The 144,179-nt window shown below is 33.6% G+C and overlaps 3 protein-coding genes and 1 long non-coding RNA gene across 6 annotated transcripts; 3 read left to right on the top strand and 1 right to left on the bottom strand.

Moving 5' to 3' along the window:
- The first annotated feature begins 16,985 nt into the window (after positions 1–16,985).
- LOC140052416 (uncharacterized) lies at positions 16,986–19,919 on the top strand. Its single transcript, XM_072098026.1, has one exon. It carries the CDS (start codon positions 16,986–16,988, stop codon positions 19,917–19,919), a length of 2,934 nt encoding a protein of 977 aa, XP_071954127.1.
- Positions 19,920–26,033: 6,114 nt separating this feature from the next.
- On the top strand, positions 26,034–27,947 carry LOC140052611 (uncharacterized). The gene is made up of 4 exons (XR_011845635.1): positions 26,034–26,047; positions 26,796–26,861; positions 27,036–27,122; positions 27,783–27,947. It is a non-coding gene; the product is annotated as an uncharacterized lncRNA (long non-coding RNA).
- A 51,429-nt stretch (positions 27,948–79,376) lies between these two features.
- On the bottom strand, positions 79,377–114,031 carry LOC140052740 (uncharacterized). Of its 3 annotated transcripts, none has more exons than XM_072098441.1 (11): positions 113,850–114,031; positions 109,889–110,071; positions 109,324–109,445; positions 108,264–108,343; positions 106,854–106,991; positions 105,687–105,862; positions 104,827–104,957; positions 103,641–104,022; positions 86,839–86,925; positions 83,087–83,465; positions 79,377–80,141 (listed from the first exon to the last, which is right to left on the bottom strand). In XM_072098441.1, exons 2-10 carry the CDS (start codon positions 110,008–110,010, stop codon positions 83,093–83,095), a joined length of 1,611 nt encoding a protein of 536 aa, XP_071954542.1. In that variant the 5' UTR covers positions 110,011–110,071; positions 113,850–114,031; the 3' UTR covers positions 79,377–80,141; positions 83,087–83,092. The 3 variants fall into 3 exon arrangements, with proteins under 3 accessions (XP_071954542.1, XP_071954541.1, XP_071954540.1); XM_072098440.1 differs by lacking the exon at positions 79,377–80,141 and adding an exon at positions 81,686–82,748; XM_072098439.1 differs by lacking the exon at positions 79,377–80,141 and having other exon boundaries at positions 81,691–83,465.
- Positions 114,032–114,315: 284 nt separating this feature from the next.
- Positions 114,316–143,461, top strand: LOC140050881 (uncharacterized). The gene is made up of 21 exons (XM_072095860.1): positions 114,316–114,327; positions 115,472–116,472; positions 117,833–117,949; positions 118,070–118,247; positions 118,633–118,785; positions 119,018–119,090; positions 121,749–121,989; positions 122,811–122,982; positions 123,469–124,382; positions 124,729–124,825; positions 125,644–125,730; positions 128,694–128,794; positions 129,034–129,285; positions 129,532–129,645; positions 133,581–133,658; positions 135,874–136,099; positions 137,201–137,298; positions 137,720–137,963; positions 138,491–139,970; positions 140,277–140,606; positions 141,345–143,461. The coding sequence occupies exons 2-21, from the start codon at positions 115,486–115,488 to the stop codon at positions 141,961–141,963; spliced, it is 6,561 nt and encodes a 2,186-aa protein (XP_071951961.1). The 5' UTR covers positions 114,316–114,327; positions 115,472–115,485; the 3' UTR covers positions 141,964–143,461.
- Positions 143,462–144,179: the final 718 nt, after the last annotated feature.

The raw sequence follows: 144,179 nt of genomic DNA, 5'->3' as shown, positions 1-144,179 counted from the left end.
CATGACGTCATCATTTTCTTACATTGAGGGCGCAATTTAACAACAACAAAGCATAATAAAAATGGCTGTGTGAGGAATTCTGCTGTGTGAAACAAGCTACACATGTGCATTCCCCTACAGCAGCGACTGTTTTTATTGATGGAAAATACAAGAACATTGATATTTTAATTTACACTTTATTTAAATATCGCACAGCCTGTATATACTGTACTTTCATAGTTAGGCCTCACATCTTGCTAGGCCTGCTAGCTAGTGACCACCTGCATGCTGTACAGTAAAGAAGGTAGGCAAAAACGGTAGCCTTTATACAGTAGCTACGATCTGTACGTATTTGGGGTCAATTTAAGGTCAATCTTGATTTTACGAATCCTGTGTTTTACGTACGCCTTTTGGTCCCGTACCGTACGTAAAATGAAGGTTCCACTGTACTATTAAAATATTAACAATGCTGCAGCATTTCATGACCCTTGTTGTTTTATTTGCTTTCCCGTCGATGATTCTCATAAACACATCGCGATGACATCATGACAAAAGAGGTGTTTTGTTTTTTTCAAATCACTAAATATAATGTAATCGAGCCGGACCGCTAATTTTTAAACGATCGTTTAAACCAGGTCGTTGAATATGCCGTGATTTGAATTGTCAAAAACATGACCGTCAGTCGATGGCTCGGAGTTTAAAAAAAAATCTCGCGTCGCATGTGTTGCGTGGTGAAAACACTCTCAGCAAGTTTGCTTCATATGCATGAGACTCTGTGACGACCCGCTTTAACGTGACGTCATTTTACTTTAGCTGCATGCGAAGTATAGTGACCGCGATCGACCCGGCGCGCGTGTACAAAAATAATACCGGCCTAGGACAAGTTTATAATAAGCCGATTTTCCACTAGGCGAATTTGTTCGCGCGAATCGAAGGCGTCAGCTAATACTAAAAGGTGAAAAACATCGTCGCGTTGTAAAAATTTAGATGTAAAGTACAGGCAAGTTGTTAGCTTGCTTTTGGTACCCTAGGTAAGTAGGCCTATCAGCTGCATATTCCACATGTCGTAATTTGCGAGCTTTAAGAGTGTTTGGTAAATGACATTATGAGATGTTTGTAAATCGTTTTAAACGACTTACAATGCCCTAGAACGCCAAAATTTCCAGGGGCCGTCGGCCCCTGGATCCCGACCGGGGGCCCTTGGCGGCCCCCTGGCCCCCAGCCAATGTTTGCTCGCTTCGCTCGCAAAGCTACGCCACCCCTATTTCAATATCCTGGATCCGCCCCTGGGTTCCACTAAACAACTTAACGATCCACCCCGCCGTCAAACCTGGTTACGGCCCTGTATTTCATTTATAATGTATGTATAAACATATATTCATTTCATATTTTTTGTAACATTTTTAAATTTAAAAATTATTACAATACCTATCTACCTTTCTGATATTGTTACTATTATATAATGTTTTTTGAGGCAGCAATAAAAAAAATTAAAAAATTTATTTGACTTATACTGTACTATGTTAGTTCAGGAGATGAAGTGTGTGTGGGCAGAAACTAGTGTGTTGGAGGTTGGTGGTGTGAGGTGTATAGTTGTCACTTTAAGACCTAAATTAGATGTTTTCTGAAGAAAAGAAGTAAGCGGATACGCTTTCAAACAACTCCAAGAAGATTCACACAAAAATAATTACTTTCCAATAAAATAGTATAACAGTGTATATTACAGTACATTGAATAAACTCGAGCGGAATAATAACACACATAAAAAACATTCATTTTCTTGTCGAAAAGTGCCCTCTCTAGTTTTCTATTAATTTATTAATAATTATTATCAATTAATGAGTAATATGAACATATTTTTAAAATTTAATGCTGGAAACTGTATCTACTCCTAACAAAGTTTCATATCTCCAAATTTCATCAACGTATTCAAAGCACTTAAATAAATTACATTTAACATTACAAATTCAGGTTTTGGATATAATTTTGCTTAAAAACATATACAAAAAACATCGATAAAAAATACTTTTCGTATTCAAAAACATTTGATACTTGGAATAAATGTTCAATATAGGTTGCTCCATCCATATTGCAAACCAAATCAAGCCATATCACTGATTTTTTAAATTTACGTTTTTACAAAATGTACACTTATGAAAGACCATACAATTCCAACTCATTTTTTTCAAGCTAATAACTATTTTGAAAAAACAACCAACAAAAAACGTTCATGAATGCAATTTTTTTCTGTGAATAGAGCAACCTATAGTGAACATTTATACCAAGTATCAAATGTTTTTGAATACGAAAAGTATTTTTTATCGATGTTTTTTGTATATGTTTTTAAGCAAAATTCTATCCAAAACCCGAATTTTTATGTTAAATGTGATATTTAATATTGAAGTGCTTTGAATACGTTGATGAAATTTGGAGATATGAAACTTTGTTAGGAGTAGAACCAGCTTCCAGCATTGAATGTTAAAAATATGTTCATATTACTCATTAATTAATAATAATTATTAATAAATTAATAGAAAATTAGAGAGGGCACTTTTCGAAAAGAAAATGAATGTTTTTTTATGTGCGTTATTATTCCGCTCGAGTTTATTCAATGTACTGTAATATACACTGTTATACTACTTTATTGGAAAGTAATTATTTTTGTGTGAATCTTCTTGGAGTTGTTTGAAACCGTATGCGCTTACTTCTTTTCTTCAGAAAACATCTAATTTAGATCTTAAAGTGACAACTAAACTATACACCTCACACCACCAACCTCCAACACACTAGTTTCTGCCCACACACACTTCATCTCCTGAACTAACATAGTACAGTATAACTCAAATTAATTGTTCTAATTTTTTTTTTATTGCTGCCTCAAAAAATATTATATAATAGTAACAATATCAGAAAGGTAGATAGGTATTGTAATAATTTTTAAATTTAAAAATGTTTAAAAAAATATGAATATATGTTTATACATACATTATAAATGAAATATATTAACTACTATTTTAGTAATGCATACACAAGTACAGAATATCAGAAATCAATGAATCATGTGTCTAAATGTGGCATTATTAGGCTAATTTGCTTTGAGAAAAACATTGATGCCATTGGCCTATACAAAAAATCAAGGCAATTAGACAAAATATTTACATAAACAATTAATACTAATATTGGTAGGCATAAAATAATAGTGTATATAAACTTTCCTTAAATAGTAACAGTATAGGGCCTTACCAATTTACTTAATACATAATATATGAACTATATTACACAAAAGAAATATAAATGAATTTATAAGGACATGATGATTATCAAAAATAGTCAATATAATTAAATTTTAAACTCATTACCGGCATTATAAATAATAATTTAAAAAGATGAGAATGCAAGTAAATATCAGATTCATAGTCCTCATTATACACAATGATTTTCTACTATCACATATTAAAATATAAAACAATCATGTAGCCTTTAATGAGTTTACATGGAGGTCTATTCAAATAAATTTAAATAAAAGGGTTCGTGGAAATTGAAGTTAGGATTCCATCATTTCAACAACAAAAAATATTCAAAATATCCTGCCAGTCTGCGTTCAAAAACCTGCTTAGTTTTTAATACGAGTACTGCTTTCTATACACATAAATTTGATTTCTGCAAAAAAAAAAAAACTCTGTAATAATGTACTTTAATTACTGTAATAATCTAGGTATAGATTATGTTGACCGGGCCAGTGAGAGGGCGATCGACTGTACTACCATAAGTCCTCTAGTGTATACAACTTATTTCTTGTCTACAAAGTGTATAGTAGTATGCTAATAGTACTATTATTAGATTAGGTAGTTGGGAGTAGTTTGGAGAGATACATTTATTTATAAAAGAGTACTGTATATATGGAACTATCTGTGTTAGCCGCCTTTGTATTTTTAGATATAATACCAATAGGTACTATGTATTGGGAAACAATTCAACAGTTATGAATAAAAAAAGTCCTATTTACTCTGTATGTTGGAGGAAATAAGCATAAGAGCAAAGAAAGCCTTGACCACAGGGTGTAAGTCACTATTTTGAATCAGTAGTATGACTTCTTAAGAAGTAATTTAAAAATTATCATTGTATGATCAAAAAGAAATATTATAATATCTAACTTTCTCCATTATATAAATATATTATTTTATCCAAGGGGTTGCAAACACAACTGTTCACATGTCTTGTTAAGTATTGCACCTTTGTCCTGTCTTTATGTTGTCTGTAATGTCACTGCACTAACGGGTGACTGGTAAACGAGCTTTCGCTCTTACGGTTATCCATCCATATAAGTTGTTCATCTCTTATGTTCAGAAATTGAAATGGTAAATAAACTGAAACTGAAACTGTGCTAATGTGGTACAGGTTGACGAGCCAGGAATGATGGTAGTGCCAGTATACCGTGTAGTTTAGCCTCAAGGCAATACCATGTAGCTGGAGTAGCTTGGACAAATACAGTAGAGATTTATGAGACTTGGTGTGTGATGATTCAGTATGATAAATTTGTGCTGTGAAAGACAAAATTGTAGAATTAGGAAGAAAATATTGTAAAATATAACAAGGAAATTATACTATAGTATAATTAAGGGGTAACCGTATAATACATAATTAATAGTAATAAAGGCAATGGCAATTACTTATATTATGTATACATTACAATATTACAAATAAATTCATATATTATTTTATTATAAGGAAATCTGTTTTAGAATGAGAAAAAGCCGTCCCAACCCAGATTTGAACCCAGCTATCAATAAAGCTATAAAACAAAATAGACCATATTGTAGCCGGACTGGGTAGCGTAGACTTACTTGAGGCCTAGGCATAGTACGATTAGCTAGAAGGATACAGGTTAACCCGTACCCATGCATGCCATGCCAACACGCTCGTACCCAAATTTTGGTTTACATATATCCAAAATTTTGGCTTACTTGTACCCATCATGGGCTGCCTAGTAGTAGTAGTAGTAGTAGCCTAGCCTAAGGCAGCAGGCCCGGCCCTAGCCTACTACAACTTAAGTCTAGGCCTAGCCTAGTACTAGTAGGCCTCTAGTTAGGCCTAGCCCTAGGCCCTACCTAGTAGTTAACATCATACATACGCCCTAGAGCCTAGTAGTAGCTACCTACTACTCACTAGCTAGGCCTAGGTAGTAGCAGTAGTAGTTATTGTAGTAGTATTATTGTATTGTAGTATTAGTTGTAGCTGTCCAGTGATCCTTGGTCACTTGTCTAGATCCCCTAGTAGGCCTAGGCTAGGCCTAGGCCTAGTACGTAGTTATTCTTCAACAGTCACACAATTCAGATTCTGCCGGCCGCTGATTGCTAGTGAACAGGGGGAGGGAGAGAAAGAGTTAGAAGAACTGAAATAAGCCGTGACGTATAATAAACATCATACAACATAATAATATAACTAACGAATCCGTATAATATAATAATGTTGTATGTTATAAAGTAAAGTAAATGCGTTTAATATAATACAATTATATTATAATATAATGTATTTTATTAATAATATAATATTAAATGTTCATAATATAATGCTAAAACCAAATAATATAATACAAAAAGTCAATAATTTGTTACATTTTTCACATAATATATTAGAAATAGATATAATATAATGCTAAAACCAAGTAATATAATGCAAAACGTATAATTCATTACAATACAATATATAATACAATAAAAAAATGATATAATAATATAATATTTTGAATACTTCAGACAGCTGAGGCTTGCCATACTTCAGACAGCTGAGGCTTGCCATAATACCAAGTCAATACCAACCTTTTATTTCATTGAGATATTATCTCAATGGTCATCCATATATTTAGATGCACATGTATGGCAAGCCTCAGCTGTCTGAAGTATTCAAAATATTATATTATTATATCATTTTTTTATTATATTATATATTGTATTGTAATGAATTATACGTTTTGCATTATATTACTTGGTTTTAGCATTATATTATATCTATTTCTAATATATTATGTGAAAAATGTAACAAATTATTGACTTTTTGTATTATATTATTTGGTTTTAGCATTATATTATGAACATTTAATATTATATTATTAGTAAAATACATTATATTATAATATAATTGTATTATATTAAACGCATTTACTTTACTTTATAACATACAACATTATTATATTATACGGATTCGTTAGTTATATTATTATTTTGTATGATGTTTATTATACGTCACGGCTTATTTCAGTTCTTCTAACTCTTTCTCTCCCTCCCCCTGTTCACTAGCAATCAGCGGCCGGCAGAATCTGAATTGTGACTGTTGAAGAATAACTACGTACTAGGCCTAGCCTAGACCTACTAGGGGATCTAGACAAATGACCAAGGATCACCGGACAGCTACAACTAATACTACAATACAATAATACTACTACAATAACTACTACTGCTACTACCTAGGCTTAGCTAGTGAGTAGTAGGTAGCTACTACTAGGCTCTAGGGCGTATGTATGATGTTAACTACTAGGGCCTAGGCTAGGCCTAGAGGCCTACTAGTACTAGGCTAGGCCTAGACTTAAGTTGTAGTAGGCTAGGGCCGGGCCGCGATTTTTTTTTTCGTACATAAGTTGGGGACCCCATCATGAAACGTCACAAAATAAACATGAATAATTCATCAGTTAAATTTTCTTGTTCCGTGTGCACCCAAGCGTATAGCAACAAGAAGTGATTACACAAGTGCGGTACGAGTCTAGGCCTATCTCCGCTGTTGTTGCCACGTGCGATTTCATAATAGAATAGCGGAGTTTTGTGTGGATTGTCGAAATAATCAGCCTTTAGTTTATGGTGTTTTTAATATAGTTTATTACTAAAGAATTACGTGTTAAAATTATAGTTTCTATTGATACTATTAGGCCTAATTACTAGTCTCTCCTGTATATTCTAGTAGAAGCTGTGTGGGTGTGTGTGACTTGTGTGTTAGGTATGACACAGTCCGAGTAATAAGTCAGTAAAATTAAACAATAAACATTACACAAAAATACATTTTTTATTCTCGTGGGTCTAATCTTCCCATCTCATGTGTTCATATATACGCGAATTTGTAAAGTTCCTTTGAGTAATGCATATTGTTTGATAATAAAAGCAGAATTAAAAAATTACAGTACACAAATTATACACATTCTTTATTATTGTGGGTCTAAGCTTTCTTTGGGCTATGTCCAATTACTACTTAGTTTAATGTTTTGCCTAGCTGTCGATTAGCCTCGACACATTTTGCATAGTGGACGTGTGTGTGAAGAAGAGTGCGCGAAGGCAATCACGTGAATTGACCTAGAATCCTAGGCCTATTATTGTAGAAAGAATCGTATCGCAGTTGTGTAATCACTTCGTGTTGCTATACGCTTCCTTGGGTGCACACGGAACAACAAATTTAACTGAGTAGTAATTGGACATAGCCCAAAGAAAGCTTAGACCCACAATAATAAAGAATGTGTATAATTTGTGTACTGTAATTTTTTAATTCTGCTTTTATTATCAAACAATATGCATTACTCAAAGGAACTTTAAAAATTCGCGGATATATGAACTCATGAGATGGGAAGATTAGACCCACGAGAATAAAAAATGTATTTTTGTGTAATGTTTATTGTTTAATTTTGCTGACTTATTACTCGGACTGTGTCATACCCAACACACAAGTCACACACACCCACACAGCTACTAGGCCTACTAGAATATACAGGGGTTTAGAGACTAGTAATTAGGCCTAATAGTATCAATAGAAACTATAATTTTAACACGTAATTCTTTAGTAATAAACTATATTAAAAACACCATAAACTAAAGGCTGATTATTTCGACAATCCACACAAAACTCCGCTATTCTATTATGAAATCGCACGCGGCAACCACAGCGGAGATACAGGCCTAGAATCGTACCGCACTTGTGTAATCACTTCTTGTTGCTATACGCTTGGGTGCACACGGAACAAGAAAATTTAACTGATGAATTATTCATGTTTATTTTGTGACGTTTCATGATGGGGTCCCCAACTTATGTACGAAAAAAAAAATCGCGGCCGGGCCTGCTGCCTTAGGCTAGGCTACTACTACTACTACTACTACTAGGCAGCCCATGATGGGTACGAGTAAGCCAAAATTTTGGATATATGTAAACCAAAATTTGGGTACGAGCGTGTTGGCATGGCATGGGTACGGGTTGAACTGTATTCTTCTAGCTAATCGTACTATGCCTAGGCCTCAAGTAAGTCTACGCTACCCAGTCCGGCTACAATATGGTCTATTTTGTTTTATAGCTTTATTGATAGCTGGGTTCAAATCTGGGTTGGGACGGCTTTTTCTCATTCTAAAACAGATTTCCTTATCATAATAAAATAATATATGAATTTATTTGTAATATTATTGTAATGTATACATAATATAAGTAATTGCCATTGCCTTTATTACTATTAATTATGTATTATACGGTTACCCCTTAATTATACTATAGTATAATTTCCTTGTTATATTTTACAATATTTTCTTCCTAATTCTACAATTTTGTCTTTCACAGCACAAATTTATCATACTGAATCATCACACACCAAGTCTCATAAATCTCTACTGTATTTGTCCAAGCTACTCCAGCTACATGGTATTGCCTTGAGGCTAAACTACACGGTATACTGGCACTACCATCATTCCTGGCTCGTCAACCTGTACCACATAAGCACAGTTTCAGTTTATTTACCATTTCAATTTCTGAACATAAGAGATGAACAACTTATATGGATGGATAACCGTAAGAGCGAAGCTCGTTTACCGGTCACCCGTTAGTGCAGTGACATTTCAGAAAACATAAAGACAGGACAAAGGTGCAATACTTAACAAGACATGTGAACACTTGTGTGTGCAACCCCTTGGATAAAATAATATATTTATATAAAGGAGAAAGTTAGATATTATAATATTTCTTTTTGATCATACAATGATAATTTTTAAATTACTTCTTAAGAAGTCATACTACTGATTCAAAATAGTGACTTACACCCTGTGGTCAAGGCTTTATTTGCTCTTATGCGTATTTCCTCCAACATACAGAGTACATAGGACTTTTTTTATTCATAACTGTTGAATTGTTTCCCAATACATAGTACCTATTGGTATTATATCTAAAAATACAAAGGCGGCTAACACAGATAGTTCCATATATACAGTACTCTTTTATAGATAGATGTATCTCACCAAACTACTCCCAACTACCTAATCTAATAATAGTACTATTAGCATACTACTATACACTTTGTAGACAAGAAATAAGTTGTATACACCTACAGGACTTATGGTAGTACAGTCGAACGCCCTCTCACTGGCCCGGTAAACATAATCTATACCTAGATTATTACAGTAATTAAAGTACATTATTACAGAGTTTTTTTTTTTTTTGCAGAAATCAAAGTTATGTGTATAGAAAGCAGTACTCGTATTAAAAACTAAGCAGGTTGCAGGTCTTGAATGCAAACTGGCAGGATATTTTGAATATTTTTTGTTGTTGAAATGATGGAGATGAAATTTGGAGATATGAAACTTTGTTAGGAGTAGATACAGTTTCCAGCATTAAATTTTAAAAATATGTTCATATTACTCATTAATTGATAATAATTATTAATAAATTAATAGAAAACTAGAGAGGGCACTTTTCGACAAGAAAATGAATGTTTTTTTATGTGTGTTATTATTCCGCTCGAGTTTATTCAATGTACTGTAATATACACTGTTATACTATTTTATTGGAAAGTAATTATTTTTGTGTGAATCTTCTTGGAGTTGTTTGAAAGCGTATCCGCTTACTTCTTTTCTTCAGAAAACATCTAATTTAGGTCTTAAAGTGACAACTATACACCTCACACCACCAACCTCCAACACACTAGTTTCTGCCCACACACACTTCATCTCCTGAACTAACATAGTACAGTATAAGTCAAATAAATTTTTTAATTTTTTTTTTATTGCTGCCTCAAAAAATATTATATAATAGTAACAATATCAGAAAGGTAGATAGGTATTGTAATAATTTTTAAATTTAAAAATGTTTAAAAAAATATGAATATATGTTTATACATACATTATAAATGAAATATATTAACTACTATTTTAGTAATGCATACACAAGTACAGAATATCAGAAATCAATGAATCATGTGTCTAAATGTGGCATTATTAGGCTAATTCGCTTTGAGAAAAACATTGATGCCATTGGCCTATACAAAAATCAAGGCAATTAGAAAAAATATTTACATAAACAATTAATACTAATATTGGTAGGCATAAAATAATAGTGTATATAAACTTTCCTTAAATAATAACAGTATAGGGCCTTACCAATTTATTTAATACATAATATATGAACTATATTACACAAAAAAAGTATAAATGAATTTATAAGGACATGATGATTATCAAAAATAGTCAATATAATTAAATTTTAAACTCATTACCGGCATTATAAATAATATTTTAAAAAGATAAGAATGCAAGTAAATATCAGATTCATAGTCCTCATTATACACAATGATTTCCTACTATCACATATTAAAAAATAAAACAATCATGTAGCCTTTAATGACTTTACATGGATGTCTATTCAAATAAATTTAAATAAAAGGGTCATAATATGTCTTCGTCTCCAGTTCGTGGAAATTGAAGTTAGGATTCCCTCATTTCAACAACAAAAAATATTCAAAATATCCTGCCAGTTTGCATTCAAGACCTGCAACCTGCTTAGTTTTTAATACGAGTACTGCTTTCTATACACATAACTTTGATTTCTGCAAAAAAAAAAAAAACTCTGTAATAATGTACTTTAATTACTGTAATAATCTAGGTATAGATTATGTTTACCGGGCCAGTGAGAGGGCGTTCGACTGTACTACCATAAGTCCTGTAGGTGTATACAACTTATTTCTTGTCTACAAAGTGTATAGTAGTATGCTAATAGTACTATTATTAGATTAGGTAGTTGGGAGTAGTTTGGTGAGATACATCTATCTATAAAAGAGTACTGTATATATGGAACTATCTGTGTTAGCCGCCTTTGTATTTTTAGATATAATACCAATAGGTACTATGTATTGGGAAACAATTCAACAGTTATGAATAAAAAAAGTCCTATGTACTCTGTATGTTGGAGGAAATACGCATAAGAGCAAATAAAGCCTTGACCACAGGGTGTAAGTCACTATTTTGAATCAGTAGTATGACTTCTTAAGAAGTAATTTAAAAATTATCATTGTATGATCAAAAAGAAATATTATAATATCTAACTTTCTCCTTTATATAAATATATTATTTTATCCAAGGGGTTGCACACACAAGTGTTCACATGTCTTGTTAAGTATTGCACCTTTGTCCTGTCTTTATGTTTTCTGAAATGTCACTGCACTAACGGGTGACCGGTAAACGAGCTTCGCTCTTACGGTTATCCATCCATATAAGTTGTTCATCTCTTATGTTCAGAAATTGAAATGGTAAATAAACTGAAACTGTGCTTATGTGGTACAGGTTGACGAGCCAGGAATGATGGTAGTGCCAGTATACCGTGTAGTTTAGCCTCAAGGCAATACCATGTAGCTGGAGTAGCTTGGACAAATACAGTAGAGATTTATGAGACTTGGTGTGTGATGATTCAGTATGATAAATTTGTGCTGTGAAAGACAAAATTGTAGAATTAGGAAGAAAATATTGTAAAATATAACAAGGAAATTATACTATAGTATAATTAAGGGGTAACCGTATAATACATAATTAATAGTAATAAAGGCAATGGCAATTACTTATATTATGTATACATTACAATAATATTACAAATAAATTCATATATTATTTTATTATGATAAGGAAATCTGTTTTAGAATGAGAAAAAGCCGTCCCAACCCAGATTTGAACCCAGCTATCAATAAAGCTATAAAACAAAATAGACCATATTGTAGCCGGACTGGGTAGCGTAGACTTACTTGAGGCCTAGGCATAGTACGATTAGCTAGAAGAATACAGTTCAACCCGTACCCATGCCATGCCAACACGCTCGTACCCAAATTTTGGTTTACATATATCCAAAATTTTGGCTTACTCGTACCCATCATGGGCTGCCTAGTAGTAGTAGTAGTAGTAGTAGCCTAGCCTAAGGCAGCAGGCCCGGCCCTAGCCTACTACAACTTAAGTCTAGGCCTAGCCTAGTACTAGTAGGCCTCTAGGCCTAGCCTAGGCCCTAGTAGTTAACATCATACATACGCCCTAGAGCCTAGTAGTAGCTACCTACTACTCACTAGCTAAGCCTAGGTAGTAGCAGTAGTAGTTATTGTAGTAGTATTATTGTATTGTAGTATTAGTTGTAGCTGTCCGGTGATCCTTGGTCACTTGTCTAGATCCCCTAGTTGGCCTAGGCTAGGCCTAGTACGTAGTTATTCTTCAACAGTCACAATTCAGATTCTGCCGGCCGCTGATTGCTAGTGAACAGGGGGAGGGAGAGAAAGAGTTAGAAGAACTGAAATAAGCCGTGACGTATAATAAACATCATACAAAATAATAATATAACTAACGAATCCGTATAATATAATAATGTTGTATGTTATAAAGTAAAGTAAATGCGTTTAATATAATACAATTATATTATAATATAATGTATTTTATTAATAATATAATATTAAATGTTCATAATATAATGCTAAAACCAAATAATATAATACAAAAAGTCAATAATTTGTTACATTTTTCACATAATATATTAGAAATAGATATAATATAATGCTAAAACCAAGTAATATAATGCAAAACGTATAATTCATTACAATACAATATATAATATAATAAAAAAATGATATAATAATATAATATTTTGAATACTTCAGACAGCTGAGGCTTGCCATACTTCAGACAGCTGAGGCTTGCCATAGTTTCTCAATGTTGAAAACATGTTGCCATTTTTTACCAACATTTTCAACTGGATTTCAACGTTAAATTAAAAGTTAAAATAAGATTGATGAACAAACGTAATGATTGGTTAAAAACACTACATAATTTGAACGTTTTTTAAACGCTGAACAAATATTGTCATTTTAACCAAAATTGTTAGCTGGATTTCAACGTTAAATTAACGTTGAAATAAGATTGATGAACACACGTAATGATTGGTTAAAAACACTACATAATTTGAACCTTTTTTAAACGCTGAACAAAAATATTTTCATTTTAACCAAAATTGTCAACTGGATTTCAACGTTAAATTAACATTGAAATAACAGTGATAAACAAACGTAATAATTGGTTAAAAACACTTCATACTTTCAACCTTTTTTCAACGTTTTTAAACAAAAATGTCAACTAAATTTTAACATTATTTCAACGTTAAATTAACATTGATAAATAAGCGTAAAAGGTTAGTTAGAAAGACAATGTTATTTCAACGTTGAAATTATGTTCTGTGCCCACTGGGAGCCTTGGAAAGGTTACCGGGCCTAGTCCTATGCCTACCAAGGAGGTCCAAGCCCAGCTAGCCTATAGGCCCAGGGCCTAGCTATTTTGCCAGGCCAATAATAGCCTAGCCTACTAAAACAGGAATAGTGTATCATTATTAATATTACACCAATTATTATTATATCAAAATTGATTAAATTATTTTCCACATAGGCCTCTAGGTTAGTGCTAAGCATATTAGTTAACGTTTAATTGTAGGCCTAGTATTAGGCCTACGACTGTCGGACTTAAGTTTTTTTCACACGCGCTCCAGAATTCTCTCGCAATTTTTTTCTTTGCGGCATGTTATTGTATATATGTTAATATATTTTGCTATTGTAAAACATTTTTTAATACATATTTAATAACAAATTAGTGTACATTCACTTCTACAGAAAATTATTTACCACTATGCTAAATTACTTCACAAAGAAAGGCCGAACAGCAACACCAAAAATCAACTAAAAATTACTCAGCACGGCCTATTCTTTGCCGTTGCCTCGTACTAATCTATGCCCGGTAAATTAAGTATTGTTTTTATGATATAAATTAGTATAAAATACATGTTATTAATAGGATACATACAATGTTAAATTTCATTTGCAAATTAGTTTTACCAGAAACAAGTTAAATATAAAAAAATATAGAAATATTATTAAACTATCCCTCGTGAAAACGTGTAAACAACAACACGCCCGGCGCCCGGTTGATGAAGCGAACTGTTTATTCGGCAGTTGTTACTAAATAAATTGCACAAAACGAACAATTAAATATCAAAACAGCATTTAACATGATGTTGGCATGTAGTTGATAACTTTTTTTATCATGAAAATACTACCGGTGGTCCAGGCTTAGATTAGTGTAACCGTCACAAAAAGTTGTATACATTTTCATTTATGGCGGCGCCCTACCACATGGACAATATTACTGTTGTTGTTACAGGGAAAATCGCGGATTACTCATTCATTCTTTGGTGGTCAAAAGTATTTAAAGAGACAAATGTGAATAATAGGTCTAGGCCTAGTGATGAAAGTTCTTTTTTTGATAAACTAGGCCTAGCCTAGAAGATTGTGTTTTAAATTGATTTTAATAAATCTAGTGGCCTAGTAGGTAGGTCTGACATTTGTTTTTATTTTATATTCTTTCAGGTTGAGATAATAAAAAGAAATCAGGCCTAAAACAGCATGCAGTCAAGCTCTAGCCTAATAATAATAATAATGCTACAGACATAGGCCTATAGTAGGTAGTAGTAGTAGGTCAGTCAAGGGCCTAATCAATCATTTTTAACCTAAATATATGGTCTAGGCCTAACTGGAGATATGCTATATATGCATATTAGGCATTGGCCTAGATGTACCTTGTTTCCAGGATTGTACCACTATATTTCTATTGTTTTTTAATTATTTCTTTGTTTTTTTTTTATTTCAGGTTGTGGATATGGCCCATGGGCTATGATTTAAACCTAGGCCTAGAGATAGGCCTACTACTTAGCTAAAACCTGCCTAAGACTAAGAGTGTCTAGAATGTTTGTACCACCATTGTTTTTGGAATTATTACAATTATTTTCATTTCTTTAGTTGGTAAAACAATTCTAGTGCATCTTATCAGAAATATAAATCTGTCACAAGCTGAATCTACATTATCAATATTAATATTAAACTAGGCCAGGTAGGACTAGGCCTATGGCTAATAATCCATAGCTAGATCATTCATACATGGCTAGATCAAGTACTGCCATTGGTCAACAGTATTAATTGTCCAATGCCATTGATTAACTTTAAACACTACAATAAAAATATCAGGGTAAGGCAAATTTGAATCATTTACTGGTATAAAACAGTGAAATGAAAGCAAAAATAGAAATGCGTTCTTTAGGACCATACACAAATGTTACAATGACTTTGATAGAGGGAAGGGTAATTCTATCATTCTAGGTGGTCGAGATCTGAATTGCATCATGAATAGTGACATTGACCAAAAAGGTAGCGCAAATAGGTTTGAAAAATCTGTTTTTACGATTAAAAACCGAATGAAAAATAAATGATATTTGGAGATCCAAAAACATGAATAAGCGACAGTTTACGTGGCGTAAGAAATTTAACAACATTTTCCGTAGGCTGGATTACTGGTTAGTATCAGAAGATCTCTTTTCAAATTGAGATGTTTTAGCCTGTGACATTCATCCAGCTATTGTTACTGATCAACAGGCCGTATCAATTAAAATAGATCAAAAAAAAATATGCGGTCCTGGTTTATGGAAGTTCAACAATAGTTTCCTGAAAGATGAAATATTTACAAAATTAGTAATTAAAATAATTAATGTTTCAATACTAAAAAATAATAAAGAACCTGTAGATGCAAGTTTGTTATGGGAGCTTGTAAAAACAGAAATAAAAGAATTTCAATTGCATACGGAAAACAAACAAATAAAAACCAGAATAAAAAGAAAGAAAAATTACAAAAACAAATAAAAAACTTAAATGAAGCAATTATGAATACTCAAAATTAACCATTGAAAATAAAATTGTAATAAAAAAAAAATAGAGCTTGAAAACATTTATAACGTAGAAGCAAAAGGCACGCAAATTAGGTCCAGAGTAAAATGGATCGAGGAAGGCAAGCGGAATACAAAATATTTTCTTGGGTTAGAAAAAACCAAAAGTAAAAAGAAACACTTAAAAAGTTTAATTACTAAAGATGGGAGCTTAGAAACGAGCCGAATTGATATTTTAAAAGAACAAGTACAACATTTCAAAGGTTTGTACGTAAATAATGTCAACTCTGAAGAAATTAAGACATACCTTTATAAACTAATATAAACAAGCTTTCAGAAATAGAAAAAGAAAATTGTGAAGGTTACGTCACTATTGATGAATGTAAAAAGGCCCTTTCAATGATGTAAAAAAATAAAACAACAGGATTGGATGGTCTAAGTGTTGAATTTTATTTGTTCTTTTGGAATAATATTAAAGATTTAATTTGCGATGCTTTAAATGAAAGTTTTAATTCTCAAGAATTATCCTTTTCTCAAAAAACGAGGTGTAATCACCCTTTTGTTCAATGATGGAGAAAGAGAAAATGTGAATAATTGGCTTTCCATTACCCTCCTAAACACTGATTACAAAATTCTTCCACATGTATTAAGCAATATACTTAAATCAAGTTCAGACCAAAAAGGCTATATATAAAAGGCCGTTTTGCCGGTGAAAACATTCTGTTAATAGACGACCTGCTTTATTATTCAGAGGGCGCTGATCAAGCTGCAGCCATCACGTTTTTCTTGTTCGCTCTTCGCTTTCTTCTTTTTTTGTGTGTGTTTTTTGTTCGTAGCCCCTTTTTTGATGTAATTTGATGATTTTTGATGTTAGTAACTGTTCCCGATTGTGCTGTCTCGTTTTTATAGTCTTGTGAACTGTTTTTTACGTGTTATATACTCTCCGACCAATCTGCAACATAGGCTAGGCTACCCCGCTTCCGTTGGCCGCTACAATGTGCAAGCAGAATTCCACCGGCACTCGCTATGATGAGTTAACAACATCCGGAAGCGTGATCAGAGCTAGGCCTAGGCCTAGAGGAAGGAGAGCAGGGCGGAAAGTACGGCGCATGATTCCAGTCATATTCAATGTTTTCCCGATTGAATCTAAACGGCCTCACATCATTTATAGAACCCCTGTGAGAACTGTCATTCATATCGCTACTTCAACAAAGCAGGATAACAATAGGCTAACGATAGAGAGGAAGAATATTAAGCAACAACTTTTGCCTAATTTTTTAGTAACGAACGCCCAATCGCTGATCAATAAGCGTGATGAATTTCATCTGTTGATGAATAAGGAATCAGTTAATGTTGGTATAATTACTGAGAGCTGGTTTTCTACCACCCACCATCAAGACCAACTGGACATACCTGGTTATGCCCTATTCTCCAAATGTCGTGAAGACCGACGTGGGGGTGGAGTAGCAATCTACAGCAAAGATGGCCTCAATGCTCAAGAACTTAAGGTTGCAGCCCCCCCTGAGTTGGAGATTCTTTGGATCAAACTAAGAGGCACCAGACTACCTAGAGGACTATCGCAAATTGTAGTGTGTGGTATATATATAGTCACAGATTCACCACATCAACAGTTATTGAAAGAACATCTAATCAACACAATTGATGAAATTCGCACACGGTCCCCAGATACCGGATTTTGCATAGCTGGTGATTTCAACCGTATGGTAATTGGTGACATTCTTAAAGGCAACGATTTTCGTCAAATTGTTAAATTTAACACGCGTAATAATGCTGTTCTTGATCTAATCATTACAAATATGGATGACACGTTTTATACAGCACCATCTGCATTAGCGCCTATTGGTATGAGCGATCATGTGTGTGTACTATGGAAACCAAAGATCAGACCGCGACTCAACTCTACAAAGAACATAGTGGTTCGTCCATTTTATGAATCAAGAAAATGTGAGTTTGGAAGATGGTTATTAACACAGGATTGGCTTGAGGTGATCAATAGCGCTTCTACTCAAGACAAAATGGACGCTCTTTATAACATTTTGAACAGTGCAATAGATAAGTATTTTCCGACAAAAAAAGTAAAAATACACTGTGCTGATAGACCCTGGATAACTAATTGCATTAGAGACCTAATAGCTAAGAGGCAGACTGTTTTTGCTAGGGGGGACACAACACTTTTTAAGAAGTTACGAAATAAAGTAAAACGAGAAATTGAATTGGCCAAAACTAAGTATTTTTCAACTAGAATAAGACACCTACGGCACAATGACCCACGAAAATGGCACTCGCAAATTAAAGATTTAACATCATCTAAAATGGGTCGAGATCTAAATATTAATGTTACAGACATATCCGCCTCTGATCACATAGGTATCGCTAATGCAATTAATTCCCAGTTTGCTAGCATTAATAATGACATACCCCCACTAGACTATTGTATTTTACCGGCATATTTGCCATGTAACAGCCCTGCACCGCAAGTTAAAGAATGGGAGGTTTATAATAAGTTAAGAAAAACCAACCCGCATAAATCAGTAGGACCTGATAAAATACCACCTTTAATTCTTAAAGAGTTTGCCCTTGAGTTAAGTGAACCCCTCACTAATATTTTAAATTGCTCATTTAGGGAAGGAAGTCTCCCGACCCAATGGAAATCTGCTGTGACTGTTCCTATCCCCAAGGTACATCCACCAAAAATTGATAAGTTAAGACCTATCTCGTTAACATCTGCCTTTGCAAAAGTGGCAGAGCAATTTGTTTGTGAATGGGTGGTATCTGATATCCAGAATAAATTAGATGTAAGACAGTATGGCAATGTCAAAGGGGCATCAACTAGCCACTACTTAGTACGTCTAGTTCATGATATGTGTGCTGCAGCTGAGGAGGCTCATAACATAGGGACGGTTGTCCTTACGGACTTCACTAAGGCCTTTGATCGAATTGAACACAACACCTTAATCAATAAAATCATCGACATTGGAGTCCGTAGGTCTATCGTCCCTTGGATTTGTAGCTTCCTCAGCTGCAGAGAACAATGTGTAAAATATAACAACTCCCTATCAAGTGCTATCACGTTAAAAGCTGGTGTCCCCCAGGGGACTAAACTTGGTCCCATTGCATTTCAAATCATGATCAATGATGCTGTTAAGGGTGCTAAAACGAATGCTCTAAAATACGTTGATGACCTATCTGTTTATGAAAATCGTAAGATAACACAACCAGGTCACTTGCAGCATGATCTTAATGAGTTTCATGATTGGTGTAAAAGGAATATTATGGACCTGAACCCTGCTAAATGCCAGGCACTACAAATATGTTTTAGTAAAAGGAATATTCCTGAAAATAAAATTTATATCGGGGGTAACGAACTAGCATTTGTCACTCATGCTAAAATACTTGGAGTCACGTTACAAAATAACTTAAAATGGGATAAGCATATTGGGGATATTGTCCTCAAGGCTAATAGGAAGCTTTTTATTTTAAGGAGTCTAAAGAAATTTGGCTTCAACCCTGATGAACTATGCTCTGTCTACTGTGGGTATATTAGACCCCTCCTTGAATATGCCGATGTTGTATGGCACCCCGGCTTAACCAAATCGCTTAGCAACTCTATAGAATCTGTCCAACGCAGAGCATGCCGTACCATATTGGGAAGGGATTTTAGTTCGTATGACAAAGCTCTAAAGGTCTGTAACATCTCATCCCTTACTGATAGGAGAATAGCTCACAGTCTCAAATTTGCCAAGGGAATATCTCAGACTGTTCATTCTGCCGATCTTTTACCGGTGACACGGTTTGAACGTCATGGGAGGTTGCTCCGTAATAGTAATAACATTTCACAATTACCATCCAGAACCGCCCGTTTCAGTAACAGCCCAATCCCTTATTTTATCCGCCTGCTTAACGCCTGATTTTCACTCATTTTTGTATAATTTATTATTTTGTATGTTTCTATTTTGTATATTTTTATTGGTCTGGTACATGCATGTAAAAGTTACCCACAATCTGGCCTTTGGCCACTAGTGGTAACTTGTGGCATGGTGGTGTCTAATGTTTTTTTGATGTTTTATATGAAATAAAATAATAATAAAAAAATAAAAGAATAATAATATTATACAGAATGTAATGATATCGAAGGGGCAATAATTACCTTAGATTTTAAGAAGGCTTTTGATTCTATTAGTAGAGATTTTATGTTCGATGTTCTAAAAAAGTTTAACTTTGGAATGTTCTTTTGTAACTGGGTAAAAGTGTTATATAATAATGCTGAATGTGTTACAGTTAACAATGGTTGGGTTTCAAACAATTTTAAAATGGAAAGAGGTATTAGACAAGGTTGTCCTCTACCTGCTCTGTTATTTATTTTAGTGGTTGAGGTAATGGCATCTAGAATAAGAATACAAAGATGACTATAAGGGTATTAAACTTCCAAATAATGAAAATAACATAGAAGCTAGAATAAGCCAATTAGCCGATGATACTGTTTTGTATGTTGGTAATGACAAAAGTATTAAGAAAGCTGTCAGTGTAATTGAACTTTTTTGTGAAGTATCTGGAATGACACTAAATAAAAAAAAAACAATGCTTTTTGGATTGTTAAATGGAAGAACAGAATAGATAGGCCTTCATCATCATAACTACCCATAGTCACATCGAATGCTGTGGGGCCTTTCTTTTGCCATGGTTGCTGTTTGTGTGATAATATTGATTTTTTGGTATGTACGATGATGTCTCTTTCGTCGTTGGTAATATCATCGTATCTATTAGCGAAGTCTAGTGCTTTGTTCAGCAGGTCATTGCTGATAGAGGGGTCAAATTCTACGACGTCGAAGCATATAAAGTTGTGTTGTTGTTTCTTGTCGATGCTCTTAAACCATTCGATGACCGATGAGGTATTTTTCCATTGGTTGGTGCGAAGTTTTGATGTAATTTTGCTGTTAATACGATCGAGTATAGTTTTGCTTTTCTTGCCTATCTCGGATTTGGTCGGGTTTATTAATCGGCAAGTCGGTTTGTTAGTGAAGTTCGGTTTGTGGTCTTTAAGGGTTATGAAAGCATCTTTATTTGCAGTTGTATCCACTCTGTCGGCGATGTTCAATTTTGTTGCAATACTTTTGTTTTTTCTATGAATCGTTTGTACGAGTTCAGGTTCGCTTTCTTGTATGATTTGGTGATGTTTTCTTCTAGGAGGTTGTCATACGTCGGTGGGTCTAGTTTGTAGAAATTTGTGGTTTTGTCGGCTGCAATTAAAAGTTCGGGCTCGTTTTCAATTTTCTTGGAGTCGGTTTTTAACTTGTTGAGTAGAGGGTTGTCTACGTTTTTGAATGTTGTCGATTGTATCAGATGGAGTATGTCATCTTCGAATTTGTATAGTTCTTCGATCGGTGGTGCGTTTTTGGTAGACTTGAAGCCAAATGTTTGCTTGGATGATGCGGTGGTGCTGGAATTGAGGAAGAAGTGGGCCTTCCATCGCATTCTACGTAAAAATTGCTCGGTTTTTTCGATAAGTCGTTGTAAATAGTCCTTCTGTGATGGTAATGGGACGTTCTTCGTTGAGTAGTCAATGCTGAATCTCTTCATAGCGGTTTATTTATATATTATCATATATAAATATGAATACTGGATTAGGATTATAATATACAGCATTTAAAATTACCCACTATTAATTAATCAAATCACTTTAGATTAAGTTACTACAATCCTGAATTTGATTAAGGTGATTACTAAGCTTTCTCTTAAAATAGGTCCAAGAGTTACAGACGAATGTATCTTTGACATCCAAAGGCAAGGAATTCCAGATCCTCACAAATCTAGTAGGAATGCTAAATTTACCCGAATCCGTACTTGTTATATATTTGGCTTATATAAGTTTTAAGTGAAACTCTTAAACTATTTTTCCCTTTAGAATGGTAATGGTCATTTTATCGTCATAGATTTGATATATTTTCAATTGTTTTGTATTAGTTTGATTAAAGTTAAACTTTGTTCAATTGAACATGTTGTTTTGGGGGTTTTTTTTTGCTGCTGGTGTTATCTACAATATCTAAGGTAGGCTATACTTGGGGTAAATGGGGTCTGTTGTCGAACTTTAGAGGGGTCTGCCAGGTCCAAGGCAGTGTATAGATAGTCGGTAATAGGTCATTTGGTATTGCTTACAATGTGCTAAATTATATAACATTGGCTGCTGGTGTTATCTACAGTATCTAAGGTAGGCTATACTTGGGGTAAATTGGGTCTCTAGTCGAACTTTAGAGGGATCTGCCAGGGCCAAGGCAGTGTACAGATAGTCTGTAATAGATCATTTGGTATTGCTTACAATGTGCTAAATCATATAACATTGGTTGCTGGTGGTATCTACAATATCTAAGCTGGGCTAGTTGGGGGAAGGGGGGTCTCTTGTCTAACTTTAGGGTGTCTGGCACTTGCGGTGCAGCAGACAATTAGTCTGTTGTTACCCATTTAGTGTTGTATGAACACAACTTGTTCTTTTGGCATTAATTTTGAGTGGTACCTCACTCATCTATGCTATCCCCATTTTAGGCCCTCCCTCGGGGGGTCAGGCGGGCCTATTGCAGCAGACAAAAAGTCTGTCGTTTGTGATACTGGTATCTCTCTCATCTAACCTGGGCCGATTTTTTTGTACCTTTCGGGGTCCCCTGGGTCCAGACGCACCAGGGGGTACCCGGCAGCGATTTTTTTTTTTCGTACATAAGTTGGGGACCCCTCATGAAACGTCACAAAATAAACATGAATAATTCATCAGTTAAATTTGTTGTTCCGCGTGCACCCAAGCGTACAGCAACAAGAAGTGATTACACGAACAACTGCGATACGATTCTTTCTACACAGTAGGCCTAGGATTCTAGGTCAATTCACGTGATTGCCTTCGCGCACTCTTCTTCACACACACGCCACTATGCAAAATGTGTCCGAGGCTAATCGACAGCTAGGCAAGACATTAAACTAAGTAGTAATTGGTATAGCCCAAAGAAAGCTTAGACCCACAAGAATAAAAATGAGTATAATTTGTGTAGGCCTACTGTAATTTTTAATTTTTTAATTTCTGCTATTTTATTATCAAAATATATGCATGTACTCAAAGGAACTTTAAAAATGCGCGTAGGCCCTATATGAACACGAGATGGGAAGATTAGACCCACGAGAATAAAAAATATATTTTGGTGTAATGTTTATTGTTTAATTTTGCTGACTTATTACTCGGACTGTGTCGTCATACCTATACACACGTCACACACACCCACACAGCTACTACTAGAATAGACATGGGTTTAGAGACTAATAATTAGGCCTAATAGTATTAATAGAAACTATAATTTTAACACGTAATTCTTTAGTAAAAAATTATATTAAAAACACCATATACTAAAGGCTGATTATTTCGACAATCCACACAACAAAACGCCGCTATTCTTTTATGAAATCCCACGCGGCAACCACAGCGGAGATAGGCCTAGAATCGTACCGCACTTGTGTAATCACTTGTTGTTGCTATACGCTTGGGTGCACACGGAACAAGAAAATTTAACTGATGAATTATTCATGTTTATGTTGTGACGTTTCATGAGGGGGTCCCCAACTTATGTACGAAAAAAAAAATCGCTACCCGGCAGACTCCCATTTTAATTGACTTCAAGTGACCCCCAACACACTTAAAATAGTCAGAAATTTTAAACGTCGTTAATTCAAAGCTAAAGTCTTGAAATTTAAAATCAATTATCAAACCATAATAATGAAATTGGTATCCAGGGGTCACCATTATCATTTGTTTTATTTAATATCTTTCTACAAAACCTCTAAGTTAACATTTAAAAGTGTTAATTTGAATTCCACAAAACAATCTGATAAAATACAGATTAGAGATTGTGAAATTATTATATGCAGACGATCTTGTACTAATAGGAGACACTTTAAAGATTTACAGAGACTGGTTAACATCCTGGGTAAATATTGTGATGACTCAGGATTAACTGTAAATGTAGATAAAAACAAAAGTTATTATATTTAAAAATAAAATGACTATATATATAGACTATATAGACTATAAAGAACTATTGAAACATTAATGTTTTTTTTAAGGAAACTCCATTTGAAACTGTTGATTCGTTTAAGTATCTTAGAATGGTATTTAGCGCAAATGGAAGGAATACAATAGATACTAACTATTGTCTAGCAAAAAATGCATATAAATATTATAAGTACCATCAAACGAATAATAAATACTTACCTGCTAATGAATGGAACCATATATTTGATTTGAAAGTAATACCAATACTCAAATATGTGGATTTCATAGTTTAAAGAGTGTTGAAAAGGTACACACAATTGTTTGTAGATATACCCCTGGAATCGGAAATAATGACACAGATCTTTCAGTTCTTTCAGAAATGGGGCGTTTTCTGATAAATTTAACTCGCATAAAACTTTTATCTTAAACACTAGTAAAGTAAGATTCATATCAAAATGCTATTTCAAAGTTTCCAATTAAAAAGGTTGAGAGAAATGAAGAATGTTGGGTGATGCAAGTTAAGAACTTACCTTTTCAAATATGTTTTGGATATGTAGAAGATCATATATATTTGATTATAGAAACGTCTAAGGGATATTGAAAGGCAAAAGCATTTTAACAAAAAAAGAAAACCACTAGGCCTAGTAATTACTACTTAAACCACAACATTTTGGACTAAACATTAAGAACATACTCCCAGATCGGTAACTTTCCATTCATTATTCCCAAATTTAAGTTTCAACATTTACCACCAATTGAGTTGTTATTTTGTTTTTCATTCCTAAATTGTTTATATCTACCAAGCTGCTATCTTCATTGTTTTCTACTCTTATTCAGTTTCTCTACCATTCCGGCTGTGTCTCCTTTGCTTTATTTATTTTATTCCAGTCCATAATTCATGTAGCGCTTTGCCTGCATATTCCTAACATTTTCTAGTACTCTCTCACTTGCACTGAAGAAGAGCTAGTATCGTCAGAGAGCTCTGCAAAATTTTCTGGCAGTTTTAATTTATCATTTTGTTTTACCCTTTTTCTTATTTTATTATTTTTAGCATCAAAACATAAGTTTATGTAACATTTCTATACGATTCAACCACTTACGAAGTAAATAAAAAAAATAATAGATTTTGACACATTAAAACGACATGAGCTCGCAACGAAACTAATTTCGAATGAATGTTTCATTTCTTCAAAAATTAAAATCATAAAATGTACAAACTATAGAGGGAAGTGTTATTATATTAATGAACAGAGCCATATATATAAAGAGTTACAACATTGGATTTTAGTCACGTGATATGCAGATCAAATTGTGTCAAACTTGTCTCCATTAATGCATGTAAAGTATAGGAGCAACAAAATACTTTCAACTTTTTCTTATATTTAAAAAAATGTAATTGCACATTTTAACGGTGAAATATCGACGTGCACAGTGTACCGAAGTACTTGCGGCAAAGAATATTGCGCGCGCGTGCGCTAGTACATTATAACGTTCGAATGATTGATTTTGGAACAAAACATCCTATAACTACGTCCCATTATAACAACTAGATGGTACGCTCGCTTCGCTCGCGTCTAGGTCGTGCCCCCACAGATGGTTCTCGAATACACAGTAATTTCCTAAAGGGGTCGTGAAACACACGGCCAGTCTGTGGTTCTTTTTTGGCCAGCCTGTGGTCCGAGGGCGCTAGACATTTGGCCAGCCTGTGGTCCCGAGGGCGCTAGCATGAAACACACAGCCAATCTGATTCTTTTTTTGGCCAGCCTGTGGTCCGAGGGCGCTAGACATTTGGCCAGCCTGTGGTCCGAGGGCGCTAGACATTTGGCCAGCCTGTGGTCCCGAGGGCGCTAGCATGAAACACACAGCCAATCTGATTCTTTTTTTGGCCAGCCTGTGGTCCCGAGGGCGCTAGACATAAATTTTCCATGCTTTTCTAAAGTGAGCCCTCTACAGCTGTTTTCACATAACTTTATTTAGCGGGAAAATTAAAACCAGTCAAGATCGATCTAACAGGTAGGCCTCCTATATCCAAATAATTATAAATATAAAACTAACAACTTTACTAGGCCTAGGCTAGGTATTCATAATTATAATGCCTACTTAATAAGAAGGCCTGCCCTTTAATAGGGCTAGCCTAGTTAAATATTAGTTTAATTTAGTTAGGCCAGCAAGAGTGGGAGGAGGACAGACTCCTCCTCCTACTACAGGCGGCCTACCTACGCTAGTAGTAGTAGGCTAGTACTAGGCTAGGCCTACTAGGTAGGTAGGCTAGTAGTAGTAGTAGGCTACTGCATGCTCACAGTGACAGGGTGCCAACACTCTATCTAGCTTTAATGTTTATGCCAAACCACTGCCTCCCGTTCCCATTGTACTAGTAGTACCTATTAGTTACTACTAGGCCCCTTAGTACTAGTTTAGAGCTGACTAGCCGTCCTAGCTAGTACTAGTAGGCCTATGCCTAGGCTAGTTCTACTAGCCTGGGCCTAATAATGGGCCTAGCCTAGGTTTAATTAATTATAGACTTACTAGGCCTTGTTACTAGCCTACTACTACAACTAGGCCTACTACTACTACTACTACTACTAGGCCTACTACTAGGATTACTAGTTATTATAATTAGGCCTAGTAGAGTAGGGTAGTACTAGGCCTAGGTAGTTTATGGATTAGGCCTATATACAAAAACTACTATAAACATCATTGTTATTAAAAATAACAATCAATAGACGCGTTTAATCAGTTTTATTTTCTTTTCTTAAACTAGGAAACTAGGCCTATAGTAGGCCTTGATTTTAGTCCCATCAGCAGTTTACATTGCTCAAGAAGTCAAGTACGTATAGTCTAATCAACATATCCTTCATATTGTAAAATATGTAGTAATGATATATTTTAAATAAATTAAAAGAAAGCTTAGATGTACATAACTTTCTAATTCATAATATTGGTAATGATCACACTCCTCATATCCCATCTATCATTTTAAAATCTTTATTCTATCTTTTAGATTGTAAAAATACGCCCGCCGGAAACTAGGCCTATAGTAGGCCTTGATTTTAGTCCCATCAGCAGTTTACATTGCTCAATAAGTCAAGTACGTATAGTAATCAACATATCCTTATTGTAAAATCTTTAGTAATTAAATATTTTAAATAAATTAAAAGAAAGCTTAGATGTACATAACTCTCTAATTCATATTTGTAATGATTAATAAATCAATCTGCAATAAAATGCCTCAATGGTAATTTTACTTTATTCAATTATAATTACAACACATGAGGTATTCTGAATTATTATATTCTTCAATAAAATTCTCATCAAATCAATAAAACATTTTACTGTAATGGAATAAAAATATGGAATGAATCACATAATAGTTTAAAGGAAATTGGAAACAATAATACATTCAAATATACTCTTAAAAAACATCTTCTGAAATGCAACTTGTGATTTAATTGAGATTTGCTTGTTAATTAAGATTTTCCATGCCTTCCTTTTTTTATGTCGAGGACCCCTAAGGAAACAAGCTCTAGAGCTTATAGGGTTATCATCTTGCTTTCACCCTGTCATTTGTATATGTATTTGTAATAATATTGTATTCGATGAATGACCAACAAATAAAAAACAAGCAAAATCGAACTCCACATATCCCATCTATCATTTTAAATTCACTTTTGTAAGATAAAAGTGGTGGTCTGACAATTATGTATAACGTGTATCTTTAACATTTTAAAATCTTTATTCTATTTTTTAGATTGTTATACGCACGCAATACATGTACATGAGATGATCCATGCGTATGTAAAGTACGAATCATTGACTGACACGTCAGATCATGGACCAGTTTTCAGAAAATTTGGTAGAAAAAACGTTTCGCTGTTGAATAAAGTAACACATAAATTACCAGGTGTTTTCTGCAATATGACGCTTGACAAAATATTGCAACCACGTAATCTCATGTAGGAAAAAAAAAATCGAGTTTCGTTGTTCTTTCCTCTAAAGCGTGATGTGTGTCAATTCAACGTTTTGTTTAATGGTTTGTAATACAGTATATTTTCAATAATGGTTTGATTGTTCATTCTTGAAGAGTGAAAGCTTAAAGCTTACGTAGAGTATTGTATGTCATTTCAACGTTTATTACAATGGTTTGCATATATTCTCAATAATTATTAATTGTTTGATTGTTCATTCTTCTAGAATGAAAGCTTACGTAGAGCATTGTATGTCATTTCGACGTCTATTACAATGGTTTGCATATATTCTCAATAATTGTTTTAACTTTGATAGTTCATTCTTCTAGAGTGAAAGCTTACGTAAAGCATTGTATGTCATTTCGACGTTTATTACAATGGTTTGCATATATTCTCAATAATTGTTTTAACTTTGATTGTTCATTCTTCTAGAGTGAAAGCTTACGTAGAGCATTGTATGTCATTTCGACGTTTATTACAATGGTTTGCATATATTCTCAATAATTGTTTTAACTTTGATAGTTCATTCTTCTAGAGTGAAAGCTTACGTAAAGCATTGTATGTCATTTCGACGTTTATTACAATGGTTTGCATATATTCTCAATAATTGTTTTAACTTTGATTGTTCATTCTTCTAGAGTGAAAGCTTACGTAGAGCATTGTATGTCATTTCGACGTTTATTACAATGGTTTGCATATATTCTCAATAATTGTTTTAACTTTGATTGTTCATTCTTCAAGAGTGAAAGCTTACGTAGAGCATTGTATGTCAATTCGACGTTAATATTAATGAATTGACCATACCAATGTTGAGCTTAAACTACAAAAAAAGTTAAATAAAGTTTAAAATGAATTAATAAATTGTGTTTGTGTTCTTGGCTGCTTTACCATTATAATACCATGTTAGATTTAATTCAAAATAATTGATTTTGTTTATACGTGTTGTTAAACTACACACTGGCTGCTTACAATCTCTAACCAAAGATGACGATTCAAATATTGAATTTTTAATGATAATTAATATACAAAAAAACAAAATGTCAATGAAACTAAACTGAAATAATAAATGTTAAGAGGATATATTTATGATTTTAGATTGCTGGTTCTTAACCGAGTCGATTTTAATAGAACATTAAATCATTCTTATAGAGCTATAAAAGCTATTAATTAATTATGATTGAAAAACTGTGGTAATAAACAATTAAATAATAATATATTTAAACGGCTCTGGTAATAAACGTTGGGTAGCGCCCTCTATAGTTTTGGAGAAAAACATTTACTGTACCTGCTCGCGCGTCAATATTGGTGACTATTTCTTCGCATGCAGCTAAAGTAAAATGACGTCATGTTAAAGTGGGTCGTCACAGAGTCTCATGCATATAAATGAAGCAAACTTGCTGAGAGTTTTTTCCACCATGTACCACCACACACACGCGACGCGAGATTTATCGAAAATATACAACAAAATATAATTGTTTTCACTGCCGAGGATAATAAATAATATACTTTAATTTTAACATGACAGGAGAGCCTAGATACTTCCAGTGCGAATACAAAATAATAATAATGTACAATATTATTATGTATTTTCAAATGCTGCAAGACATGAGGCCCGAATTAGGCTAGGCCTAGGCCTCTTACTGTCTGTAGTAGTGGCAGCGCAGTGCATACCTGAGAGGCTAGGGTGGGTGGGAAGTTAGCTAGTATGCTGGGTTAGTATCTGCACAATGCCACGCGGTAACGATGAAGGGGAGGATATGGATGGCCTGATAATAGTGGGTAGTGTATACTGTATTTTACTTGTCTTTAGTTAGTCCGCTAGTGAGTAGGTATCAATACTATCATAGAAAGTCTGTCTATAGGGCTAGGCATCTAAGCAAGCCAAATGGGTCGAATAAACAACTATATTTAATCTGCTTATAAGCCAAATGGGTCGAATAAACAACTATATTTAATCTGCTTCTTTGTTATCTGGAACAATATCGGATTATTTTCTGTACCACCGATCGCACCATCATTAATTAATCCAGGGAGTTGATTAATCACTCTGAAAACATTTTGTAAAATCATGAGCGCATAAGAAGCAGAGACAAAACACCCTTTTGCATATGCATGAGACTCTGTGACGACACGCTTTAACGTGACGTCATTTTATTTTAGCTGCATGCGAAGAAGTAGTCACCGTCAATATTATGGCTCTGGCTGACCGAAATGTCTAGCGCCCTCGGGACCACAGGCTGGCCAAATGTCTAGCGCCCCCGGACCACAGGCTGGCCAAAAAAGAACCACAGACTGGCCGTGTGTTTGACGACCCCTGCTCGTAATTTCAGCGTCACAAAACTGGCGATTTCAAATGTACGTACCGCAGGACTATAATACATTGTCGTTTACAGAAACGAATAAATAGAGACGATGATTTATGTAGTCAACTAAAATTAGCACCCTGGGAATTACTTCCGAAGGAGAAACTTATCACAAAATGAGTCCAAATTTTTGATTTGGACTCATTTAAAGAAACCCAATTTGTGTTTTGTATGGGTTTTTTTTTATATTAGGGTTGACGGATGGGAAAGCGGATAGGTACAAAGAGGAACAATTTTTAAATATATTCTTTATCCACTCAGTAACGAAATATTTTTTTCGTGTTTTATAGGCCTATAAATAATATACCTCTAAATACAGTAAAACATTTGCGATTTAATACTTTTTTTTTTTTTTTGTCCTATGTAGGATCGACCCACTTTTATTTCTTCATCAATAAAATGTTCGTTTACAATGAGTACATTGAGCACATGAGTAATGTAATGATACAATACAATATAATTGACATTAACTAACTTTCAGTACAACTGATATCTCACTCCTACCATTGCATTTTATATATAATAGTATAAGGAAAGAAAAAAAAATTCCTCTATGTTATACACTCTTTACACGTTTTTCAATCCTTAACAATGTACGTATAATTTACCACAGAATTCTTAATTTTATAACTCTTTTTATCTCTTTCAGGCAATCAAAAAAAAAATAAATAAAAAAAAAAAAAAAAAAAAAAGAAAAGGTATATTTTACTTTACCTAAATATCAATTTTATAAACGTTAATTTTATACCTTGCTAAATTGTTACGGTCCATATCTGACCACATTTTTTTTGCCTTTTCTTTATTTATTAAAAACTCACAATTGATTATATCTTCTAACTCCGCAGTGAACATTAACCATGGACATTTTTTAACAAGTCCTAGTCTGTGTTTGACTTTATTTTTATAAACACAGAAAGTTAAAATGGAAAATATTTAATACTTTGTTAAAACTGTCACTGTCATAATCAATTGAAATATTAAAGTACATGTCACGATACACCACTACGACGTTTATTTTATTGGTAATTATTAATTAATACAAACGTTGAGAAGGAACTGTCAGTATAAAGTTTATTTGTATATAATTATGTGTTTATATCTAACAGTAGATCCTATCCACAATCTCAGTAATAAAGTTTATCTGTATATATTTTTATATTACATCTAACAGTACGAACATTCACAGTAAGAAATGTTCGATTCAAATGAGGACTAAAAATAGTTAACAGTACAGTATTGTCAAAGTATTGCAAGTTTATTCTCAAAGGGCCCACATATTTACCTACCGTATGTGTTAAACCAAGAGCTCATACATTTACCTACTTGTGTTAAACCAAACTCTGGCAGACTGAGAGATTGGGATGTTCCATTCATCGCAAATCAATACATTTGTATAATCATATATTAAATCTATCAAAATAGTATTTTTTTAAGAAAATCGGCCTGTCTTCAACATTATGATGGTGTACTCTAGCTGTTCAACCGGTTTTCAGCTATTAAAAACAACTATCGTAGGAGGAGTATTTTTTTAAGAAAATCGGCCTGTCTTCAACATTATGATGCTGTACTCGAGCAGTTCAACCGGTTTTCAGCTATTAAAAACAATTATCGTAGGAGGAGATAGGAAAATGCGAAGCGTCCTCGTATTATTGTGTGCAGGTATTTTTCAAGTTGGACATGTAGTGAATTTATTTTAGTTGGTTCCGAGCTTTCTCAGGCGTATAGATATAACTCAACTATAACTTTTATTCCTTGAAATTCGATTAATACATCTTTCTACCACTACCAGTCAAGCCTTAATATTCTCTTTATCAACTATCCGTTTATCTACTCTGATCTTATTCTCTCTTCTTCCCTAATATCTATTACATTCCACTTTTATACTGGACATGCAAATTTTAGGCTTCAGAGGAGGATAACATTTTCCCTCCAAAATTTATACGATTTTGATTGGCTAATAATAAGGCGGACCTGGTCTAAAGCATCCTTATCTAAACACAGAGAATCACAACATCAATAATATGACATTCCCCTTTTTGGGAAAAAGATTGTGTCAATCTTTCCAAAAATTTAACATTTAAAACCATTTTACTATAAACTATCTACAAATAACACCTCTATAATATTATTATGCACGGCTTAATCCATCTGCATTTCCATTTAATGATCCTTTCTTGTAAATAACTTTAAATTTATATCCTTGTAAAAACAGAGCCCATCTCATAAGTCTAACATTGGCACCCTTCATTGAGTCCATCCATCTCAATGCCTGGTGGTCAGTATGAACTTGAAATTCACAACCATACAGATAATACTTAAGTTTATTGATAGCCCAAACAATAGAGAGGCACTCTTTTTCTGGCACAGAATATCTCTGCTCATGTACAGATAACTTTCTACTTAAATACACAATGGGATAATCATTACCCTCACCATCTATTTGGCTCAGCACTGCACCTATGCCATAATTTGAGGCATCAGTTTGCAATATAAACATCTTATCAAAATTTGGGGCTTTTAATACATTATCATCAGTAAGTCGTTTCTTTAAAGTTACAAAGGCATTTTCACATTGTTCATTCCACTTAACGGTACAGTATTACTTTTACTCTTTAGAGTTAAATCAATCAATGGCTTAGCAATATCGGCATAGTTCTGTACAAATTTTCTGTAATAGCCAGTTAATCCGAGAAATGATCGGACTTGTTTCATAGACAAAGGTCTGGGGAACTTTTCCACAGCCTCAACCTTATCAATCATGGGTCTAATTTCTCCATTACCAATCTTATGCCCCAGAAATTCTACCTGTGCATAGGCAATTTTACCTTTCAAAGGCTTTGCTGTCAATCCAGCACTACTTAATCTTTCTAATACATCATTCAAATGAAAAATATGATCTTTCCAAGTTTGACTATAAATACATATGTCATCTATATATGCCTTAGCATATCCCTCAGTACCTTGTAATACCTTATCCATTAATCTTTGGAAAGTACTAGAGCTATTTTGCATACCAAATGGAAGTACATTGTAACAATACTGTCCACATTGTGTAATAAATGCTGATTTGTCTTTGGTCTTAGGATCCAGAGGCACCTGGTAAAATCCTTTAGTTAGATCTAACGTAGTTATGTATATTGCGGATGATACCTCATCCAACATTTCGTCTATGCGAGGCATAACATAAGGGTCAAATTGTGTAGTCTTATTTAGTGATCTAAAATCTGTCACCATTCTAATTTGATTCTGGCCTTTCTTCAGGGCAATAATAGGTGCAGCATAGGCACTAACTGTAGGTTCTATTATACCCATAGCCAACATACTATCTAATTCCTCTTTCAATTTACCCTTTAATGCTTGGGGCGTTCTATATGCCCTATGCCTTATAGGCATTTCACCATTAGTCTTAATTTCATGTGTCACTAAGTGAGTTCTACCTGGTACATCCGAGAATACATTCTGTTGGTACTTTAACAATTCTGTTAATTGTTTAGTTTGTGTATCATTTAAATTACTACTAACGTTAACATCTCTCCATGTTTGTGATTGATGATAAGACAATCCTATGTCTATTTCACTATCTAACTCATTGTCATGGACTGTTTCATTTAAGTCTACTTCTTCTATCGACTGAACATTTGTTACTACATAATAACCATCTTGGGTATTGCTAAACACCGCAAACCCCGCAAACCTCCAAAAAAACATAGCAAACCCCATCGAACCAACATAAAAGTGATTGAATCATGTAGTGTACAACCCACTGGGTATATCCATGTAAAAAAAAATAATACATTTTTACTGTTAACTAATTATTTTTGGGGTAAAACATCATTTTTTGGTCAAAAATGATTGCTAAACCCTGCAAACCTAAAAAAAAATATAGCAAACCCCATCGAACCAACATAAAAGTGATTGAATCATGTAGTGTACAACCCAATGGGTATATCCATGTAAAAAAAATATTAAATTTATACCGTTAACTACTTATTTTTGGGGTAAAACATCATTTTTTGGTCAAAAATGATTGCTAATTTTTAACCAAAAAATTATGTTTTATCCCCAAAAATAAGTAGTTAACAGTAGAAATTTAATAATTTATATACCCAGTGGGTCGTACACTACATTATTCAATCACTTTTATGTTGGTTTGGTGGGGTTTGCTATGGTTTTTTGGAGGTTTGCGGGGTTTACCAATCATTTTTGACCAAAAAATGATGTTTTACCCCAAAAATAAGTTGTTAAATGTAGAAATTTAATTTTTTTTTTACATTGATATACCCAGTGGGTTGTACACTACATGATTCAATCACTTTTATGTTGGTTCGATGGGGTTTGCTATGTTTTTTTGGAGGTTTGCGGGGGTTTGCGGGGTTTGCGGTGTTTAGCAATATCCACCATCTTTACTTATTTCTACTTTATCATACCATCTCTTTAACATATTAACATGTAGAATTTGTTTTTCTTTTCTTCTACCTCCTATGTATATTTCATAATTTACATCATTGACCTTTTTTGTAACAGTGAAGGGGCCTTGCCATTTACTGTCTAACTTACTATTTCCTACTGGAAGGAATATCAACACTTTGTCCCCTTCTACAAATTCTCTATCAATAGCATTCTTGTTATAATTGTGGGACATAATTTCTTGTTGTTCAAGTTTGTTTACATTAGCATCTTTCATTAATTCCTCCATTTTTTCTCTTATTTCTAACATGTATTTGATAACATCAGTAGATGTTTCTTCATCTTCTACCCAATTACTTTTGAGTAAACTCAAGGGTCCCCTCATCTCTCTACCATAAAGCAATTTAAAAGGTGAATGGCCCGTCGCTTTACTAGGAACTTCTCTGTATGCAAACAGAAAGGGGGGTATGTAGTTATCCCAATTTTTTCTTTGCTTAACTGTAAGTGTCCTTATCATATTTTTCAATGTACCGTGAAATCTTTCAACAAGCCCATTGCTTTGGGGGTGGTACACTGTAGTCTTTAATTGATTAATCCCCAACATACTACATATAGATTGCATAATTGAAGACATGAAATTAGTTCCTTGATCATGTACAATCTCTTCGGGTAATCCTACTCTAGTAAAGACTTCTATTAGAGCCCTGGCTACTGTTTCAGCTCTAACATTGGGTAACGGGATAGCATCCGGATATCTCGTAGCATAGTCAATTATAGTAAGCATATATTTGTTATTACGGCTTGTTCTAGATAAGGGTCCAACAATGTCTATCGCTATACGTTTAAATGGTGTACTTATAATCGGTAATGGTATCAAAGTATGTTTCCTTTTACTTTTACCCTTATCTACCTTTTGGCATTCCTTACAGACTTTACAATAGACTACCACATCTTTAAATATACCTGGCCAATAGAATTGGTTCAGGACCCTACTTTTAGTTTTCTCAACACCCATGTGACCTGCAAATGGCACATTATGACCTAAGTGTAATACACCCTGTCTACACTGAGTGGGTAATACAATCTGTTCCACTTGGTTATTCTTATCTTTAATACTACTCCAATTTCTCATCAATATACCTTGTCTCATAAAGAAACATACCCTATGCTGACCTATTTCTTCTATAGGGACTACCCTGTCAAACACTCCTTTGAGTGAGTCATCCTTAGTTTGCAATTTGATCAGTTCTTGTTTAGTTAGGTTCAGCTTGTGCTGTTGTTCATAAGTTTTATGTTTGACTGTTTTATCTTTAGCTTTATCCTCATTTTCGTCAAACAAATTATTCATTTCTGTTCCATTCATATCATCTAAACACTTAATTTTATTTACTTTGTTGTCATTTACTACTGTTTTCAACAATTGTACATTAGTTTCTTTAGGCGGCTCTTCTATCGGCTTAAAGTTACTATCTTTCCCTAACAATATCATTTCGTCTTGTATTCTAACATCATTTTCTATTCTGGCTTGCTCCCTAGTTAGGACGAACATTTCTTTAGCCATTGTTTCCCCACAATTCTGGTCCAAATCATGACCCAATAACATGTCCCTCTGTAATCCTTCGATTACGGCTACAATCACTTTTCCTGTCACTATCTTACTTTCTATAGCTGCCTCAGCTAAGGGGACAGTAATATCGCCTCCTATACCTCTTAACGTAACCCATTTTCCTGGCAAGTAACATTTGTTAGGCACTAGACTTTCCTTAACAGCTGACTGGGTACATCCCGAGTCTCTAAGCATAGTTATATCCTGTCCTTCTAACTTTCCTGGTATTGTACACTTCTCCATTTTATTTTCTACACTATCCATAACTACTTGGGGTCTATCTGATTTTAGTCCTTCACATCTTAAGCCATCTTTCACATTCGGATCCTTCTTAGTGTCACTAGTCTTTCCTTTTGCTACCATCTTAGGACAATCCCCTATTTTATGTCCCTTCTCCTTACAATTGAAGCATAGGCCATTAATCCATTCATTTGAAGTTTCTCTCTGTTGGAAATTTCTACCATAGTTATGGAATTTGCCTCCCCTTCCGCGATACCTATTGTATCCTTGCTGCCTAGCTCCAGGGTTATTCTGAGTCGTACTATTCTTAGGTTTACTATTTTCTTGGCCCTTATAATACGTAGGCTTATTTTCAGAATTTACGGCATTCCAATAGCCACGGCCACCTCTATTAGCTATATAATCATCGGCTATCATAGCCATATCATAGCTCTTATTTACTTGTTTATCTCTAAGATAAAGCCTCAGATCTTCAGGCATTTTATCAAGTGCCTGTTCCATTATAATCATTTCAATAATGCCTGCAGCATCATCTTCTTTTACATTAGCACATTTCATCCAACATTTTAAATAATGGGAGAGCTCATTCAGCCATTCCCTGATGGACATATCTTTAACTCTGTTTGAATTTCTAAATTTAAATCTGTAGGTCTCTGCGGACACATCATACTTTTCTAAGATTGCCTTCTTTAAGGTATCATAATCTACACATTCTTTTACGGTTAAGGATGCATATGCTGTCCTAGCTTTACCAGACAGTTCAGGTGCTAACCTAGCGGACCACGTATTCCTATCCCAACCTGTGGCTTCTGCCAAGTGTTCAAATGTTCTAAAATATATATCAATATCATCTGATTCCTTCAAAGTAGGAACCTTTACCTTCATTTCACCTACTATATTCCTAGCATTCTGTAGCTAGACCTATTTTCTAATTCCATCATTTTCACTCTTTCTTGTGATTCAATTTTTCTTTGCTCTATATCTATTTTCTTTTGCTCTATATCTGCTTCTAATCTTAATTGGTCTTGTTGGTATTGTAATTCTAACTTTTTGTTTTCGGCCTCGGCCTCGAACTTCATTCGAAAATATTCGAGCATCATATCTTTAGGCATACCGCCGGGTATTTCGGGCAAATCAATATCCCTAGCCATGTTATCATACATTTCATTGACTTGGTCAACCTCTTCTTGGTCAACCATATCTTCCCTAGTATCTTTTTCTGACATAGTCTTATCTATATTTTTACCCGATCTTAAAGTTGTCATGCTAATAACAATTTTACTAATGAAATATGTAAACTTATGTATACAAAATATGTTATAAAAGTATTTGTATTACCTTGATTCCATTCAGATATGTAAAAATATGAAATCCACATAAATTTTTAAATGCAATACAATATAAGACATTAATTTACTTCAAAGTCACAAACAACGTTCCAAGTTCGCTCCGTACAAAAATTTACTTTCGAAATAAAAAATAGTTTACAAAATCAGCTTTGCAAATCTTCTCAAAATTTACTGGGCTTTCTTCTGTTACTTCAGTCTTCTTCTTTTCTGATCTCGGTGAATATATATCTCCGATGAATATCCAGCAGCCTTGAGTAGGTACCTTGAGCTCAACAGTACTTCTTCTTCGTTGTAATATCCAAACAACGCACGGTATAAAAACTGTCAGGAATCCAGATCTTCGTAACCATTTAACTTTTTGGTTACTGATTTAACAGGCCCGTAGAGTAGGCACTGTCACTTCTTCTTCTTCTTCTTGATACTTAAATCATGCAAACAAAAATTTTCACCGCTGCCACCATGTAGTGAATTTATCTTAGTTGGTTCCGAGCTTTCTCAGGCGTATATATTTCCACGCGACGTACACAGCTGTCACTGAATGATAACTCATACAAAAAGTATATTTAACTCAACTATAACTTTTATTCCTTGTAATTCGATTAATACATCTTTCTACCACTGTACCAGTCAAGCCTTATTTTCTTTATCATCTTTCCGTTTATCTACTCTGATCTTATTCTCTCTTCTCTTTAATATCTATTACATTCCACTTTTATACTGGACATGCAAATTTTAGGCTTCAGAGGAGGATAACATTTTCCCTCCAAAAATTATACGATTTTGATTGGCTAATAATATAAAGCGGACCTGGTCTAAAGCATCCTTCTCTAAACACAGAGAATCACAACATCAATAATATGACAGACATCCATTAGACAGTGTATACCACGATCGGAAAACACCCCTATTTGGGGCAAATCGTTGAACCTAAATTCGTTTTAATCGTCAATAACTAATTATCTAACTCAATTTAATTAGTAAACAGGGTTACATCAGGTGGTTAAAATCAGTACCGAAAGTACGAACCAACTTTATATACCATCGAGTAAAAATTCTAGAAGTAAGGCGCGATTTACCGAATTTTGCCCTTACGTAAATTTATATATAGATTATGTAATCTATATATAAATTATGGTTAATTCTGACATAGGCGAGCACAATGCAAAAACTTCGGTACAAATCTCCGCCTTGGATACCTACCTTATCTATCTGAGATGTACCGCGAAACGTAGATTTGATAACATTAGTGTTCACAGCGACGCTATTGTTCCATATTTCTATCTTAGGAAGATATTATAAAGAGTTTTTTAACACAATTTATGATTTCAACATTAGATTTTCATCTCAATTTCAATTCTTCCCGGTCAAAGTAATTTCCGGGTTTAAGATAAGTTCACCTTGCAACAACCTGGTTTCAAATATTTTCTCTCTTTTATACACAAGGGAGCAGTTAAAATAATAGATTTGACCCTAAAGGTGACTGGAAACAGGCACTTTCCATCAATCAATACAGTGTCCCTTTGGAAGACGAAAAAAAATCAGATATAGCAGGACTGGAGCTTAAGTTGGCCATTAATCATAGCCATTTCAGTTTTTTGTTTATTTTAAAACATACCGCGCGTGTGTGAAGGTACAGTAGTTAAATAATATGAATTATACTGCAAATTAATAAAGATCAAATTAAATATACGCCATAAAGAATCAGAATATATTGTGGGGAATAGTATTATAAAATTACATAGGGAGATTTGATGATAAGACATTTTTCGAGTGAAATCCCGATAGCTGAGTTTTATTGAGTAAGCTTGCAGGAATAACTGTATAGGCTATCTTCCTGTGTCCCGTTAAAACCGAGATGTCTGCCCATGTTGCAAGCCGTAATGTCTTCTTCTTGGGCCCACTCTGTCACGGCAGTTAGTTTCAAAAGATGATTAAATTAAATAATGTATTAATAATTATTAGGATGGTATTCATTTGAATAAACGCCTCTCCAATAAAACATCACTTTGAATAATAACCCCCCCCCCCCCAACCCAACTATCTAATAAACGTCCATCCACATATTTATAATAACACAATTATACTATTTGTAGTAGAATTCACCGCACTGTTATCTACAATTTACCAAGCATTTGTTATTCTTTTTTAGCACTTTTCATATCTATTAGAGGATTTCATTTGATTATAAATGTTACCATATTATTAAAATTAAACAATTTAACATATATCCCTCGAATAAGCACCTCCCTCAAATGACCTCCGCCTTCTCAAAGGGCCCTACCAAACAACAAAAACTATACTTTAAAATGTTATTAATCATCTAAAACACTGTGAAACAAAGTAGTTTAGTTTTACGAATGTCAAGCATTTTCAATAATGGTAACCGACAGAAAACGTATAAGGAGAACATTATCATTCCGAGAACCATCGTCTACACTTCCTAGAGGGGGAGCGAGCGAAGCGAAGCGAGCTCACCCTCTAGTCTATATATAAATTTACATAAGGGCAAAATTCGGTAAATCGCGCCTTACTTTTAGAATTTTTACTCGATGGTATATAAAGTTGGTTCGTACTTTCGGTACTGATTTTAACCACCTGATGTAACCCTGTTTACTAATTAAATTAAGTTAGATAATTAGTTATTGACGATTAAAACGAATTTAGGTTCAACGATTTGCCCCAAATAGGGGTGTTTTCCGATCGTGGTATACACTGTCTAATGGATGTCAATCTTGAAAAATACCCGCCACAAAAATTCGAGGAGGCTTCGCATTTTCCTATCTCCTCCTACGATAATTGTTTTTAATAGCTGAAAACCGGTTGAACAGCTCGAGTACAGTATCATGATGTTGAAGACAGGCCGATTTTCTTAAAAAAATACTATTTTGATAGATTTAATATACGTTTATACAAATGTATTGATTTGCGATGAATGGAACATTCCAATCTCTGTGTCGTTCCACAAGTGTCTATTCCCTCAGGCGTCGTAAAGGAAAGTACTGTATACTCATAACAGAAATTCGATCCATTTTTTTTTTCAATCTGTGCTGCAGAGGTTGGATATAATTTTTTTTTAACGGATAATGAGCTGGTGCTGGCGTTTTCAGTCGCCGTATATTATGTACAAATCTTTATTATTGCAGTTAAACCACCCATATCATCACCCTTCCCTCACTGGCATGAGTAGCGTTGTAAAGCCATAGTACTACCTGATAGGCCTACGGTGCATCATGCCCTAAACGCAAAACAACTTTGGTGGGTAGGGTAGGAACCAACTTAAGTATGAATTGGCTCTAAGAAACAATTGAAAACCAACAATTGGTCTCATTTTGTGACAAGTTTCTCTTTCGGAAGTAATTCCCAGGGTGCTAATTTTAGTTGAGTACATAAATCAGTGTCTATTTATTTGTTTCTGTAAACGACATGTATTATTGTACGTACATTTGAAATTGTCAGTTTTTTAACGCTGAAATTATTATGTATTCGAGAACCATCTGTGGGCACGATATTTGTTAATATACTGAAAAGGGTATGGACAATATTAAAATAATAAAGGCAAATTATTACAAATGAAATGATGAACGAGTCTCTGAATGTTAATAACGTTGTGTAAAAAACACACAGAAAGCCATATACCTCATAAAAAGAGGGGTGAATTTGTGTGTTTTTTGTATTGGTTCACTCTTTGATGTATCCTAACTTCCATGTAGGCCCTAGCATTTATTTTTTTGTTATTATAAAAAATATATATATCTTTTAACAAATCAATACCATTAATAAATTAATTACTAAAATAGAAACGGAATCTAAGCGTTATTTCATAGACAACAAAATCTAAAAATAATGCATGGAACTACAGGAAAACGCTATACAAAAGAGACGCGCGCGCCCTCAGCGTGCGAATTCTTTGACACAAAAATGGCTTCTAATCTTCAATGTCTTAACACTTTATATGGCTCTGTTAATGACAATTCACTATAGGTCTACACGAAATAAAACGTACATTGATTGGCATTTTAATTTTCTGATTCTAAAAAAATGGCCTCAGTTCGGAAAAGATGTCACTTTGAAAGGCAGTTTTTGTTATGAAGTTGTACTTTAATAACGGCCCGGTGGCCAAATCGTGTGAAAGTGTTGGTCTAACGGTATGATGCGAAACAGCACTCAACAATGCAATTGTTATTGCTGGTTAGTGCAATTTTATTCTGCTGAATGAAGATGAAATGTCTAAATTATATGCTGATGCAGACATGACAAACAAAAAATGACAAATCAAATACGTGGTACGTAGGCTAGAGGCACTTGCAAAAGCTGTAGGTATAAGTTAGCCGATGTAGAAAGTCTAAAATACGACAGAACTTAGTTTTTGAGCCATTTTTATGGAGGTTTACGGACAGAAAAAGAATTGCACACAACGTAGGTTATCATACCGTATTTGGATAATGGGGCGGGCGGTATATAAATATGGATTTCGAATCAACCAATGACCAAACGGACGTCATTAGGTTTCAAAAAGAGTACGTATGTACGATCGAGATTGAAATAACAGGTATTATTATATTTATAGGACTAGAGTGTTGCCGAGTTTTTTGGTAATTACTTTACCAAGTCTAAGCCTAGGCCTCGTAGGCTACTCGTACGTATAATCTGCCAAATAAACTCCAATAAATTATAGGTACATACCACCGGCACATCTACCACACAAGGCAGGGTCTGGGCATGGAGGTATAAAATCTATTTTTATACCTCCATGGTCTGGGTGAGTGGAAATTAATCAATTATCTCCGCATAATAATGATCCATTCATTGTTTGATTAGCAGAGAAGCTTTAGCCTATCATATAAAGACGATTTTTCATGTTCTTGGGAAAAATACCATCAAATGTTTACCAGATAGGCATATAAAATCATTTCTAGCCTTCAGAAACTTCGCGAAGAAATTTGTTACAGTACCCAAAAGTGTTTATGAAATAAAGTAATGCGAGCAGGAACAGGAGGCCCAAACCACGCGCGCACGGCAAAATCATATCCAATCTGTGTACATCTTGTTCATATCTGCTTCATTTTTATCTGTATCAGCAAAATAATTAATAAATGAATAAACGAATACATAAATAAAACCGTAGAGTAACCGTTACTCTAAAAACGGGCTGGTAATTTCACAGCTCTGCCGGCCACATCTTGTTGTTTCAGGAATAGGCCGATGTGTCTCTGCGTTTTATTAGAGGTTTAGCATTTAACTTAAATATTTACTGTATTTTATCACTTCTTGATATTAATTGTATTGTATTTTTTTTATTATAACTAGGGTGCATATTTTATGTTATTATAAATGTTCATCATATTATACAAAAAAAAAATAAACGCCTCTATCGAATAAACATCCCATAAAACTCGTCCGCACAATAAACGCCCGGGGCGTTTATTCGTATAAATACGGTATGCACGAGTAAGAAAAATCGTCTATTTTAGTAACTAAATCGTTTATTCTGTATATGGATATGTATAAAATGTACAGGGAAATACTATGAAGATAAAAATGTTTAAAACAAGCACGAATGTGCAATACTCGGGGTACAGCGAAAGAAGCTGTATACAGACGTATACAGTTAGAAAGTTAAAGAAAAATAGGTTTCGCCAGGGCTCGAACTTCTGCGTGTTAAGCAGACTTGACAACCACTACACTACGAAACCTCTTACATTGAAATTGTGGGTTACAGAAAGTTTTTTAATCCATTTAAATTACAAATAAATGGTAATAAGCACAAAGCAAAATAAACATGTGTAAAAGTGATAATTACCGATTACACAAAATAAGTATTTTAAAAAATAATAATAAGATATACTGTGTATAATTATCATATTGCGTATACAGTACTTTTCACCATAAAGTTTAAAAAAAAAGGTTTAGCCCGGGCTCGAACCAGGTACCTTCTGCGTATTGAGCAAACGTGATAACCACTACGCCAAGAAGCCGCATATAACCATATAACTACATAACGCTGTGGTGTGTGTCACACATTGTGGATTCTTAATTAAACAAATTAATTAACAAAAAATTAAAAATCCGGCTCTATAGCTTTGAGGACATGTCCCTGTAGTATGTTCATGCCAAATCCCAGCTCAATACTACAACTAATAAGGGAGGAGTAGTACTTTAAAAATCGCACTTTTTACTCAATAGTGTCCAGATGGTGGAGGAGAAAATGAGTAAGTACTAGACTCGGGTACCCCGAGTAAAAAACAGTATAGTAAATGTTTCATTGTGTTTAACTTCTTATACATGAGAAAAAGAAATAAATTAAAATTATATTAATAGGTGGATAATTAACAGAATTATGAACGTATACATTTTACGAATATAGGCCTTTACATGAGCTTTACATGATTTGCTTGATATCATGATATCATGATTTGCAGGATTATGACGTAATTGATGACTAAATAAATGTGGAATAAATGAAATGAAAGTTGAGCTCGATAAGGCATGTAGTTGTCTTTTCTCTCCACTCCTCCTCCTTTTGTCCATGATTCACTCTGTTATATTGATGTTTTTATGCTTTTACTATATTTTCTTATGGATGAAAAAATGAAACTTAACGAATAAAAGTGGTTTAAACTAATTTGTTTTCAAATGTGTTAACTCGTGTAACAGTCATTGAATTTGAATTGAATTGACATTGAATCTTGGCTGCGATAAATACAGTACTACTGTGTTTGTGTGTATATGTACAGTGACAACAGGCCTACTGATAAATATAACAACAAAATAAAAAAACAATTATTACATTACAGTATAAAATGTTTTTAGTGCATTTAATATTTAAGTTTTAGATGAAAAGAAAAATAGCAACATAAAAAAAAAATGAAAAAAGTGGATAATACGAGAAATATAAAAGTAGGCCTATAGACTTTTACGAACATACTACCGATTGAATTTTTTTGGTCAAATTGTATGAAAGATAGGTAAAAATATAAGAAAATAACGTTGAAAAATCAGAATTACAATGGAATATAATATATTAGGAAGATGTAGGCCTATAAAATCATTCATGTATTGATCATTTGAAGATGAAATTAATTAAAGTAGTGGTTAACGCCAACAAAAAGAATAGCAACAGTACTATGTACCATGGGGGAAATAATAGATATATAAATTTCCTCCTCTATATATTTCCTTCATGTATGTATACATATTCTCCGCGGTGTTCGTTTAGGGGCGAACAACTGATCATGTCGCAGCCACAGATAAACTCTTTGGTCTCCGGAGCTCATCATCCTGTTCATTTCCTTGGCTCAACACTGTCACGTTAAATAATAATAATAATAATAATAATAATAATAATGTTTATTGGATAGAAGTAAATATTTCAACCATCGTCTGGTGCAAGGCAACAAAAATTATAACTACTTTTCCCTTTATGTTTAATTATGTATTTTCAGATTACAATTGTTCGGTTGGTTCACTATACAGGATTGTGTGCATTATCATTAGCGTAGGCGTGTCCATTTTTATATACGGATTTATCTTTCCACAAACACAATCGTACGTAAATTTATCAGCAAATCATATATGAGCTGTGATATATTTACACGTGTTTCGTCGTCCATTCATGCATGCGTACATCATCGTTTACTGACGCATCGTATGTTGATACCGCTACGCTCAACTCTGTCTTATTCTTTCGTTCATATATTTATCTTCAATCATCGATGGACAACTAATATAATTATTAGGATTTTGTATGTTCATGCTTAACAAATTATTCAAGAGGATTACACATTTTTAAATAATATATACAAAACAATGTTAATCAGACGTTGGTATTAGGTATAGCGAACATTATAATTATCAATATTTGTTGCTGCTTATTAGTCAACGGTTGACTGACTGTAATTACAGGCTAGCTTTCACCTTGTTGCTCAGTGTAATTGTCATTATATACACGGCCAGGCTGTAGCAATCTATGACCATCATATCAATACGAATCTTGAGATACGCTGCTCGAATGTACCATATGGTGAAAACGGCATTATTGTTTGCGCGAGAAAACGGTACATTAACAAAGGGCAGCGTGAATTGAATAATTATTCATGAGATAAGGTTGTCAATAATTGATACGTATTGTTTTAAAATCTGTTATAACAATTTTGAATCAGTTATATACGAACACTTCTGGATGCATCAGTCGTTTTGTCACCACCAGTAAGCGCGGGTGGAAATGTACAGGTGATGCCGAACTCGCCCATTGTTCTGTGGTTGTCGTGTGGGATGAATTGTATACAGCGGTATATACTGACTGTGGTAAGATTGAATTTCTGACTGGTGCTAAATAGAAGAACTGACATACATTTTAGCGTTGACTTGAGAATAGTTGTGGAGGAGATGGTATTATCACTATATTGTTTTGCGGTATCGGTGCTTCTACTCAAAACTGGTTTTTTTTTTCAGCTACGATTATTTAATGATGATTATCAAGACATATTCAGAAGGTAAATTGTTTTAATTTTATTTACGTTGTCATTTATATACGTGCATTATTAAAGATCAGTGTAGTCAAACATATGGTACTGTTATTTATCGTAATTATAACAGGATTATATTCATTTTCACTGACAGATTAACATCCTTTTAACTCACGGGGTTTGTGAGTAACGCACATCTAACTTAATTCATTATTGGTAGCTTTTAAGGCTTGAAATTATGCGCGTTTGTAGGTATAATTAATGTTATTATTTGATTAGTATCTTCTATAATAATACGCCTTTTTGGTGTTTGTGAATAAAAAAAGTGGGCCGATTGTTTATTTCATTATAATATTATAATTATTATTTATTTTATATAATAATTAAAAATGTTCTGTTTCGTTTTACACAAAATGAGAAATTATTCCAGTAACCATACGTGTGTATAATAATGTATATAACAATATTCCACTGTACTCTTGAACATTGTTTGGTGTTAATCCTGTTAGAAGGGATGCATCACTTACGTATAAATATATATATTTATGTAAAAAAATGAAATAGGAATAAATAACAGTTGGTTTTGCTAGGATGACGTTGTTAGCGCGTCATTTATTATCTACAATGTGTAGATGACTGATATTTATTAGGAAACACCTACTTGTACGCAATATTCTATTAACTAATACATTATTTTAAAAGCATAATTGTTATGTTCCATCTCAGACACGGATATCAATCGCTTACATGTAGACCTATACCACCTCTTATACGGTATTTGATCAATCAATATTCATTTAACTTTTTTTTTTACTACACACGTACTTTAATAGTCATACATGTAGAAGTTTTCATTGGGTAGTATTTACTTTCTGTTTTCCTTCGTTCGAGTACAGCAATGACATTCTTCCATTGACTTTGATTTTTATAGGTAGCGATTGTAAAAAAAAAATCTCCGATGAATTGAAAGATAATCGTTTACTGCACAACGTTGTAACAATCATTTTAGAGTTTGATGTATTGGAATAGACCTACAATGGCTATTTCAAGCAAAACAAAATCATTATCATTAGGCCTACCATTTTTATTATCATTGTCAATATCATCATCATCATCGTCACCATTATTAACATCATTATCATCATCCTCGTCATTATCATCATCGTCATCATCATCATCATCACATCATCATCATTATCATCATCACATCATCACCATCATCATTACAATCATCATCATCATTAGAATATTATAATAATTAGGCCTATTTATTATTTTGTTATGCTTGAATATAAATTAATTACATTAATAAATCAGCTTTTGGAGTATCGCCTTAGTTGAGGTACAACTCATTAAATATTCATCGGTTTATTAAATAAAATTATTTCTAATACACAAGAAACATTATAATCTTTTAGATAAATACGTACAATGACAAAAGGCGTATTATGATATACAATAATAATGACAGTTTTAATCAATAATTTAATTATAAATTGTATGAATAAAAGCTGTATTCGATGACGGTATACTATTCCGAGTAAAACTACAGTAAGCATAAAATAATGATAAGATAAAACGTGGAATATTCATGATATTCAGAAAATGGTTTTACAAAAAAGTGTTAGAATCGGAACAAAATACGAAGAGGACAAAATGCTCGCCGAGTACCGTATCGTATTTACCTAGGTATCCTGATCTGGTGTAGTGTATATTGTGTTTAAAAAAATTAAGAAATACGTAAAACAGTTCATTAAATTTATTTTGCATATGCTATCGGAGTGATTTTTCTTCTCTAATTGTTTTATTAATGCAACGCATTAGTTACAATCCGAGTTGTTAATGTAATGAATACGCACATCGGTCGGAAAGAAGTGATGTTCTCGACGACGTATATTGTTACTAAATGATGGTTGACATCTTAACGAAGTTACTGCGTTTTCCGACAAAGTAGTATAAGAGTTCACAACAAGACAATGCCCAACACTGGCTATTATTAAAATGCTAAACTGTAATCTACTTAAATTGAGACTTGTAGGCACATTCGATAATACAACGAATTAAAGAGAAGTAATTTAAAATAATATCAGTAATATAATGACATAATTAATTGTTCATCTGATTCTTTATTGACAATGTGTATTACGGTACAACATTAAAAGACCTGAAAAAACACCTGAAAAGTGTCGATGCATTCTCAGTTGAAAAATAGGCCTCCAAACAATATCAAAGAGCTCAGTAATCAACACGCATTGCGCAATAGAATACTAAGTATAATATTTAATCGTGGTAGGCCCTACTTTATAATCATTGAGGTAATTTGCAACTCCCTGGTATAATCATACCGAATTGATATCCACACGACAAATAATCACTAACCCCGTTATTTATAATAATAATCGTTCATCACAATATGCTATTTATCACCTATGGATGATTAAACTTGCCTACCTATGCCTTGTCTTTAGGACCAAGTATTTTATGATTTGTTTTAATACGAGCGGCGTATGTTGGTTTTCGAAGCGCGAAACTTAAACAGTCAAGTACGTTCACAAAACTATTCGCTGGTACCCACAGTATTGTCATTTTGTCAGTATTTTGCCTTTGGATTTATATATTTATAGATATTGTTGGCCGTTTTCTACGTGTCTAATAACTCAAATGGCCGTTTGCTAACAGTGCTCATATTCGGAACATGATTTCATAATCGCGTCGACCATAGCTCATTGGCGAAGGTTCTGTATTTTTTAGTTGTATGAAAAATGTCTCTGGCGGGATTCGAACCTGCGACCTCTCGCTTACAGGGCGAGTATCATACCACTCAAACTACAGAGCCATATATGGTATAATCACAGATATTGGATGTCCATCTTGAAAAATATCCGCGCACAATAATCTCCTTCTATGATAATTGTTTTTAATAGTTGAACCGCTCGAGTACAGCATCATAATATTGAAGATTTTCAATAAAAAAAATAGTCTTTGATAGATTTAATATATATACAAATGCATTGATTTGCGATGAATGGAATATTCCAATCTCTCCCAGTATAATTATTTGGTTTAACACAAGTAGGTAAATTTATGGGCCCTTGGGAGATAAACTTAAAACCTTTAGATATAGTATTGCAATACTTTAACAATACTGTAAATATGTATTTTTGGTCGCCATTTGAAGAGCAAATTTCTTACTGAAGTGTGGGTACTGTTAGATATATAAACACATAATATACAAATACACTTTATTACAGACAGTTGCTTTTCAACGTTTGTATTAATTAATAATTACAACAAATATAAACGTCGTAGTGGTGTATCGTTACATGTACTTTACTATTTTAATCGACTATGACTGTGACAGTTTTAACAAATTATTAAATCACAAATGTTCTACTGTATTTAGTGGTATATTATTTATAGGCCTTTAAAACATGAAAAATATTTCGTTACTGAGTGGATAAAGAAGAATATAATATTTAAAAATTGTTCCTCTTCCTCTTCCCCATCCCTCACCCTTAATGTTACATACAAAACAAAAAATGGGGTTGTTTAAGAATTTGGACTAATTTTCTAACAAGTTTCTTATTCGGAAGTAATTCCCAGGGTGCTAATTTTAGTTGACTAAATCTTCGTGTCTATTTATTCGTTTCTGTAAACGACAATGTATTATACAGCAATCCTGCGGTACGTACATTTTAAATCGCCATTTTTTTTTTTACGCTGAAATTCTGTGTATTCGAGAATCATTGTGGGCACGACCGTAGTTAATAATAATATGAGGAACCAGCAAGGGAGTCTGCTCACGTAATTTGTATCGCACAGGCTAAATCGGTTTAATATAAGCAAATCATTGTCGGCTAGTTCCCATTGATATGTAAATAAGACGATTCACTTGCATTTAGACAAACTATCTTCCTGTATTATAACCAACAATGATGTTATTTAAAATCAGTCACAATTAGAATGGTTATTATTGGATCTGCATTGCAAAAAAAAAAAAATTAAAAACATATTTAAACATAATATAACCAAGATAGGATTGTTAATTTAACAATCCTATCTTAAATACTTGGTTATATTATTTTGAAATATGTTTTTAAATATTTTTTTTCTATTTTGTAAATTAAAATGTACTGGATCAATATGTTATTAAGTAGTCATTGGGGCTACTTACGTTATGAGAAGAATTGTTAACATTAAAGATATAATTATCCCCCTAAAAATATATTTAAAAAAATTGTTTTAGAATATGCCAAATTAATGTTACAAAATAGATAAACAACTTCACTTTTGTCTGATAATAATTATAATAATCTGATCGGGAAAAAATAATTTCCGACCGACAGACCGGCCGACCATCCGACCGATATAGTGAGCCGTAGAGTCGCGTTTGCACACGACTAAAAATTTGATGTGCCCATATATGATAAAGTCATATCACTATCATATATCTTTGTCAAACTTGCTTGATAGTATAGCAGTATAGCAAAAAACAGTCAAATTGGCTCCCAGCCAATGGGGTTTTGGTCGAATTTAACCGTTAATTTTGTCATTTCATGAGTGAAAACATTATTTTTTTCTTCTTTTTTTTAAATGTACCATTTATTTTTTTTAATCATTTTGCAGAAATTTAACGATTCTTCCATGTTTCGATACGCTTAACGTTTTTCATTGACGCTATTTTTCAGAAATAAGGTTCATGAGACGCACGTAACTAAAGTTTTTTTGTAATGCAAGTTATTGCAAGATCTTTACCAAAATGAAAATACAGATAGATATGTGGTCAAGGACCAATCAATTTTGCCGGCGAGCAGTCTTAAAGTAACAAGTAAACTGAAATAGCATTTTCTCTACTTAATGTCCAAAAAACTTCATTTTTGTACAAGAGGCAGGCGTTATAATTTTTGATTTGTAATTTTGAAACATACTTTAATTTAATGTACAGGTTTTTTGATACAAGTATTTAAAAAAAATATTTCTTTTCAAATTCAATGTCGTTTTCCATCGTCCGGTTCCAATTCTAGTGTATAAATTCAGCATACAGCGTAGTAACAGTGTGCTAACGACAAATGGCCTAAATAAATAGTTTCAAGAGACGTTAGTATCCCATGTGAGATAAAGGTTGCTGTTAGACGACACGATACTGGATACATGATCAATTGGGTTTTTTTTAATCGGAAATGTTCGTGATATTATTTTTGTTTAGTTCTTCTCGTTTTAAACACCGACACACCTTCCTTACTGCACATAAAGAAATATTATTTTATAAATTGTATTCTATCATATTGAGTTATTAAAAATATTATTGTCATAAATACCATGTTAAAATGTATTCAATGGGTTTTCCTTGCAAGAAAAACTATACATATTAATAATACATCACATTATGCTTGACTATCATCATATCAAGTTTATTCGATGCCTTCATAATGGTTCTAAATTGACCAATCAGAGAGGTAGATATCGATGGGTGTAATAATCATAGTGCGTAACCTCCGGATACTGACCTATAAAATAATGATTAGCATTTAGTAATTACACAACATTTAAATAATATGCTTGTAATGAGCCTGATTACATAGATAAGATTACGGGAGATACTCTATAATTTAGAGAATAATTACAATCGTTGCGGGCCCGATTGCTTGGGGACTAACTGTAAATGCGATATCATTGCAATATTTGAACATAGTAAAATTATGCATCTAAACACCTCGGTGGTTTTGATAACATTCAAATAATTGTAAGTATCTACATGACAGCTTTATGGTCGAGTTACAGATTAGAATATATGTATGTTATCAAAATACGATGTAGAAATAAATAATGTTATATTGTTATACAAATTTCGAGTATTGATATTTGCCTGTGACATTAATGAATTATCAGATAAACATGGATAAACCTATATATGGTAAAGTTCGTGATTTATTTGGCAAATAATCAAATTGATACGACCTCATCTTTAAGTACATTACCTACTACTAAACTGTCGATATTTTTGTTTTTCGTACTCGGGTTGGGGACTCCTCATGAAACGTCACAAAATAAACATGAATAATTCATTCGTCCTGTACATAAGGTGTGACATAAGAATTAACCAACTGCAATTCGCTAATGCAAACGCTTTTCCGTGGATTTTGCTTGCCGATGTGTGGGATTCGATTCCCAAGCATTATTAGAGGGTCGGTTAGGTTAATATTTATGAAGCAGGTATGCTATCTTGTAATTAAATAATTTAAAAAATAATTAATAATTCATAATTTCTGCATTGAAAAAAAATCACCATCCGGCGATACACTGATCTCGTGCGCGTACGTACAATTAAGTACTATTTCTGTTCCGTCGTACCACGCTAAGCGTCGATATCCAATCTAGTCAGAACAATATCATGGTTTAATGCTTAAGACATCTGGAGTGGATTGCTATAAAACAGTCTTAACTGATGGTCTTAACTCCCCGATTAAATTAATTATAAACGATGAAGATGATCTGTGAGATTGAGAAAAAGTAGCCCAACTGAGATTCGAACACAGAACATTCTGCTTGATATAACACAAATACATTACTCTCTTGTAAACCTGTGCAAGGTATACTGCACAAATGGATATTTTATATTGATCTTTTAATTTCGTAAGGTTACCAATGATTCATTTAGTATTAATTTGAAAGAAGTCTATTAGCGCTGAAATCCATTTGTAAGAAAAGTGCATCTGCGACAGGAAACGTACGGTAACGAAGTTTTTTACTATCAATTGAGAAAGCACTCGAGTGTAACTATTAACAAATTCGTCTTCAATGAGATGACGTCACTGCAGCTCCTTCAGTTTCTCTTCATTTAATGTGCATGTTTATGCAGAGTTTGGTTGATTATACTTGTTTTTTTATTTCTATTTCCGTCGTTTTGTTGAAACTTTAACAGTAAGTTTTGGTTTTCTTGTCGGATATTTAACAAAAGCTTCTGAAAGACAATATTGATCAACCTTCAACCGGCTCATGTATGTACATCAATTTAGCCACAAATTTCTCTATCAATCATGGCAGTAGTCAGTTCTACAGCTGCGCTTCTTAATCCACTTAGTAGCCATTCATCCCAGCCTTTCTATCATCCAAACGTATAATCTGAGTACATATTATGTTCATAACTAAACCTTATGCTATGATTATAAGCCTACATTTGCATCACCATCATAGCATCATCATCAATATCATAATCATACATGATACGACTATCCAAAAGGCAAAGAAAAATTAAGTCACAATCTTTGCATCACTGACTTACTCATTCATTGAAACATTATACAACCGTTAGAACTTTCACAGATTAAATTATTTTGTACATGCGGTTTATGAGTGCAAATATACATAAAATAAAACAAAATAACTGATTTATGTGTTCAGTAAGTGTGTATCTCGTAAGTGTCAAAAGCTATCTCTCAATTTGAAATCTGAATACGATGCATTTAATACAATATCTATAGATTTTATGAGCGTATCTTGTTACTTTGTCGATCTAAGGATAGTCAACGTTAATTTTATATTGACAATCGATACAAGAATTGTATAAAGAGTTTGCGTCTTCTAGCATTATTTGCAAAATAAAACTCGCTGCGTTGATTCATCATAATTGGCACAGTTACAAAATCTATATTAAGGTAAATCATGATGCTTTATTTATTTCCAGTCGTACTTCTGATGTTATGTTCACAATAGGCCTAAAACATTTTAAAAACCTGATAGTACAAGCCATTTAGATCAATGTATTAAAAGCAGGAATAGCTAAAACATGGTCCACCACCACCAAGTTTCACCCGTATGTAAATGAAGAGTCGAAAGGACAAATTAGGTTAGTCGTCCTTAAGTAATATTTAAGGTCAATTAAATTGTACTTGTTACTCTTTCCATGTAGTGGACAGTGGTACACGTCCCTTCATAAACGTGGTGGTAAAAGTATGTTGCTATAATTACTAACAAATGCTTTTGAAGCGAATTACAAAAAAAAAATAAATAAGAATATGCTCACATAAACATACATAACCTAAACATACGTCATCACACCAGAATGACAAAAAAATCGCCCCAACCGAGATTCGAACACGGAAACTTCTGCTTGATTCAAAATTCATGCTAATTTTCTGGCTGTTTTACTTTATAATTTTGATTTAGCTTCTTCCTTTGTCCAAATTCATGGCACAGCGATAGGCACAGAAATGGCGCCATCTTTTGAAAATTTATTTATGGACAATTTGATACCAATTTTCTGTCCCTCCAACCTAATAAACCACTTGTTTAGATACATTGTCGACATCTTCATGATCTGGACCCATGGTGAAAATAATCCGGATTTATTTCATCTGAATATTATTTCAACCCACCCAACTATCAAATTTATAGCTAAATCCATTAGTAGCGTTGACTTTTTGGACACTATAGTGACCATAGAAAATGGTAAACTCAAACTGACCTTTTCATATTGAGTATGTACCTACTACCTAGCAGTTGTCATCCCCGACACTGTACCAAAACATACCGTTCGTACAGAAGAACTAACCGGACATCTCTAGAATAGAAATTACAAGAAGGAATACATTGAAACTTATTCCTGTCCACTCAGGCAGCGTTTTCCTGACTATATCTATCTATCTTTGTCCAAGTACCATCACTTGCACTGATGAAGGAAAAGTAGAAAGCCAGATCAACTGGAGAAAGTGCTTAATAGCATGGGTTGAACTTAATGTAATACAATAAATTAAAAAATATGAACTTGGTTACTTCATAATGCTTTATTACTACAAATTTGTTTCATATGACCAGCAAAGCTGGCCACACGCATCAGGTAATATACAAAGCATGAATGACACAAAATATAACAGCTACTTGTTCATGAATGATCAGGAAGTGGTTGTTTATTGGGTTAAAGGAGGATTCCGTCTTCTCAATTAAACATTTCAAGTAGTCTTGAGGTTGTGTCAATAGAAATACAAATCTCTTATACACGACAGGCACTGCACACGTTCTTTTAATGTCGATGGATACAGTGGTGACCATTCTCCTGTTGGATCTTTTCTGTAAACATGAAAGGAGTTTTCAACAAAACCATATTGACACCCCACACAAGGAGTTGTGCCTAAAAGTACGGCAATCTAAACGTTATGAAAAAGAATGATGGACAGAGGCAGGCGATCTATTTGATTACGGGTATTGTCAGGTTGATAATACATATTAGTGCTGTTATTGCTTGAGAATACACGTAGTTGAAAGATCAATTTCAACACATCCTTTATTCTAATTTCAACTTATTAAACAACGTAACTAACCTTATGCCATAGTCAGTCAGAGGCGAGTCTATAGAATAGAAGGCTTATAGATTTGGAAAGAGGAACCATAACTCATCTTTGAAGGAATTTATCACGATTTTCACTTGTGAAGTGTGCTGTTCAACTACAGAGACAACTTCTACCATGCATTATGTTCCCATTTGATGTGGAATCGTGTAATAGACGTATCTGTGGTTTAACCCTCTCACGTGAAACATCTGGATGCAAAGAACAGTCGAATGCTCTGCAAAACGTCAACTCTCGCATAAATTATTTTAGAATTATAAATGCGAGTTATGCGAGGTATTTATTATTTCTTTATACTGAACCTACAGATTATAGTTCTTATCCGAGAAGTACTCGTTCTACCATCAGAATCATGGAGTGAGGGAGCTTTGAAGCCTGGCCGATGTTCCACTCACTCACTATACATCATTGAAAGTTAGCCCTTTAAGTAACTTCCCAGCTAACAATCAGACGTGTTGGTAACGTTATGATTACGTTATTTGTTTGATTATGAAAACATGTTGTAATAACGTTGCGGGAACACGAAAATGTGAATTATTTAGACTTTAACGTCCGCAATAACGTTTAAAAATAACGTACTTTAGACGTATTTAAAACGTCTATAATAACGTTTATATAACGCATTAATAACGTATTTATATTAACATTTATACAAAGGGTTTTTTAATGACGTTGTGGAAACACAAATATTCTAATTCTTTTATTCGACTTGTTAACGTCCACAGTAACATTATCAGATAATGTCTTTAATTTCTATAAAAACATGAGATATTCAAAATAACAATCTGCCCAATGTAGTCTCGGTGGTTCTATGACTTAAATTACAGATACCATTAGTGTCCATATACGAGTGTGTATAACAGTTTACATTCTATACAAACATGAAATCAAATTACAGTGACCAACAATTAAGTGTGTAAAATGTGAGACGCAGCAATTGAATTGTAGCTATGAGAATGCAATTCGAATTATACTGTTCATAATGCTGGATACTTCTATTCCTGTTACATCGGGAAAATTATTGTGTAGCTGATATTTTTACAGACCTTAAAAAAACATATGGTATCATTTCAAAATACTTTAATTTTAATTTTAAACAAATAATTTTAACCCTTTATTTCTTCTTTTTTTTTATATATTGAATGTGAATCAATACCCATTTCCCATGGTCATTTATTATATTAATGCAATCTTTTTTTCTAAAAATAGCCTATTCTATTTCTTTACTGATTCACAAACAAAAATGCATTGAATTGTGTGGATAATAAAATTACTGTATAATATTACATTGCAGATACATTCAGATAAATAAATCATAAGACTGAACTTGAACCTTTGAATTTAAGTTTCACACTGATGATAAAAACAGTAAACATTACTAGAACTATTATTTGCAGTTATTTTTGTGAACATTGTACACATAAATATCATCACATCATATACTTATGTATTGATATTTAGAAGTATACACGTTGAGTATTGTAATGTTATTTGGTCTAACTGAAATGTGGATTAACTAAAGTTAGCTAGAAAAGTGCAGTTATTCAAAATCGGACAGGGAGAATAATTTGTGGGGCATCATGGGATATCCTAAGTAGTGAAGTCAGAAACTTGACTTAATTGGAAAACTTTGTCTGAAATGTAAATCGTCTTATACATGTATAATAAAATAATTTTCTAATAATACATTCAACCTGAAACTGAATATAAAAAAAACGTAGCCTTGAATAGACCAACCTTAGTGGATATTCACTCGTCTACGACCCAACAAACGTTTAAACATAAACTTCATTAAACATTTTAAATATTATGTAGGCATATATACTGCATAATATTGTTAAAACATTGTTGTTGTTTTTGTATGTAGACGGACCCGGAGACTAACAACCATGTGTTGATCTGGCCTCCGTGGTTAAATAAAGTTGAATTTAATTTAATTTCAAAATAACATTGATTATTGTAATATCTCCTGACATTGCGTTTATCAATTAATTGACGACTTGTCTTGACTTACCTGTCTGATAAACATGATGATGATGCTTTTTTTGTTCCTGAAATTATAAGAGAAAAAATCAACAGCAGCAAAACAGACTTTGAAGAAAAGTTTGAATGTAACCATTTATTTTGTAATTTTATAAATGAAAACATTATTTTTTGTTTGTTTTTTCTACGGAATTGATTAACTTGATTAAAACTACAAAATAATTGTTCATGGTACAAATACATTACTTGAACTGACTGTATGTATGGGAGCTTTAATCATGTGCTTATCATAGCTTGGTTATACTGTATAATGCATTAGATGGACCTGACACACAATATGCTAGCTAGTAGAGCTTATGACAATTCCCAATCTAGCATAGCCTAAACGGGATAATCTGCATCAATTCATCACAAAAATATAGAATCTTTTCCTATCTGTTTTAAAATCTTCGCAACTCATTCAAAATGTCGCTTTGAGATCAGCTGTTAATAGCATTCAAACAGCACCTCAACATTTAAATATAGAAGTGATGATAACAAGTCTCTCAATCTAATTTTAGCCTACATATCTGCAACATTTTTACTGAGTTAAATTCATCATTAAAGAAATCATCTTACCTGTCCATCTACCAATGTATAAACCCATCATACATAGGCCAATACCGTATGTTGTAAATGACTTATGTTGCAAATGCCGTGAACTTAACAACACCATAGAATACAACATACAGTACATCTGTCCCTGAACTGATTACAATTTTGAAAACTGCTTTTATCATGTGTCTTTGAAATAACCAATCATACGAATGATCGATGTAATATGAATACCTTTTGCTAGCAGATGGGAAATCCTGCTAAATTTGGAATGTGACTCAAAAGTAGAAAGTATTGGAATTTTTAATTTGTTGAAAAATAACCATAGCCTACTATCATGTGATGTAACGATTTGGCAACATATTTGATTTCTATACCCTCAGAGGTATGAATTTTGTATTTAACCAATATGTTACTAACTACCAGCTACCGTATCATACAAAATGAACGTTATTTAATCGATATTTTCAGGCAACATATGTTTTAAAGTTCGTCTCAACTGTTATATGAATGTTTTAATACAGTGCATGTATGTTATATTCATTTAATTATACGTAACAATAAATAAAAACTAGTTTACACACAACACAAATAAGTTAAGCTTCCTCAGTTTATTCAGAGTATACATATTTAACAATACATAACATTTATTTCTCTGATACCGTACAAGCAATGCTAAATACTACTAAAGCTTAAACTAATAAACTACATTTTGGGCTCTTGGGGGCTACCACTTATATGACATCGCTGTATTAAAGGTCCAGTGTGTTGTCACAGGAGCCAGTAAATCAAATGGTTGTTATTAAGTATATCGGTAAGGATGTAAGGTACATCCGTTAGGTAAATTGTAGAATTTGGGGAAAAAATAATTCACCAGAATTATACCAGCCAAATGAGCGAATAAAATGAGTAACATATGAGTAGCGCCTGTGTTGAAGTTAGGTGTTGGATGATGACGGGGGATGGCTGGGTGGGTAGATTGAAAAGTTTGTACAACTATTGAACGGCTAATTTAACAATGAAGTGTGCAAGTGTGCATCTTAGTAAACAACTAAAAACATTCTGAATTCCCTTTGGTTGCCAATTAGAAATTAGCCTATCCTACATTTTTGTGGTCCCATTTATATTAGATATACCCGTTGGTCTACAGAAATAAAGTGTAAATTATAACTGTGGTTCGAACTTTGATAAAGTCTCCCTTGACTAACATTCACTTTTTAAATACCCGTTAAAAACAATATAACATTAATCCTAAAACTTATATTAGGCTACTCCGAAATCTACCCACATTTATAAACCAAGATACAAGAAAGTACTTGTGCTGTGTATAAACTATAATTTATTTCTTTAAATTTCAAAGACTCAGGGGGGAGTGGTAACACCCTACGACCTATCATTTCCCGATTCTTGCTCTTGCCTCTAATTAGATTTCTAACCCTCGCATTACTAGAACAGAGTCCGGGTTCACAGCTTCTTTCACTCTTTCATTTAATTTCTCTTCTTCTTCTCTTGCCCTGTTTCCTTTTCTTCTCAAATGCCTCTCTTCTCTTTTGTTGACACTTTCTCTGTCTCCCTTTTTCTATTTTCTTCTCTCTCCTTGTTTATCTCTTTTTCTTCTCTCTCTCTCTCTCTCTCTCTCTAATGTTTCTCTTCTTTCTTTTTCTTCCACCCCCCCCCCCCTTTTTTTTTAATTCATCTCTTTTCTCCTTTCTTCTTTATTTTTCTTCACTTTCTTTTTCTTTTGTCTCTAATGTTTCTCTTCTCTCCTTTTCTTCTAATTTGGATGCCTCTCTATTATTTTCTCTTTTCTCTCATCTAAAACAAATAATGATTGTTTTTATAGCCATGTAACACACGCCTTCGCCTCGTAAAAATAAAATTTCATCTTTAAAGATGAAATTATTTTTACCATCGCACTTATAACATTCTTTATTTGTATACTACTTTTGTTTATAAGCACAGACGCCCGTTTGCTGATACGTGGCGTTGTCTCACGTGGCTATAATGTCGTAATAATCCAAATGTTTTAGTTTAATCTTGGTAAGCCCTGTTTATAAAAGAATATATTGTTGTAGGCCTATACATTAATCATTATTGTCATTAAACTTGCTTTGATATAAATATTCAAACATAATAACAGATGAATTAAAATCTAACATCATTTCTCAAAAACGTCTCAAAAGAATATATCATAACGGAAATGAGTGTTTCATCTAATAAATAACTTGCCGCTAGAAACCAAACAGCATAATCCAGTTGATGTGCCATTATGTACAATATTGTTGTCATTTATACTGGTTATTTATGATCTAATGGGTAATCTGAAATTTCTATGAAATGACTTTTATGGACACAGCGTATTTTAGTTTCATTCTTCGAAGAGTAATAAGTCATTCATTCATTCATTCAATGATAGCGTTTCGTTCCACCCTAAACTATAGTGTAATAATAATGTTTTATGGTGAGTGGCAAAATACGAATGCAGCCTTTTCAATATAGTGTGGATACGAGAATTAGACAACAATTTTATAAACCGAAATGAAGGCGCACACCAAATGAGTCACATAGGCCTATATGCCCCTTGCTGTAATTATAAAGAATTGCCCCTCTAGAGGTTAGTATGTCTAATTACAGCTTGTTATTCTTCTTCAGAAGCTGATCGTGTAAGGAACAACAAAACTGTCAAATTTTGTATTTTAGCATAAAATAAAAAGAAATTTCTATTCATTTTGATCATCTTCTATACTGAAAGATGGTATGCTAAAACGTTAAATTAAACAATCACAATACATAATAAATCAATAATGTTGGTCTACAAATGAAATAATGGAAATTTATTTCAGCTGAGATACTTGTACTTTTGATGTCATGTTGTTCTTCAATCATGTAATCAACCATTTCTCTCCGACTAGATATCGATTCTTTTTGATTAATTCTGATTATATTGTATCTAATTCAAAAAGTATTCATCCATTATTGTACAGTTAAAGTTCATAATCATTATGCCATCAATTAAGATTCTCGTCCTCTCTAAAAATGGCAAAATTCTTACACGAGAACGAATTTTATACGAGTAAAACAAAACCTATTACCGCTGGATATTTAATGTGATATTTGATATTTAATTGTTTTATGATGTAATTTCTTTTCAATGGATGTAAGAGGAGCTACAGGGAGGATGCAATCATAGTTACTTACAGTTTATAATTACATCACCAGAAAACAGTTCATCTTGACCAACCACCAAACATTCTTTCCACCACAAATAAAGACATTAAAAACATTGAGCAACAGGAGATTGCAATAATATTTAACTGTAGCTGTTCTGTAGTCGGAGCTGATATTAACATACTTTGGAATTCCTCAGACGACAATGAAATGCATTATTATGTCCTACACCAAACATGTTTAGGACAATGGAGTCTTCTTCTTTTTCCGTCCATCGTATCCGATGATGACTAGGTGGGTATCTGTGTGTGTTTCCGCCAAACATGCAGAGGAAATGTTGCTGAAAGATCATTGTGTGTACAAAGATGATCCAAATTGCCAGTGTTGGACTTATTGCCTATATTATGCGTCTTTTTCTATTCCTTGCTTGATAGCTAGCTCCAATTCTGGCGTTCGAGGCTATAGTTCTTCCCAGGTTACAATATTGATATGTGTTGCTTTGATATGACATTTGTTCTATGTCAGGTACCCTCAGCAAGGTCGCCGTTGGCCATACCAATGTCTGTCTAGTATCCTGAACACATGTTCATCCCATCTCAATTGTGAACGTGTTGGGGTCGCATCCATGCTGCACGTATACCAGCTCTTTCAAGTATTTCTACATTTGTAATTTTATCCTGCCACAGTAATAACCATGATTTTCCTCAAGTGTCTTATTGAACTACTGCTGACAACTTCATAACGATATAATGTACTAGTTTCAGTATAATAAAGCAGGGATAATTATGCTACTGCTTTGTAAACAAATTTCGGTGGGCTGTCGGATCCCAGATGTGACCCAAGTTTTCGTAGGATGAAAATGCATGAATGAATTCGGTTTGTTGTGCTTTTATATCAACTCTGTTGTAATTTAAACCTATGCTTTCAAGGTAGTTGAAGCTTTTTTACTTCAGATGTTACGCCATCAATTTGGATTGAAGGAAAGGGAAGATTGTGATTTTCTGTTGCTGACTAAAAAGGCACCTACATTTTTCCAATTGATTCACGATATTCAGGAGGTATCCCTCATTATGAGACTTATCGCTATGTCATCTGTAAAGAGAAGTTCTGTAATTAGCTGATTTTGGTTTGCGTCTTGCAAGGTTAAAAAGTGTACGGTTACAATGTAAAGCTTAAAATTACAACCCCTTAAGGAACGAGAAACCGAAATATGTATTTGTTTGGTACCTCTTTACTTAATTCTGAATTTAAAGAATGGTTACCACCCCTTAGAGAAGAAACCCGTAAGTACAATTTAAGAAATAGGAAACACCATACGATCCCCAGTGTCAAAACAATAAAATGCCGAACTATTTACAGTATATTTCCCTTATAATTTTCATCATTTGTAATTTTTGTTAAAAAGTTTAATGACTTGTAGAAGGAAGGAGAGAAGATATTCTTCAGTGCAGGAGGCCGGCACAGTGGTGGCGCCAGGATTTCCCCGACGAGGGGGCCGAATTCCCCGACGGGGGGGCCGAATTCCCCCACGGGGGCCGTACGCGCGAAAGCGGGGGTGGGTGGGAGAAAATTTTGAAAAATAGATGCTTACACACTGTTTAATAGGCTAGAGCAACTGTTTCCATTACATATAATAACAATGTCACATAATAATGTAAATTTAAATAAATCTTTCCTAAATACTCTAATACGGATCTTTTTCGACGAACTAATAATAAACTTTGATCCGAAAATGCCTCGATAGTGCATGTGTTTAGTGTACGACTGTGCTTTTGTGGTCTGTTAACCTCAGATATATACCCTCTAGCCGGGTGAATAACTCAATGTAATTTAGTACCGTATACAATGATGATTGCCGTAATCGCCGTGTCTATAACACAAATCAATAAAATGCCGTTTTTTCGGCCGTGTACATAGAACAAGACATTTCATGTTTATGTTATGCCTATGAAATAATAATAAAAGAACATCATGTTTATCGTTTTTTTTATCGTTTATACTGCATACCATTATATAAAAAACCTTCATACGCGAGAAAAAAGTTCACAATATTACACTCTACTCTGTACAGGGGTGTAAATATACAGGTCCACGCTAACGCTTGCACACGGACCAGGGCGGAAAATGGTGTATTTTTGGAGAGTGATGACGTCAGCATTCACACGAGGAGCGAGCTAAGACAACGTGATGCTGGTAGTGGGAGTGCATGTGTTTTGAAAATAACTCAGTTGTGGGTATTTTCCGAAGATTTTAAATTGCGTTTTCTTTTTAAACTCTTGAATTCATAAATAGTTCTTTCACTATGTAGGCCTATTTACACAACTATAGCTCTAGCCTACTCTTCTTAATTAAAAGAGTCAAGTGCGTCGAATCCGCGTCTAGCGACGGTCACGGGTTTGGTGCATCTTTTTTTTCCCTTTAGAATTAAGGGAGGTGGCTAGCCACCCTATTCACCCACCTACCCTAGATCGAGATTTATGCGCGAAAAGAAACGTGACCAGACCCTGTTTTATGGTTCGGGCCAACCGCTTCCTTTTCCCAATCGAACCCCCACCCAAACCCCTTTAATCGACAGCGAACATATACGCGGTATACCAAGGGTTATTGGTAAATTGAAACAATTCGTAAACTCAACCGTGAAAACATAACTCGTACCTTTATCCCTGTATGAACGTACGTCGATGCGTAGTTGCAAATGAATTTTCAATTTTCGCCTGGAATCTGAAAAATACACATTTTGGTCCCTGGATGTAATATGATACAGCCCAGATATGTCGACGCGTATACCGCAGTGAGCCATGAAAGATTCGTACAAAGAGACACCGCCAGACAAATGCGTACCACATCATACTGTTTACTTCGCTGTCAGTATATCGTACGTACGTCAAAAATGGAATGCCGCAGTTACTTAAAATATATAGTAGTACACTTAATATGGTTTTATTTTTTACCAGAAAAGAAATGATCATATTTTTCTCCCCGACAAATATGGCCAATACTCCCCGACGGGGGGGGGGGGGGGCCAGCTTTCCCCGACGGGGGGGCCCTGGCCCCCCGGCCCCCCCGCTGGCGCCACCACTGGGCCGGCAGACGATATCTACCACTTGTCACTCGAAAAGAGGATGACTTTCATCCTTCGTGACAGACACAAATTTACGCAAGGCGCAGTCGTGATAGACATCATCAACCGACCTCCGGCCATGACCGACCATCCTCTCTACCTTCCTTCCCATTATTTCAATTCTACTTTTATCTCCCTTCCCGACATCACCGCCCCACGCTGTTATACAAAACGACCAGGCACAGAATACAGCATTATACAAAATAATTTGAATCTTTTTGTCCACATTGAAATTGTTCATTTTCCTAAGACAATATAGCCTGCTATTTATCTTTTTTATCAGGGTGTCAATATGATCAGATGTATTGTTAAATATGATGAGCCTAAATATTTAAATGTACAAACCACTTCGACATGATCGTCTAGTATATATATTGGTTCATGATGCTCTTTCTTTTTCCGGAAATCAATTATCATTTCCTTGGTTTTATTTACATTTATTTCTAGAAAATACAATATTAAATAAATCTCGCAATCTCAGCCTTGTATTTCCATTCAGTGAATTCAGAAGGTCTATCTGTTCAGAATCATCTGCATATTTATATATATATATATTCAGGTTGAAATTTTCAGACCGTTTGGATAGAGTGCTCAATACCAAGGTAGAGCATAAATAAAATAAATAAAATAACAGCAGAAAACTTGGTTACTTCATTGTTTTAATCACTACAAATTTGTTTCGTACGACCAGCATGTAGCTGGCCGCACTCTTCAGGTGAAATATACATGCTACATGCTGGTCGTACGAAACAAATTTGTAGTGATTAAAACAATGAAGTAACCAAGTTTTCTGCTGTTATTTTATTTATTATATATATATATATATATATATATATATATATATATATATATATATATATATATATATATATATATATATATATATATATATATATATATATATATAAATATGCAGATGATACCCACAGCATTGTCATTTTTTCAGTAATTTGCCTTTGGATTTATATTATATATAATTACGTCGCCTGTCCGAGAAACGTGTCAGGTATCGTCACCATTTACATACTTTTCTTTTACATCGTTCTAAACATTCGGCCCCTAAAGGATTTCAATTTTATGTCACATCTGGTATTCGATTTGCAGATGATGGTATGCGTTCTCGTTGGAACGCTGTCCTTTACAAAAATGCTTGTGAACTCAATGAGATCCAAATTGGCAATTGCCGCAAAATCCTCACCGAGTTCGACGTTGAAATTCACTCTAGAACTAAGAAGTTAAAAAGAGAACTTCCTGCATCCGAGTTTCAAAACAAACTCAGGATTATCGCCAATGATTGCCATAAGCAATCAACGGTAATGGCCCGAAGGGGACATCACAAATTTGGTCTACCTGCAGACTTGGTCATTTCAACACAAGTGACTCTACCTTCGGATGATTTCAGGGCTTTTAGGAAACCCTGCAGAAGGTTCGTTCGGACTTATAACAAGAATCGGAGCAACACCTCTGATTCAGTTGTTGAAATTAATTGTCGACTTTCCGAAGGAGAGAAAAAACTTCTTTCCCGAGGACTTAAATTCTGCCCAAAACCAAGGCAGGTCAGCGCACAACAACTATCTTTGGATATGGAGTCTTTCTCCAGAAGATTACGATTACGCGAACATTTTGCTGATTCAGACAGCAGCACCACGCAAAACGAAGGCAACGCTAACAAATTTAAACCAAAAAGTTCCTGGAATCCACTTCCAAAAATCGTTGTCCAGCTTTAGAAATATTTATTCAGGCTATTGAGGAGGATGTACGAAACTACGTCCCGAGTCCAGATAAACGTGACAATCTCTCAAAACAAGAGAGGCAGGCCATTGCCAAATGGCGTCAGCGTAATGATATCATCAATAAACCCGCTGATAAAGGTTCTGCCACTGTTGCTATGGACATCAAATTTTATAAAGAGGAGTCCTTAAGACAGCTAAACAATCCTCTTCATTATCGTAAACTTACAACGGATCCCACCCCGGAAATTGCGGATAAGGTGGCCAAATCTGTTTCTGTGATGGTAAAAAACACTCCATCGATCCTAAAATTGGACCTCATTTGACACAGGTCAATCGACTTCCAGGCAGATTTTATTTCCTACCTAAAATCCACAAAGCAGGCCATCCTGGTAGACCCATTATTTCGGGCAATGGCACTGCTACAGAGAAAATTTCTGAATATGTGGATGATTTACTAATAGACCATATGTGACTGATCTCCCTTCATACATTCAGGACTCCACGGACTTTATCCGCAAAATTAACCAAATTCAAAATTTACCAAACAATTCTGTTCTGGCTACATTAGATGTTTCATCATTGTATACTAATATCCCTCACGAAGAAGGAGCCGACGCATGTATTTTAAATTACAAACAAATTCCAGGCAAAACGCCTACTAAAGCTCATTTACGAGAACTGGTCATGTTGATTTTAACCAACAACAATTTTATTTTTGGAAATGACCATTACCTTCAAATTCATGGCACAGCGATGAGCACAAAAATGGCGCCATCTTTTGCAAATTTATTTATGGGACAATTTGAGGCCAATTTTCTGTCTCTCCAACCTAATAAACCACTTGTTTTGTTTAGATACATTGACGACATCTTCATGATCTGGACCCATGGTGAAGATAATTTGGAATCTTTTCTTCTCAATATCAATTCAGCCTACCCAACTATCAAATTTACAGCTACCAAATCCACTAGTCGCGTTGATTTTTTGGACACTATAGTGACCATAGAAAATGGTACACTCAAAACTGACCTATTCCGTAAACCCACGGATAAAAATATGTACCTGCTCCCTAGCAGTTGTCATCCCCGACGCTGTACTAAAAACATACCGTAGTCATTACGTATCAGACGCATCTGTTCTTCAGATTTAGATTTTCAGAATCGTACCGAAGAATTAACCGGACATCTCCGGAATAGAAATTACAAGAAGGAATACATCGAAACTGCTATAAAAAAAGCAAAAGATATTCCTCGATGTGAAACACTGACGTACAAACCACGTCAGCCAAAAAATTCGACTAGAGTGCCATTGGTCACAACCTATCACCCTAGGTTGTCTCCATTACGGGCTATTATTGAGAAACATATGCCCATTCTACAGTCCACAGAACGTCTCAGGACTGTTTTTCCGGAACCACCCATTATTGCATTTCGTAGACCTCCCAACCTTCGTGATATATTAGTCAGATCTAAATTTAAGAGTGAAATTCACTCTCATGACAGCCAAAATTTGGGCAGTCACCTTTGCGGCAAATCTTGCAAAACTTGTTCATTGGTTGATTCTACTGAAAAATTTAAGAGTAACCAAACTGGCCGCATTTTTCGGATAAGACAATCAATTAATTGTCTAACCAAAAACGTCATTTATCTCATATACTGTAATATTTGTGGCAAACAGTACGTCGGAGAAACAAAAAACACTCTCCGTATGAGAATGACACAACACAGATCAGCTATCAAAACATTAAAGCTTGATCAACCTGTAGCCGAACATTTTAATTCAGCTGGAGTTATTGCAATAGACCAGGTACCACGATGTCAAATGGAGCGACAAAACTCGCAAAGACAAGGAAAACCACTGGGAATTACAACTTAAAACCACAAAACCTTTTGGACTTAACATTAGGAACATACTCCCAGATCGGTAAAATTATTCCATTGACTACCAAAATTTAAATTTCAATATTAACCTGACTAAAAAACAGCTTAAATGGTGGTTAATATTGAAACTAACATTTTGGTAGTCAATGGAATAATATATATATATATATATATATATAGGCCTAGAGGACATAAACTGGAGGTCGATACCGTAATCAAATGTATAGATAAAGTAAATAAAAGAAGTCCAAACTGTCCTTTGAGGTCCTCCCGTATTTTAGAAAATAAGGTCGGAAAGGGTCTGAGAAGCAAGTCTAACAAACTGTGTACGACATGTCATAAAATCAAAGAAAAGTGCAATAAAGATATGAATGAATATACCAGCCGTAAAAAATAAACAACTCTCGTCTTAGTCATCCGACAAGAATTAATAAGCCGTCTCTGTAAAGCTCTTATCGACAGTGGATACAACTTACAAGAACACACTACAGCAAACGTCAGCACCAACATCAACACCGGCATTCTTATCACTAGCAGACAGAAAATCTTCAACCAAAACACTATCAAATGAACAGTTATATAACTCAATTGAACTCAGTAAACATTATTTTGAACAATCAAGGACAGCAACACAGACTGCAGTATTCAATTGCATGGTGCATCTTGTAATTTACTAAAAGCATACAGTAGTGCAATCAAAAGGTTTAACCTCTGCTTTAAAAGAAATTACCTATCATCACCCTGAACTATCAACATTAAACAAACGTAATTTTATGATTTTTGCATTCTGAAAACAATCCCATAATTTTTTTAATATCTTTTTGCTAAACTACTATTTAAAAAAAATAAACATTAAGTTATTTTAAATGCATGACTGGCTCGACTTGAACAAACTTACTTTGTTACTTATTATCAAAAAAACATTTTAAAATGAATGGGCTTAGGTCTAATTATTAGGACACAATATTGAGTGAAATATTTTCATTAAGATATCAAGAGATTTTATCAAAATAAACTTTCCATTTACGCATTCATCCGTTGTTATCATTATAATATAAAATCAAAAATAGAAATACATTTTTATTTTTAGTGTAAACGATTACCTCTTATGATACGTCATTGTATAAAAATCTAAATAAACAGTGATAGGGTATTTTATTTAGTGAATACAATATTTCTTTCTTGCAATCTTTGTATTTAAGCGAAAGTCATTTACCTGTGTTTTCATTAGGATTGTATTGTGTTGATCCATGGAGAATACTTCATGGTTGATCGTATGAATACTTCCCAACCATTTTGAACACAATGCCTGACAATTTCAATTTATTATCTCGTCTATTATAAGCATTTCTTTTCGTCGAGTCGAGTGGTTAATTGCCAAGTCAAGTGGACGGCACATGATCAAGGCACTCCTCAACCAGTTGTTCTCGTGGTCGGATAAGGCTTTAAAACTGGAGGTCTAGTGTGTACACCATCTTTCGAAGAGTGGGGGTTGGGTTACCCGAGTGTATGGTCCATCTCAGTCCCTGTAGTCGTGGACAGACGGATGAGTGATGGCAGCACTCGATACTACATTTAGAAAGTCAGATGAAAGTTGCATCATAAACTGTGTTATATCGGGCATCCTAGCTAAATTAATTGTTTGGCGTTAGTTTACAATCAAATCACATTTTCAAATAGAAATAAAATGTATTGTTGTAGATTTGTTGTATATAAAATACCCTCGTTCTGTAATACTTTGTCGCGTTTTTGTACATCAATCATGTACAATAATCACCAACATCACCACCATCATCCTAATGACCATCATCATCTTCATAATCATTGTTATCACCACCATCATCCTCATCATCATTACCACTATTATCCTCCTCATCATCATCATCACCACCACCACCAGCAGCATCCTCATCATTATCATCATCACCATCATCATTGTTATCATCATTATCATCATCACCCTTATCACCACCATCATCCTCATCATCATCACCATCATCATTGTTATCATCATCATCGTCATCACCATTATCATCGTTATCATCATCATCGTCATCACCATTATCATCGTTATCATCATCATCACCAACATCACCACCACCATCATTCATCATCATCATCGTTATAATCATCATCATCACCACCATAAGCCTCATCATCCTCATCATCACCACCATCAGCTTCATCACTATCCTCATCATTATCATCGTTATCATCATCATCACCACCATCATCGTCATCACTATCATCGCCACCATCATATTCATCACTATCATCGCCACCATCATCATCGTCGTCATCACCAACATCACCATTATTATCATCATCATTAGCATCATCATTATCATCACCAACATCATCCTCATCATCGTCGTAATCATCATCATCACCACCATCATCGTCATCAATATCATCATCACCACCACCATCATCGTTAGCATCATCCTCATCATCGTCATCAACACCACCATCATTCTCATCATCGTCATCGTCATCACCATCATTATTGTCATCACCACCATCATCATCATCATAACTATCATCATCACCACCATCATCCTCAATCATCGTCACCACCATCATCATCGTCATCACTATTTTCATCATCGTTATCATCATCATCGTTATCACCACCACCATCATCGTTATCATCATCACCATCGTTACCATTGTTATCATCATCATTACCACCATCATCCTCATCATCGTTATCACCACTATCATCATCGTTATCACCATCATCATCATCGTTGTCATCATGAGTATCGTTATCACCACCATCATCATTATTACCATCATCATCATCACCATAACCACCATCACCACCCCCATTATCCTCATCATCATCACCATCACCACCACCACCATCCTCCTCCTCATCATCATCACCATCACTACCACCATCATCCTCATCATCATCACCACTATCACCACCACCACCATCATCCTCATCATCATCACCATAACCACTATCACCACCATCATCATCATCATCATCATCATAAATATTATTACTTACTGACTAAACTAAATTGCAGTGTAGAAATCCAGCGTAGGTTCTAATTAGCGAAATAAGGAAAGTAATATATCATAAGACTGAATAAATTAATATCTCGGATCGAATCAAACATTGATTAACGCGAAAGTGCATTATTGTAATTCTGAACCATAACTAGGCTTAGATACTGTAGTTAATATTTTAAGTAGAATATCTATGACACACTTACACGACCTGTTATACAGTACTGAAAATAGAAAAGATTCTATGTAGGCCATACAAATAATGTTATTGGTCAGTTAGATAGAAAGATAAACAAAAATATTACACAGATATATCCAACTGATTTGAAAATGAAACAAAAACAGTACGCTTACTGACAATCATTACAATCTTCAACTTAAGGCAGCGTTTTTAAATGTTAGTTAAATTTTTTTCCTTTTTAAAATTTGGAGCCGCACAATTTTAGTAATGATAAAAATAACTCTATATCTGACAGAATGAGTGTAAATGGTTTAAAACCTAGACTGCGATGGCAAAAATACCGTATAAGGCAACATTTTGGGTTATACTAAAATTCAAGACAGATAAATGACTTTCGTTGAACAAGATACGCGGTAATAATCAACCGAATGTTGAATAATATAAATTCGCCTAGAGTGACAACTGTACGATCTGACAAACCAAAATGCATTGTTGTAGAGCACACTGGCAATGACACCTTTTACGTTCCACGCATAATGCGATTGACACCACGCTAGTATTAAATAATGATCACATCACGCTGCATTATGTCTATATGATAGTTATGAATACACTATCTGATAAAATCAATAGTCATAAAACTAACACGTATTTAAACAATAATTTGGTGAGATTTGATTATCGGCTTGGCACGGCCTTAGTCTGATTCGAAACAGAAGGTCGGGTTCCTGCGGGAAAGGACGCAAAATAGATATGTTAGAGTATTGCTTTGATTAGGCCTATGTTAATAATGCGAAAACACACTTAATCTTTATCTACCTTAATTCATCGTTATCATTACTAAAAATAATAATTTATTTATTTATTCGACTTCTCACTAACACAGTTAGTGAAGGATCTGGACCAACAGGTGGTAAACACCTCTAAAACGGTCCAGTCCCAATTTGCACAGTGGCTGTGCGTGACAGTGGCTGTGTTTGTGTGGACTAGTACACCGGGGTAACCCCCTACTCGTCTCGAAAGATGTACTAGGTTCTTTAAAGTGCGCATGAGCTATGTGTACACTGGACCTACGGTTTATATTCCTTATCCGAGAAGACTCGTTCTACCACCAGAACCATGGAGCGAGTGAGCCACGAACCCTTGCCGATGTTATATGGCACGTAATTACGGTTCCACTGTCTTAACCGCTCGGCCACTCACCGTCACTCACAATAATATTGATATTTCATCATCATTATCATCCTTAGCAGCATCATTATCATCATCAGCATTGTCATTTTCTCCAATTATCTCTTTAATCTAAATTTAAGTGTCATAACGTTGTGAGCATCTAACTATCCTGTCTAACATTATATACAAAACTAACAAAAAAGGCGGAGCTAGATAGCATTTTCATTTTCTGTTGAAATGGAGGTTGTTTCTTAAATGCTAGATGGTACTGACTTTAACTTGGGGCCGCAAAATACAGAAGGTTCTATCAACATGTGTCTTGAGCAGTGATGTTGGAATTGATAGCAAAGTTTTATTCCTTAGTGAACGCAACTTATATAATGGTTAAGCCTTTTTTTCAGCGCCTAAAAGCATAATCTAAAAAATGATGCGTCTGTCAAAAACCAGTGCAAACATTCGTTTTCTTGTCTCGAGATACTTGAAACTAGACGAGCTGCCGTGTTCAACATAATTGGAGCTTCTCCAATCAATTGACAGGAATACCATAGAGGATTGCATCAGCAACAATCCAGTCTTGATGTTATTAGAGTGTGAACTCATAAGCAATCATTGGTGCATTTCTGGATACCTTTTTAATAAAAAGTTTTCCAACCAGAGCGATTATTGGCCAGAGTGTGCATAGGCTGATTATTTTCTTTTCGTATAATTTTCTATTTTATCCAGGTGGTTTCGGGTCAACCTTTCTCATATTGCTGCTAATACAAAGAAAACAAAACAGAAATATTACATTGATCATTATTTAATATTTATATATATATTAGGCAATGAACATTAATTCGAAACCCCCCGGTGATATACTGAAATTTAATTAATTAATTTGAAACGATAAAGATGAGGAAATCTGTGAGAATGAGAAAAAGTTCTAACCATTAGACCATTGGGGCTTTCATGGTATTGTTCAAACTCGATTGGATAGCGACTCTTTAACATTCTCGGCGTGGTGGTACGGCGGAACAGCACTAGTCCTCAGTTGTACGCAGGCGCACCAGAGATCAAATTGATACGACCTCATCTTTCAGTATTTTTATTCACGAGGCGGGATCTCCGAAGAGATACTTTTATATAATAAACACATTTATATATATATATGATTTTATATTTTTATTTTATCAATATTTATAAAAAAAAACATGTTTAATTAATTAATTAATTAATCTGAATATATTATCGTAAAATTCAAAATGATTATCTTTCAATAATTGTGTCAACGATACTTTTAATTATTATTAAGTACAGGATAATGGTGGGAATGATATATCTATATATTAGCAGTTCGCTTTGAAGCGTAGGCCTACAGTAAAGCATAAGGGAAACATTTTGAATAAACATGAATGATGATGACTATCTCCACAACATGGGAGGAATAATTATGCTTTTACCATTTCTAAAATCGTGAATTATCTGGTATGAACAATCTAATGATTGTAATTAACCCTATATAGGTATAATAAATAAACTTAAACGATTGATAGACTATAGTATTTTTTTAAAATCTTTTACAGAAAAATAATCACGCGCAAACTGTACTACGAACTAGCGCCCTAAGCAAACGCTAAATAAATTGTCTATGTGTGGTTTTATTCCACAACACAATTACTCGGTTCATACTCATTCATATTCAATGAACACCATTCTCACCAGAATCATCTTTCCATATTTCTTTCATTTTTTTTAAACTTACAAATTAAAACAGCTGCATTATTGTTAATTGTTAATTCAATTATTTAAAAGATAACGGTTGTGGACTCTACAGATACAATGGTTTCTATGGTAACAGTGGATTAAGTGACATGATGCGTAATAATCATGAACGCCCTTAGTCACTCCCGGTATAACAACCTTAATTTACAAACAAAATGTTAATCTCTTCTAATTGATCAGTACTTATATTTGACTGCCAACAACAAGGAAATTATGATACATTAGGAACACATATTCGATGGTAAGCAAATGTTGTTCTTGCTGTTGATGACGACGACAACGACGACGATGATAATGATTTTTTCAGTACAAAATTTATGTAAAACATCATTTCACTGTCGCATTAACCGTATTTTCATTACAAAATTATTTTAAATGAAAATTCAGTAGGCCTATAAAAATCCCCGTCATTTTTTAAAGGTCACTTCACTGTCATATAAAAAGCATTTTCAGTACAAAATCCATTAACTTCTAATTTTCAGTATTACTTCAAACGCAATTTAAAGAGGGGGCGCTGTCATGAAAATTGAGTGGCGACACTCTCTTGAAACATCATCTTGGGACCATTCCATGCATGATGAAAACAATTATGTCTATTTAAATTTAAGGCATTGCCAAATACACACATACGAGGACTAGGCATAAATAACTCAACAAAATGTATAGACATTTTTAGTTGAAATAAAAATGTGTTTCGCGCCGCACAGTTATATTCAAGAGGACGGATACATTAGGAAACTGTATCACGTGAAAGCTTATACTAGTTTACGAAGTCTGAAAAATTGCGCATGGGCATGCGTAAACTCCAAAGCACGTCTGGCCGAAGAGAGTCTATAAGATGTATGCAGACAATAGTCATAGTAAGACCTGTTGAATAATCAATGTTTTCGTTTGGCTGTCAACACAATTTATCATTAAATAATGGGGTCAAACCATCCTCCCTCTATGGTAAATATTGTTGGCGAATGCTGTGTAGGCCTATAGTATAAGAATTGTTTGAATAGTGAGTTTAGACATTTTGTTTACTGGAATGTTGGGATGTGGGTCACTTCACTACTACCGAATATGAAAAATACAGTACAAGGCCTATATAGTTTAGTTTTAGGATTATTTGACATAGGCTACGGACTTTGACTCTGAAATAAAAATCAAATGGTTGATATAAATCAACTACAGAAGGAAACCAGAATCCAATCCAATTTTATGTATTTATACTTGATAGGTCCTATTTTATAATTAAATACGGCATTTCAGACAATATTATTTATCGTTACACAAAATGGCTACTACTGATTTGATTTATTATTTATTTTTTAAGTAATTGATTAAAAATCACTGTTTCTTAAATTAATAAATAGATAATAGACATTATTTAAAACTTTTACGTCAAAAAGTCGGCGTTTTTTGTATGAAATATTTCTTGTTTATCTTCAAACGTGCAAATATTTCATCAAATCTCATGTCTAGAGCCGTGTAATGATGCATATAACCTTCATCGCATTGAATGAACACATTTGAAGCGGGAAGGGATCTTTCTAATTTCCCTGAACACGTTTCAGAAACTTTGTGTGTTTCATTAAAAATAGAATGTTGTATACAGTAATCTCACTATGCACATTACAAAAACAACTGCTGAATTATAGCAAATTATTATGTTTTGTTTAATTTCCTGTGTTTACCTATATGCTGTTAAGCCTAGCTACCACAATTGGAGATAGGCCCATGATGGCGAAATACGGAATTCACATCAAGCGATCAAGGGATCAAGCGCCTTGAACAGGTCCCAAGAACATCTGCTCGCTTACGGTTATCCGTGTACCACAGAACTCATGTGAGTCAACTAATTTCCAACTTGGGTTTTCTCTAAATATTCGACGATCAACTATGTTCTACAAAATACAAACATGGTCTTGTATATATTCATTCTCAATCAGTCATTAACCTCAACGTTTTTTTGGTCTACATAACCTTACTGAAAGTACATACAAGATGGATCGCATACTTACGTTGAATGTAGGACTAGTAATAGAATTGTGAGATGACGCAAACTTGGAAAAAAACTAAAAAAAAGTTAAAAACAGTATGGTATAGAGTTACCGGTCAAATGTCTTACAGAACAATATGTATCCACAAAAATACGACTCTTATAAACAATATTATTGCTATTTTTTGACATTGTCTAATAGGAATTGAGAGATGAAACAACTACATACAGGTACCCTTACTTAACCTATCCAGTGGAACCAAATAACATTTACTAAATTGATAGAATATGCCTAACAAGTGCAAGTTCTCAAATTCAGAACCAAAACATTAAAATCATACTTGGAATTAGGCAAACATACTATATTATTTTTAAAATATTGTACAAATAATGAATGTTTATAAGTGGAATTGTACAAATAATACCATGAGGTGAATGATGAAAGGTTATACGAGGCAAAGCCAAGTTGAAATATAGCCTTTCATCATTCACCGAATGACATTTGTACCACTCCACGAATATAAACATTCATTATTTGGTCAGATGTTTTGCCCTACTCTGACGTTATATTGATATACTGATAGGCCTATTGCTAGTTAGGCTAGAAAGGCAGCGATACCATTACGAAACTTCGACAGGCAACTGGAACAGATCTAGCCTATTTTTTTCCAACTATTTTACGTCTTGTAGACATTTTCCCATTAAATAATCAAAATAAAAACGATCTAAAGCTAATTTAATTGCTTAATTTAATTGCATCTCCCCTTTTCAATTTCAAGCTCTACCATTACATTTTTTAAAACATAAATTTTTAATTGTTTAGTATTCACAGTAAGTTTCCAGGTATCACAATAGAGTTCAAATTAACTAATCAATTTTTGGAGACCTTTCGCCGTATCAATAACATCAAGAACAAGTCAATTGCGTAAGGAATATGATTAATATACTGTTTCTTCTTTTTAACCCTTAAACAACCCGTTTATTTTGAGTGTGAAAGTGCTGGGTATAAATAAATCAAATAATTGTTAATTCAATCAATCAATCAATCAATCAATCACCGTAAACATTTATTTTCTTTAATTCTTTCAAGCAATAACAATAAAACAAATGAATAAGGTATTAAAAAAGAAAGTACGAATTTCAAATAACTAGATGGCACGCTCGCTTCGCTCGCGTACCATCTAGGTCGTGCCCACAGATGGTTCTCGAATACACAGTATTTCCAGCGAGAAAAAAATGGAGATTTCAAATGTAAGTACCGCAGGACTATAATACATTGTCGTTTACAGAAACGAATAAATATACACAATGATTTATGTAGTCAACCAAAATTAGCACCCTGGGAATTACTTCCGAGAGAGAAACAAAATGAGTCAAATTTTTTTATTTGGACTCATTTAAAAAAACCCAATTTGTGTTTTGTATGTAACATTAAGGGTTGAGGGATGGGGGAAGAAGATCGGTACAAAGAGGAAACATTTTAAAATATATTCTTATCCACTCAGTAACGAAATATTGTTTTTAATGTTTTATAGGCCTATAAATAATATACCACTAAATACAGTAAAACATTTGCGATTTAATACGGTATTTTGTTAGAACTGTCACTGTCATAGTCGATTGAAATAGTAAAGTACATGTGTTACGATACACCACTACGACGTTTATATATTTTTAAATTATTAATTAATACAAACGTTGAGAAGCAACTGTCAGTAATAACGTTTATTTATTTGTATATTATATGTTTATAATCTAACAGTAGGGCCTACCAGTCACAGTAATAAAGTTTATTTGTATATATTTTTATATTACATCTAACAGTACCAACACTCACAGTAAGAAATTTGCGATTCAAATTGCGATCAAAAGTGGTTAATACCTTAACAGTATTGTACAGCATTGCAATACTATTTATGTTTATTCTCCAAGGGGGCCCATAAATCTAAATCTATACCTCTATGGTTAAACCAAATAATTTGGAATGTTTATTTGTATATTATATGTTTATAATCTAACAGTAGGGCCTACCACTCACAATAATAAAGTTTATTTGTATATATTTTTATATTACATCTAACAGTACCAACACTCACAGTAAGAAATTTGCGATTCAAATTGCGATCAAAAGTGGTTAATACCTTAACAGTATTGTACAGCATTGCAATACTATTTATGTTTATTCTCCAAGGGGGCCCGCCCATAAATCTAAATCTATACCTCTATGGTTAAACCAAATAATTTGGAATGTTTATTTGTATATTATATGTTTATAATCTAACAGTAGGGCCTACCCACACTCACAGTAATAAAGTTTATTTGTATATATTTTTATATTACATCTAACAGTACCAACACTCACAGTAAGACATTTGCGATTCAAATTGCGATCAAAAGTGGTTAATACCTTAACAGTATTGTACAGCATTGCAATACTATTTATGTTTATTCTCCAAGGGGGCCCATAAATCTAAATCTATACCTGTATGGTTAAACCAAATAATTTGGAATGTTCCATTCATCACAAATCAATACATTTGTAAAAACGTATATTAAATGTATCAAAATAGTATTTTTTAAAGAAAATCGGCCTGTCTTCAACATTATGATGCTGTACTCGAACTGTTCAACCGGTTTTCAGCTATTAAAAACAATTATCGTAGGAGGAGATAGGAAAATGCGAAGCCTCCTCGCATTTTTGTGGCGGGTATTTTTCAAGATGGACATCCATTAGACAGTGTATACCACGATCGGAAAACACCCCTATTTGGGGCAAATCGTTGAACCTAAATTCGTTTTAATCGTCAATAACTAATTATCTAACTCAATTTAATTAGTAAACAGGGTTACATCAGGTGGTTAAAATCAGTACCGAAAGTACGAACCAACTTTATATACCATCGAGTAAAAATTCTAGAAGTAAGGCGCGATTTACCGATTTTTGCCCTTACGTAAATTTATATATAGATACATTTCATAATATATAGACTATATTGACTATTTTCCCTTCCTTTATCCTTTTTTGAAATTTTTTTTTTATTGAAAACATCAAATAAACCTTATATAAAAAGAACAGCAACATGTAGAAAGAACTCATTTGCTACAAAATTCGGTGGTTTATTTACTTTATTAGTTTGATAATCATGTATGATACCCCGAAACTTTCGAGTTAAAATCAATATTGGGAGGCATTTGATGAATAGGTTTCGCGAATACTATTCTCATCCTCAGAACTTAATTCTAGAGTACTTATATACCAATAACACAGGTTGTATTTAAATGAGGCAGTGATTAGCATGATAATAACGAGGTAAGCGGACAACAAACAATCATTAGGCCTACTCCATGGTTATAGATATGTTTGTTCAATGAACGTTGGTCTTAAGTTTAAAGGCGGGATCCGCAGAATCCAGAACGGTGAAGCATTTCGCATTTTATCAGTTTGGTTGTTTTATATTTATAAGCATCATAATTCAGCTTTTAATAAAATCAAATGAAACGAAATTAAAATTTAACAAAAATTACAATTCTAAAATTACGATTTTTTACCTAATAAACTCATTGTCATAAATTTGTCATTAGAAATGCCACCATCCTAATTTACATTTTCCAAACTGAAAATCTCAGTGATAAAGAATGGTGAACTTATGACCTTAAATGGAGCACGTTTACAATTCATCAATCAATTCGGAAGCAACCGTAATCTTGTCCTTGATCAGCAAATCCCGATATAATCTCCTTTCATCATCACGTGACTAATTTTGTGAAACTGAAGAATATAAATTAGGAAATATAAACATCACTGATAGTGACAATATTGTAACATTATTTTAACTATGTACGACACGAATTATCATAATACACTGCAAATGTGCTAGAGAAGGCTACAAGATATGAACATACATTCTCAGAAAAAAGGCTTTAAAGATTTTTGCAGAATATTTCAAAACGCGTCTCGAATCGATGTCAGCACCCAAACCACAGGGCGGGGTTGAATTCTGTCCATAACAGATGCTTTATTTGACCATTATGAGGGTTTTACTGTTCACCATAGGGGTTTTATCAAAGGCGTGGGTGTCAAAAACGAAACAATAGCATAGTCTTTCTTTCTACAAGGCTTAATGGACCTAGGCCTAGTAGTAAGTAGGGCTAGGGGTCTACAAAGGGCCAGCTTCTACTAGCCTAAGTTTTGTAATAATAATAATTGATCTAACGATAATACTCTACATTTTGAGCTGTCATCTGTTGCTCCTAAGACAAATCTGTCGGATGCCACTGGAATGAAGAAAGATATACTGTACTTGCCGGTAAGACAGTGATAGCGTTAACAAAGCAGCAGCAACAAACTTCTGCATCAATAATTTCCACCCAAAAACAGCACGAGGCACAGATTTCACATCAATCTCGTTCCAAGTTTGTTCAGGATTTGGTGGCTCTTTAAGAATGCGGTCTTTTGTGGCAACTAGATGTTTATAGCATGAGGCAGTCAGATGCGATGTCATCAGATTAACATTTCGAATACTGATGCTGATTAATAACAAGGCCAACAGCCATTAAGTCGCGTGCTACAATGCATAGTGATACCGGACCGACAGACAGACAGACAGACCGACAGACAGACAGACCGACCGACCGATCGACATAGTGAACTATACTGACCGAAATTACTGAATATGTTTAAAAATGTTGAAATGTTTAAAAACATTTATTTTTTTTTAATTTACACGTGCGTAGCCTGTCACTTTCGACGTGCTCGTATAACGTAATTTCGAGTTGAAAGGTAAGTCAAGAAAACAGAAATCGGGCAAAAAGAGTGCGCAATAACATTTAACGCGCAGTGCGCGCGCAAAAATATGCGCACTCATGGCAATTTTGTAAACGCTTAAAATTGCCTGAAATGTACTCTTATTTCATCGAAAATAAATTTTGAAAATGTTAAGCGCGCGTACGCATGCGTTACATGCGCTACGCACGTAATTGTATTGCCATATGATGATTTATGCCCTGAAATTTATGAGTACCAAATTTTATTTAATTGTGATTCATGGTTGTGAAGATATGATTACAAACGTGATTTCGTTAAATCGTGCGTAGACCGCGTAATTTTTTATTGCGCACCGTGAAAACATAACCACATTGATTCCTGGCCATAAGGAATATACTGTGAAAAATTGACCTAGCTAGATTAAACTGATATCAAGATAAGGTCAGAAAGCGATAAAACGCATAGTGATACCGGACCGACAGACAGACAGACAGACCGACAGACAGACAGACAGACCGACCGACCGACATAGTGAACTATAGAGTCGCTTCCACGTGACTAAAAACTTAAAATGCCAAAAACCCTCAATGCCACTAACTTACAAATAAAATTTGATGTGATCTCTTTGTCTTGCGCTTGCTTAAGTACAGCAAGTTCTGATTTCGTATGTTTTGTTTTTCATACGTGATAATACATTTTGATGAATAGTATAGTTACGGTTTTGTGGTAGGCAAAAAAAGACAAGGGAAAACAGTTGGCAGCATTGTAAATAAATTGGGTTTATTGATTCCCTTTCTGATTTGCTATCCAGTGATACCTTATTTGCTAAAATGGAGCCATAAATAAGGAAATATTGACGTTTAAAATATTGCGCAAAAACGTGTTTTTCATTTAAGCGAACCGATAGTTTTAGCTTATGGACTCTTTGTGAACTAAATTTAAGAAAAATCTCCATGACCTGCCGATGTCAAATGTTTGCAAAATAATTTGTGTGCATTAATTAACTGTCAAATCTGTTAATATTTTTTATTAATTGTACCGTGGCACAGTATTCACATTTAGTATAGGCTACAACATTACTTTACGCACTTCTTCTTTGAAAGTAAACCTATAATTTTCCTGTTCATCAAGTGTATGTCATAATCCTCCAAACACCGAAATTCACCAATTTATTTCTTTTAAGAGTAAATCCTTAATGAATGAATATTGTACTGTCATTGATATCCCAAGTGCATCTAACGAAAGAACTATTAAGAATCATGAGACCCATAAGTAACCATGGAATACGCTTCCAGCATCAATTTACTACCCCTATTAATGCACAGAATATACTATATCTTCGTAAAAAATGATCACATCAATTTTATGTTTGACAACTACGAACACTTTATTTCTTAAAAACCTGACAAAATATAACGACGATGCTTGTACTAATGTTATACACTGATTATCGGAGATATTCATTACCTTTAGATGCGACAAACTTACTTATTTAAAAACAAGTTTATGGATATGGATAAACACACAGAATAACTAATGTCTACAAAACAAATAAATGTATAAAAGGGAATAGGCAGGTTGTACAAATTCATATTCTTTGCTAATTTCTTCCTGAAAAAAAAATGCATTTTTTTGTGAAAATCACATCCATCCTTCATTAATTGATCCTTGATTAACAAATTAATATTTATATAAAAGAAAAATGTTATAGAGCAACTTGGAATGCAAGTTGATTTTAAATGGTACCACATAGTATTTATATATATAACATAATAACAATTGTACTTTCCAAACTATAAAGAATGATTGCATTACATCATTGGATCAAAGGTTACATTTGTCCTTATTTATGTAATTATGACTATAATACTATTCTGATTGGCAATGGGCTTGTTCTAAAACAGAGAGGAGGTCCAGGGGGCAATGGGCCTAAATAAGAGTGTTTTCACCTTTGTCTAATCAGTATCAACATCCATATCCATTTCTTGGACATTTGCATCACTCGCTGTTACAGCCTTTTCCAGTTCATCTTTCACGATATGTTCTACTTTCTGTTCACTGGAACTATCATGGCGGTGACTTGTACTCTTCTTCTCCCTTTTCTCAGCATCTTTGTCATATCCCTGTTCTTCTTCATCATAGTCACGTTTTACTTTAACATCTTTCTTTCTATCCCGATCAGATTCTCTGTCCTTACGATCATCACGATCACGATCTTTGCGGTCACGTTCACGATCTCGTTTGTGCTTTTTATTACGGGAAGAATCTCTGTCACGACTTCTATCAGTTTCGCGTTCTCTGTCCTTACCCTTCTTATCTTTTTTATGCCTGCAAAAAAATTAATTATAAAGTGTACAATACTCTACTTAAGATTTATTAATAAGTATTAGCATCTTTTAAAAGAAAATATAACAATTATTAATACATAGTTATGCATTATAGTTGTTTGTTTTATTTTTTTTAGTTTTGTTTTCTTGCACTTGTATATAATATATATAAGCAACTGATTTACCATATGGTAACTATAATCATGCTTACGATTAATGAAACTTGCATTTACAATATTTATCTTAGATTCAGAGGTATTATAGTCAGGAGTTGTTATCACGACTTGATGCTGTGTCATACGTTTGGTGTTGTATAACTTAAGGTACTATTATATTGTGATTGTTTGTTGTTGGACTGGTGAATTATTTACTTATTGATATAATTGACTGTTAGATACAGTGGTTGTTATTTGTTTATTCATATTTTGCAGGACTTGAATTCTTGTACTTGAAATGATTTATATAATGATTTGATGCAGGAGTACAATACGAAACTAATAAATCGGATAGAAGGAAAGCATCAAAGTGTATTCTCCTTTTTTTGTTTTGAACCACGACATTAAGAATGATATGAAAAGAAAAATAAATAAACCTATGCACACTTGGCCAATAATCGCTTTGATTGGAGGTGTTTTGTTTAGCGCCTTACGTCGCAAGACGTTTTGCGTTCATGATAATGTGGTTTACAGGATTTAAACATGATACATACAAGACTTGCTAATATAGTACTGGTCATTATTACCAGTATTATTACAAACACCAGCATAAAACATGATTTATATTATAATATTTGATTAAAGATCATATCTAAAAGCTGCCAACAATATTCCTAGCAATCCTAGAAATGGCAATCTTTCTTCATAATCTGAACCTTATCTGAAAACCAATTACTTTATCATTTTTTTACAATCTGTAAAATTTAAAAGCAATTTTTCCCCCAAGAATATGAACAATTTCATAAATTAACAAGTTTACCAAGAAGAAATGCTTAGAAATGCTAGGAAAGGCCCCTGGTGCTGATGACATACTTGTGGAGGTACAGTATTTAAATATTGAGGACTGGTAATTAAAAGAAAACTTCTTATTAAAACTTATTCATACATGCTGAAGATACCAAATGACTTTAAAGATGCCATTCTCAAAATATGAACAAAGGTGATCAAAGAGTCTGTGGGATCAAAGAGTCTGTGGAACCACAGAGGCGTCTCCTTTTTTCCATTGCTGGCAAGATCTTAGCAAAAATTATACAAGCTGATTCACAATGTGGATTCAGAGCCATGCACTCAACTATAGACATGATTTTCAGTATCCGAAAATTAAAGAAAAAGCACTACATAGAACAACACCAGGATCTGTATATAATCTTTATATATTAGCAAGGCTTTCAATACAGTGGACAGTGATGAGGCGAGAACATTTTTAGGAATATAGACATCTAGGTGTCCGGAAATCGTTCTTTAAAAATCTTCTGGACGGCATAAATATGATATATAAGCCTACTCCCCACCTCAGTCCGACCATGGTTGAAGCTCAGGTTTAGAAATATGGACATTTAGATGCTCGGAATGGCACTGCCACCATAGAATGTTTTTGGTAGTGTGCAATGTTATTTTTAACTACATGGAGAAGTACACACTATCTTAAAATAATGCGTATCATATACAAATATTTTTATTAATAAATGTAATAAAATAATTTTATATTGAACATCAATTTGAATTTCATGTTTTTCTTTGAAGGGTTATTAATATTTTTATGATATCCTATAAAATTGAAACAAACAAAGGAACAATAGAGAGGCTTTCTTCAAAATTTACAAGTTAAATTTTAATGCAACATGTAATTGTTTGTCTTTTCACTCATAATGTGTTGTATTAATATACAAGATTCTGAATAAATTAATGAATTCAATTGTTCAAAGATGAATGCAATAATTTTGTTATAAAATGAAGCAAGATTTCAACATTAAAGCCTCCAGCATGCATAATGGATATTTTAAGTGCTTTTTTTCATATAAACTTGATATAATTAATTTTCAGTCAATTATTAGAACTCTGTGTTAGACACGATTAACGAGTATGGACGGTTCTAATTACAGTTTTAACTGTGTGTATTAATTTTTAAGAAATGGCTTAATAATATTATAATAATAAAAATCTGAAAACACCACAATGTTGAGGTGCCTTTAAATAATAGGTAAATTATTACAACATGATTTCTATTGAATTATGATAAACGTCATTAAAAAAATACGTTTGGCAGAACATTTTTAAGCCTGCCATTCGGATGCGTTTGCTTCAGTTTGGCCCTTTTGCTCCGCCCCAATGAGCGCTTCACTGAGCAGCACATTGTCGGTTGTTTGTATGATTCCTACATTGTGATGAATTGCCAGATAATATGTTTTTCTTTGAATGCTCTTTGGATGAGTTCAACATGTTGTAACTGTCGATTATAGTATATACTTCTTGTATAAATATTTAATGTATTTTTTTCATCGTACTTGGTAATTTATCTGTTTTATGTATTTTATTGAATTTAAGAGGACTCCTGAATCAACTGGCATTAATTTGTCCAGCTGGAAGGGTTATATAAATAATGTTAAAATAAAAAAAAAAGACTTTACTATTATTGATAAAACCATGTTCATAAACCTTTCTCAGTACAATTCCAGATATTTTCATACCGAATTACCCCAAACCTCACTTCCTGAGGGAAGTTTATGTATAGTTTAAACTGTTTCCAAATTTAATTCATAAAACCTTTCCATTTTGATACCCATTATCCCCCACTCAGGTGCGGTTTTAAATTTTGATACCGATGAATGATGTGCAAAAGGAACAATCTGTATAAAGAACAGCCTGAGTGGAAAAATGTAGAGACCATTTTTTGCCAGGTTAGATCTAAAAGTAGTTTAAAACCTTCCTGATACAAATCCGGTAATATTCTGATACCAAGGATTATATAGGGCAGCTACTCTGCGCAAGATAGATAACTGTTGCTACAATAGCTTCCTGTAATCCCATGGATGCCATTCGAGCGGACATTAGCAAAAACAAATATTGTTTACACTTCGGGTGATTGTAATTAGTGTCTATAATAATTTATTTTATACAAAATATTATTAGTAATTGCTATTTAATTATCTTTCAGTTACTTTAAAAATTGTGTAAATGTTTCACAACTATCCAGGTGTATTGTCCGGCCGAATGGCGTCCAAGTTATCTATGTTGCGCAGTGCAGCGTCGCTATACAATTTTTGCTGATACCTGATGTGTATGGATGCGTGCATTAGGAACAATTTTAAGGGGACAAATTATACCAATCATTTAACTATACAAAAATACATGAAACTCTGGCTTTTCACAAAAACTTACTTTGACCTTCGAGGTGAAGTTGATCCTGAGCGAGAACGTCGATTTGTTGGAGGTGGTGTCTTTGAACGTGAGCGTCTTTTGCGATCTCTGACAAAGAAAATAAATTACTTTAATTTGTTGTTTTCTATTAATTCTATTGATTAGACAAAAATAACATATATTCATATATTTATTTATCCATTTATTCTTTTTTTAAAAAATAAATTATAAAAAAAAAAAAAAAAAAAAAGAATTTTAAAAGGTTTTAATGTAGCTGTGATTGTATAGTACAGATATCAAGAATATGAATACTCCATACTCAACATCACAAGACTCTCAGCAACCCACATTTTATCTACTGAATATTGTTACATTTTAAGTATTATTATTAGGTTTAATGAAAAAACAATAAGAAGAAAAGGTTACTTGATTTATTTCTATACGTGGAGATTATTCAGTATTTAGTAGGTGTAATTAATAGTTAAATAATAAAAATAACAGGTTAGATTATCTAGTTAGATAGCTACAAAAGACCTAAAATACGCTAAACTTGGTGGGTGCGTGGGGCTTAAATGACCAGTGTACAAAACACCAAGTCTGAAATTTAGAGGCCAAAATTGTTAAAAAATTAAATAAACAATGAATACAAAATTAACAAAAGATATTGTATGTACTTTCTAAAATGTATGGAAACAACAGATGGAAACGTACTTAATGTAAAAGCAATTATGTAAAATTCATCAAAATCATAAAACATGCATATCCTTTGAACTGTTGCTGAAGAAGGTAAAAAAATATGCCGTCACTAAAGGCTAATCAATAATACACAGGAAGTAAAAAGCTAATTAAAAAACCTGCAAGTCTTTAATATTTTAAAACAATCTCAAAGAAGTCTTTAGGGTGTACAGTAAATGTTTCAAATTTGACATACTAAGACTACAGATTTGTCAATTTACTAGTTGTACAGGAAAGGTAACATGTTATGAATCAACTACTAACTAGTGTACGATAATATCTGCGGGCATATGTATATTTTGAGTACAATGTTGTATAATAGAGTGTGTATTTGAAGTCAATGTCAATTTGCTGTTAGTGACATTCGATGGATAATCTATTCTTACACATTTTTCATCCAAAGAATAAAACATAATAAAAACTTGTAATACAACCTCATTGACTGCATAGCCCTGTTCTACAACAAAACTGCCATGCGTGCATGCTTAGAAACTGTTGATTTCAAAATGTAACACATTTGATGATGAATCAATGCTAATTGGTTACTCAAAAGGTAATTGTGCAGATAATCAAATTTTCACTTTCAGTACAATATGTCTTTTGCAATTTGTTGTACAACTATAATACCTTTAACTTATTAACTATAATAATACTGTATTACTGTAGCATAAAATGTTCAGTTGACATTTAGGTATTCTATGCTAAATCAACCAAATTTTGAATACTGTAGTTCATGCGCAGTCATCTCAGATTATGACGAAACCGCAGAAATATGATCCAACAAACCAACACTAAATTTAGCCTTTGGTTTCCGATATATTGACGCCTAAAAAAATGGGGCGTGGTTCTTAGAAGTTCCAAATGTAATTTTATCTTAGGAAGCTTATAACTTGCTAATTCTAACTTACATCAGAGAAAATTAAAATTATAGTTCTTGTCCCTTTCCTTCTTAAGTTATCTGCAGCCACTTTGTTCAACAACATATTTTTTGTTCTTAATTTCCCTATGTCTGAACAAGTGGGTATACACTGTAACAAATTTATTACCCATTTTCACCACAAAAAAAATTATATGTATCTATTTCATCATCTATTTGTTCAATAAAAAATAAGAATCCAAACAGATTTAATTAGGCTTCCACTCCATATTGTATTAAAATAAAATTGTAGTAGAATAAAACTGAATTACGGTAAAGTAATTCTTTGAATCTATCTGTATTATTAATAGTATGATAAAAGATTTATTCATTATACAGTCAAACAAATTTAAGCACAGAATTATTAAGTTAAATAATTAAAATTATAATAATGAGATATACAGTCTCTTCATTTGAACTTTCCCATTCACATAGAATTAGGCATTTACCAACCAATATGGTTCAGATGCAGTTTAAAAACAGGATATTAACATGAATTATGCAGTGGGTAAACAATACACAATTGGCATAAATAAAATATGAAATGTGCTACAGTAATCAGTGTCATTCCCGTTGCAATAATAATTTAAAGTATTTTAAATAATTGGAATATTATAATTTACGATTGGACCTCCTTGTGCGAACACATTTTGGAAGTGCCTGCGAACACATTTTGATTTACAATTTTGAATTTTTAAAACAATTTACCTCAGTAAAAACAGTTTTTATACAAAATATTGAAATCATTCTTTAACTTGAGCCTGGAAATTACCTTCCTAATAGAAACTTGTCACAAAATGATGTTTGCCTACACTTTAAAATAAATTTCCCAACCTTGTAGTAATAAAGTTAAAAAACTTATTTGTTATAGGCTATTTCACGTTTATAACAATGTAACATACTATACACGGATGGTAACAAAGGCCTATAGATAATATTTAGGCTAAATAAAGCCGCAAAAAATAAGCAATTTTAATTTAAAATTTCTTGAGCATTCATATCATAAAATATCACCAACAAAATCATCTTGTTTGGGAACCAGATATCAAAAACACAAATTTACCAATCACATACTTTTGTTTGTTTTATCTTTATACTGGGTGACCTCTTCAGTCAAAGACTGATCTCCCAGAGGGCCCAGTTGGTGATCAGTGGCTGTGATGTACTAATACACCAGGGTAACCCCCTACTCGTCTCGAAAGATGTACTAGGTTCTTTAAAGTGCACACGAGCAAGTTGTGTACACTGGACCTACGGTTTATAGTCCTTATCCGAGAAGACTCGTTCTACCACCAGAACCATGGAGTGAGTGAGCCTCGAACCCCTGCCGATGTTATGGCTACGTGATTACGGTTCCACTGTCTTAACCGCTCGGCCACTTACTCACCTTACTTATTTATAATTTGTTGTACAGTAGTATAGGCACAATTTATAAACAGAGCATACAAAGCATTACTTGAGTTTGAAACAAATAAATTCATATTAGTTACTAATGATCTGCCACAGCCCAGTAATAAAGGCTTTTGCAGTAACATTGAACCACACCCTAATTTGATTTATAATTAGTAATTACAACAAATTGTAGTTAGTAGTACAGTACATGCAGTAAAGGCCTGGGTTGGCATTTATCAATATTTGCTTATATTTTTGCTTAAGCTGAAATATTTAAGAAGTGCTTAAGCAAATAACTTAAGCTTATTTATCAAACCGTCTTAGCAGAAAAATTGTAAATAGGTAAATTTTACTTTGCATATGCGCAAAATTAAACTCTAGAGGGCAGCAAATTATGTATGTTTTTATTACTTGAGGAAATAGAGAAAGAGCACAACAGTCGGAAATACATACGAAAATCATTCGCTCTAAACTTTAAATCAAATCAAAATTTATTTATTTATATCAATGACAGCGACCCTTGACAGCCGATACAGTTTCTAAAAGTTAGTAAAATGGGTCGTACCTATCCCGAAAATATTAATTTTGCTCGTCCAATTTCTAGGCCATCTTTATGAAGATCGATATCATTATTTTAGCGTCCGTAGTACAGCGGAAAACGCACTAGCGTAGCCTTTCCGAATGTTCAATGTTCTGGCCTAGCGCGCTCGCGTTGTCAAAAAAGAATGTTTCTGTTGCAGAAATGAGATAAGACAAAATTTTTCATCTTAAGGCAGGGTGTTGTTCGTCTTAGATTTAAGACAAAATTAAGCAAATTTTTTTGCTTAGATATATTGATAAATAAGCAAGTTTGATAAATCCGGCCCCTGACATCTAACATTGCACCACACCCTAATTTCATTATTAAGTAATACCAATATGTGTATTTGTATTTTGCTGACATCTCAACTAAACAAATTGCCAACTTGCTAGAAGTCACATCAAAATATACTTTTGTAAGCCACTGTATTTATGTTGAATTGGACTTTTTAACCAATTGACTATAAAGGTAAAAGGTAAAGGTATTTATATTTGTCCTCAAGCTTAACTGGAAACTGAGGAAAGAGACTGACTAGATGCCCAACAAGGTCCATGTGTAAGATGTACAGTGGTACACCATAAAATGAAAGCAAGGTCCATGTGTAAGATGTACAGTGGTACACCATAAAATGAAAGCAAGGTCCATGTGTAAGATGTACAGTGGTACACCATAAAATGAAAGCAAGGTCCATGTGTAAGATGTACAGTGGTACACCATAAAATGAAAGCAAGGTCCATGTGTAAGATGTACAGTGGTACACCATAAAATGAAAGCAAGGTCCATGTGTAAGATGTACAGTGGTACACCATAAAATGAAAGCAAGGTCCATGTGTAAGATGTACAGTGGTACACCATAAAATGAAAGCAAGGTCCATGTGTAAGATGTACAGTGGTACACCATAAAATGAAAGCAAGGTCCATGTGTAAGATGTACAGTGGTACACCATAAAATGAAAGCAAGGTCCATGTGTAAGATGTACAGTGGTACACCATAAAATGAAAGTTTTTTTAAAATTCTACTATGTACGTGCAACATTATTATTTGGAGTGAAAAACTAATTTTTTATTTACAATTTATGAAGCATTTTGATAATTTTTTATTAACTGTTTATTTTATGAATTTTGTTTATAGATTTCATATCAATAAATGCCCTCTAAAACCCATCCTGAACAATATTATCTCAGAATTAAGCATAATTTATATCAAAATTATCAACCATATTTACGTTAAAAACCTACAATGTAAATGAGAGAGCTTAACAGCCATCTGGTTTAGTGTTGCATTCATTTTAATGCAAAGCTTTGTTTATAACACAAATTAGTGAGCTATACTCAATCAATGCTTAAAAGGTTGTCACACATCGTTGACAGCAGTATGCAAATCTGCATGTTTAAAAGTCGGCTTGCTTGCTCATTTAATGTGTTGGAAAACAGACTGGAGATGAGTACAACAAACAATGCTTATAATGCTAAGCTCTTTCTACACTATCAAACTAGTTTGACAAAAAAGAGTGATGTGCCCAAATCTATGGGCACATCATATGTTTTAGTCACACAGTTTGATAGTGTACACAGAACTAATAAAATTCACTTGTGGTTTAAAGGTCTTGAAACCAATGTATAATAAATAAAGTGTCAATAAAAGATGAACAATCTATTTAAACTACTATAATGTACAAAATATGCTAACAAATTTAATACTTAAATTCGAGAAAAAAACCCCAAAAAACTGCAGCACAAATACATTATTTTAAAAATATTTCCATTTGTTACTTAAGCTCTGTCTACACTATCAAATTAGTTTGACAAAACTAGTTTGATGTGTTGTCTATACAGTATATGAGCTCATCTCATTTTTGTCATGTAAACGTTGATAGTGTAGACAGAGCTTTACAGTACCTAATGAATGAATTGAATTAGTACCTGATAAAGCAACACAGAATACAACAATTATTTTTGGTATGAATGTTGGAAATCCAAACTATTCTTATAACATTATTCAGTTTCCTTTCCACCAGCAGATGGTACAAAGTTTACAGTTAGTTGTGAATGATTGTAATGAATTACCATTCATTAAACTACAGAACATAGTAACTATGAACATTATAGAACATTTTTATAGAATTTAGGATTATAGAATTAAGAAACAATGTATAACAATAAAATAACAATAATAATAACTAAATTTAATTCGTCACTATGATGAATTATAGATTTGAATAAAAATAATTAATTTTTAAAATATAATAATATTAATATTATTTTGACAGAATTTAAACTTTAATTATTTATAATATGAAAGATAGGATCTTCCTAATAAATAGCCGGTAACACAATCCTATCAAAGATCCCTCGGTGTATAATGTCATAAGTCATAAATATGTCGAGGGAGAAAATTCCAAAGAGAAGCAGCAAAGAACAAAAATGACCTTTGTCCATATTCTAGGAACAACCAGTAGGTTTTGATCAGCCGGACGAAGACAAGCAAGAGGGGTGTAGGAGGAAAGAAGATCAAGAAGATAAGAAGTAGCGCTTCAAATGGATCAAATTAAAATGATCTTATATTTTATAAGGGAGTCAATAAGTAGCCAATGGAGGTTATATATAATAGGAGATATGTGTGAGGATCTTCTAGTAAGTGTTAGAATGCGTGCAGCAGTGTTCTGGAGACGTTGAAGTCGATTCATCAAAGATTTCGGTAGGGCAAAGAAAGATAGTTGCAAAAGTCAGGGCGAGAAGTGATTGAGGCTTTTATTAACGAAGCGGTAGTACGCTTTGACGGATACTTTTTAGTATTGTTAAGCAAGAGCATGTTGGATGATAGCTAGGATGATATTTTAGAGTGATAGCTTTCAATTCGTTTAGTTATATCATGACATTCAGAAGGATTAAAATGTATGTCATCAGCATATAGGTGGTGGTGTAAATTGTTTTTTTTAATAATTTCAGTGAGAGGGGAATGATACAGAGAAAAAAGCAAGGGCACAAGGTGAGGGCAGTTTCAGTACTGTGACCAACTCTATATGCCGATTAAAATGGATTTAAATAATTGAATTTGTAGAGATAAGATATTAATTTATTTGAAACTATTTTGTTAAGGAGATATTGGTCGGAAACAACGTTTATATTTTTTTTCTCATTTGTGTAGATTTTGTGTTTATACTTGTTTTCTCTTCTATGTGGATTTTGTGTTTACACTTTTTTTTCTCTTTTGTATGGATTTTTTGAATATTTTTTTTTCTCATTTGTGTGGATTTTGTATTTTCACTCACTTTGAAACATATGTGATCAAAGTTTGTAACAATGATGTACTGATGCCTAAAAATTGCTGTGAATTTAAATGGAATTTAATTCCTTTTCTCAAGAAATTGCAGCCAATTATAAAAACTATAATATTCATAAGTACCCATGAGAGTGCTATAGAAAATGAGGGAACAATCACAATCACATGGATATCCGACAAAGTGTAAAGTCAACGAAGCAGAAATAGATGCTTCAGTTATGTTTGTCGATATATAAACACCAAACTATGACATGATGCAAGTGTAAGTTAGTACATCAACTCAGAAGATAATAGCGAAAACTGCTCAATTTGTTTTATGAAGATTTTAGCAACATTTATTACAGCGAAACAGACAGTGTTCTAAGAGGCTTATCGTTAATCTTCATATGAACATTGATGGTGATATTTATTTTAATACCATAATTGTCACTAATTTACTAATTGCCGATATCCCTTAATATTGTATACTTCAATCTTTTGAATCTAATAAAGTACAGTCAATGAAAAAATGCTTATAATATATAAAACATCAGATTATTAAAAAATGTAACTGTAAATAATGTTAAATGATCAAAAAAAAAATACTGACTGATTCAGTTGTTTTTTTAGATAAATTATTCTTCAGATAAATTGTTTGAAACAAGCTAATAAACAATTGCATTGCAAGATGGATGAAGTCAGAATATTGATAATACCGGTAATTAAAACCTAATCATTGATGACGTTATGACATACTAATAATGAACCAGTGATCATATTCACAGCTATAACAATAACAATTGGTGATGTTCATAAAATGAAAGTTAACAGAGAGAACCAAACATACTGTAGAATCAAAGATGAATTTAAACTGTGCTGTCACACAATGTATATCTATGTTGTTAAACATTCTATGTATATCTATGTTGTTAAAGATTCTATGTATATCTATGTTGTTAAACATTCTATGTATATCTATGTTGTTAAACATTCTATGTATATCTATGTTGTTAAAGATTCTATGTATATCTATGTTGTTAAAGATTCTATGTATATCTATGTTGTTAAACATTCTATGTATATCTATGTTGTTAAACATTCTATGTATATCTATGTTGTTAAACATTCTATGTATATCTATGTTGTTAAACATTCTATGTATATCTATGTTGTTAAACATTCTATGTATATCTATGTTGTTAAACATTCTATGTATATCTACTGTATGTTGTTAAAGATTCTATGTCTATCTATGTTGTTAAACATTCTATGTATATCTATGTTGTTAAAGATTCTATGTATATCTATGTTGTTAAACATTCTATGTATATCTATGTTGTTAAACATTCTATGTATATCTATGTTGTTAAACATTCTATGTATATCTATGTTGTTAAACATTCTATGTATATCTATGTTGTTAAACATTCTATGTATATCTATGTTGTTAAACATTCTATGTATATCTATGTTGTTAAACATTCTATGTATATCTATGTTGTTAAACATTCTATGTATATCTATGTTGTTAAACATTCTATGTATATCTATGTTGTTAAACATTCTATGTATATCTATGTTGTTAAAGATTCTATGTATATCTATGTTGTTAAACATTCTATGTATATCTATGTTGTTAAAGATTCTATGTATATCTATGTTGTTAAACATTCTATGTATATCTATGTTGTTAAACATTCTATGTATATCTATGTTGTTAAACATTCTATGTATATCTATGTTGTTAAACATTCTATGTATATCTATGTTGTTAAACATTCTATGTATATCTATGTTGTTAAAGATTCTATGTATATCTATGTTGTTAAAGATTCTATGTATATCTATGTTGTTAAACATTCTATGTATATCTATGTTGTTAAACATTCTATGTATATCTATGTTGTTAAACATTCTATGTATATCTATGTTGTTAAACATTCTATGTATATCTATGTTGTTAAAGATTCTATGTATATCTATGTTGTTAAAGATTCTATGTATATCTATGTTGTTAAAGATTCTATGTCTATCTATGTTGTTAAACATTCTATGTATATCTATGTTGTTAAAGATTCTATGTATATCTATGTTGTTAAAGATTCTATGTATATCTATGTTGTTAAAGATTCTATGTATATCTATGTTGTTAAAGATTCTATGTATATCTATGTTGTTAAACATTCTATGTATATCTATGTTGTTAAACATTCTATGTATATCTATGTTGTTAAAGATTCTATGTATATCTATGTTGTTAAACATTCTATGTATATCTATGTTGTTAAACATTCTATGTATATCTATGTTGTTAAACATTCTATGTATATCTATGTTGTTAAAGATTCTATGTATATCTATGTTGTTAAAGATTCTATGTATATCTATGTTGTTAAAGATTCTATGTCTATCTATGTTGTTAAAGATTCTATGTATATCTATGTTGTTAAACATTCTATGTATATCTATGTTGTTAAACATTCTATGTATATCTATGTTGTTAAAGATTCTATGTATATCTATGTTGTTAAACATTCTATGTATATCTATGTTGTTAAAGATTCTATGTATATCTATGTTGTTAAACATTCTATGTATATCTATGTTGTTAAACATTCTATGTCTATCTATGTTGTTAAACATTCTATGTATATCTATGTTGTTAAAGATTCTATGTATATCTATGTTGTTAATGTTAAAGATTCTATGTATATCTATGTTGTTAATGTTAAAGATTCTATGTATATCTATGTTGTTAAAGATTCTATTCTGTCGGATGATGAAAAGTGTAAATGACTAATCAACATAATTACTAAGGGTTCAGCTTAAAAGTTTGTTTTATTTGTTTAAAAAAACATGAAAATGAAGATTAATAAAATCAGACTATAATGAATAGATTATTTTGTAGTTTGAATAAAGTTAATCATGTCTTTAGAAAAAAACGTTTCACAAAATGACAAAACAAATGGTTAAATTGTCAATTTGACTATTTTTTTACTTTAAATTACATTTTTTTTTCAGGTGAATACATTGTTTTTTAAATTCCATTTTGGGTTAGAGTGGATAACTATTATGACATTAAAAATTTTTTTAGGGGGACAATATATCTTTAATTATGTGTAGACATGAATAGTTACAGAAGTACTAGTTCTAGTTGGTCCGAATATTAACACTCCCTCGCTCAGCATTAAGCAAAACGATCATACTTTTTCTGATGTGACATAACTTTGTTTGCGTATGGTTGTTGGATGCGCATGTTCTGTTGTGGAAACTGTCGATAGTTTGATAATTCTTCACACAAAGTTGACAGTGATTTATTCTGTGTCACATGTGTACGACTGCCAAAAACTGCGATTATTAGCCTTTTATATAAGAATCTCAGTCATAAAACTAAACTAATATCATGATACTGTAGCCTTTTATAAATTTTTTTTAATGATAAAAGGCATTGTACAGTATTCATTTTGCAAAGAGGTACAACTGTACTAAATTACAAATGTATATTTGGTTTAAATTAGAAGAGATTAAAGTTTTTAAACAGAATCTATATTTCCAGGTGATAAATTATTCAGTAGTTTATATCTACTACAGTAGACAGTAACAGGAAATAGATGCTGCATCACTAAGCAGCAGCATAATGATGGCTAAAGGACCTAGGACAATGGACAGCATTGCTGGCCACAGGGCACTCAAGCATAAATAGGATAAAGTAAAGTAATCAATATTACATTTCAATTTGATATCTTACTAAGAAAATTAGTTCTAAATTATATTAAATTATGTTGATTAACTTTTTAATCATAATACTTTGGGTTTTATAGACTACAGTCTGCAGTTTTGCATCTTTTTTAATTTCAAGTAAAATAATGAATTGAAAATAATGATTAAAGAATCAAATTATACTGTATGATTTTCATAATATAATTTACGATAACATAATAAAAGGTAATAAAAAATGTAATAGCTTCACATAAATGTGACCATAAATCAAATTTGTAATTACTACAGATTCTTTTTTTATTTAAAAAATATTTTATGAGGGTGCTCCATCCATCTACTTCACATGCAAAGGCGTATGCTATGCCAGGCATAAGCTAGCCTCATACCGTGCGTGTGAACACCACTTACGATGGTTCACAATACTGGAATGAAATATAATATAATGCAGATCTATAATATATTATGTATCAGGTTAATCCCCACTTGTTGTGTGGTATACCAAATAATGGAATGGTGACTAAAGTTGTTACAACTTTACCTAGAAAATGACATCATATCGTCATATAAATTTCATCTGAAAACACCTAATTATACTCATCTCAAAGTTATGTGATGAGGTCATTATATGGCACCCTGTATGCTGTATGATAATTTTAATAAGGATGTAGTCTCCTTATTTAGTCTGTCCGTTTAGTAATTCATAAGCAAGCAACTACAGTATGTGATGATTTTATTTAGTAATGTACAGTAATGTATTTCTTTATTTAAAATGTTTTTATGTGTAACTCCATCTTTTTCACTTAAATAATTAAAAAATATTGTACAGTTTAATTTACATTCTTAGTTTCTTGACTATTTTACGCTAGTTAAATTAGCGTATCCTGTAAACATTACCTACAGTTATTTAAGCAAACTGAGACCATAATACATACGAGCTTGTGATAGCTAAGAAACATATTTTTATAACAAAAACATTAAAATGCATCAAACATAACATACTTTATAGACAAGACCCATATACACCAGCCAACACAGCAATAAGCTATTATTTCAGCAACACTACCAATATAACATTTCGAGGAAGACCGAGAACCACCCTACCAATAACTCTCAGCAACGACCTACTCACCCTTTATAAGCAGAACACAAACATCAAGTATCCTGGACAATTGAAAACCAAGAAAGACATGAAACAACTTAAAGAACTAGCCAATGAAAGATCAAACTGGAAGAAACTGGTAAAAGAGATTTACGGAGCAGCCCAAGCGGAAATGTCGGCAGACTTTTCAGCGGTAAGGCAGTATTCATCATCATAACAAACCTGGTAAATGGCATCCAATAAGTGAAAGAAAAGTATATAAAATGAAAAAGAAACTGGTGGGCTACTTCTCCTCATAATGACATGATGTGTGTACGAGTACTCCACATACTCAATATGCTTGCTCTGTTTGGCATGGTGCTATCACCTTTAAACATTCGTTTTCAACTCTAAAAAGAGCACTTGGAATTATTCTGGGGTCTGATTATTAATTTATTCTTTATACTGGGTAGCTACTTCAGTCTAAGGCTGTGTTTATACAACACGCTTCTTATTTACACGCATGTTCGTAGGATGCGTGTTATCACAGATCAAGGTCAATCCCCTAATCTGCATAGTTCATACATAAAAAATGAACTACCGTGTTGAACGTTCGTGTGTGCTTTTGTGAACAGGAAGTTTCGTGAGATAAAATAGTATTAGGCCAAATTTTTTTTTATTGTGTTGGCCACGCCCGACCGACCCTAAAGTGACGAAAATGAAGGTCGGCTTTTTTTTTTGTGAGCCCAACGGCAATCGTGAAACCAAAATAGTGAAAATATATTGTCTTATTCGCGAATATATTTCACCTCTGCCGCCGGACGTGTAAAAAAGAAGTGTGCAACCAACCGTGACTCAATCATGTGATAACCGGAATACGTGATTATCAATTTTGAGGGGGGTCAAAGTTTTAACTAAATAAACGCTTTGATTACACAGTGGTTAAGACAGGTTTTTAATAGTTATCACATTTTTAAACACCCTCATAATTAATGGACTCTACCAATGTTGATCTGCAAAGAACAACAGATTGTACATCGCACGAGGTTGTTGAGGCGGTGTTTTTTGGTTTTACTGTACAGAGTACTACGATCCGATTACGAACTTGTTAAATGAGTCGCCAAGCAAGTAGGCCTATACATTTAATAAAAATGTACCTAAGATTGTTGTAAGCTCTTTTGTTCAAACTTATTATTTATATATCGAATAAATCCACCCGTTCCAGCATGCACGTTAGGCCTCTAGCCTAGGTTTACTCCTCGCGATCGATCGATGTCTCTCCTGGTGGGCAATTACTTTAAAAACGATAAGATATCAGTCCTTCCTGTAGGCATAGGCTAGGCTGTTGATTATTACCATGGATATTACATAATATCCGACGAAAGCTGGTTAGTAATAATTTATTACATTGGAGAGGTCAACTTGTCCCCTGAGGCTACTTAAAAAGGCTACTTCAGCTACTCCAACCGGCCAAATTTGGTCGGTCGTCAAGTAGCCTTTTCAAGTAGCCTTTCCAGATGGTTTAGTAATACACGGAATCCATTTCTGTTTATACAACACGCCAACGTCAATGCATGTAAATTTAGCGTGTTGTATAAGCGGGCCCTAAGTGCGCGTTTATACAACACGCTATTACACGCATATTCAACACGCCTACAAAAAGTGTGTTGTATAACATCGAAGAGATTCCGTGTAATGAGATTTTAATTGCAAAAAAGGCTACTTGGCTGAATCCTAACATTTTGTGGATTCCCGGTTGCTGTTGGCGTGTTGGAAGTGTCCTCAGGGTATTGTTTTGACCTCTCGTTAAATAAAAGTATGTGCTGTGAAAATCTAGAAGATAATTGTGCTTTTTTGCATATTTTAACCGATTTAGCACTTAACATTAACGCTAATCAAATGTTAGCATAATTTGGCAAAATGTAGCATAGTTTTATCCTAATTCTAAAACATTTTTTTTCTAGTTTCAAAAGCAGATTTAAAAAATCAATAATTGAATAAACTAAATTTTAAACGAAATCATCCTTTATCAAAATCCTTAATATAAACTCATATTAATTCATAATGCATGCAAGTATATGTACAACTTAGGATTATGAACTACGGTATAACACGGTATTACGATTTCATGTATAACTGCAAGGTTTTTGTAGGGTTGACCTCGGCCCGTGCAACACGCTAAAAATTAAAGACGGATTCAACTTTAGGGTGTTGTATAAACACAGTCTAAGACTGTTCTACCAGAGGGCCCAGTGCATAATATATGATGAGTTTGTGACAGTGGAGTACTACATTATTTTGTTGTTGACCTAGACCGTGTGTCTCTATGACAGATGTGAGAAACTTGTTTATGGCTTTGGAAGTAAGCTGAAATAATAGCATAATATTGGTAGACATCTATGGAACGCTAAAACTAACTAAAGTACCACTACCTCGGATTGAGCGGTACAAAAGATTACAAATTCCAATTTCTAAACAGCTTAGATAAAAACAGAAATACATACATTAAAATATGAGCACTGAAAGTTGATGTACTGTTGCCATTCTTTGACCTGAAGCATGTAAATAGTGTTAAATATGTCATACAGAGTATAGTATACTGTACAGTGTACAGCAAAAGTGATATTACAGGATCTACATATGTCTATACTTACTTAGATCTTTTGACATGACATCATTAAAATGAAACCTGAAGATGACAATGTCTGAAGGTATTTGTCTGGGCAAGGACATATTCATATATTCATGCGCGCTCTTTTTAATGTATAGAACTATGACAAAAGAGGCCACATAGCATAAAATCTGACATGCACATTTTTTTATATGAATTCCCATCTACAAATTATTTCTGTGACAGATTCAAATATACAGTAGGTGAAATTATGAAACCCACATTATTCATATTTACAAGATGTCATCAAAATGAAAAAGGAGCAAGAGCATATTCAAATTTGAGAGAAAATCTGGCATGAATAAACCTCATTTTATTAATTTCATTAGTTTGATTTTTTTCCAGACACGCAAAAAAATAAATTGCCTAAAAACTTTTTATAAAGACCGATTTGCTTAAAAATAGATAGAGTGAATTAAAATTGAAAAATTATGTTTTACTTTCACCAAATGGCTAAACAAAATTAAAGGTTCATGCATAATAATTAGGATTAAAGGTCAGCAGTAAATTGTAGTTTAATGTAATCCAGAGGGCGGCAGACTGATTTTGTGGTGCAGTAAAAAAAATAGGTTATCAATGAAATGTTATTTAATCTTTAGAGAAGTTGAAATCGGAGAATGAAATTGCAAAACTATAAATAGACTTTTTGTTGATATGAGCAAAAAAGATATTTTGCAGCTGATTTTGTGGCCGTAAATGACTCATAAATTCAACTGTCCAATTACAATTAACATTGTTTATTTGCAAAACTGATTTTCACATCTCATCATATACGGGGCAGCCCTCAGCGCGTTGCTTTACAACATGAGTTCTCAACAATCATTGTGCAACAGTCACAATGAAACACGGCTACCCTATTGTTTAGATAAGAGTTCACAGAAACTTGAACACCAAAACAGTTTAAGACGCATCTAGCCGGCCTAGCCAAAAATGAAATTTCAGTCATGTTGAGTCGCGATTTTGATTGCCTAAGGTCGTCCAACTTTCCCCTGAGTAAGAGGGGGAGTCACTTTTTTTGTAGATACGGAGTATAGGCTTCAAAGAAGGTCAAAGCTAACCTATTTCGTGTAGACCGACCGTGTACCGCCAAATGATGAAAATTGTTTAAAAAACATTCTTTTGAAGAGAAAACACAATGTAAAATTAGGTAGGTCTACTACAGAGGTACCAAGTTCTTAGTTCCCCGAAATTTGCGTGATTTTTTCCAGATTTTTAAAGCAGATCCCCACTTACCCGAAAATCGGTTATTTCCCCCCCAAAAATCTGGACAATTTAGGTCTAGCCTAGAGATTTTTCATCTAAAATAACTGAAATTAAACAACATTTTCCCAAAACAAACATGTTATTTCACAATTAACGCTCCTGGCGGTGTTTATAATGACGCCCAGTATTTAAACAAAAGCATTTAAAAGGGCTTTGTTTCACAAATTACAGTCATCCATCAACTGCCAAGCCAATCACACGTGACATTGTATTGTTGTTGTAATTTCACATGCAAAAATATGTGTCAATAGAGAGTCAGGCGGTGTCCACCCACGAGGTGAAAAAGACCCATTCCCTACAATTTGTAACGTTTTGTAGAAGTACTGCATAATTACTTTAAAAACATTAAACCAGGTCATTCCTTGTGTTAGGTTTTATGGTAAATTATGATAAAAAAAGGGAAATAATGCACTACCTAAGTAGCTCGCGGTGAATATCCTCTCGTGGGTGGTCTTTAGGTAGGCCCAACTGGTAAACATTGGTAACGTACGGACATCGTATGCTAGCTATAGGCCTAGCCTGACATTGTATAGTTGCTGCATTAATTGTGTTTCTGGTTTTGCCAGACTCCGTTGATACAAATTGGGGAAACCTGGTATTTCGCTGAACATTTTTTTTGTCCTCATGATTGATAGAAAAGTAAAAACAAAAATATCTGTGCGCAATGCATGTTGGGATTTATAGCAGGCCGCTAAAATTATTAAAATTGTTTAAAGTGAATAGTTATCTCAATAGGACCATATAGTATTTATTTCTACATTAAATGTAGTTTGTGACCTTAAATTAGATATGAAAAACGGACACCCTTGCAATAGACTACCATTTTCATAACCCTTGTGTTGGAAAATTTAATTTTTTCATCTCTCTATGCAACAAGCACAAGATGTGAAATAGAAACAGGGGAACAGACGATTGGTACAACATAGGTTGCATGCTAAAAATTCATGTGCAGTTGGCCGTAAAAACTGAATATCAGTGTCTTAACACGTCACTGTGAGACAGGGTTTTCAGACGCATCTGGGAAGGATAGAAAGCACATGGTCTGAAATAATTTGTTCTATTACGCAGTTATCTTGTAGAAAAACTTGCCGTATTATCTTTCTGCACTTTATTCTGCACTTTTTATTTAGACTCCTTGATAAAATTTTGGCAAATAACCTTTTAACTTAATTGATGTCAATTACAAAAATAGTGATTTTAACTTACCTCGAACGAGAACGGGATTTGCGTTTTGGTGATTTTGAACGCCGTGGAGATTTTTCAGTTTTACGTTTAGGAGTTTTAGATCTTTCTCTTACTGGTGTTCTAGATCTTCTACGTGGTGTTCTGGATCGGCGTCTTGGAGTACGAGATCTTCGTCTTGGTGGAGTTCTAGACCTTCTCCGTGGTGATCTTCTTTTAGGACTTACAGTTCGTTTTCGAGATCTAGATCTTCTGCGCGAACGTGATCTACGACGACGAGGTGTTCTGGATCGATGTCTACTTCTGCCTCCACGCGGTGTTCGACTACGTCTGCGTGATCGAGATCGTTTTCTGCTACGACTACGAGATCGACTTCTCTTTTCTTTTTCACTTGATGTAGTGAACACTAAAGAATAAATTATTAGATAAATTCTACAGACTTTATTATTTATTACTTTATACTGGGTGACCATGATGAGTGGCTGTGTGACAGTTGCTGTGCGTGTACTAGTACACCCGGGCAACCCCCTACTCGTCTCGAAAAATGTACTATTGTAGGGACTTTAAACAGCACATGAGCCAGATGTGTACACTGGACTTATCTGAGAAGACTTAATGCAGCAACAAAATATAAAATCATCGGAAAAACATCTGAGAATTTAGTAATTCATTTTTCCAGCGAAATGGCTTAGTATGGCAGACGTCTGTCGCAAAAGACAATGTCAAATAGATATTTATGACGGAGGCCTTTTCCTAAACATCTTAATGTTTGTTTGTTTTATTCCAATTAAAGCGATTTACACACCATTGTTCATTGAGATGATGTACCATTTAGGTTTTTGACGCACCACTGCGTCATTATGTGTAAAAGATGCAACCATGATGCACCTCTACCAGTGGTAGTATAGTGCGTCATAAAATTGACAAGTACATTAGGCAAGTGGGGGATATTTTGTTTATTTTGTATGAATTTGCAAGCCACTGGATGTCAGGAAACAATAATACACAGTTAATCATATATCAGCGCAGTCAGTACCATGTTCACGTTGTAAAATATGAATCATCCATTTGAATATGCGATTGTCAATTTTAGTGATAAATAAATATGTCGCCTGTTACAGTATATACTTGTTTAGAGTATATATCGCACATCGACTTTATTACATATTTATACCAAGTGAACTATTTTACCTTTTACCACATGACTCACCTGGATCAATAGCCGCTTGAATCAAGGCTTGTGCATCTCTCACTCTCTTCATGGCCTCTTCCATTTCTCTCTGGGTAGTTTCATTTGATTTTGTTGGTGGTTTAACAATTGCATTATTTGAATGGTTGATCCTGAAAAATGTTTGTTAGTGTTAATATTGAGGTCATTAAAGTAGGAAAATCATTTAAACTGTGCTTTAGTGTTTCTCTTGATTGTTTCCGTGATGACATGGTTATGGAATATAGCAAAACCATAGCCGAATTAAAACTTAAAGATTGTTTTTAGAATTGATTTTGACCATTTTTCCTACCAATTGTTATGCCAATGTCCACGCAAATTATGATTAACTCTTTTAATTCTTTAATTCATTGAATCTGGTTTACTCAACGATGACTGGAAAACAAGCTTAATAAAGATGTATTGTCATCCAAAAACATGAAAAATTAAAATTAATAAAATCAGACTTTGAATAGGCCATTTTGTCATTTTAACAAAGTTAAAAAACCAGAAAAGATGTTAAAATAAACGGTTAAATTCAACCAAAAACCCATTGGCATCCAGTCAATTTGACTATTTCTGGCTTTAAATTAGTTTTATCAGGTAAATAATTTTTTTTCTATCAAATATTTGGCCAAAGTGAATAACTATTATGTGACATTAAAATAGCATATTCAACCAAAAAAATTTAAAAACTTATTTTTTTTAGGGGACAATCTCTTTTTTTTTCTATCCAATTTTTGGTCAAAGTGAATATTACTATTATGTGACATTAAAATAGCATATTCAACAACAATTTAAAAACTTTTTTTTTAGAGGACAATCTTTAACGGATACCTCAAAACAAGATAATAAAATCATACTTAAGGGGTCGTCCTCCATGCATTACTCCATTATAGGTTAACGCTTTAGCTACAGTCATTTGATCACTGAACTCGACAAATGCAAACCGAGTTGGCTGAGTTTCATCCCCTGCCATACGAACATATTTCACTTCACCAATTTTTTGAAAGAAGGTTAGAAGTTGTTCAGCAGTAACCTAAAAATAAGATTAATAATTAACATTTATATGTTGTGTCTTCATTAATTGTTATGAGGAAAATTTGGTATACAAAAAATGATGTACAAAAGTGAAGACAGGGTCAGAAACACTTTTTCAATAGGTAGGACTAATTCCAATGACACATTATGCATAATTAAAATTAAATTTAAATTTGTATTTATTTGAAGAATACAATACAATCAGGTGCGTTATAATTCAAAATATAGCACAAGATGATATGCAGACAATATACGCAAAGACAAAGTTTTGAAAACCTTGAAAAAAAGCCCATCATAAAATTTGGCCCACTGGGCTTCTTTTCAAGATTTCACGGTTTACAGTTCACTGTAGTGTAAAGTAAAAAAAATAAAAAATTGTGTTTGCCATGTTTTGGATAAATCTAAAAAATGGGTAGGTCGGTAGGAAAATTTTTTTTCATAACCATATTTTATCGTTAGCAAAAATATTGTTTCGCCAAAAGTTTTAAACAAGTTTATTAAAAAAACGTAGGCCTAGCTTTTTGCGGCATTATAGCTGCTAGGCCTATCTACACCATTTTTAAAGCCAAACACGATCAAGATTGAAATAAAACTATTTCAGTGACTGTTATAGGCCCTATGTTATATTACGCGAGTTTACATATTATTTATGATTAAAACTACTTAGTTTTGTCATGATATGTAATTACACTCTTGCATTAAAGACAACATTAAAATCTAGGCCGTAATCAGCCATTGGTTGCATGCTTCACTCTTTTACAACATCGGAGGTGAAATACTGCGATTTTACATTTTCAACTATTTTGCGACCTTTCATTTTTGCGATTTGAGTTTCTTGCGTAATTTGTTGAATAACATCAGTAAAATTAAGCCTAGGCCTGATCGAATGTAAACAATATCGGTTGGAATTTAGCGATTTCCGCACACCCTTACTTTTTCGATCGTTGTTCAATCGCGAAAATAAAGGGAGCATGAAAATTGGTACTTACAGAAGAATCTAAATTGCCAACATAGATTGTACGTCTAATTTCTTCGATTTTCGAAGGATCAACATTTGACAGTTGTGGGGGCTGTGGTAAGCCCAGAGCAGCAAGAGTTGCATCAAATGCGGAATTGGATCCTGCACCCTACAAAAACAAATACTTATAAATAAATACATTTTCAACAATTAAGCTACATTTTAACTAGAATGTAGTGTAAATCCACTATAACTTAATTTAAACCATTTATTTTCTTACTTTGTAATAATATGGTGAATTGGTATATCCTATAAAATACATTACAGCAGAACCTTTATCTTACAAATCCTGATTTTATGTTCACTTGATTTTACGATAATATGACAATTTAATACATGTTGTTTTCTGTGGATTTTTCATTTATTAAAAGTGTTAAGCTTTATTTAGTGATAGTCCATCATTTAACAGTGCTTATAAAATTGAACAAGGTGCAATTTAACAGCAGCAGAGCCATGGATCTGATACGCCACTCACACATGATGCAGAGAATAACATTGTAAAAAAGTAGCAACTGTGTTTATTGATAGAAATTGTTTGAAGATAGATGAAAATGTGATATAATAGATTTAAATACACTGAATTTTATTTAAAATATTTTTATCATCGCATAGCCTGCCGTGTTATGTTATGGCCATCTCTGCACCACATTCTACTTCTCTACAGGCTACATAGAAGCTGCTGTACGTAAAATAGGCAAATACTGCACCTTATATAGCTATATATTTACGCGTTGGTGTCAATTTAATTTAAGGTTAACTTGAATTTGACGAATCCCATGTTTTACGTATATCTTTTGGTCCTGTACCGTACATAAAATGCAGGTTGTACTGTATAGTGTTTTTGTCTCCTGAGCTGTTCTTAAGTGACAGAGATAATAATTATGATCAGTTCATTTATTCTTTATATCAAACCAACAGTGTAAAACACCAATAACAGGTTGAAAATAAAAGCTAAACTATAAAATATGAGCCAATATAAAGATATACAAATGAAAAAGAAAATTTAAATAATTTCATTAATAATACATTTAAATTGAGAACAATTACAGTTAAAAATATCTAAAGAATTATTTTTTAAAATACAAGAATTGTACAATGACGAGAGTCTACAGAAAATACCATTTTTACAAACATTGACACGAGAAAATTTAACATGAAGAAAGGGTTTACTACGAAGATTACGAACAGGAACATTAAAATAAAACAACGAAACAAGATCACAATCAAACTTAGAAGTAAGACATTTATACAGGAAGTGCAAGTCCTGTCTTGCTCTCCTAGATGTCGGGAAACAATAGGAGGCAGGTTGGCTGCTGGGCCGACAAAGCGCAAGAACTTGTTATGGGTCCGATCAATTCATAAATTAAATTCAATAGTATACCTGTCCTGCACCATTCTGGCCTCCTGCTACACCTCCATTCTGTAAGATTTGCAAAGCCTTTTCTTCATCTGGAAAAGTGTCTGAAAAAACATTCATAATAGAAACAAAATTCTCATTCACTTTACATAGTGAGACATGGAGTCTTACTTCATTGCTCTCAAAATCATTTGATGGGAGCATACACCCGCATGCTGAGGATAGTCCAAAACATCTCACACGCCACCAACAAGACACTATATGGCAACCTTCCCCGTCTTACGACCATCATTCAAAGATGTCGCATGGGTCTGTCCGGTCATGTTATGAGAAGCTCTGAGCCAGCCTCAAGAGTTCTCCTTTGGGAACCAGAAGATAAAAGGAAAGTGGGAAGACCTCAACTGACTTGGCTCGACATTCTGTTGAAAGATACCAAACTAGACCTGAGTGAACTGAGGAAGAGCATGCTTGATAGAGATGTGTGGAGACAAATTATCATGGCACCCACTAAGAATTAAGTCGTCGTGGGATGACATTAAGTAAGTAAGTTACATAGTGAGCTACATTTTTAATTGCACATATGCACAATAATTATTAATTATTTTCAATAAAAGTCTTGTATTGTGTAAACTGGTTGGCGTAGGTATATTTGATGGTAAACAAACGTAATGTCTTTCTGTCATCATCGGTATCATAAGGACTTCATGCAACCGGAAGGAGACAGGTGTGTGTAACAACTACTATTGTTAAAAGCTGCAACAATAACTTTAATGTAATTAATTTGTAACAACTACTCATTCATAATGGCCACATTACATACTCTTGTAAAGAGTTAACTATAAACTGCAGTCCTTCGTTTTTAAGGAGCATTAGGTAAATACGGTATGATAACCTACGTCATTCTTATCTGATGTTTGCGGTTGAAAATTTGATTTCCAGACCAAAATTGAAACACCGACTGGTGGACCAAAATAAAAAAGGCAATAATTACAGACTTGGGGTTAGTTTATCTAAATTACTGTCAGCTTCCATTTCCTGTCCTGTTGCGTTAAGTCCATAATAATTATTCTTTGTGATTACTTACTGTCCTTTGCGGGAACTACTATGAGAGCTCTGTCAACAAACACCGTATTTGTAAGATGCTGAGCAACTGCAACAGAACTTTCATCAGCATATTTTGCAAAGCAAATTTGTGCTTGCAAATCACTATATTGATAAGAAAATGAAAGCATCAAAATTATTATCCATAATAGTGGGTAAAATTGCAAGGATTGGCTAGTGGTCATGCTAATATTTGCCTGGTAGGGTTTTATGATAAAATGAAAGTACATGTTATTAAAATGCTTTATAGTAGTTGTAAATTTAACTTATATATATTTTTCTTTCCAGAAACAATTTAAATTAAAATATTATTCAACTTCTCATTTGTCACAACGCGTCAACAACAACAAAGCATGACTTAGTATCACAGAGGGCAGGCCTCAGTTTCTGAAAAAACATAATCAGTATTTTGACAGTTTTTTATATTAAAAAATGTATAAAATGTTAAATTAATTATCAAAACAACATTAAATAACATTTGATCTCACTAGGACTTCCTTTTATTTTATTCTTTTTATTAATTTTTCTATTAAACAACATAAACTTACTCTGGGCTTGGAACCAACAAAATATCTTCAACTTTTCCTAGAAATTCAAACAACGTCTTCATCTGATCAACCGAGGCTGATGGCGACACATTTGTGACTTGAATTATGCGAATACCAGTCATTGTTTATTTATTGTGTAATACTTGTGAATGTTCAACTTCTTCTAGCCACAACACAACTGACCTTTTTAGAAAAGTATTATTATTAATATTAGTTTAGGCCTACGTAGGCTAGTCCTCTGTCTGTACCACGATGAGTTCTACACTAGGTGAGTATGGGATATGACCGGTTGGGCCGCCGACAAGTTGAGCCGCCGGTGATTTCTATGAAACGCCCAGTGCATGCGTCTTTTACGACATTTCGCGTAGTGATTAGGGTGGTGTCCTAGTACATAAGTTCATGGTCTTGGTTTATTGTGTCATGAAAATAAATAATATATAATTACATATTACAACTAGAAAGACACTCCGAGAGTGCATACCTCCGCGTGTAGGCCTACCACGTAAAGTCACGTTGTCTCTCAGGACTAATTAATAGAGTATTAACATTCTTCGAATGAGGTTAAATAAATATTATTTTTTATTTACTAATCTTTTAATATCATATTTTATTGAATTTTACAATGTTAATACACAAAATATTTTACTAAAAAACGTGATTTTATGTAATTATTTTACCGAAAAAAGGAGTAGGCCTAGTTCATACAACTGCCGACTGAGGGGCAACATTTTTGGCTAAAACGATCACTTTCGGTGATGTTTTAGGCCTTATATTTTGGAATCTACAAGCCAGATTTTCATAATTATTTCTTTAATTATAATATTTAATAATATATATACTAAAAACCATGATATATAAACTTTTGAATGTACATCGTTATCCCTAATATAAATAGAACGAGCACCAGCGAAAGTTAGCATTTGGCGTTCCATAGAAAATAACGTTTTTCTGGCGGCTGCTCAACTTGGCCTAATCCGTGAGTATTATACGATCTATGGTATAGTACTGCTAGCAGTAGCACACTTGGGAGTATGGTTGAAGCGGCTGCCAGTTTAATATCGTCATTTGTATGGAACGCCATGTGCGCTTTAATCTTTGATTGTCAATGTCATGGCCTATGTACAGCTGTATGTATGGTAAAACCAATAAATATAAGCCAAATCATGTACTATCGAATCTTTATATTTCAATAATAATTAAGTTTGCCTGCCGATAAATCAATGTATATTTTATTTGTATTTTAATATTAACTAACTAAATATATTTACATATACTATCGAATCATTAATAATTTACGTTTGCATCATAATCTACATACTTACTATTGAACCTTTATGTCTCATTTACGTACTATTTATTTGTTTATTTATATCTCCTTTTTTTTTAAATACATAAAAAATAACGTTGAACTGACCCGACGTTTCTTGAGCACTCTCCTATCGAATCTTTATACAGTATTGCATTAATAATTTACGTACAACGGGTATTGCCAAATATTTATATCTCATTTACATACTATCGAATCTTCATACAGTATTGCATTAATAATTTACGTATGGTATTGCCGAATCTTTATATCTCATTTACATACTATCGAATCCTTATACAGTATTGCATTAATAATTTACGTACGGTATTGCTGAATCCTTATATCTCATAGAATCTTTTTACAGTATTGCAATAATAATTTACGTACTACGGTATTGCCGAATCTTTATATCTCATTTACATACAATAGAATCTTCATACAGTATTGCATTAATAATTTACGTACGGTATTGCCGAATCTTTATATCTCATTTACATACTATCAAATCTTTATACAGTATTGCAATAATAATTTACGTACGGTATTGCCGAATATTTATATCTCATTTACATACCATCGAATCTTTATACAGTATTGCATTAATAATTTACGTACGGTATTGCCGAATCTTTATACATTATTGCAATAATAATTTACGTACGGTATAGCCGAATTTTTATATCTCGTTTAGTTTACACTGTACTATCGAATCTTGTTTTTATTGATTAGTAATAGGGTGTGTTATACATTTAAGTGTTATTCCATTGTAATACATTGTTTGTGTTTTCAATAAAGCAACGTAAAGACAAAAACGCGACCTTCTACAGCACTATTCCTGGCCGGCCGCCAGTCGAGTTATAAGCAGAAATTCGCGTAATTAATTACCGTACCGTACAGACACTTGCATCTTATTTTATTATTTAAAACTCATTTAAATTGATCAATATTTATATATCTGAAGGTATACTATAAAACAATTTAGGATATTAAATAAATAAATTGATGTCATCATGTTATTGTAATTAAATTATGTTTGCGAACATGTACTACTTACAGTAGTTACTTTACTATATTAATATACAATAACAAATATATATATTTGTTATACTTTATTGAAAAAATGTATATATTATTATAATTGGCTTATTATATATTATATTTTAAATATATAATACAAACACCACAATGTATTTTATTGACTTTATTAAACATATAGGCCTATATCATTTAGAACAGTTAAAGTAAGTAATCATCGATTCGCCATTTCGTTTAAAAGAACGTATCACATTCAATCTGTAAAAAACGAGAATAAATTACATAATATTAATAATGTAGGTTGTTATTTACGTCCGAGGAAAAGAAAACCTGTCGATCGAAACAATTATGACAATCCAAAATTACAAAACAACGACAATCAAAGCGCACACGGCGTTCCATACAAATTACCGTTATTGAACTAGCGGCCGCTTTGGTTGGCGGCCGCTTCGACCGTAATCCCACACTAGAGTACTAGTAGGTATCTTACCTAGGCCTAACTAAAGTGTAGCGAGCTCAGGTGGCACTGGTAGGCTAGAAAATAGAGGGCTAAGCCGGCGGCGGGAATTTTATTTCGCCGTGGTTAGGATTCCGGCACCGGAACCCAACTGCCCAGCGTTAGGGAATCCGACACGCTATTGCGCATGCCCAGAGCGAGGTAATCGGCGACTCTATACTATACCAATTCTTTGACTATACAGCGATGGATCATTTCATAGCTGCGCCACACGGCGAACTAGCCTAGATGCCTACTAATGCGGGATCCACTAATCTAGGCTAGGGCTACCAGTTAGGCGTGACCAGTGGGCCTATTTATTTTGTAATTAAAAAGTGGTTGTTCATTCATATATAAACTTCATATCATTATGAATTATATAATTACATGACTAGTTTTATGATTTTTCATAACGCATTTAATATACTGTACATAACATGCAATCACAAGTTGATTTGTTGACGGCAGCCACCGCGTGGATGTGAAAAAACTGTTCGGAAATTCGGGGTCGCAACGTTAAAAACAGCATTACGATTCTTAGATAGATACCGATTCTTATTAATATCATTATAATTATTTTGACGCGTGGCGTAGTCGTATTTTAATTATTAATTCATGTATGGCATAGGCCAAGTTTCATCCATCTCTCGCTCGCGCAACGACTCGACTATCTAGGCTACAGTAAATCCCTATAACACTCCGACTCTCGTTGGTGTGGTGTGTGGCACTATTAGTGCAAGCTATAATTCACTTCCCAGAGTTCTGGGCATGCGCAATATCGTGTCGGATTCCCTAACGGTGGGCAGTTGAGTTCCGGTGCCGGAATCCTAACCACGGCGATTTTATTTTATGAAATATGAACTACTAGCCTAGGCCTACTCTCTCTCGGAGTTGAGTAGCCTTTTACTAGCCTACGGCTACGCCTCTCCCCTCTATTTCTATCTAGCCTAGGCCTACTACTACTAGTTTTATTAGGCTAGGCCTAGCCTATCTTCAGAATGATGACTGGACATCGCTGATTTCAGCACTAGGCCTAGGCCTAGCTAGGCCTAGGCCTAGCTAGTTAGTCTAGAGTAGACCCCTATAGTACTACTAGGCTAGGCTACTACTGCCTTACTTACTGTTCTAATTCGAACCGAGGAACTACGTGATTGATAAACCGATCCCCCTCTCAATGATGACAATATAAACAATCGTGAAATTTGATCATAATATAGGCTAGGCCTAGGCTAGCGACGCGCTGCATATGATATAAACAACATGCAATCTGTACGTCCCGTGTATACGTTTGTGATTCGTTTTTTGTGCATGGAAAAGGGTCGAGAGTCTAAATCATATTACGCACGCGCATTGTATGTTTTGTAGTAAACTCTTTAGATTCATAATAATGTTAATAAAAATAATATAATAATTATTTGTTTTAAAATTATATAAAAATAAATATTAAAAATATTTTTTTTTTACATTAGTTACAAAGCAAAGTGAATTATATTATTATTGATGTGTTGTAGGCCTAGATAACAAATGCTTTGTGGAGAGAGGTGAACTGATGAGGGCGGTTTGATTCTTGTAAAGCAGCAGCAAGCAGGCTAGGAAAGGGTAAGTTTTAAGGATTTGCCTAGTATTTAATGACTTAAAATTAAATTATCAAGGTTAGTAATACATGGTATATCGTATCATATTAGGCAGATAGTTGTGAGCAAATTATTTGAGGTGGCATAACATTTATTTATATATTTTTTAATAAGGTTTAAAGTCATTTTCTAGGATGGTGATTTTTTCCAGGGTGAGCAGTTTAGGCTCTGGCGGTGGTATATCCTACACGCACGGCATAAACTCTAACCAATGGTGTCGATGGTTTATTGCGGAATATAGCTATAAAGCAGCTAGGCCTAGCGTATGGAAAGCGAGATACTTTTAATATTATTATTAGGACAAACTTCCAGCATGCTATTCTTTGGGTGATCCATAATTTTCACTCTTCTAACTGGGCCTAGTTCTTGTTGCTTGATTCTTAATCTTATTTGAATGATGCATGCCCTCCTATCCTATTCTATACTATATCCATTCTATATTATACAAACAAGGACGGTGTTTGCTGGCAAAGGTTTGGAGGATCCAATGATAATTGTTGTGTATGTTTTATGGAAAATTATAATTATATTGGAAAAAATGATTGTTGGAAAGAGTTATAAAAAAAAATTCAACGTTGCAGCATTAACCACCTCATACGAGAGACTATTCCAAGAATCAATTACCCTGCATGCAAAAGAGTATTTCATCTATCCAAATTTAATCTTCTAAAGTTTAAAGTGTCTTCTAGTCGGTGATGATTGATTAAACTAGAAAAAGTATAAATATCTAAAGTTTATTGGCCGTGGTTGACTACTACACTGTAGAACCAAAAAAAAAACATTTGATCAACAGAGTATTGCATTTAATGAAAAAATCTAGGTATGTATTCATTTATGGCCTTTTGTCGGCAACCCATCATGCAATTGACTGCATGATTTGAGACTATATTTAGAATGAAGTTTTAATTTTTTAAAGGATCTTTTGTTGCCATTGTTTATCGACTGACTGGATGTGCGGTCCAAAAATGTATTAACTTGCCTCCCTAAATCGGTAATTGCATAATCACAGGACTGACCTCCTATGGTTCAATAATGTGTTATTGCAGTTAATTAAGAATGTAAAACAACAATATGTGACCACCACTAAATAAATCTTATTTACATTGCAGTTTATGGTTTAACTATGGAATCGCCAGGAGGTGATACTGCACATTTGGTGTCAGATGATAACGATAACAAAGAGACTGTTTCTATGGAAGATGTGGCCATGGATGATAGGAAAGATGTAGGTGATGCTAAATTGATAAGAGAGGAGAAGAATAATGATGAAGAGAAAACAGAAGAAGTGAAAACAGAAGAAGTAAAAACAGAAGAAGAGAGTAAAATGATGGATGAGTTAGATGGAGAATCAAAATTATGCAAAGATGATAAGAAAGAAAATGCAGAAGAAGAAATCATTGAAGCAAAAGCTGAAGAGGAAAACCAGAATCTATTGGAAGAGGGGAAGAAAGAGAATGTGAATGACTATCAAAAGGATGAAGGTGAAAGTGAAATGAACCAAGTAGATGATAAACAGGTGAAGAACTTGCACCCACAAATTGAAGTTGATCAAAAGGTCACTGATAATACTGTTGTGAATAATAAATGTGAAAGTAATGACGAAACTACTACTAAGGAACCGTCAAAGCTGACAGAACCTAAAGAAATCTGTATTGCTCCAATCAATGAAGATAATTTAGGTGAGGAAAAGAACACCATGGTTGAGAAAGAAGATACCAGTGGGAATATGGATGTGAAAGGTGGTATTAAAGTAGATGATAAGACGGAAGTAACTGAAGAGGATATAAGTGATGAAAATGAAAGAAAAAGTGAAATACCAAAAGATACTACTCTATCAAAACCTGAAGAAACCGAAACAATACCAGAAATTGCAAAGGAGACGGAGGAAAAAAAACCTGATAAAGAGAAACAAAAGAAAGTGTCCAAGAAAGAAGAGAAAATGAAAGAGAAAAAAAAGGCGAATAGGACCCCTGCTAAAGAGAATGGCAAGACTAATGAGTTAACTCGCCAAGTTGATCAAAACAAATCTAACACTGCAGCAGAGTCTCAAACACCCCTAAGCAAAGTAGAAAAAAACCTGGAAAAAGACTATGTGTTCAAACTGAAGAAGGTAAGTGTAAAGTACAGTAAACACTCTTTCATTTTTTATTGAACAGATAGTATAAAGTCATGTCCAAGTTGATCAGAGTTCATCACCAACTTTTCTGAGCCTTTATTCAATAAATGCACAAATGTACATATCAAACTTGCATTAGTACCCGTCTGCGACGGGTGTGAGCACCAATGACTAACAAATTTCAATGACACCGAGAAACTTGTCATCAAATGGATATAAACTTACATGCAAGAGTTCCAATTGAAGTCTCATTTTCTATATTTAAATCTATTGATACAAAGAATTGAAAGAAAGTAAGTTCAACAGTACTGTACGTCTGGTAGGCTAAATGCACTGTACTGTATGCATGAATGTTTACGGTCGGTAACAGTATTATACAGTAGGTACAATTTATCCATCATGTAAAGTGATGTAAGCACTGCAAAGTAAAATGAAAATACATTTACATACTTTTTTTATTACAAATTAGAAAATCCAGAGTAAACAAATTATGATAGGCGTCAAAAGGTAGTTGTAATTATAATTACGATTCTGTACCAACGATAAGCTGGTAATTATCTGGTGGATTAGTAGAATAATGAAGAATACCTGTACTATGTTTAAACCTCGGTTATAACATTGAATTGTGTACTGTAGAATAAAAACGTGGTAGCATAAGGTTATAGTAATAATAACACCTTATACGTAAACGAATAATTTGCATTCCCAATGTTAAAATACAGGTGGCATAACCAATGTACGATTTCGTACACACTAAGAATGAAAGAAAGCCAATACTGTAAACATAGGGCCTATGCTTCAAATTTTAGAAAGATATAAACAATAGAGTTCAAAGGCCTACATAAAAAATCATAAATGTTTATTATTACAAATGGAAGTGAACTAATCCACGACCGCGTGGCTTTTCTTTAATTAGTTAAAAATTGTGCCTAACCTATCGACTCATCTCTCTAAACTGTAATGCTGCCATTTGCGATATTCCTTCTTTTATACTGTAGTCTTGAATGACGCCCTCTGGACATTCCACATATGATAGCCTTTTGATCCAGAGGAAATTTTTTAAATATTTAATAAGTCATAATTCAGTAAATATTTGGTTTTTATGTAGCCCATGACCATCTCCGTAGCAAGATTGATATTGATTGCAAAATTCACACCAATTGGATGTTGTACCGTGGCGAGCATAGAGGACAAACTTGTTGTGTTTGCCTTTATATATATATATATAGATAGATGTGAATAATTTAAACATGCAGTTTTTACAGTACTGTACATTATATATTTGTATTCGTTTCACAATTTTAATCTTAACACCATACTTTAAGCTATAATTAACATTTTCAATTTGCTTTAGAAAAATCCTAAGTTTCCGAATGCAAAGTTTTTTTGTCGAATTTGTCAATATCATTGTGATCACATCAGCGCCTGTAACAAGCATGTCAATGATCAGAAACATATTAAAGCATTCAAGGTTAGAATTTATTTTATTTTTTCTTCATTTCATTGAATGTGTTTATTTAATTTCATGATTTGTAGCCTTGATGTTTTAATACAATTGATAACTTAAACAATATTATTAATTTAACTTTAGAGTATAAAAGTTGATGAAGCCATAAGAAAAGTGACAAAACCTGAGCCTGCTCATTTAGACGTCCTCAGTGAACTTTTACAAACTGTTGTGGAAAAGGATGCCTTGTCTAAAGATGACATGAAAACTAGAAGAGAAACTGTTGAAAAAATGAAAACAGAATTTCAGCAAAAGATGCCAGGTATGATAATTGCTTGCTTTCGGGCTTTTTCTGATCAATTGTATTTGAATTTAACCTTTTTCATAACATCCTAATTAACAAAATCACAATAGACCTATTGTAGGAACCTTTAATATTATTCAAAAAATGTTCAATACTCCTTTTGCATAAAAGAAAGGTGCATATGTGTGATATACAAGTAATGTTTTTATGTGTGTGATGATACAAATCATTCCATATTTCACTGGCAAATAAAATGTGTTGTACCATTGCACGAATACAAAAGATTCATTATTTGTTTTAAATAATGTCTGGTTAAGGAAGAGAATCCGACAGTCAGCTGTGACTATAATTCCTGCATTGTCTGCCATTACTGTACTAGACTGTAGATGTATTTATGTTACAGGTTTTGATTTGCGTTTGTTTGGCTCTTCACTGAGTGGAATTGGTTTCAAAAATTGTGATCTTAACATCGAGCTTATCTTGCCTGCTGATAGTAAGGAAGAACACAAGGCTGCTAAAGGCTTTGTAGATGCAGCTTCTGTTATGAATGATAATGGTAAACATTTTTGTCTTTATTTAATATTTCAGATAAATTAATTAAAACCCTAGTAAGGGTCTGCTCAATTATATCTACTAATTTTTTCTTTTAATGGCAATATAAAAAACTAAGTATAGTCATGAAGAATAATTTTTTGAAGTAAAATGAATAACAAATAACCATACATTTTATTTAATAGATAAGTGAAATGATTATAATTAGATATTTATGCACTTTTTTCATCTTTCAGGTACATTGTTTTCAAGTGTAAAACCAGATTTTGAGTCCAAGTTTCCATGTATAGATTTCATAGAACCAAAAAGGTAAAAACTTTTACTTTGTTAACAACTTTGATATTGTTGGGTTTACTTGTATTTGATTGTTAGTTTCTGAGTGTTTGTGACATTGAGTTTAATAATAATAATAGTAAGATTTATACAGCGGACATATCCTGGTGCTCAAGGCGCTTGTGAAAACCATGAAACAAATTAACCTTAACACTTTGACTGCCAGAGGTTTTTCCAGTTAGAAACTGCCACCGCCAGCGTTTTTAGCCCAATTCGATGTTTTTATTAAAGCTGATTGAAACTATTTATGTGATCTGATTTACATGTAATTTAGACCAAAATAATCATAAAGATTTTAGCTTTACAATGGTACCAAGAACGATTTTCAAATCGCAATATGTAAATCGTAATAGTAAAATGAAAGTAACCCACTTTTTGAGTTTTTCGTGGTTTTGCGCTAGACAGTCGAGATATTCGCGATTTTGTGCAAGGCATCAGAATATGAAAATATTGCCCGGTGAGATTAACAAACAACGAAAAAGTTACTTACACGGCACCGATAGGCCTATAAAAACAAGTTATCACTATCGAAAAATGTATTACAATTACATTTTATAAATCAATGTTTCGCCAAAATCCACATAGTAAAGACACCAGGCCTAGTTAACTAGGCCTAAAGTTGGTCCGGAACCGTTTTACGACTAGGCCTAGCCTAGTACTACTCTGGCTAGTAAACTGATGAGGCCTAAAAAGTTTTTTTTTTTTTGGTAGGGTTGGGGGGGGGGGGGGGCGGGTAGAAAAATTTTTTTTATTTTTTTTATAATGTTAATTTCTCTGTTAATTGTACGCGAATTTGAGAGTAACAAAACACACTGAATAAAACAACGAGCTCAAACATCTATTCATAATTTGGTTCACACTTTAATTCTGTTTTGGGCGTGTTAGGCCCTGTGTCTAAACTAGCCTAGGCTAGGCCTACTACTACACAGTAGGTCGTTGTTAGCAGGCCTAATTAAATATTTTAGAATTTAGTGTACCGTATATTTCGGTGTATAAGTCGCAACTGTGTATAAGACACACCCCCTAACTGAGAGTAAAATATCGGTATTTTGTATATCGTCGATGTATAAGACGCACTTTATATTTCATCAAAACAATGTTTTTTCTCACCTAGGCTCGGCCGCGCCCAGCCTCAGCAAGAAGGGAAGTCCCCCATTCCGTCAGTTCTTTCTAACTTGTTATTCATGAGTTTCGCACCCGCAACATCGAGTGCATGACCGCACGTGTGTGTGGGCTAGCCTCGCTCGATCTTTTTATCGAGAGGCGCACGTTTTCACAGACAATCGTATTCGATTAGTATCTATGTATCGGGCAATGTATATATCCTAGAAGTGTGTACGCTAGGTCTATGCTATAATCAACTGGAGAATATACTAGTCGAATACTGTACACCATGTGGTTGCCAAGAAGGGCTCGCTCTCGCTGGGGGTACGGCGGTCGGCGATCGTGCGTATAACTATAATACTATTCCAATCGTAAACGTTTACAAATGAAATTTTATCGGAGCGCCTCCATAATGAACAAATCTTTTCATCATATTTAGTACAAAGTCACGCTAATGCCTTGAAAACTAGCAGGTTGCTGTTACGCTAGTACACTAGCTAGGCTAGGCCTAATCTTAGTAATAGGCCCAGCTAGGCCTTACCTTTTTAAAAAGCCCAGGCCTAGCCAACGAGGTGGCGATATCTGTGTGTTGAGGCATTTATGTTCGGTGTATAAGATGCACCCTTGATTTAGAGGTTAAATTTTCGTGTCAAAAGTGCGATTATACACCAAAATATACGGTACGTTGTTATTTTAATTGTTTGATCCTCGTACACGCGATTTACACCTTTTCGGCCAAAAAAAATCATAAACAATTTTTTTTTTAAAGCGCCCTCAACGTAAAAAAAAACTTTTTTCGTATCTCCGCCCCCAATTTTTTGCCAAATTAGAAGGGGGGGGGGGCGGATGACCGCAAACAAACTATTTTTTTTTTTAGGCCTGATAATATTCATATCATTTCTAAACAAGTTTGTTGCGTGAAACTCGGCCACTTAATTACAGTGAAACACCAAAACAATTAGGGTATACATACAATAATAAAATTAAAGACTTCATATTGAAAATTCATCCATTATTTTTTATTCAGATAACAAACAAACATGCCAATCCACAAAAACCTTTGTAATGCTTCGGCGGCATAGCTAGCGCGACCGATACACAATGCGCCAAACCATCGCTGTACGCGCTACTGTGATGCGCGGTGTATGTTATTTCGACAGGTACCATTTTGACAATCGTTCGTAACCAGATTAGTTACTTTCAAAAAGTAAAATATTGACGGTCCAGACCGAATATAGTGTCCATATTTATAGGATATACCAATAATTAACCTATCTACCGGATTTCATAAAAAAACGCGCAACACGAAGATCTTCGTGTTTGGCAGTCAAGCGTTGTGTTTCCAAACATGGCAGTCAAAGTGTTAAACCTAAATACTATTGATAAATTTGACAAAAAACGAATAAAAAACAAAACCAAATCGAACCCACATCACTGCTTCCGTTTACCAGCAATTTTTTAAAACAGTTTGTATTAGGAAAAAACCATTAAGTAAATACTGGTAACCACTTTACATTTGCTTTATTTCAGTGGCTTGACTGGTAAGATCAGCATTATGAATGAGCATGCATACAATACCAACAAACTACTGTTAAAGTATAGTGAGTTTGACAGTCGTGTCAAACCACTTGCAATCAGTTTTCGTAAACTAGCCCGTCTCTGCAAGATAGATGTCCAGAGTGATGGCAGTATACCATCGTACTCATTTACCCTCATGACAATCTTTTACTTGCAACAACTGGACAACCCTGTACTTCCCTTTCTTAATGAGGTGAGTCTGATTAAGACCCCTTTGTGTTACTATTTAAAACAATACTTCAATCGCATTATACTTTACTTGTGCTGGTAGGGATAGTCTAGATTTGAGCCCAAAGAAGCAATGAGTACTGTGCCAATAGGCTGTTTTAATTTAGCTACCAGATGCAAAGAGTGAGTGAGTGGCCGAGCGGTTAAGACAGTGGAACCGTAATCACGTAGCCATAACATCGGCAGGGGTTCGAGGCTCACTCACTCCATGGTTCTGGTGGTAGAACGAGTCTTCTCGGATAAGGACTATAAACCGTAGGTCCAGTGTACACAACTTGCTCGTGTGCACTTTAAAGAACCTAGTACATCTTTCGAGACGAGTAGGGGGTTACCCCGGTGTATTAGTACATCACAGCCACTGATCACCAACTGGGCCCTCTGGGAGATCAGTCTTTGACTGAAGAGGTCAACCAGTATAAAGATAAAACAAACAAAACAAATACTTCACATTTTTTTTTCATTTTATTTAACCTAATTTTTGCCCTAATTATTTGTAATCCAATGCAGCATTGGGCACACCTTCTGCGGCCTAATACAGTAGAACTTATGTTTTACGTTCCCTGGATTTTACGTACGCATAAACTGACCGATGATGTCATCATTTTTAGTAAATAGTGTTACTATTACTGTTAATCATTTGTTTTATCATTTGTCATTATTTATTTTTTTATAACTTAAAAATAAATTATAAATAATATAACCTATTCAAAGTCTGATTAAATAAATCTTAATTTTTCATATTTTGCGGGGCAGACTTACTAATATTTTATTATTGTTTCTGTGTAGTTTGACACTTTCAAGACGGCAAATACCCAAAGTTTAGGAGAATTATGGCTTGGAATGCTAAAGTTCTATAGTATTGAGTATCCTATCGAAGAGGAAGTTATTTCAATAAGAAAGTCAGAGTCAATCACAAGAGAGGAGATGCGAATATCCAAAAAACGTCTTGCAATAGAAGGTAATGGTTCAATCACCCTCACTCTAAGCTCGTACCCTATGGAAACTTATACAGTGGATTCAGAATATATTGTAGAGATCATTTCTTGATGTTGCGTCATGCAAAATCTAGGATGTAACATGAAAAATTAGGCTTTTATCCGTAATTTTTATCCTCCTAATGTTGTAAATTGTCTAACGCAAATATGACAAAGCATGACTGAAATTACAATAATTTTTACTGGTATTATGAAACATTTATAATCCAAACAAATAACCTACAACAATTTATGTGGGTAAAGTAGGCCATTCTCAATTATTTAAGAAATAAACATTTTGATATTCATGTCAAACAATACTATTTCTTTATCAAGGATAATGAGAGTACTGTAAAAGACAGGCAATACGTGATGAAGTGGAGAGTAAGCAGATAGAAAACACTAATTATAAAGAAATTAATATAATATGTTGTTATATAAAGAGTGAACATATTTTCATTTTTTGCCAGATCCATACAATACAGGTAAACGGAATGTTGCAAAAAGCCTGGCATCGCCGTCCATCTTTAAATATGTCATGGACAGATTCAAGTCGGCTTTTCTGTATTTTGCAACACCTCAATATGGCGAACCAAAGGAGTCGAAAACAAAAACATCTGCAATAAAGGAACAAGCAGTAAAAGCAAAAGACTTACTGACATCTAAACCTGAAACAAGTATGTCTGAAAAGGCACCATCTAAACCTGAAACAAGTACGTCTGAAAAGGCACCATCTAAACCTGAAACAAGTATGTCTGAAAAGGCACTATCTAAACCTGAAACAAGTATGTCTGAAAAGGTAACATCTAAACCTGAAACAAGTATGTCTGAAAAGGCACCATCTAAACCTGAAACAAATATGTCTGAAAAGGCACCATCTAAACCTGAAACAAGTATGTCTGAAAAGGCACCATCTAAACCAGAAACCAGTACGTCTGAAAAGGCACCATCTATACCTGAAACAAGTTTGTCTGAAAAGGCACCATCTATACATGAAACAAGTTTGTCTGAAAAGGCACCATCTAAACCTGAAACAAGTATGTCTGAAAAGACAGCGTTACCAAAAGGTGCAAACATGTCTGCAAAAGACGACATACCTGAAGAGATAAAGCAGTTTGGACGTGAGATTATAGAAAGAGCTGTTAAAATTTATGAAGCAGAAGAAGCAGCCAGAAGGAAAGCAGAAGGAGGCACTACTCCAGATGAGAGACAAGAGGCTTCTTTCAAACAGTCAGATGAAATTGACAATCATGTCAAAAATGCTACAAAGGATTCAATAGATAGGCAACCTTTAGAGTTTTCATTTGACGTAGCAAAACTTACTAATGGTGAAAAAGTGCAGGTGTATTGCTCACACTGTAACAAGCATAGTCATTCAATCAAGGTAATTTCACTTAAGATAGTTAGTATGACTTAACTGAAATTGAAAACATTATAAATCAGTCTTTAAAACAGGATTTTGCCTTTGACTTAAAAATCATTAAGCTCTGTCTACACTATCAAAGTTTATGTGACAAAAAAACGTGATGTCCCCAAATATGGACACATTGATATCACTACCGTATTTGGGCACATCACACTTTTTTGTCAAATTAGTTTAATAGTGTAAACCAAGTTTTAAACTATTTTTACTGGTTGTGTATAGACAAATCAATGTTGCTAAAATATTTAGCCATTATTTGAGATGAAATTTTTATTCAGCTTTAATTATATTATATTTTTTAATCTAGAATTGTCCTGATGATGATCTTCCAAACTTGAAAACCTTGCCTCGTATGAACAAGTCGTTTATGAAGCGAATTGATTTGTTATGCACTCAGATACCGCGTAAGTGTCATTGTGAACATTTATAGAATTTTGTTATAATATTGTTCGTGATTATATAGCGCTTATTGCACAATGCTTCTAAGCACGTCACATTATACACCAGTCATTTTTTTGGATCAAACACGTATGGAAACGTACTTCCATAATGCAGCTAGTAATCGGCGCAAAGTTGTTATCCACTTATACGCCTAGGTGGAGAAGAGAGACGCGTAAGTGTCATTGTGAACATTTATAGAATTTTGTTATAATATTGTTCGTGATTATATAGCGCTTATTGCACAATGCTTCTAAGCACGTCACATTATACACCAGTCATTTTTTTGGATCAAACACGTATGGAAACGTACTTCCATAATGCAGCTAGTAATCGGCGCAAAGTTGTTATCCACTTATACGCCTAGGTGGAGAAGAGAGACGCGTGTTGTATTTAAACTCACAGTTAGTAGTCCAACGTTCAACATATCACTATTAACTGTATGACATAAGTGTATGACATCATGCGCCATACACTCTCACTATTAACTATATAATAGTTTTACTTTTAACTATTAGTTTTTTGTGGCAAGAGTTTAAATTATGTCTGCTCCATCTTTTCGAATTGTATTTTAAGCCATTTGTCCTGTCTATGTGAATACACATGTTCAACATACAAGAACAGGTCATTTTTTCACTATGTTCAAGTTGTGTAAGGAACTTGATTCCCTTGTTTCCCGTTTAAATGAATTTAAATGCATAATGTATAACTTAAACTTGTGCTTTTTTGTGCATAGAAAAGCATGCAATCTAAATTATCTGATTTAATTTTTTTTATCTTGTAGTTCAATTTGAATTGAAAGAGGGAGAGCATAAATCCCGCGACAACATCGTTAATGCTTTACAATCGCATATTAAGAGGAACTATCCAGGTATATATATATAATATGTATAATTGGTAGAGCGGATAACTCCTTGTTATTGTATTGGATCAATATTTTTTGGTTATCCGCAACCGTAAGGTATTGTGGATAACCCTTGTTATTGTAAAGATCTTTTTTTTTTTTCATCTTCTTTGTTTTTCTTTCTTTCCCGGAATTTTGTTGCACGCATATCTCTCATCCTCGTCAACATAAGATTGTATAACTTTGTCATAAGATTGACCTGTAGATGTGCAGGAAACTTTGTTATATTTGACATTTTGAATTGACACTTAGTGAAAATTTAAGTTATATCAAGAGCAAACTTTCTATGGATTAAAAATGGCATGTTTTACAAGAAGTTACGCGCGCACGTGCATTTAAAGTTTGAAAATGCGCAAAATTAATTTCTAATCAACTTTCTACGCTGATCATGACATTTTGAGCATGACAAAAATTCCCACGCGCGCGAAAAATTTTACGCGTATGGTGCGCATGGAGTACGAAAATCATGTTTTTTTCTCTTGTATTATGATTTTACAGCCTTTCCTAGTCATTTAAAAAAAGATTGACATCATTTCAAATTGAAATGACATCATACGAACACATTGATTTAGATTTGCGCTCGTTTTAGTTAAAAAAGGTACAAAATATTGTAAAAATAATGCCAATTTTAAATCTATTATAGCTCTTCAGGATCAACGGTGACCTACTTATTATGTAAGAAGATAAATTGTAGATATGAATTCATGCTGAATTTTTACCTCTCGGATGTTATGACGTCATCGTATGGCCACACGAATGTAAAATATAGGATTTTTGTCTCTTTCGTTATTGCTCATCACATTCAACAGAGCACATCTCGCTTATACGTATTCCATTTCCCCCGAGATTTTAATATTGTCTACGTTAATCAACTATCTTTCGTATGAGTTAAAAATATTTTAATTTTTATGATGTCATCATGTCTAATAATCATGTTTAAAACGTTTTCTGGAAGCTATTGGATTGTAGATACGAATTCATGTGAATATTTTGCTAATCAGATGTTGTGACGTCATCATATGGCCAGTTGAATAAAAAAAAGTTGTATTTTCATATTTTGCTTCATAGTTCATCACATTTAAAAGAGCGCGCATCTATATTTTACGTATTCAAATTTCTTCTACACGTTAATATGTTGTTGCTGAGATAATTTCCTTCCGAAATTGCTATATTAGTGTTTCATTTTGATACTGTCACCATGTTAAAAATTGGAATAAATGGCGGAACCCGTAATTTCACTTATTCTACACTGTATGTAATATGTATACAGATTATACTATGATACTGTAAATAGTATATGACACAAAATATACAGCATTCAGTACTAACAACATATCATACTCTTCAGTTCATGTCAATATGCCATTATCTTTTTCTGTGTGCAATATTCCAACGTATGACGTGCACGCGGCGTTTGTTGGGTGGATAACTAACTCGTCAAAGTGACGAGTTTCATGTCTAGTTTTTCTTTCCTTCCTTCCTTTTTGTGAGTTGCGTTTCTCTAAAATGTATAAACATAACATTTCATAACTTTTACAGCATATGGGCATTTACGTGAAGTTGTGCACCTCCTATTTTTGAATGACGTCATAGTTGCGCAACGTGACTTAAGCGCAATTTTATTTATGTCAAAAATTCCCACGGGCGCGCAATTTTTTACGCGCGCGGTACGCACATAGCGTTAAAAACATATTTTTTTCTCTTGAATTATATTTTACAAGCCTTTCCTAGTAATTTTGAAAACAATTTAGACCTTTTCCAGTTTAAATAACGGCATACGAACATGTTGAATTAGACAATTCGTGCGCGTTTTTTATGAAAAAGCTTAAAAAATCGTCAAAATAATGTCTTTTTCAGTCATAGTTTCTAAAGTAAACCGTGAACCGTTTATTTTTATTACAAAATCTAGAAGTTGATGGGTTGTAGATATCGGATCATGCATCGATAAGACTAAAAAATGGAGCACATCACGCTTATCTGTATTCCTTTTTCTCCTACATTTATATATTGTCTAGGTAGAGAGATAACAATATTTTAATTTTTATAACGTCATCATGCCTAAAAATTTTAATTGCGTGGGTCATTAATTTCATCTTTACAGTAAATTTTAATCTGTAATAGCTCGTAAGAATAAAATGGGATAATCACGATTAAAACGTTTTCTGGAAGCTATTGGATTGTAGATACGAAATCATGTCGGATGTTGTGACGTCATCATATGACAAGTTTAATTAAAAGGTCAAATTTTCATCGTCTGCGTCAAAGTTCATCACATTTAAATGTGCGCGCACCAACATTTTACGTATTAAAATTTCTTCTACACGTTAGTATGTTGTTGCTGAGATAATTTTCTTCAGAAATTGCTATCTTTGTGTTTTTTTTTATGACGTCATCATGTTAAATATTTGAATTAAAGGCAGATCCCATAATTCAGTTAATATGTCATATAATATACAGTAGTACAATGTACACCAGCATAGGCTCTGATGTGAGCAAATTGTTGTTTGCCGCCCTCTGTATCATGTAGAATTAATGACTCCTTGTATACACAGTATACTGTATAATTATAATACAAGGCGAAAATACATGACCACCTCTTATTATAGTTTTTAACATATGACGTGCACGTGGCGTCTGTCGAGTGGATAACTAACTCGTCAAAGTGACGAGTTTCATATCTAGTTTGTAATTGTAAGCAAACTCCCTCAGGTCCAGGAGAAGTTAGATGTCTGATAGACATTTTTATTGTGCCTATAATCATCATTCTCATTTTCCTAGAAATTTTCATTTATTTGTATTTCATTTAAAACTATTAATTAGTTGGTTAAGTAATTATATTTTCAGTATTTTGTATTTAGTTTATGTATTCTTTGGTTCAAATAGATAAACCAATCTTTTCTTAATTTTTGATATTGAATTTTGTTAAATAGAGGCAAAACTAACATTGTTCGGGTCATCGAGGAATGGTTTTGGGTTTCAAGGCAGTGATCTGGATGTCTGCATGACCATGAATACACATGAAGATGCTTCTGTAAGGCTCCATCAACATTATTTTATTTTTGTTCTAGATAGAAAGCAGATTTTTTATTTTATTTCCACATACACCACCCACATAATATGCATATACATGGGGATGCATATTTTAAGATCTGTGCTATCTGAGAACAATTCTTTAAAAAAACATGCAGTTTAGCGCGAGATTTGATTTTCTGGGCGGTACTGTACTATATCTCTAATCCACTTGAATTAGCAGCATATGTTTTCTTTTAGACACTAAATGTGCCATGTATTATTGAGGATCTTGGAAATATCCTAAGGAAGAAACGTGACCTCTACAACATCTTTGCAATAACAACTGCCAAAGTTCCTATTGTGAAGTTTGTTCATCGGCACAGCCAGCTGGAAGGTGACATTAGTCTGTATAATACTCTTGCACAGCATAATACACTGATGATCAAGGCATACAGTGACATTGATCCCAGAGTTAAACAACTTGGATTCACCATTAAAGCTTTTGCCAAGGTAAATGCTATGTTACAAGCCTTTGATGAATTGCTCAAAATTACATCAAAGTGTTTCCTTTCCAATATGTGATGGTTAACATTGTAACCAAAGGTGATAAAATATTGCCAACAAACATCATTCCAAGTCCTTCTTTCAAAGTAATAACTTTTTGAATAATATAAGCAATGAAATAAAACATGACTGTATATTTCATTCCTTGAATTATGTATGTAACTTAGTATTATTATCGCATTTTTTTTTCAGAAATGTATGATTGGAGATGCATCCAGAGGTAGTCTATCATCGTATGCATACACTTTAATGGTGTTGTTCTACCTACAGCAGTGCAAGCCACCTCTCATACCTGTACTACAGGAGGTAAGCTTTTTCTTAAATGATACTAGAAAAATAGTTATAGTGAGTAGTATTAGTAACAGGACATAGCTGACGGTTATGACCTTGCTACCTGAAATAAAAGGACATTGATGATTGTCCTTTTTTTGATTGGTCAATTTCTTGTTAAATAATCATTAAACCATCACTGCCATTTGATCACTTAAGAAAAAATGCTGTTCCTCTATATCTACAATAGCATTAAAGATCTAAAGCCCACCACACCCACCCTCAGTCATGTAAGTATATTATTTTTCAAGTCTGATTTCTTAACAAATGTTGGCCTTTCTTTTACAATATTAAACTAATTAATTCATTAGGCGCAGGAGCCCCGGATAGCGTTACGAAGTCGTTAACTCTGTCAGCCCATGGTCAACCCAACTAATGTGTTTTTCCCAAGGACAACTTATCAATAACTAAACTTTGTCACCACCCATAAGTGTGCTGTTCATTTCCTATTGACCAATGAACACCAATGTAACTGGACCTGAGTTTCTTGCTATTCGACCTTGGGTGCAAATTATACAATTAATTGATGTTAAGGCCACTGACTACTCTTTTCTGTATAGAAACACTGAATTGACTGAATAATAAGAAAACCCTACAATAATTTCTACTACTACTTGATATGGTGTTATACAAAAACTATATTAAAAGAATTGAATGTCTGGAGAATGAAAAGTTAAACGTTATAACTTATATGTAAAACATCACTTAGATGATATCTATCAGATATATCATTTTCTAAAAATTGTTTCATTAGTTAGAATAGATCACGGAATACCAATACTGATCTGGACTCGGAAATTCAAAATGTAGCAGGCAACGTTTCACCAATGAAAACTTTCAAGACAAACAAAGTATCATAATTATCATGATATCCATTTTTATTTAATAACGATAAATGGATATAAATATTTCGTCTTTTTTGTTATTTTGTGATGGAAAATATATTGAGTGAACATTGGCACTGAGCTTAAATGTTCCCCGTCCCCTTAATGTCTGCTTTATAGGAGTGTCCCCTCAGTAAGGATTTGCTGTTTTGCCCCTTAATAATAAATTATGATGTCCATCTTATCCTCTCAATTTTAATGTGCTACACCCGATAATAGAATACACATCTAGCTCGTGTGTACTTTAAAGAACCTAGTACATCTTTCGAGACGAGTGGGGGGTTACCCCGGTGTATTATCACAGCCACTGATCACCAACTGGGCCCTCTGGGAGACCAGTCTTTGATTGAAGAGGTTACCCATTATAAATATATATTTCAATTCAATAGAATAACTGTACAGTAGGCTCCCATTTGATGCAATATGTTACCCAATGTGCTCAATTTGATTGTGCTACCCAAATCCATGCTATCCATTTGAAATAATTTGCTATCCATTTGAAATAATTTGCTATCCATTTGAAAGAATGTGCTACCCGATAATCCGTATAGAATAATGTACAGTACAATTACATATATCCATTTGATTGTGCTACCTAATGTGCTATCCATTTGAAATAATGTGCTATCCATTTGAAAGAATGTGCTATCCATTTGAAAGAATGTGCTACCCGATAGTCCGTATAGAATAATGTACAGTACAGTACTATATCCATTTGATTGTGCTACCCAATGTGCTATCCATTTGAAAGAATGTGCTATCCATTTGAAAGAATGTGCTACCCGATAATCCGTATAGAATAATGTACAGTACTATATCCATTTGATTGTGCTACCTAATGTGCTATCCATTTGAAAGAATGTGCTACCCGATAATCCGTATAGAATAATGTACAGTACAATTACATATTCATTTGATTGTGCTACCTAATGTGCTATCCATTTGAAATAATGTGCTATCCATTTGAAAGAATGTGCTATCCATTTGAAAGAATGTGCTACCCGATAATCCGTATAGAATAATGTACAGTAACAGTACTATATCCATTTGATTGTGCTACCCAATGTGCTATCCATTTGAAAGAATGTGCTATCCATTTGAAAGAATGTGCTACCCGATAATCCGTATAGAATAATGTACAGTACTATATCCATTTGATTGTGCTACCTAATGTGCTATCCATTTGAAAGAATGTGCTACCCGATAATCCTTATAGAATAATGTACAGTACTATATCCATTTGACTGTGCTACCTAATGTGCTATCCATTTGAAAGAATGTGCTACCCGATAATCCGTAGGCTATAGAATAATGTACAGTACAATTATATCCATTCGATTGTGCTACCTAATGTGCTATCCATTTGAAATAATGTGCTACCCGATAATCCTTATAGACTAATGTACAGTACTATATCTATTTGATTGTGCTACCCAATGTGCTATCCATTTGAAATAATGTGCTATCCATTTGAAATAATGTGCTATCCATTTGAAAGAATGTGCTATCCATTTGAAATAGGCCTAATGTGCTATCTATTTGAAAGAATGTGCTACCCGATAATCATAGAATAATGTACAGTACTATATCCATTTGATTGTGCTACCTAATGTGCTATCCATTTGAAATAATGTGCTATCCATTTGAAAGAATGTGCTACCCGATAATCCGTATAGAATGCACAGTACAGTTATATCATAGTTATATCCATTTGATTGAGCTATCTATTGTGCTATCCGTTTGAACTAATGTGCTGTCTGTTTGAAATAATTCAGGGTTTTTTTTAAAAATATGTTTTGCTATCCATTTTAAACGTGCTAAACAAGTTACATATTTGTTGATATAAATTTGCGGTACACCACGTAGGCCTATATTAGTTCTGAAAAGAACTGTTGAGTTGCTTGACGTTTCGATTTAGGCCTACTCCAAAGTCAAAGTCTCCAAAGCTATTCCATCATGCCGTATTCGGGGAATCGCCCACAAGTGTTTTCTCAGAGAAGGGTATGTTCTGTATGGGGTTCTGTATGCTATTTTTTAATAATGTACAAAAAATGAAATGAAAAATCATATTAATTATCGGTATGTACGGAGGAAGCTCGAACAAGACGAAGCGCGAAACAAATAAAAGCGCAGCGCGAAACATCTGAAATGATATACAATTTCTCAAAACATGAAAACACAGAATATATTATATTAATATAACTTTTTAATATTTCCAAAGGCTCGGACAAGGAAGAAGGGCCTTAAAAAACTGAATTGCTATATGTTAGACCACATTTCCATAACTTTTCAAAACTCATCGAACCCTCTGCTAGTAGGCCTAATTAATATAGGAGCGTATCGCCAAATCATTAGAGAAAAAAAAACATGGCATGAAGATGTAATTAATCAAACAACGGCCAAAGAATAACAACAATTTTAATTTAGGTTTCGATTCGTAATTACTAATGTGGTGGACTAAGCCTAGTTTGAAACTATAGTGACCATTTATTTTAGAAAGAAAGATAGAGAAATTTGTTTCCATCTCCATGTTATTGTTAATACCAAGGCACTTTTCAATTAAAAATTCTGGCCTAGTATTCTTGCAAGGTCGTCACAGCTCCAGTTACAAAGGTCGTCACAGCTCCAGTTACAAACGGTGATACAAAGTGTCAATCATTTGACCAGTGAACAGCCCACTGGTAGGATAGTCCTTGAAACCGTCCGTAAAACACATTAATCACTCACATCAGTCATGCCGCTAATGGTTGAAAACCTCACTTTTTGGGGTTTTCAAACGTAACGCTATCCGGGGCTCCTGCGCCTAATGTTTTATCTCGTTTTCTACTGAATTCATGAAAACTGCAAAGTCAAAAAATTGGAATAAAACAATGTGTATTAAATACTTGTTAAGTTCTTGTGCTTAAATATGCATAATGATGATGTATCTGATAATATTGTTCTTATCTTCTGTTCATTGTTGTCATAATAACAAATGATGATTATTGAGTTTTTAATCAAATAATATTTTGTTTGTATATTTTATAGTTACATCCAAAGGGTGAACGACAGGTTAAGATTATTGATGAAAGGAATGTTTGGTACTATAGTGATATTAAGAATTTGGTAAGTGGACTCTACAATTTACAGTTCTAATATCTGACCAAATCCGAAAGTTTGACATCTCATATCATTCTGGCTGTTTTGGTTGATTTAGCTTTTTGCGTATTTTTTTTTGTATTGAGATCCAGCCACTGATAGCAACAGCATTATCATTTTTTTTAAAATAAGTTGGCTTTGGAATTATTATATATTTATTTATTACTCTAGTAGCTAGATTAACTTTCGTATGCACTTTCAGGTCCAAAGAAATTGGTTTAGAGTGGCCAAATAGTTATTTTTGGCTTGGTTACACATTTTGAAAATGTGGCAAAAGGTCACTAATAGGTCCCTATATCTTGAAAACCACTGGTCACAGGTAATTTTGGTTTCAAATTGATCAGAAGGTATACCTTTAGGCCTATATTCAGTCTAATGGGACATTTTACCGTATATTTCGGTGTATAAGTCGCACTTTTGACACGCAAATTTGACCTCTAAATTAAGGGTGCGTCTTATACACCGAACATAAATGACTGACCACACAGATTGTACATATCGTCACCTCGTTGGTTGGCTAGGCCTGAGTAGGCTAGGCCTAGCTACAGTGTACTAACGTAACTGCAACCGGCTTCTGCCTAGTTTTCAAGGTTATACTAAATATGATGAAAAGATTTGTTCATTATGGAGCTGTTTTAGGCGCTCCGATAAAATTTAATTTGTAAACGTTTACGATTGGAATAGTATTTATTTATAGTTATATGCCCGATCGCCGACCGCCATACCCCCAGCGCAAGCCCTTCTTGTCGGCCACATGGTGTACGGTATTCGACTAGTATATTCTCTAGTTGATTATAGCATGGACCTAGCGTACACACTTCTCGGATACACAGATACTAATCGAATACGATTGTCCGTGAAAACGTGTGCCCTCTCGAAATGATTGAGCGAGGCTAGCCCACACACGTGCGTGTTACACACACAGTCATGCACTCGATGTTGCGGGTGCGAAACTCATGAATAACAAGTTAGAAAGAACTTGTTGTTGAGGCTGGGCGCGGCCGAGCCTAGGTAAGAAAAAACCTAAATAAAGGACGCCGTTGTAGATATAACAAAATATATTATTACAAAATAATATTGATTACAATTTAAAAAAACATTGTTTTGATGAAATATAAAGTGCATCTTATACATCGGCGATATAAAAAATACAGATATTTTACTCTCAGTTAGGGGGTGCGTCTTATACACAGGTGCGACTTGCACCGAAATATACGGTAGTAAAAAATGACCAGAAATGCCATTTCTGACCTTTGAATCACTCAGGCAGCGATTTATGCATTATATTCTGACTTGCACTGATGAAAGCTGAAAATAATTTTTTCTGGCTGTTTCACTTTATCATTTTGTTTAGCTTTTTGCTTATTTTATCACGCTGCTGCTCTAGCCCGCTACGTCCCATTAGGACTACTCAATCAGAAGCTAAAGCAAGCAGCAGTTATAGTTCTAAGGACAGACAGTTTTGTGAAAATGGAAACTCCACTATGATTTATTGATTCTTCCAGCTGCTACAGTAGACCCAAAAAACGTCTGAGAAAGAGTCTATTAGGACATGTCATGCTAAAATTACAAATCCCTAAGCATTTCTGTCAGATATTCATTGAATTATTATCGAAACAGTCCATTAAAGTTTGTGTTTGTAATAGGATACTTCACAATTGAAATATCTTGGGTGATGAAGTGACCCCCAGATTTGACCTTAGCAATAAAATTAACTAAAGTGACAGAAATTGAGTATTCACTTCTGTAACAAAAAAATAATATTTATTCACATATAAAAAAAGAAAAGAAACCCAAAAACCATTGTCTGACAGACAAGTATTTGTTGCTTTAAATTACATTTTTTTCAGGTAAAATAACTATTATGTGACAATAAAATGACACATTCAAAAACAGTTGAAATAAAAAATATTTTTCAATAAGTGAGCAGCGTTTTTTGTAAGAAATATTTCTTGTTTGTATTTCTATTGAGAACCAGCCATTTGTTCATGACCCATGGTAGGGTTGTTTTAGCCACAGACTGTGGAAAACAAATCATTCCTAAATGTGTTTAAAAGTCTGTTATTGTTTAGCTAATATAATAATTTTGGAATATAAAGTTAATGTTATGAAAATGGAAATCTTGAAAATTTTACTCACCATACATAATTATGGTTATATGTTTTTTGACTTGAATCTACAGAAATCTGTGTGGAAAGACTATGGAAAGAACAAGTGCTCCGTTGGTGAACTGTGGTTAGGTCTGCTTCGTTTCTACACTGAAGAATTTGATTTCAGAAGATATGTGGTGAGCATTCGTCAATTCAAACTGCTAACCAAGTTTGAGAAGCTGTGGTCGTCACGTTCAATTGCTATAGAGGATCCTTTTGATTTAGATCATAACCTTGGAGGAGGAGTGTCGAGGAAAAGTATGTTTTATTTAGTTTTATCTACTTTGGTGTTACAAAATTGCCAACTTTCACAGAGTTCTTAGAAAGTATGGTATTTATGTGTTTTATAAATAATACACTACTGTAAATGTAATTGCCCCCTGAAGAAATAATTTTTTTAAAGTTTTTTGTTGAATATGTGTCACTTTGACCAAAAATTTGATCAAAAAAGAAAATTATTTACCTGAAAAAAACTGTAATTTAAAGCCAAAAAAAAAAATGTCAAATTGGCTACCAGCCAATGTGTTTTATGTTTTTTGTTAAATTAAACTATTTATTTTGCCATTTTATAAGTTAAAACATTATTTTATTTTCTATGTTAAAACATTATTATCTTTGTTAATTTAAAGTCTGATTTTATAAATCTTTATTTTTCATATTTTTTGGGGACAATGCATCTTTAAATCGACAATGTCACTTTAATATGATAAAATAAATTCCAAGAAGGACACAAATCATTTTCCAACGGACTGAATTAATTAAACTGAATTTAATGACAATTAAATCAAACTTTACCGTTATTTTTGTCACAAAATATAAATTAATTTAATTTTAAATATTTTGATTATCAATTGGGTGTTAAACTTTCAAACATCTTGCATCAAAAACTGATAGTAGAAAGTACTGTATCCCAACCAGACTTATTTGTATGTGGAAGTTGAGTACATTTCATAAATATGCTTATGATTCACAATATAGCTGTTTAATGTTGATAAGTATATACATACAGCCAACTCTCCCAATTCTAGACACCTTAATTGGGCTAGACAAATATGTCTGGTTTTCCAGAAAGTCTGGTTGGTATCCGGAATGTGTTTTTAATGGTAAAAAATGAATTAACTGTATTGATTCATGTTTTAAAGCTCTGTCTACACTTTCAAACTTTTTGTGACAGAAAAGTGTGGTACCAAATATGGTAGTGATTTGCTTAAATATGGGAGTGATATGTCCATATGCTCATATGTTTTTGTCACATACATGTTGATAGTCTAGACAGAGCTTAATGTTTGTATGCTTTATGGATATAGTGGTCCTACAATATAATAATTATTATTAATTTATCATTCTTATTTTATGTAGTGAACTCTTTCATTATGCTGGTATTCCAGAAGGCTAGAGAACACTTTGGTACACCTTTTGATCTTCCACAACAGCATTATGTTTTTAACCAAGACTTTGTAAGTATTCCTGTTTAATGGTTCAATAATGATTGACTGAAGGTTTTTTTTAACCAGGCAGCTTGTTTATCCATGGGAGATTCTTGCATTTATTTTTTCTTTAAAAAGCAACAAAAAATGTTTCAAACAATTACAATTTATGTATCCCTACTTTTATAACAATGTATATAATTTTTTCTTTTGTAATTTTTACAGTTTTATTAGCAAGAATTAAAGTGTTTTTATGTGTGTTTTTTAACCTATTATTTCTAAAAACAGGACCATATGTAAAACAAGTGCTACATATACCATATTTTCATCCTGTAAATATGTTTTAAATAAAAAATAAATAATATGTAGCAGCAGGTGCTTTTACTGGTTTGATAGTTATGATTTCCTAATATTATGCTGCCAATAGTTATGCAAGTTCATTTCATTTTAGAACATATTTTTCAATGGGGATATACTAACTGATGGCTGTGGACCACCTGACGATCGTTTGTGTCGTTTGTGCGGACGTGTTGGACATTTTGTGAAGGACTGTCCACGTAAACGTGATAGAAAGACACCCAATCAGAGGACAGGTAACCAAGACGAGCGTTACAGACAACAGGACTTTATTCAACGTCAAGGTAACCAGGATAATGAGAGGTATAGACATCAGGAATTCAGTCGATCAAATCCAGGTATGGTATAGTTATATCGAACAGAACAGCCATATCAATATTACTTAAACCACAGCCAAGGCAACACTACATACCTCTCTTCACAAGGTCAGACTAGAGTCAAGCTCAACAGGGTCTTTCCTTGCTAATTCTGCCATGCCTGTTGCCTTGTATCTACTTGTTCACCTCATTTTACTTTTCCATGTTTTAAGTGTTAAATAAGAAAGAGTATTCCTTACTAAGTTGTGCAGTGCATTACTGCCAACTATCTCGATTTTGAATGCCAAAAAAACCCTAAAAATTGGGATGCTCCGATTTAAAACAGCGATTTGTTGACAAAAGTAATGCTTGACCTATGCTTTTGATTTGTTATGACCTAGGGAACTAGTTAAGTCATGTTTGTTTGCACATGTGGAGACATTCAGACATGTGTACATTGTTTAACTCATTGGCAATTTGTCATCTAAGAAACTGACTTAAATTATTTCTAATTTGCTAGTAGTATTTGCTGTTAAACAAATTTATTATATTGTTTTTATACAATACAGATCAACGACAGGCAGATATGAATCGAAGAGATTACCAACAATTGAAAAATTATCAAAGGTCAGTTTCATTACCTGGAAATGGTAACAAGAGCAACAAACCAGGAGATCCAAGACAGCTTACTGTGCAAATAACACACAATGTTCCTCATCAGTATCAACAATTGAGGCAAACAATTGGTGAATGTTGGAAGGAACACAAACAAGAACACAAGACAAAGCCAGATGAGAAACCTACAATACCAAAGAAGATTGAAACAAAACCGCAGATGTCTCCAGCAAAATCTAAGAACATGCCAGACAAAACTAAGGTTACCCAAGCGTCGCCAACATTCCCTGTCCTTGGAAAAGCACCACAGGAAATAAAACCGCTTGAAGGGCAGTGGGCTATGGGAGGGCCAAAAGGTCTTGGTAGTGAGCATGTTGGAGGGAAATTAGATGGTAAACAAGGAACATACAAAAAACCAGCAGCTGCTGTCCAGCCTCTTATTCACCAGCATGCAACATCTGGCCCAAGACATGGTTTCTCTCGCACTAAGAACCAAAACATTCCCTTTATCAGAAATATTTCTTCACAGGGAGTGCCTCGAATGCAGAATCCAAATCAGGATATCAAAGGGAGACCAAATTATTCTGGCCAACCCGGTAATCTTAGAGGTCCCCGACCCCAAAAGAGTGGTGTGTTCCAACAGCAACCACCAGCATCTACACACAAAGGTCAAACCCCTGAGGAAAAACAGCAGTTTTTAAAAATGATTTCTCAGTTATCTAAAGAGATTGAAGACCAGCATAAATCTACTAATAATTCTGCAAAACTAAAAGCAACTAATACCATGTCTGAAGAGGCTAAAGTGAAGCCGTACTGGGCAAGCAAAATGCAGCCAAAGGTTGATCAGCAACCCAAGTCTTCAAAACCCATGAATCAGAGCCCACCCAGATCAGCATTGTCAAGAAAACCCCAACAGCAGCAGCAGCAGCATCACCACCAACAACAAAAGAAACTTCAGGGCTTAACACAACTTCAGCTTTCCTTTATTAGTAATTTCCAACAGCAGCAAATGGCGCAACATCAGCAGCAAAATGCATTATTACAGCAGCAGCAACAGCAGCAGCACATTTCAGCAGCATTCCAGAAAGATCAAGTTACTGGTGTACAAAATGAAACAAGCAGTTTAGAGCAAAGAGGATTTCAGTCACAGTCACGCCAGGAACAGGCAAGACCTGATGTATCTCAATTAACCCAACAACAGCAGTTACAACTACAGTTTAATATTCAGCAGTGGAACTCTCAGCAGCAGCAGCAACAACAGCAGCAGCAGCAGCAAACATTTTCACATCAGCAACAGCAACCTCAACAACAAGCTCAACAACAAGCTCAACAACAGCAACAACACCAGGCAGGTTTGCAATGGGAAATGCCTAAACAGTCCAGTCCACAACAATGGGGTGGCCACTCAACTGATCAACGTTGGAACAATACAATGTAAGTTATAACATTGTACAATTACTATTATTTGATTAATGTTATTCCGGCTCTATTAAACCCATATTGTGGTTGTAGATTCTTTTCGAAATTGAAAATTTCAAAAGTTCCCTCGAGAAATCTTGATTATGTGCCAGCATCTCTTTCTGAGGAGGATTTTCCAGTCCATTTGATGATGTTGTCTACCTATTGGGTTTTTTTTGTCTGCCTCTTCTTTATTCCTTAAGACCTATTGTAGAATTTCAATTATTCGTGTATTTTACATTTTATTAAATAGTATTAAAAAAGTTATAACTTTTTTTCTAGACAATCTCAAGTGTATACCAATTCCAACCTCCAAAGTCAACCTGTCCGTATTCCGACTGGAAACCATCCTGGAATTGGCTCTCCGCAAACTCCACCACCTAGTCCGCAAAGAAGCAGTGGGGGAAATACTGTATCACCAAGTGCTTACCAACAACAGGCTGCTGGTATTTCATATGATACATCAAACATAACTGAACAACCCAACAGAACTGGCACGAACCTGTGGCAGAGTAACACAAGACAGTCATCGGTACCATGGGGAGAACCTGCAAATGATAACAGGGCACCTGGAGGGATTGAAAGACTTCATCAGCAGCCTCAGACTTCAAGGTTTTAACACAATCAATTTTCTTTATTTTTCTCCAAAAGTAGTTTAGTACCAGGGATTACTGGTATTTAGCAGCATGCATTTTTTCTTTTAAGAGACTGAACACTGCTTTTCTCAAAACCACAGACATCAATTTTTACTTGGAGTATTTAAAAATTTAAATCCTGTTGTCTTTAACTATTAAGTGGACCAATAAAATGTCTTGAATCTTGAATTTAATCCTTTTTCCATCAATAATTATCTTAAAACAAGTTGTATATTTCTTTTGGATACATTTTGCGTTATGTATAGCCATTGCTTGGTTGTTTAGCGTTTGATTTTACAATTAAATCTACTATGGATAATATTCAGTAGCCTTAATACACAAGCCTAAAAGTTTAAAGCTCGGACATGGCTATGGCTAATTATTTTAAAGAATGACATTGTACCCACAGCACTGTATAATTTCACCATGACCTTTGACCTTTCACCACAACAAAATGTGTGACCAAACCAAGAATGATTAATCACCCTCAACAAATTCTCTAAACCTTAAAGTACATATGAAATTTAGCTACTAGTGCTGCTCTTAATGCAGTATTGACATTACTTTCACATTTAAAGATAGCATTTGAATTGTGAAAGTTGAGTGTTTGCTTTATTAGCATTCATTACAAAGATGTAAATCACTTCATTTTATCAATCAATTTAATTGTATTTTCTTTCACTTGAATCTAATTTAATACTTTATTTCAATTTAGAGTTGCAGCTTGGCAACAGGATTTAGGTCAGACAAATCAATCACAAACCACTTCCTCGCTTTGGTTACCACGTGAACCCACTCCACCAGCATCTCCACAGAGTAGCCAAACCCAGCAGCAACAAGCTCAACAAACCTCCTTTCAACAGACAGTTTACGATCTACCTCAGTTCCAAGGCTTACGTCAAGATGCAACAGCCTACTCAAGACAAGATACCTACCTATTCCCTTCAACCCCTCCTCGTTCCACTTTAGCGAATGTACAAAGTTTTAATGAGCCATTTAGGGAGATGTCTGCACTGTCTGGCTCGCCACAAAATCTACATGGGTTCCAAGCAATGTCTGTGGCTGGAGGTAGTGATATTGGTAAGACTCAACCAGGATATTGGGAGTCCTTCTCCACACCCACATCAATTGTTTACACCTCTCAACCGTGGGTTGGTCAACATCAACATAATACGTATGTGGCTTACACTGGGGTAGAAGGACAACAAGTGAGAAGTCAAACTACAAATCGCAATCCATACCAAGCTCCACAGCATAACTATACAACAACAGCAGGTACCTACTATCAAAACACAGGGGGAGGCTATCAAACTAACCAACAAGAAATGCAGTAATAGCCAAATGTTAGGTTAACTAACAGTTGTTGTCCAACATAGTATGTTGTCATAAGCCAAGAATGTTCTAGTCCTTGTGTAGTAAATTGTAATAAAATTCTAGAGCTTTTTATTAATAATGCTGCAATAGAAATATTTTATCTTGGCCTAAGTTGACCAAATACTTAGACTGGACAAGGCATATGATCTAAAAGTTTAGTGCGGTTAAAACAAACTTTTTCCCTATATCTACTTCAAGTGTAGAAGTACTTGTATTGCTTTTAAGCTCATTTCTGTGATTCTTGGACTTCATCTCTAGAGCTGTTCTAGATTTGAATTTGAATAAACGCTAAATGGTTTTAAGGTTTAAGTTGATGTATCACCTTCTCTTTAAGGCAAACTATAAATATAATCTTTTGAGGTAATTGTAGTATTTTTATGGTGCCATGTGTTGATATTGTTAATGTTTATGATTGACTAGTTTTAATAATTGATATTCTTGTTATGCTTCAATACAATTCACAACAACCAGATGAATTTAAATATAAATGAATATTTACAAGATTTTTTATTTTTTTTCCAAAAAATGAAATAACTATTAGCATTTATTAATTTTAATAATGGGGTTGTTTTGAAAGAATTTTAAATTGAATAACGTGTGAGATTCTTTTTTTATTTTTTTTATAGGATAGTAGAAATTTTACAGATTGTGTTCTTTGGGGTTGTATGAAGTTAAAATATTCTTGCTTAAAATACTATACATTTTGTGTCTTTTAATATTAAAACAAATATAATGGTTTTCTTGCTTTTGCATTAACAGTGCTGTAGATTTTTGTTTGTGTATACATCAATTGAAATGTTTAACTATACAGCATTTTATGTACATTTACAAATCAATTTTAGAGTATGGTTACATAGATACCCAGCAATGACTAAATATAATTTTTTTATTTGTAATTGGTGTTTTTTTTTTGTATTTTAGAATAGTAGGCCTATCTTCTAACTTCACATATTTGATGTGTTTTCTGCTTTCTCTTATTTACTTGCTATAGATAGATATTATAAATTGTGATGTTTTTTGTTGTTTTTTTTTTAAACATACTTTGATGACGTTCCTGTTCACCGTTGAAAGAAAATAAACTTGCATATTATAGAAATGCAAATTTATATTCTCAATATAGATAGCTGTTAAGACATTCACATTTACAGTTTAGGCGATTACTATACACAGAATAAAGAAAGCATTTCTTTTCAAGTACTTTTTTTGTATTTGTGCCGAGACAATAATTTAAATGTTTCAGATCTGGGATAAATATCTTAATTCTTTGTTGAAATATGTATAAACATATTGTGTAACTAAAAAAGGCGTCATCACTTAGCCTAGCCATGTGAATTATTTGCACAGTTTTTAGAGAAAAGGGATGTTGTCGTTAAATCGTAATTTTAAAAGATTGGTGTTTTACAACCAACTTTTTTTTTGTGAGAAATGAAAAATATACATCGCTGTCTAATCCCTTTATGTTTGTATTTTTCGTTTTGTATTTATGCAGATTAGAAATCAAATCAATTTTACATCCAAACATCAACAATGTTATTGATATTATACGTTGCTATTTCAACAACAAAAAATGTATTGCATAACAACGCCTATTGACTATATTTTGAGAGATTGATTGGTAACACTTTTGGTAATAAACAAACGCATATTCTGCTAATTCAAATTATTTACTTGGTTTTAATTACAATACTGTGTTGGGAGATAATTAAAGTTGAATTGAAAGAGCAGAATGTAAATTATTTTTAATCTATTTCAATAAATTATTTGCGATTATTTTTGTTTAATGTTCGAGACAGATTAATTTACAATTCTATAATTGTGAAAAAAATGGCGTAATTGATTTTATAAGTCCTAATAGATTCGTTTTTTTGAGAGGCGGGTTAGTAGCAATGCTGATAATAAACAAACTACAGTACATTGTTAATTCAAATAAATTAACTATTATACTATACATACAGATGCTGTTTGTCCCGCCTTTTTTAGACAGTAGGAGGACCATCTTGTACTGCAGATCAAAGCTACTATTAATAGCGCAACGAAGCAAACTGTTTGCGACGCGTTGCCTCAACATCATTGAAAGATTCAGCTTTGATCCCAAGAATGGTCAATCAGAGTCACACGCTTAATGTAACCAATAAGACCCCGTTTATTTATTGCTCATTGTAGAGAAAGAACAGAT

This window comes from Antedon mediterranea, chromosome 6 (genome assembly GCF_964355755.1).
Source record: "Antedon mediterranea chromosome 6, ecAntMedi1.1, whole genome shotgun sequence".
Lineage (NCBI taxonomy): Eukaryota > Metazoa > Echinodermata > Crinoidea > Comatulida > Antedonidae > Antedon > Antedon mediterranea.
This window is presented reverse-complemented; position numbering and strand designations above follow the sequence as displayed.

Coding starts and splice junctions, on each gene's coding strand:
- LOC140050881 (XM_072095860.1), top strand. CDS start 115,486: ATGGAATCGCCAGGAGGTGATACTGCACATTTGGTGTCAGATGATAAC. Junction 118,248..118,632: donor ATTTCAGCAAAAGATGCCAG/GTATGATAATTG, acceptor TTTATGTTACAG/GTTTTGATTTGCGTTTGTTT. Junction 136,100..137,200: donor AGGAGGAGTGTCGAGGAAAA/GTATGTTTTATT, acceptor TATTTTATGTAG/TGAACTCTTTCATTATGCTG.
- LOC140052416 (XM_072098026.1), top strand. CDS start 16,986: ATGTGCAAGCAGAATTCCACCGGCACTCGCTATGATGAGTTAACAACA.
- LOC140052740 (XM_072098441.1), bottom strand. CDS start 110,010: ATGACTGGTATTCGCATAATTCAAGTCACAAATGTGTCGCCATCAGCC. Junction 86,926..103,640: donor AAATCCCGTTCTCGTTCGAG/GTAAGTTAAAAT, acceptor TTTCTTTGTCAG/AGATCGCAAAAGACGCTCAC. Junction 83,466..86,838: donor ACTTCACCTCGAAGGTCAAA/GTAAGTTTTTGT, acceptor ATTTTTTTGCAG/GCATAAAAAAGATAAGAAGG.